This window comes from Thalassophryne amazonica, chromosome 20 (assembly GCF_902500255.1).
Source record: "Thalassophryne amazonica chromosome 20, fThaAma1.1, whole genome shotgun sequence".
In the NCBI taxonomy this organism is placed as follows: domain Eukaryota; kingdom Metazoa; phylum Chordata; class Actinopteri; order Batrachoidiformes; family Batrachoididae; genus Thalassophryne; species Thalassophryne amazonica.
This window is the reverse complement of record NC_047122.1, coordinates 20,685,220-20,829,398: the sequence shown is the minus strand read 5'-3', so window position 1 is coordinate 20,829,398 and position 144,179 is coordinate 20,685,220. Positions and strand designations below refer to the sequence as shown.

The 144,179-nt window shown below is 41.1% G+C and overlaps 1 protein-coding gene across 1 annotated transcript; it reads right to left on the bottom strand.

Moving 5' to 3' along the window:
* Positions 1-66,782: 66,782 nt before the first annotated feature.
* LOC117501460 (D site-binding protein-like) lies at positions 66,783-139,613 on the bottom strand. Its single transcript, XM_034160362.1, has 7 exons — positions 138,610-139,613; positions 123,728-123,996; positions 121,180-121,405; positions 101,429-101,697; positions 98,883-99,108; positions 73,088-73,341; positions 66,783-68,112 (listed from the first exon to the last, which is right to left on the bottom strand). Exons 1-7 carry the CDS (start codon positions 138,803-138,805, stop codon positions 67,897-67,899), a joined length of 1,656 nt encoding a protein of 551 aa, XP_034016253.1. The 5' UTR covers positions 138,806-139,613; the 3' UTR covers positions 66,783-67,896.
* Between the last annotated feature and the right edge of the window lie 4,566 nt (positions 139,614-144,179).

Genomic DNA, 144,179 nt, shown 5'->3' with positions numbered 1-144,179 from the left:
ATTTCAATTTGTACAGGAGTCAAAAGTTAAAGTTGCTGGAATTTTGGTAAAACATAGTGCAAATTATTGGTTGAGCTAATATGATTAATAAATGGAATAGTTTTGACTGTGTTGAATGTTTTGTCTCCAAAGAAAAGGTTAAACAATGTTGACATCCATTGAATTCTACGATGTGACAGATGTTACCCTGTAACATGACAACTAAGCATGAGACATGGTGCAAACTATTCCTTTTTAAAATGCATATTTTCACAGTGGAGAGCAGCTGCTGCTTTTACTGTGACTGCATCAAAATTAGCAATTATCACTTAAAAACAAGTCATCATAACACAACATCACACTTATGCAAACTTTGCAATTAATGTGCGGCTCCGTTCTTAACATTAAGAGCTACATTCCATTCAAGTGTGCACTGGGACATTTCCTCAAAGCTAAGTAAACGCAGTCTGAACCACTCAGAAAAATGAGTACATTGTTTTTGGATGTTTGTTGCAAATACCATAGACTGGAAACAAAGTGCACAAAGTAACCCAGGTGTATCATTGGATGGTCACTATCAGCCTAAATCTAAATTGTTATGATTTTTGTGTGATATGTCCTTTAAACATCCTTCTGTCAAGTAACAGCACATGCTATGGTGTGCACATGTGCTCTACTGAGTTCCTGTAACAGTTGTTAAATTAGCCCCCACAGAAACGTTGTGTTCAAAAGGTATTCCACATATAGAACAAAGTATCTTTTGTCCTCCCTCTTCAAGAGGTATTTTTTGACAGGTGCAACTTAGTTAGTTATTAGTTCTTTTTATGATGTCTACCTTGACCCATGCCCCACCTCATCAACAGGTTTCTCAAGAGTCAGTTGAGGTGGAAATATAACTTCCTTCAGAGTTAAGCACATGAACCTGGGGATTAGCACCAGCACAAACGGGCCTCGGGGCCTATACAGGATTTACAATTTTTTCTTCCACAGTGGTTATGTTTCCTCTTGGCAGAATCCACATTACTGTTGACCATGCCCCAGTCTTTCATTGATCCATTTTGTTCTCACTCATGAAGACTCAATAAACCTGATCCCTTCCACTTGCCATTCACAGCCAGTAGGGGGCAACCCGCCAGTTTCTGTTGAGTATCAAGACCTTTAGTTTATTTGGCGGTGCAGTGGTCATGCTCATGTTACAGACAAACAAAAAAAGTCCAGCTGTGCTCCATTCACTCTGTACATCTAAAGTAGCATGAGGAAAGGCATCCAGTGTTAAACGTATGCGAAATTAACATGTGGCTCTGCACCAGATCTGGTGTGGTGACCCCAAACAAACAGGAGGAGTCACAAAAATCATAAACACAGTGACATCGAATGTGGAGCTGCCGACTTTCATCCTGAGCAAATCACTGCTGCAGAACATCCCAATGTGCACCGGAAGAATGTTTTAACACAACCATCAGAACCACAATCACACGATTCATCTGTGATGTAAGGATAATGTTCCTCTCCTGTAGTCCATTTTCTGAGTTGTAACATTTTGCTTTTTACTTCATGTGCATAGAAATAATTTCCCATCCCATTCATATTTGGCAGCAGAATTTCATTTGGGTGAAAAAAGCAAATCTTCAGGGTCTCAATTAGTCTGAAGGCTGGGTTTGTGAGTTCTGCTTATGGGATAGGATGTAATTTTCCATCTTGCCTGATTCTGCTGGAGAAGAAAGCGATGGACAGGCAGAGAAGAAATGAGATGAAAGGGCAGCAAGACACAGTAGGAAGAAGAAAGACGGAGCGTGTTTGATGTTTGTGCTGCGGTGCTGAGGGTCCACGAGCCCCAGACGCATTATAGAGATGATGGAGAGAACACAGCGGATGGGCTGGTGGAGGGATTGAACGAGGCGAAGAGGAGAGTGCCCACATGGGAACGTCTGAAAGAGTGGAGGAAGTATTGAGCACAAAGCCCGACAAGAGGGAAAACAGAATGAAAAGGGCGCTCTGCCAGTGGAAAGACGACACAGACAGACGGAGTCACTTTCAATCACCATACTGGCGACTGCCTAATGGCTTTGGAATGATGTCCTCACTGACACACGCAGCACACATTTATCTGGCAGCAGTTACCAATGCAAATTCGGACAGCGAGCACGCAGAGATGGGCGGGGCTCATTTACACACTGAAACACTCCTGACTGTCAGTACTGAGAGAATATTTCACCATAATCAAACATCAAAATCTCTGTAGACAGACAGGAGACAGCTAAGCATCTGGAAAACTAAATGAGAACAATTGCAGGTGAGCTGCTTAGAAAGCATGTTAGCAAACATATGGGAGGAGAAGTTATGTATAGAAGAGTCTCGGAAATGATGACATTTGTGTTGACTGTAGGGTCGGGCTAAGATGACACACTGATCTCTCAATATGCTGCACATTGCAATATTTCAGTGCCGATTTGACATGCAACGCAGTCCTTGGGTGGCAAGTCAATACACATGTCGATACTTGGGTGCCGAGTCGATATGCATCTCGATACTGAGGTACTGAGTTGATAAGCGTCTCAACACTGAGGTGCCGAGTCGATACGCATTGCGATACTGAGGTGCTGAGTCTATATGTGTCTCGATACTTGGGTGACAAATCGAAACACATCTCAATACTTGGGTGACAAGTTGATACACAATGCGATACTGAGGCACTGAATTGATAAGCATCTCAATTCTTGGGTGAGAAGTTATATGCATCTCAATACTGAGGTGCTGAATTGATACATATGTTGATACTTGGGTGCCAAATCGATACACATCTCAATTCTTGGGTGCTGAGTCAATACGCATCGTGATACTTGGGTGACGAGTTGATATGCATGTTAACACTGAGGTACTTAAGTCAATATGCGTCTCGATACTTGGGTAATGAGTTGATACGCATCTCGATACTGAGGTGCTAAGTCGATATGCGTCTCCATACTTGGGTGATGAGTCGATACACATGTCAATACTGAGGTGCTGAATTGATACGCATGTCAATACTTGGGTGCCAAATCAATACGCATCTCCATACTCAGGTTACAAGTTGATACACAACACGATAATGAAGTGTTGAAATGATACACATCTCAATACTTGGGTGCCAAATCGATACGCACCTCGATACTTGGAAAACGAGTTGATACACAACACAATACTGAGGTGCTGAATTGATACATATCTTGCTACTTGGGTGCTGAGTCCATACGCGTCTCAATACTTGTGACGAATTGATACGCATCTCAATACTGAGGTGCTAAGTCGATACGTGTCTTGAAACTTGGGTGACGTGTTATGTGTCGGACGCGGGCGGAGAACCGACCAGCGTTTGACATTAGGACCCAGTATAGAATAAGCAGAGCACGGTTCAAAGGATAACAGAATTTAATGACATAACAGTGAGTGCTAAATAACAAAAAAGTGCGCGGTCTGGCGAGGTGGAAGAACGGTGCGCTCCCAGCAGCACAAACAGTCTGGAGCCAGAACAGTTCGGACCCAAGGACCCCGCCGACACCCCCCAGGTGGCCGCGACCAACCGAGTCTGTGAAGGAAGAAACCATCATGTGAGTCCGCCACTCCACACACAGAGAGACCACTCAAAGGTGTACATAAACAGCAAACACTTCCTGGCTTAATCACCAATCAGCTTCCCACCCTGCAGGCATGGAACACCCAGTTCAATTCTCCACTGCAGTGGAAGCTGATTAAACGACTAACATAACAGCTCAATATAATAAGGTGTGAGGGACACCACATTTACTGACTGTAAATGCCTGTCATGTTAGTCACAAAACCTAAAGTACCTCAGGAAGTGTGCTGACGAGCGTGAGACCTCACCCCCTCCTCTTTCACAGACCATGGCATCAAACCTGGTACGGTCTCTGCATCCATGATGATGAGATGGTTCTCTAAACGTCAATCTCACCCGTCTGGTCACAAGGTCGAGTCTCTGGCAAATACACACTGTGTACTCCAGACTTAAATGCAACCATGCCCCAATCCATATAGATGCACCACAGCTGTGAGTCCTGACGAGCTGCACATGACCAGCCTCAGGTGATCAGGGTGAGGTCCTAATAACTCAGCCACACAGCCACTCAGTTCTGAACGCATGCCACCTGGAAGGAAAAACAGAAGACAGAAAACAGAAGACAAACAAAAGCCAGCCAGGCATGCCAGGCACCCCAGCCACAACATGACGAGTCGATACGCATCTCAATACTGAGGTGCTGAACTGATACACGTCTCAATACTTGGGTTCCGAGTTGATACGCATCTTGATATTTTGGTGTTAATTTGATACACAACGCGATACTGAGGTGCTGAATTGGTACACATCTCGAAACTTTGGTGCCGAGTCAATACGCATCTCGATACTAAGGTGACGAGTTGATACATAACGTGATACTGAGGTGCAGAATAGATACGCATCATGATTCTTAAGAAATGCAATTCTGCAAGTATTGCAAATTGATATAATTATTGTGATTTGTGTTTGTTCTTTGTAACAATAGCATATGAGAAATGAACTGCAACTACTACTTGGTACTTTATTATTTCCACCTTGTCTATAAGCAACTGAATTTCAATAACGTTTATTCCACAGATAAGAACGTACATATATTTTCATATCTTCAAATATTAGTATGAGTATCAGTTAATACCCATGCTGTCATTTTTACCTCAACATACATTCCACACACATCAACATGTGAGGTAATAACTTTACCTTTCACAGTATTTATAACCTAAGGTTTAGACTGTATGTCAGTGTACGCACATCACTGCATCAGTTGTAACATTTACACAAGTCAAAGCCAAAACCAGCAGATTACAACCATGACACTGCTCCAGCACAAGCTAACACACACTGTAGACCTCAAGGGTATCACACCATCAGGGTTCTTCTGCATGATTTCACCTGCTGTATCTGACGAGGAAAAAAAAAAGATCTGTGTGTGCGGGAGGGCTTTCAAAAATTTTTCAGGTAGCATAATTCCAGTGTGGAGTTTCAACATGTGCTTGATAGAAAAGGGATGTTTGTTCATGTTAAAATAGTCTAATTTTAACAGTGCAATGGTCTAATTTCCACTGTCTAGGTGGATGACTTCCACCTGTCACGTTAACCTCACAGTAAACTGACTTAATTCTGTAATGTCACCCCACCTAGTGGTACTTATATGTAATTACAGCAGGTTTGTGATTCCTGAAAAATCTAATGTGTCAGACCTACGGAACTCTCAACCGGCAAACAATAAACACATGAGAATGTCGCAGGGTTGTTTTGTATGTTTGTTTGTTTTTTGGCTGCACCCATTGTTTAAAGTTGCCACAGCAAATCAGTGGAGATCGGCATTAGAATTTAGCACAAGTTTTCCACTGGATGCCCTTCCTGACGCTACTCCAATTCAACATGGAAAAACACGCCATTCCTGGTGTCCTCAAGTAGTCCCCAAACTAATTACTAACCAGGACCTATTTTGCTTTACTTTAGAGATCTGATGGAATCAGGTGTGCTCAGAGCGATGTGACTGCTGCGAGATCGCTGCAGTGCCGGAGTCAGAAAGTATGATTTTGTAATTCACCTTTCCTCCTCACCATAGAAATACAAAGATTTTAGTGTCTTGGTGATAATTCGACAAGACGCTAAGTGAATTATGTCGAATCAAGGAAAAAGCCTATTGGCCTACTGACTTCTTTTTCACCTTTGTGACACGAAACAATACTGTATTGTACTGTAATACTGTAATACTGTATTTTTGAGTACATGCAAGAAGATACAAAAGATTTTCCCAAATATTTCAGAAAAGAAGGCGTGTGACTGTTTCCTACACTCACAGAAATATTTAATCCTAACCTTTAAGATTTATGTAATTTTATTACATGACAAATTCCCATTTACTTTTTTTTTTAGATAATTTTAATACAAACCTACCAAATAAACCTTACATGATGCAATTTCATTACTGTAATAAATCCTATTTATTTGAAATGCATAATCCTCAGCTTTATGCATTTAGAATTAATAAAATATAATTACTCTAAATCAATAATAATGGCTTACTTTATGTATTTATTTAAAATACATAAAGTATATTGTTTGAATTGCATAATACTTATGTTACCTATACGAGGTCTGTGAGAAAAGTATCCGACCTTTTTATTTTATGCAAAAAATATATGGATTTGATTTATATGTTTTAACGTCAGCCAAGCTTGAACCTTCGTGCGCATACATGAGTTTTTTCACGCCTGTCGGTTGCGTCATTCGCCTGTGGGCAGGCTTTGAGTGAGCACTGGTCCACCCCCCTCGTCGTTTTTTCATTGCGAGGAAATGGCGGAATGATTTGGGCTTTGTTCCATCAGAATTTTTTCAGAAACTGTTAGAGACAGGCAGCTGGAAACCATTCGGAAAATTCACATGGCTTTCGGTGAAAATTTTATGGGCTTCACAGAGATTAAGGAGTGTTACTACCGCTTTAAGGACGGCCCACATGGCGCACGGCGCGCCGCGCTCTAAGCCACAATCGATAGGCTGAAACGACCATTTCATTTCTAAATGGATGGCTGTATGGATCCAGGACCATCGTGTGCAATTTCTCTGATTATCACAAGAGCTGGACATCAGCCATTTTCCGGCAGATTTCACTTTTAACAAGAGATTTTGTCATGGAAAGCCACGCGGAGGCTTCGCGTGTCATGACAGATTTGCCCAGCTCTCCACAATTTCTCTTATACTCACTCGACTGGTAAGCCACTGAAAGCCGAGATAGGCATGTCCCAACTTGTCCTCTGACACTCCAAAACGGAGGTGTTCTTTGTCTCGCTCCATCATCGAATCCGTCGTGACGCGCGAAGCCTCCACGCGGCTTTCCATGACAAAATCTCTTGTTAAAAGTGAAATCTGCCGGAAAATGGCTGATGTCCAGTTCTTGTGATAACCAGAGAAAATGCACACGATGGTCCCGGATCCATACAGCGATCCGTTTAGAAATGAAATGGTCGTTTCAGCCTGTCGATCGCGGCTCGGAGCGCGGCGCGCCGTGCGCCATTGTGGGCCGTCCTTAAAGCGGTAGTAACACTCCTTAATCTCGGTGAAGCCCATAAAAGTTTCACCGAAAGCCATGTGAATTTTCCGAATGGTTTCCAGCACGAAGGTTCAAGCTTGGCTGACGTAAAAACATATGAATCAAATCCATATATTGTTTGCATAAAATAAAAAGGTCGGATACTTTTCTCACAGACCTCGTACAAGATAAACGGCATAGGTAACATAATTACTATGCAATTCAAACAATATACTTTATGTATTTTAAATAAATACTGTCATTATTACTGATTTAGAGTAATTATATTTTATTAATACTAAATACATAAAGTTGAGGATTATGCATTCCAAATAAATAGGATTTATTACAGTAATGAATATGCATCATGTAAGGTTTATTTTGTAGGTTTGTATTAAAATTATCTAAAAAAAAAAGTAAATGGGACTTTGTCATGTAATAAAAATTACATAAATCTTAAAAGTTATGGTTAAATATTTCTGTGCGTGTACTATAGTCTGACATCAAATGCAGAAGCCGCTATGGTGAAGTTCAAACTGTCACAATGTGCTCAAATTTTGTTTGAAGCATGTTTTGTCTCACGGTTCCTATAGAATCTATTTGAAAGAAAATGTTTTGGATTTTGGGGGGGTATTTATTTAAAGTCCCAGCATTTTCAGTTGACATGCAGTAATGACACTTTTTCCACAGCTGCATTCAGGCATAATGATCAGACTCTGTGGAGAGATCACTGGCAAAGATGATCAATTACCAAGTTCATAATGAGCATCCGAATGTGTTTGACATCTGGTCATTTTGGGAGAAATCCCACCAACCTCACCTCCTCCTCCCCCTCGGCTGGCATCAAGCTTCTCCGTTCCTCCTTGCTGGCTTTCCTCCTTTCTCCTCCTCTTCCTCTACTCCTAATTGAAATCCACGTCCAAAGTTCTCCACACCAGCACCAAAAATCAGGCTGAAAGCAAAGCATGTGGAGAGTATGTGGGGAGCTGAAAGCATTTTGGCTGAACTGCTCACAATAATGGTTATTGACAAGATTGAAAGCATGAGTGGAGCATGAAAGAATGAAAACTGGAGAACAGCAAATAACATAGTCTGACAGCAGTCTGAAGTGAGAGGATTCTACAGAAAGCTCTCACTCAAGGTGATGCATCAGCAACACCATGAACCAGTCAAAATTTGTCCAGTGGAAAAGAAACGGTGCTTATGTGTAAAAAGGATTTGCATCCACACTCTTTCTTCTGATACTTTCATCATAAATTCTTCTCTCTTGTAATATATTCCCACATTTGATGTGTGCTGTCCTCGACTCGTCCTTCATTTTGGGTCTCCCTCTATCGTCCCTTCAGGGTACAAATACATCCAGTCAGAAAGTATGCAGCAGATTAAAAAAAATCATCACCGGCTCCTTGCATTCAGTATATTATTATCATGTTTTAAACACACTCCTCCAGAGGGCGTCTCAGATCCCCAAAAATAAAAACCACAGGACATTCACATGCATGAACTACATAAATCACATATCATATTATATGCAGGCCTAATTTACTACTTATTAATATATATGTATGATAGTCATCCCAGGGTGGCAGCTATAACCAGAAAGGGGTCAGTGAAGGTTTACACAATGGGGGGCAAAAATGGTGACAAAGGTCAATTTCAGTTTATAAAGGATTTAAAAGTTAAAGTTGCTCCAATTCTGGAAAAAGTGATGCAAATTGTTGGTTGAGCAAACAGGGTTTTAAAAGGAATAGCTAGCATCATCCGTTATGCTTAATCCCCCGTCACACATAGCAAGAATGTGGAGGAACCAGCCCGACACAGCAAATATTGCCATAATCCAACGCAGTCTGGAGGAAAAGAGGCGTGGTCAGAACGCATCCGGATTACCTAATCCACACCTGCATAATGGCATCCAAAGTGCATGTAGACAACAGGTAGATGACACAGACTACTGTCTGACGGCACTGACAATGGAGCTGTCAATCACTCACCCACTCAATCGCCCACTCAATCAAATCTCCACTTGTCCACATTCCCAGCGCTAAACTGACCTCTCATCAGTGTGTGTTTCACATGAGTGCCCTATGTTGAACAGGTGATCTGAGTGATGAGTGTGTGTCCACTCAGCTGCACACGCGTTCACAATGGCTGAACGAGCCACTATGTATGCGCAGGCGCACGTGCCTTGCTTAGCTGCGTGTATGTGTTCATAAATGCTGTACCAGCCGTGTGCACGCAAGCACAGGAGCTGTCCATCCAGAGGGCGCACAAACAGGCTGACAGCTGTCAGTGATCACCTGCTGTTGTACAGTCCAGTGAAAAATCCCTCTAAGTGTTTGATTAGTATATACTTGCATTACTATTTATTCATCTGGCTGGACTCCTAACTGCTGTTGAACTGTGTCGGCAGTGTGCCAACTTCCCACATGTGCATAACGTTTAGATGTAGCCAGTGGACTTTCTCTTTTCTCAACTCTTTTTTGTTGTCATTTTACTTAATACGCATCTTAACACAACTGTAGTTGGATTATCGGTGCAGGACGGAACTTCACATGGGATTTATTTATACCAGGTGGATTATGCATATGTCAGTTGATCAAAGTTGCCAGCATACAGCGAAGCCAGGTGAAAGGGACTTGACCTTCGCTGCAGAACACACCGGAGGTATGCTTTTCAAAATGATTAAGGCTTTTTTCAATTTTGGCCCCTGTGTCATCCTTCATTGACCCCTACCTGCCACTCTCAGATGGCTTTTCATAATGCAGAGGTGGTTGTCTGTCTGCAAATCTCCGGTGCATCCTGAAAATATTCACAGTGCTTCACTATTTCTACATTTTGTGAGCCTTATTTTAAAATGCAGTAAATTCATTTTCCCCCCCTCAAAATTTTACTAACAACACCCCATAATGACAACATGAAAAATGTTTGTTTTTTTGTGTAAATTTATTAAAAAAAACTGAAGGAATCATATGTACATAAGTATTCACAACCTTTGTTCAGTACTTTGTTGATGCACCTTTGACAGCAATTACAACCTCAAGTCTTCTTGAATATGATGTCACAAGCTTGGTGCACCTATCTTTGGGCAGTTTTGTCCATTCCTCTTTGCAGCACCTCTCAAGCTCCATCAGACTGGATTGGGAGTGTCGGTGAACAGCCATTTTCAGATCTCTCCAGAGATGTTCAATCGAATTCAGGTCTGGGCTCTGGCTGGGCCACTCAAGGACATTCACAGAGTTGTCCTGAAGCCACTACTTTAGTATCCTGGCTGTGTGTTTAGGGTCATTGTCCTGTTGAAAGAGGAACCGTCACCAGGATGTCTCTGTACATTGCTGCATTCATCTTTCCCTCAATCCTAATGGTGCCTGATTTCATGCCAAAGAGTCCAATCTTTGTTTCATCAGACCAGAGAATTTTGTTTGTCGTTGGTCTGAGAGTCCTTCAGGTGCCTTTTAACAAACTCCAGGTGGGCTGCCATGTGCCTTTTACTAAGGAGTGGCTTCTGTCTGGCCACTCTACCATACAGGTCTGATTGGTGGATTTCTGCAGAGATGGTTGTCCTTCCTTCTGGAAGGTTCTCCTCTTTCCACACAGGAATGCTGGAGCTCTGACAGAGTGACCATCAGGTTCTTGGTCACCTCCCTGACTAAGGCCCTTCCCCTGATTGCCCAGTTTAGACCGGTGCCCAGCTCTTGGAAGAGTTCTGGTGTATCTGAACCTCTTCCATTTATGGTTGATGGAGGCCACTGTGCTCACTGGGACCTTCAAAGCAGCAGAAATGTTTCTGTACCCTTTCCTAGATTTGTGCCTTGAGACAAGCCTGTCTCAGAGGTTTACAGACAATTCCTTTGACTTCATGCTTGGTTTGGTTGGCCTCTACTGGTGGTTGGCTCTCACTGCGGTATTGTATCACTTCCTGTTCCAGAGCACAGCGGTGTTTTTCTGTATCTGTTAGCTGTTAGTCTGCGCAGTTAGATTGATCTAGATAACTAGATAACGATTTGTTTCACAGTGTAATCTTCACGTGCCTTAACTAAAGCACTCCCTCTGCTGAATCACCTCTAAATTATTTACACATTATTCACTTTGTGTGTTTTTAGGAATCCGCTAGCTTAGCGCAGCTACTAGCTCTTAGCCGATTTAGCATGGCGGCATCTCCTGTCTGTCCCGCACTTTTCTGCTCTGGGTGTGAAATGTTTAGTTATTCCTAGGCCTCCTTTAGCAGTAATGGTACTTGTAATAAGTGTAGCTTATTCGTAGCTTTGGAGGCCAGGCTGGGCGAATTGGAGACCCGGCTCTGCACCGTGGAAAATTCTACAGCTAGCCAGGCCCCTGTAGTCGGTGCAGACCAAGGTAGCTTAGCCGTCATTAGTTCCCTTCCAGCAGATCCCGAGCAGCCGGGAAAGCAGGCCGACTGGGTGACTGTGAGGAGGAAGCATAGCCCTAAACAGAAGCCCCGTGTACACTGCCAACCCGTTCACATTTCTAACCGTTTTCCCCACTCAGCGACACACCCGCCGAGGATCAAACTCTGGTTATTGGCGACTCTGTTTTGAGAAATGTGAAGTTAGCGACACCAGCAACCATAGTCAATTGTCTTCCGGGGGCCAGAGCAGGCGACATTGAAGGAAATTTGAAACTGCTGGCTAAGGCTAAGGGTAAATTTGGTAAGATTGTAATTCACGTCGGCAGTAATGACACCCGGTTACACCAATCGGAGGTCACTAAAATTAACATTGAATCGGTGTGTAACTTTGCAAAAACAATGTCGGACTCTGTAGTTTTCTCTGGGCCCCTCCCCAATCGGACCGGGAGTGACATGTTTAGCCGCATGTTCTCCTTGAATTGCTGGCTGTCTGAGTGGTGTCCAAAAATGAGGTGGGCTTCATAGATAATTGGCAAAGCTTCTGGGGAAAACCTGGTCTTGTTAGGAGAGACGGCATCCATCCCACTTTGGATGGAGCAGCTCTCATTTCTAGAAATCTGGCCAATTTTCTTAAATCCTCCAAACCATGACTATCCAGGGTTGGGACCAGGAAGCAGAGTTGTAGTCTTACACACCTCTCTGCAGCTTCTCTCCCCCTGCCATCCGCTCATTACCCCATCCCCGTAGAGACGGTGCCTGCTCCCAGACCACCAATAACCAGTAAAAATCTATTTAAGCATAAAAATTCAAAAAGAAAAAATAATATAGCACCTTCAACTGCACCACAGACTAAAACAGTTAAATGTGGTTTATTAAACATTACGTCTCACTCTTCTAAATCCCTGTTATTAAATGATGTAATAATTGATCAACATATTGATTTATTCTGCCTTACAGAAACCTGGTTACAGCAGGATGAATATGTTAGTTTAAATGAGTCAACACCCCCGAGTCACACTAACTGCCAGAACGCTCGTAGCACGGGCCGAGGCGGAGGATTAGCAGCAATCTTCCATTCCAGCTTATTAATTAATCCAAAACCCAGACAGAGCTTTAATTCATTTGAAAGCTTGACTCTTAGTCTTGTCCATCCAAATTGGAAGTCCCAAAAACCAGTTTTATTTGTTATTATCTATTGTCCACCTGGTCGTTACTGTGAGTTTCTCTGTGAATTTTCAGACCTTTTGTCTGACTTAGTGCTTAGCTCAGATAAGATAATTATAGTGGGCGATTTTAACATCCACACAGATGCTGAGAATGACAGCCTCAACACTGCATTTAATCTATTATTAGACTCAATTGGCTTTGCTCAAAATGTAAATGAGTCCACCCACCACTTTAATCATATCGTAGATCTTGTTCTGACTTATGGTATGGAAATTGAAGACTTAACAGTATTCCCTGAAAATTCCCTTCTGTCTGATCATTTCTTAATAACATTTACATTTACTCTGATGGACTACCCAGCAGTGGGGAATAAGTTTCATTACACTAGAAGTCTTTCAGAAAGCGCTGTAACTAGGTTTAAGGATATGATTCCTTCTTTATGTTCTCTAATGCCATATACCAACACAGTGCAGAGTAGCTACCTAAACTCTGTGAGTGAGACAGAGTATCTCGTCAATAGTTTTACATCCTCATTGAAGACAACTTTGGATGCTGTAGCTCTTCTGAAAAAGAGAGCCTTAAATCAGAAGTGCCTGACTCCGTGGTATAACTCACAAACTCGCAGCTTAAAGCAGATAACCCGTAAGTTGGAGAGGAAATGGTGTCTCACTAATTTAGAAGATCTTCACTTAGCCTGGAAAAAGAGTCTGTTGCTCTATAAAAAAGCCCTCCGTAAAGCTAGGACATCTTACTACTCATCACGAATTGAAGAAAATAAGAACAACCCCAGGTTTCTTTTCAGCACTGTAGCCAGGCTGACAAAGAGTCAGAGCTCTATTGAGCCGAGTATTCCTTTAACTTTAACTAGTAATGACTTCATGACTTTCTTTGCTAATAAAGTTTTAACTATTAGAGAAAAAAATACTCATAACCATCCCAAAGACATATCATTATCTTTGGCTGCTTTCAGTGATGCCGGTATTTGGTTAGACTCTTTCTCTCCGATTGTTCTGTCTGAGTTATTTTCATTAGTTACTTCCTCCAAACCATCAACATGTCTATTAGACCCCATTCCTACCAGGCTGCTCAAGGAAGCCCTACCATTAATTAATGCTTCAATCTTAAATATGATCAATCTATCTTTATTAGTTGGCTATGTACCACAGGCTTTTAAGGTGGCAATAATCAAACCATTACTTAAAAAGCCATCACTTGACCCAGCTATCTTAGCTAATTATAGGCCAATCTCCAACTTTCCTTTTCTCTCAAAAATTCTTGAAAGGGTAGTTGTAACACAGCTAACTGATCATCTGCAGAGGAATGGTCTATTTGAAGAGTTTCAGTCAGGTTTTAGAATTCATCATAGTACAGAAACAGCATTAGTGAAGGTTACAAATGATCTTCTTATGGCCTCAGACAGTGGACTCATCTCTGTGCTTGTTCTGTTAGACCTCAGTGCTGCTTTTGATACTGTTGACCATAAAATTTTATTACAGAGATTAGAGCATGCCATAGGTATTAAAGGCACTGCGCTGCGGTGGTTTGAATCATATTTATCTAATAGATTACAATTTGTTCATGTAAATGGGGAATCTTCACAGACTAAGGTTAATTATGGAGTTTCACAAGGTTCTGTGCTAGGACCAATTTTATTCACTTTATACATGTTTCCCTTAGGCAGTATTATTAGACAGCATTGCTTAAATTTTCATTGTTACGCAGATGATACCCAGCTTTATCTATCCATGAAGCCAGAGGACACACACCAATTAGCTAAACTGCAAGATTGTCTTACAGACATAAAGACATGGATGACCTCTAATTTCCTGCTTTTAAATTCAGATAAAACTGAAGTTATTGTACTTGGCCCCACAAATCTTAGAAACATGGTGTCTAACCAGATCCTTACTCTGGATGGCATTACCCTGACCTCTAGTAATACTGTGAGAAATCTTGGAGTCATTTTTGATCAGGATATGTCATTCAATGCGCATATTAAACAAATATGTAGGACTGCTTTTTTGCATTTGCGCAATATCTCTAAAATTAGAAAGGTCTTGTCTCAGAGTGATGCTGAAAAACTAATTCATGCATTTATTTCCTCTAGGCTGGACTATTGTAATTCATTATTATCAGGTTGTCCTAAAAGTTCCCTGAAAATCCTTCAGTTAATTCAAAATGCTGCAGCTAGAGTACTGACAGGGACTAGAAGGAGAGAGCATATTTCACCCATATTGGCCTCTCTTCATTGGCTTCCTGTTAATTCTAGAATAGAATTTAAAATTCTTCTTCTTACTTATAAGGTTTTGAATAATCAGGTCCCATCTTATCTTAGGGACCTCATAGTACCATATCACCCCAACAGAGCGCTTCGCTCTCAGACTGCAGGCTTACTTGTAGTTCCTAGGGTTTGTAAGAGTAGAATGGGAGGCAGAGCCTTCAGCTTTCAGGCTCCTCTCCTGTGGAACCAGCTCCCAATTCAGATCAGGGAGACAGACACCCTCTCTACTTTTAAGATTAGGCTTAAAACTTTCCTTTTTGCTAAAGCTTATAGTTAGGGCTGGATCAGGTGACCCTGAACCATCCCGTAGTTATGCTGCTATAGACTTAGACTGCTGGGGGGTTCCCATGATGCACTGAGTGTTTCTTTCTCTTTTTGCTCTGTATGCACCACTCTGCATTTAATCATTAGTGATTGATCTCTGCTCCCCTCCACAGCATGTCTTTTTCCTGGTTCTCTCCCTCAGCCCCAACCAGTCCCAGCAGAAGACTGCCCCTCCCTGAGCCTGGTTCTGCTGGAGGTTTCTTCCTGTTAAAAGGGCGTTTTTCCTTCCCACTGTCGCCAAGTGCTTGCTCACAGGGGGTCGTTTTGACTGTTGGGGTTTTTCTGTAATTATTGTATGCCCTTGCCTTACAATATAAAGCGCCTTGGGGCAACTGTTTGTTGTGATTTGGCGCTATATAAATAAAACTGATTGATTTGTGCTCTGACATGTACTGTCAACTGTGGGACCTTATATGTAGACAGGTGTGTGTCTTTCTAAATCATGTTCCATCGACTGAATTTACCCCAGGTGGACTCCAGTTAAGCTGAAAGATCTCAAGGATGATCAGAGGAAACAGGATGCACCTGAGCTCAATTTTGAGCTTCATGACAAAGACTTATGTACATGTGATTTCTTAGTTGTTTATTTTTAATAAATTAGCAAAAATCTAGGGGCAGCACAGTGGCTTAGTGGATGGCACTGTTGCATCACAGCAAGAAGGCCATACATTAATGTTCAGAATAACAGTAGTGCTATGTGACTAAAAAGATTAATCCAGGTTTTGAGTATATTTCTTATTGTTACATGGGGAACAAGGTACCAGTAGATTCAGTAGATTCTCACAAATCCAACAAGACCAAGCATTCATGATATGCACACAGTCTGGAGTTACCTGTAAGTGCTGTAACAGTTAGAAGACGCCTGTGTGAAGCTAATTTATTTGCAAGAATCTCCCGCAAAGACCCTCTGTTAAATAAAAGACATGTGCAGAAGAGGTTACAATTTGCCAAAGAACACATCAACTGGCCTAAAGAGAAATGGAGGAATATTTTGTGGACTGATGAGAGTAAAATTGTTCTTTTGTGAGACGACAGTTTGTGAGACGACCCCCAAACTCTGAATTCAAGCCACAGTTCACAGTGAAGACAGTGAAGCATGGTGGTTCAAGCATCATGATATGGGCATGTTTCTCTATTATGGTGTTGGGCCTATACGAGGTCTGTCAATAAAGTAACGGTACTTTTTATTTTTTTTTGAAACTATATGGATTTGATTCATATGTTTTTATGTCAGACAAGCTTGAATCCTCGTGCGCATGCGTGAGTTTTTCCACGCCTTTCGGTGACGTCATTCGCCTGTGAGTACGCCTTGTGGAAGGAGTGGTCCCGCCCCCTCGTCAGATTTTCATTCTCAATAAACAGCTGAGCTACTGCCGCTTTGTTCCATGAAAATTTTTCAGGAGCTCTGCCAGACAACCAGCTGGAAACCATTTCGAAGATTCGGTTGTTTTTCGGTGAAAATTTTACGGGCTTCACTGTTACTACAGCTTTAAGGATGGCCCACAATGGCGCATGGCGCGCCGCGCTCTGAGCTGCGACGACGAGGCAGAAAACGCCAGATCATTTCTAAGCTGATGGCTCTGTGGATACGAGACCGTCGTGTGCACTTTCTCTGGTTATCAGATTTCACTTTTAACAAGAGATTTTGTCATGGAAAGCCGCGCGGAGGCTTCGAGCGTAACGATCGATTCGCTGTTTGAGCGAGACAAAGAACACCTCCGTTTCGGCATGTCATGGGACAAGTTGGGACATGCCTATCTCGGCTTTCAATGCTTACCAGTCCAGTAAGTATCAGAGAAATTGTGGAGAGCTGGGCATGTCCTAACTTGTCCCATGACACGCCGAAACGGAGGTGTTCTTTGTCTCTCTCAAACAGCGAATCGGTCGTTACGCACGAAGCCTCCGTGCGGCTTTCCATGACAAAATCTCTTGTTAAACGTGAAATCTGCCAGAAAATGGCTGATGTCCAGCTCTTGTGATAACCAGAGAAAGTGCACACGACGGTCTCGTATCCACAGAGCCATCAGCTTAGAATTGATCTGGCGTTTTCTGCCTCGTCGTCGCAGCTCGGAGCATGGCGCGCTGAGCGTCCTTAAAGCTGTAGTAACAGTCCTTATTCTCTGTGAAGCCCGTAAAATTTTCACCGAAAGCCAGATAAATTTTTCAAATGATTTCCAGGTGCCAGTCTCTAACAGCTTCTGAAAAAATTCTGATGGAAAAAAGTCCAAATCATTCCGCCATTTCCAGACAATGAAAATCCAACGAGGGGGCGAGACCACTCCTTCCACAAGGCGTGCTCACAGGCGAATGACGTCACCGACAGGCATGGAAAAACTCACGCATGCGCACGAGGGTTCAAGCTTGTCTGACGTAAAAACATATGAATGAAATCCATATAGTTTTTGAAAAAAATAAAAAGGTACAATACTTTATTGACAGACCTTGTATATCGCATACCAGGTATCATGGATCAGTTTGGATATGTCAAAATACTTGAAGAGGTCATGTTGCCTTATGCTGAAGAGGACATGCCCTTGAAACGGGTGCTTCAACAAGACAATGACCCCAAGCACACTAGTAAACAAGCAAAATCTTGGTTCCAAGCCAACAAAATTAATACCTCGCAGATGTGAAGAAATCATGAAAAACTGTGGTTATACAACTAAATACTAGTTTAGTGATTCACAGGATTGCTAAAAAAAGCAATGTGAACATAATAGTTTTGAGTTTGTAGCGTCAACAGCAGATGCTACTATTAATGTGAACACCCCCTTTTCTACTTTTTTTTACTAATAGCCCAATTTCATAGCCTTAAGAGTGTGCATATCATGAATGCTTGGTCTTGTTGGATTTGTGAGAATCTACTGGTACCTTGTTTCCCATGTAAGAATAAGAAATATCCTCAAAACCTGGATTAATCTTTTTAGTCACATAGTACTATTATTATTCTGAACACTACTGTATGTTTGAGTCCCACCTGTGACCTGTCTGTGTGGAGTTCTACCTGTGTTTGCATGGGTTCCCTCCGGGTGCTCTGGCTTCCTCCCACATCCAAAGACGCGCAGGTTAGGTCGATTGGAAACTTTAAAAATTGTCCGTAGGCTGACATCCTGTCCATAGTGTTCCCTGTCTCACGTTCTATGACTGCTGGGATAGGCTCCAACCCCCCCATGACGCTTAATTGGACTAAGCGGATGAACATGAGTGTGTGAGAGGACCAATAAAAAAAACTTTTTCACATGGTCATTATGGGGTATTGTGTGTAGAATTTTGAGGAAAAAAAGGAATTTCATCCATTTTGGAATAAGAATGTAACAGAATAAAATGTGGATGAAGTGATGCTCTGTGAATACTTTCCTACTAGACATACCTGTGCTGATGGACCAACTCAAATTCCTTGACCTTCACCAAAATGAGTCCTGTAACGGTGATTCTGTGCTCAACCTTTACAGACATATTCAGCCAAAGTACATGGGAAGGTTAGGCTAAGTAACAAACAGACACACAGTGTATGATGGTGAAATGAGCAGCTGCAAACCAGAAGAACCTGTTTAAATAAATAAAATAGAATGTCTTTATTGTCACTGCATTGAAAACAATACAATGTTCTTATGCTTATTAACCTCTCTGCTGTTTGATGGTCTTTCACACGTTCTTTAACATGTACGCGGATGTGAACACATCCGCTCAGATTCCAATCAGTTTGTGTGTCGTTCCTCCCCTTTTTTATGAAGACACAATCAGCCTCTGATTTGACCGATTCATCAGGCGCCATTGTGGCAAACCGAAGAGTGAAATTTTGATTTTGTCATCTTTTTAACAACAGCTGACCTTTAAGCTGACAGACAACACAAACCCACACTCACAGAACACAACAAAGCTGTAAATGAGGCTGACCTCATGTAGCCAAACTGCTAATTAAACGTTGCTTCTCATAATGTCGGTGACAACGCCGGCTAATCACCGTCGCCACAGAGACAAGCACACGAGCCCGAGAATGTATCTGTCGACATCTCACATGATCAGAAAACAGCAGCTGAAACATCAACAGAAAATTATAATTATTCACTTTAAAATAATTCAAATCATTTATTGAAATTGTGCATTTGGAAGTGCAACATCCCATTATTATTATTATTAATAATAATTAATTAATTAATTTAGGTTTTATATTGAACACCAAAAGTAGATTAATTAAATCTGGTTTTAAACCTTTGATCTCCTTAAATAAGCCATTTAAAGTAAATTTTAAACAGATCTAAATCAGAAATAATGCTTTTAAAACACATTTAAAACATAATTTTTTAACTTGATTGAATTCAAAACAATCTGATTTCGAAATACTTCAAGGAAAAACTAATTTAATATATTTTGAATCAAATATGAACTGTTTTTGAGAAGCTTTTATGAATTACAAACTGGTTTGAGCTGGACTGGTTTTGATTGAAAATCTGCATAATCGACAAAGCCCAGCAGGCATCATTTTTGGCTAAAAGGTTGTGCGCTAATTAAATTTGCGCTCATGCTCTAACAATGAATATTTGTGTCGGCATATGGCGTTTACTGATACAGAGACGGACTGACTCCTCAGTGACCCCACTGAATGGCACTCTTTTAATTAATGCAAAGTTGTAATTGTTTTGTTTTTTCGTGTTACCTGTGTATCACTTCTGTTAGCTTTTAAGTGTAACAGCAAAGAATTTTAGCTCATTATTTTACTCCTGTACTGTACTTTGCCTGAGTATGTCTATAAAGGTTGACCAAGTAATCACTGTTGCAGGACTCATTTTGGTGAAGGTCAAGGAATCTGAGTTGGACCACCACCACAGGCATATACAGTGCATCCAGAAAGTATTCACAGTGCTTCACTTTTTCTGCATTTTATGTTAAATCCTTATCCTAAAATGCCTGAGATTGTTTTTTTTTTTTTTTTACTTGAAATTCTACACACAATACCCCATAATGACAATTAGAAAAAAAATATTTTTTGCAAATTTATTAAAAATAAAAAACGACAAAATCACATACATAAGCATTTGCAGCCTTTGCCATGAAGCTAAAAACAGCTCAAATTTTCAGCCACAGCAACTGGGAGACTAGTTAGGATTGAGGGAAAGATTACAGCAATCTACAGAGACATCCTGGATGAAAACCTGTTTCAAAGCGCTTCTGACCTCAGACTGTTGCAACGGTTCATCTTTCAGCAGGACAGTGACCCTAAGCACACAGCCAAGATATCAAAGGAGTGGCTTCAGGACAACTCTGTGAATGTCCTTGAGTGGTCCAGCCAGAGTCCAGACCTGAATATGATTGAACATTTCTGGAGATATCTGAAAATGTCTGTGCACTGATGATCCCCAACCAAACTTAGGGCCCTGTCCCACTGGCGTTTAGGAGGATTTGCGGATGGAATGCGCACAAAAGTGGCCCACATCCGCCAAACAACCGCAATAACCGTGTAACATTCCTGTATGAGTCGGCCGCCATCCGAACACGTCTGTGATCATCCACAGAGGCACGCATGTCCGCAGCCAGGATTTTTGAGCGGCTCAAAAATCCTGCTGCAGATGAGATCCGCATCACTGCCTGAACACATACTGAAGACATACGCAGGACATACACAACCAACGTGCCGCGTATCCCCTGTCATCCGTTGATATCCGCAACCGACAGGGTTGGCGTGGCTTGGCGGCGGATCGGGACAGCGTGCAAAACAGATATGACGCGTGCCCAGCATGGCCACATCATGGTCGCAAACGGTATGTCGCAAAGGCAGACAGAGTGGGCACGGATGGAGCAAGTGCATCACGGCCGCTGTGCCCCTCATGGGGGCGCCTCCGTGGTCGCCTTCGCTTCTGTTCCCTGTTATATCTGCTTTTCTTCCTCATGTATTCGCTGATCCACCCCGGGACATTTGTCATTTCCGCCCACCTTTGTTGCGGACGCTCAGCTTTTGTCTCCTCATTTCACGCGCAAATCCTCCTAAACGCCAGTGGGACAGGGCCCTTATGTAGCTTGAGGGGTAATGCAAAGAGGAATGGGCAAAAATGCCCAAAAATAGGTGCACCAAGCTTTTAGCATCATATTCAAAAATACCTGAGGTGTTAATTGCTGCAAAATGTGCATCAACAAATTAATTAGCAAAGGGTGTAAATACTTATGTAAATGTGATTTTTTTTTAAGTTTTTTATTTTTAATAAAGTTGCAAAAATTTGTAATAAAAACTTTTTCATGTCATTATGGGGTGTTGTGAGTAGAATTTTGAGAGGGAAAATAATTTACTCCATTTTGGAATTAGGCTGTAACATAAAATGTGGAAAAAGTGAAGCACTGTGAATACCTTCTGGATGCGCTGTAGACTGTCTGCTAGCAGACTAGCAATTGTTATAACAACTTTAGTAACCCTCATATTTTTTAAACGGAGCATCCTCCTTTTCAAAAATATGAGAGTTCCTAAACTATGTTACATGTCATTTATCAAAAGAGAAGGCAGGAGAGCATGAATCTCCATCACCAAAGAAGCAAAAAATGTGACAGAAAAAACATAATGTGATCTTCAACCACTAGATGACACAAAATCCTACTTACTGTAGCTTTAAATGCTGCAATCACATCACTGCTTGTGGCCAGAATTAAACATTCTTATGCTCAAATTAACCACCTCAAAGTCAAATGTCATCAGAACATCCACCCAGAGTGATGTCACAGTGCACACCCTTTGATTGACAAGTGACCTCTGAAAGGCAGAATCATCACAGTGTAGAGAGTGAGCAAGAAAGAAATTTCAGAATGTGGAGGATTATCGCTGCACAGAGCCGCCATCCCCTCAGGGATCAATAAAGATAATGTGAATATTTCACGCTCCGTCTTCAAGTCTTTGGACGGTTGATTTACTATTTTACCTTGAGGCTGCACATTTCTATTCTTAAAATTATCGCTGCCCTTGGTTATCATCATTCACAATTTTGGGGGTTTATTATTAATATTGTAAAGTACACTCCAAATACATTTTTTTTTAAGTGCACCAGTAACTTCTTTGAGTGTTTGTATTTTTCTGCTTGGACGGTTTCTCACTTTAGAACTTGATGTTTTATGTGTTGCTGTTGTTTTTCCACTAAATGTTTAATTCAGTGGAAATGACAGTACCGTCATCCCCACTAATTCATTGCAGTCCTTGCATTGTGTTCCACATGGTATATGCTTTGAAGTACACAAGTTGATATGTAGAAGAAAAACATAACGTAGTACTAAAATACCTTTGGCTGTATGCGCATTCTTTTCTTTATAATTTGCAGTTGTTTAATTAATTATTAAGATCCTGTTGTCTTACATTCAATTTGTACATGTTCAATAAAGCCCCTCAATCAATCAACCAATCATAAATAATATTTATGTTTTAACAGCGTCTGCAGGAGGGTGTATGTGTGTAGCGGAAGTTGTGCAAATCAAGGAATATTTGTAGCTCACCCTCTGTGCATTATTAATGAGACAATGTAACTCCATAGAAAGTTAGCTTTGAGTTAGCAGGAGTTAGCATGCACACTCACATCCGCAAAATGTCTTGTAAATGAATCAGAGGTGTTATTAGGTTACAAAAGCAGTGTTTTCCGTTTTAGAAGTGTTTATTTCTCACTAGCTTTTACATAATATATGACAAAGAGGTTATATTTAGACACAAACAAAACAAGTTTTGCAGCTAGCTACCAGCCTCTGACTTCATCATGCTATCATAGTGAAATGGCTTGGAAATAAGTTCAGAGGTGTTATTATAGGTTCCAAAAACACCATTTTCAGTTTTAGAAGTGTTTATTTCTCGCTACATGTATATAAACCACTGATCTCTATATAACACTGAATAGCTCATTGGCCAATATGTTTGAAGCAAACCGGCCGCCATATTACCACTCCGATGTCCTGCTCCTCCTGAACGCTCTTTTCTATTGATCTTTAATGAGGGACACACATTTATTCTTTGTAAATTTTGTTAAAAAAAAATACCTTCATGTGCAGCTATAAACTGCGCAAATTGCCAGATCAAAAGCTGTGGATGAACATTTCACCTGTGAATATGATTGAAATGGGAAGTAATGAACAATAATTTGAAGAGTTCTATCCCTAATTCCAACATATAGGCAAAGATAATAATAATAATAATAATAATAATAAGTGGCTTATTAACTCAACATGTGTAGCCACATGTATTTTGTGTTGGACGAACTATTTTAAGACATTTATTAGGTCTACGTGTGCATAGTTTTGGAGCTTTAGGCATTGTTGCTACAAGCTTTATTACTTATATTAGGCTGCTAATATAATACAGCTCATAGAGCTGTGTGTAATAAATGTTGTCATTGCAGGGAAAAGTAACTCTCCTGTAGCTAGTTAAGTGGTATTTTATTCTTTTAGTGCAACTATTTTTTAAAAATCCACTATTTCTGTGTTATCCATCATGACTTTTGTTATCAATCAACTTACAACCCCAGTTCCAATGAAATTGGGACATTGTGTAAAATGTAAATAAAAACAGAATACAATGATTTGCAAATCCTCTTCAACCTATATTGAATTGAATACACCACAAAGTGAGTGTTGAGTGTTGTTAGAAGGAACGGTGATGTAACACAGTGGTAAACATACCACTGTCCCAGCTTTCTTGAAACGTGTTGCAGACATCCATTTCAAAATGAGCAAATATTTGGACAAAAACAATAAAGTTTATCAGTTTGAATATTAAATATCTTGTCTTTGTGGAGTATTCAATTGAATATAGGTTGAAGAGGATTTGCAAATCATTATATTCTGTTTGTAGTTACATTTTACACAACGTCGCAACTTCATTGGAATTGGGGTTGTAATACACACACATACAAATACATATATATATATATATATATATATATATATATATATATATATATATATATATATATATATATATATATATATATGTGTGTGTGTGTGTGTGTGTGTGTGTGTGTGTGTGTGTGTGTGTGTGTGTATACACGTTTACTGATGATACCACAACACTTGTATAAACTTTGATTAAAGAATGATCATTTTTAGAATTTAACATTTGTCCCATTGAGATATGAGTAAGTGAGAATAAAAGGGAAGAAAATGTCAAAGTAAAGAAAGAAAGAAAATAAATCAAATGGCTAATCATGGCAGGATAGATTAGAAGGGATAAATCTTACATTAACTGAAGAACAAAAATAAGTAAATGAGAGAATCGGATCAGTTATTACTTGAAAAAAATAAACCGAACAGATTGAAACAATGTGGCTTTTTAACCTCTTAAAATACTTCTGAAAATAGGTCAAGGTTTGTCATCTTCCCTGAGAATTTGAAGACGTAAGGATGGATGCAAAACCTCCAGATTTGCTTTGTCACTTTTGTCCAAACATTCACTCAGTAGACATATAGTTCAATTAACTGAAGACACAAGAGAGCCAAAATAGTGCAAAAGTATGGTTTCTCATGCTTTATTACATGAACAATGAAGAAAAGTGACGTGGTAGGTGGTGGATGATATATGGCATTACAAAAACATCTTTCTTTAAATATGCTTGAAAAATAATCATTTTAATCCATAACTGACCAATATCATTTGAGGAATGATGAAAACTTTGGACGTGAGGGTTGATAAACCCTTTCTTGAGTAACAAATACGACTTCCGGCAGCATTTTATTTGATTTTTTTCCCCAGTTAGAGATCAGATATTTAGAATTCTGACCTGCTATTAAATGTAGGAACAGGCCCATCTGGCTTTTCAAAGTTCTGCGAGGCCTGCTGGGATTTTTTGAATGTTCACCAGCAAGTGAATGAGTGTAAATGGATGTAGTGACAGTGTTAATGTGGAATCGATTTCAGAAAGTGTTCAGCTCCTGCTGCAGATAAATTCATGAACACTCAGAGGTCTGAAGAAAGTTTGCAGAAACTCAACAATGACATGTGAATATTGACATCCTGCCACCCAGGTTTGGCTTCAAGCAGCTCAGCAATGTGCACATAAACAGCTGCACTGCACGCTATGAAACGTGACGACAAAACCTGGTGAACAATCAAGTGGTGGTAAACCTCAGTGACACAGCACTCCTTCACAAACACGCTACGTGCACATACATGTTAAAGTTTATAGTCTTCACACCTGATCAACATCTCCTCATGCAGCGGTGCAGAAAAACAACCACCTGCAATCACCAACAAACCCCTCACCAATCACAGGTCGTTTCCATGACGACACCCAGTGACTGTCGGAGACGGAGACAAGGAGTCAGCAGCTCGGCCGATGAGTTCCATTAGAGGGAGGTCAGGAAGAAAAAATAGGAAGAAATGATAAAGGTTGCAAGTTTGGTTAGATGAAGAAAAGAAAACAGAGAAAAAAAAGTTGATGAGAGCGACATGTGGAGCCTGACAAACTGACCGGATTTATGGTCAACAGATTAAAATCTTTATTGAATTATTCCCCATCTCATTACGTTAAAAGAAGGAAATAATACAGAATCATTTAATGCGAGGCAACTGTTCTTCATAAATGCTCACTTTTCTCATTTTGATGACTGTATTCGTTGCTGAGGATCACTGACCACTTTTACATCACTGGCTGTTGAACATTGCACTGCCATTGCTATGGCAACCAGTATCTTACAAGCTTTAGATGAGCAGGTCTGCTTTCCCTTCTCAAGTTCACAAATCAGTCGTGGCCTTAAGACTAACCCCAGAACTGCAGCTAACTGAAGCCAAGAAGTCTTTAGAGACAGTCTGACAGGACAGTGTGTCCTCTGCTTGACAACCAAGTCTATGCATAGTGGGGGGGTTCGCAGTCAGCTGTTTCTTTTTTAAAACTTTTAATTTCTCAAAGAGCATGCAGAACCCTTTAGTTCTTGTCAAGGATGGAGTGTTTACGAAAATTTCAAATTTTCTGCTGATTTGTCTTCAAAATGATTAAACAACATTCAGAAAAAAAGAAATTTTTCAGTAAGATGAAAGTAATCTGCCAACACTCTGAGACCCCTGTCCTGGAACTTCTGCAAACTCACCTTCATAGACAGTGGTCACACACCTGCACACACAACCATGTTGACAAACCCACCCAGACGGTCTACAGGCTTCCTATAATCCCTCCTCAATGCTTCAGTTTAGAGGTTTTAGAGATTCCAAACATGGAAAGAATCAGGAATAGACTGGGATTGCGCTTTTATATATATATATCCCATCTGGTCTGGGAACACTGTGGGAATTGGAGTCAAGTCAGGTCTGGGAGTATGCACTGGTGCTGAACGTCACTGCGTCCAGCACACTACTCACGCATCTCTCAATCTCAAAGGCAGAGGACCCAGAGACATGAACTTTGACCACATACTGAGGCTGTACTTTCTGAGAAGACTGAGAAAATTTGGGGTGTCAGCCAAAATTCTCAGCAACTTCTACAGGTGTACAATTGAGAGTGTCCTCACCACTGCCATCACAGTCTGGTACAGTAATTACACCGTCCAAGACAGGAAGGCTCTCCAGCGTGTGATTAAGACCTCACAGTACATCTCTGGGGCAGCCTTCCCCTCACTGCAGGACATTTACTAAATCAGAGTCCTACGAGTGACACAGAACCTCATCAGGGACAATACAGAGTAAATTTTTGCAGAGTATCTTTACTCTGCAGGGATAATATTTGGTCCCAGTCTAAATAGAGTTAAATATACTCTATCATAGCGTAAAATCAACTATCACAGTGTATAATCAACTCTTATTGGAGTAGAAACGATTTGACAAGACGGTAGAGCTGATTTCACTCTATAATAATACAATAACATGCTATTTGAGGGCGGTATGCATTTTCAAGAGGCCCTACGTGTTATGTGTCGGACGCAGCTCGGAGAACCGACCAGCGTTTGAAGGACCCAGTATGAAATAAGCAGAGCACGGTACAAAGGCTAACTGAATTTAATACATAACAGTGATACAAAAAATAACAAAAGAAAGTGCGGTCTGGCGTGGTGCGCTCCCAGCAGCGCTAACGGTCCGGAGCCAGAAGCTGTTCGGACCCAAGGACCCCGCCGACACCCCCCAGGTGGCCGCAACAAACCGAGTCTGTGAAAGAAGGAACCATTATGTGAGTCCACACTCTACACACAGAGAGAACACTTAAAGGTGTACAAACAGCAAACACTTCCTGGCTTGATTACTAATCAGCTTCCCAACCTGCAGGCATGGAACATCCAGTTCACAAAACTCCACTGCAGTGGAAGCCGATACATGACTAACATACAGCTCAATATAAAAAGGTGTGAGGGACACCACATTTACTGACTGTATAAATGTTAGTCTAACGTAACGTACCTAAGGATCAAATGCCGTTGTTAACGCCGGCACTAGGGTTTAGTTCCGGCTTTACCGGGAATCGTCGAAAAAATTATTCAACATGTTGAATAATTCCGGGAGCGCTCCCGGAGAATTCGCGTGACGACAGAGACAATGCGAACAACGGCGTTTGATACTTTTTAATCGCCGTTTCATCCTGCCCCTTCCTGTAGTGCCGCAGTTTACACCACCGTAATTGGCGGCCGGCATTGTATCCCTAACTAACGGCGTGTAAAACGGCGATAGAGCCATATCGGCGTCCTCAACAGCGTTTTAACCGGCGACAGAGGCAGACAAAACGGCGGCGCTAGCGGACAGTACGCCGTTCTAAACGCCACCTCCCGGTTAAAACGGCGTTCCAAACGGCCGATAGGTGGCGGTCAGTGTAAAAACACTAGCACGCTGCATGCACTCGTGGCCAGCTCCAGATATTTTTGCAGAGAAGCTCCAGTATGCCTTCTAAAAGAAAACTGGCAGCGGCAAGGACTTACCAAGAGGTCTGGTTCAGAAGCAGAGGGGAGGCCTGTGGTGGAGACAGAGCAACACATTGAGGAGGGGGAAAGGAAGGAGAAGAAAAGGCTGAGGATGATCTCCCTCCCCCTGCAGTGACAGAGGCATGTATTCCTGCTGCTTCAGCCTATTATACTCTGGGGCGGTGCCTATATGCAAAAGATCCTGGACTAACGCAGGATTTGCCTGGATAAAAACCTGGGTATAACCAGTGGTACACAGGGCATTATCAGCGGCAGCAGAACACCGCCGTTCTCACGCGCATCTTAACCTGTGATTGTAAAGGATAGAACTGGGTATTAACCCCCGTTGCCTGACGTGTGCCGGATACTACGGCGTCAAAACGCCGCTTTATTCGGCAGATTTAGCAGCGTTTTATCCGCGTATTTGCGGAGAGTACGGTGGTCAAAACGCCGGTGAAATGCTCCGCCCCTTTCCACCGCGAAAACAGCCGGAACTACCGCGAACTTCGGTCTACGTACTACCCACCGACAAAACCGTCTAAAATGGGGCTTTAGCTGCTGTTCATTGCCATACTATCCATGAGAAAAATCATCCAGAATATCCATATTGGGACCAAAACACACTTCTCGCCTTTTCATCTTTTCCTCTGCGGACAGTTTTTTTTTTTCCCCTCTGCGGACAGTTCTTGGGCTGCGAGCGTGCTATGACATCATTTGTTTACGAACGGGCGGGTATAGCCAGGTAGCATCGACGTAAATCTACGATACCGGCCCAGCAATGCCACGGTAAAGTGATAATAATAGAGTATATTTTACTCTGTTTAGACTGGGACAAAATGTTATCCCAGCAGAGTAAATTTTACTCATCAAAATTTACTGTGTACACACCCCAACACTCACTCTTCACACTCCTACCATCAGGCAGTGTTGAAAGGAGTCTGAAGTCCAGGACTAGTAGGCTGGGGAACAGTGTCTACCCACAGGCCATTAGGCTTCTCAATAACTCTCTTGCACACTGACCCCTCCACCACCTGAGTGACTGTCATTCTTCTCATCATTATTACTATCCTCCTCTATGTATTTATTATTATGCACCCATGCACCTTACAATTCCTGCACAGTAGGAATGCTGCTTAAAACTATGATTAAATATTGCACAAAATTGTCAATACTGCATAAATTGCACATCCACACATCCTCTAAACTGTACACCCCTTAACACCCCTTCATACATAACACAAATAAGTAGGAATCAGAGCAAATCATGGTGAAATAGCCCGAATGAGCAAACCATGAAAACATCAAGCTGATGTGAGGAGGGACATATGGTCGGGCAGGCGTGAACGATCACAAACGAACACAGTGCAAACAGCGAGAGTGTGTGGAACCACATCATGCAGCTGCTTTTGAAAAAAAATAAATAAAAGCCAGCTGGAACATGTTGCACCGCATCACGCGCTGCTGTGGAGAAACAAAAAATACATGCCACTCGCGGGATTCGAGCCTGCAATTTACAAAAGTTCTGATTAACAGACGGAACCTTTACCACTGTGCTACCATCGCTGTCCTATAACAGAAGAGTAAAATGCCTAAAATAAACATGGAGATAAATGTATTTTTTTAAAAAGAGAAATTATATGAAGTCTTTAATTACGGCAAAAAAGCACCATAATAACTGACAAAACACCATTTGTTACGGCATATTTTTGGTGATACGTGACTAAAAGTGGCGTACTGTTGACTTGTAGTCCTGCGGCACGCTGGCTGTGGTCTCTGTGTTTTTAATGTTACACGCCATGTGCACTAAGCCGTCATTTACATCAATAGTTCAGCGATTTTTCCTCAGTCATCCGAAGCTGCTGCTTTGTTGCTTTGTTCAAACTTCAGCAAGCTGTAAAAAATGAAAAACCCCAGAAAATTCTTGATCTCCAATCAACTTCAACAACATGCAAATAGATGGATCCAAAGTCTCGACCTGCTTCGCTCATGTTGCTTTGCCATGACGGCAGTGTAATTAGCTCAAACAATGATGTAGAGGCAGCAAATGACTCTCAGCAGCACCACAATGTTAATTACAGCATGCAGGGACAAAAACAACATGACATGCAAAGAGAAATGGTTCAACAGGCAAATGAAAAAGCAAATGGGGCGCGCCAAAATGAATGAAAAATGAGACTGTGTGATGTAATAGCTACGCTACGCTGGGACGAGAGAGCGCTCGTGTTCATAAGAGGAGAAATAGTTCTTCAAAAGGCCTTTTCCCACAAAGTCATTAACAATCATTCACATGGGCCGACTTCGACAGTCATTACAGTTGGAACTGTTGCTGAGGCACCGGATCAGTGACCCGCTTCACCGTCCAAGAATTAATTTGAAAATCGCTCAAATGAAATGAAACTTGAAAATAAATTCAGTTTTGATACAGTGCAATCATACAGTTTGCCAAATTTTCTAGAAATTAGACATTTGATACTTTATTGGACAAAATGTACTAAAGCTCGGCATCATAGCGCCTTGTTGCACGTCCCACAAAGAGCTTTTGTGTTAAGTCACATCTCCAAGGTCAAATGACTTCAGAAAGCCTCAATGAATCATTTATTTTTTAAATTACGGATTTTTCGGAGTATAAGTCGCACCAGTCAGGGTGATGACTGGATGTTTTTTGCACCAAGTCTCTCTGGAGGATCCTTGGGTACCGCTAGAATGACTTCATGTCTAACAAGCAGCTACTTAAGGTGCTGTCACACTGGGACAATTGAATAAACTAATTACAATGGATTTAAAGAGGTTGTCCGGTGGCAAAAATTGTGTAGTGTTCGCGCAATACTTCCTTTCGCAAACAGAAAACAAAAAGATAATGCACAGATAAAACTAATGCCTACCGGATGTCTGCTGGCAAGCAAATGAACAAAGTACAGGACAAAATGGTACACAAACATGCAACCACCAGAGAAGCCCTCCATTTGATGTCCACTAAAGGTTTTGAGCACACAGAAAACTTTCCAATGGACTCACCAGACATCTGACAAGGAACGCATGGAACGAATGAGATCAGGACTTGCACAGGACAAAAACATATCAAAATATCATACGTTACTCATACATTGTTTCATGCAGATGTGGATCTTTGCATTATGAGTGAAGATCAGCTACAACACTTTGGCCACATGGTGTGTTTCTCTAAGCATGATTGAGAATGTAGGTGCCTCAAAAGTGAAGATCCCAGTGGCTTGAGTCAGTCAAGGACAGGCCCATGTTTCGCCTGGCTGCAACACATGCCTACTAGGAATGGATTGATTGTTTGACTGGGTGGTTGCCATCTCAGATCAGAGGCAGTTCTGTGGCATCCGCACATGCTGCCAGACTTGAATTAACAGAAATTTTTGAAAGAAATCGTGAGTAGTTCAGAAGGCATCTTTCCTTCACACATACTCCTTGATATTTATTGGCCAGATTCTTCACACCGTATGACTGGTACAACGTGTGGCGTTCCCTGGTGTTGAGCTATCAGTGGCTCCGGCCGGCTGTCCAGGATGCTGGGTTTCCACTTCCTCATTGCCTGTTTGTGAGGATCTGCAGATGGGGCTGCATGCAGGAGAACCTCCGCTCACTAAATCATGTCTCCCAACAGACTGATGGGCACTTAGTTCCTGTGGTACTCATCAACTGTAGATCACATACAAGTAAGACTTTCATCCTGAATGACTTTTTCTCCACTCGTGCTCTGGACTTTCTCCTGTTAACGGAGACCTGGCTGAAACCAGGTGAAATAGCACTTTTTCTGAGCTCCTCCTCCAAGCTATTCATCCTTCAGCTCCTCCCAAGCATCAGTACGTGGCAATGGTCTAGTCGCTGTCTTCAAAGAGAACTTTAAATGGGATCTCAGTTTCCCTTAAGGACCCATCACTGCTCCTCCATCTGCTGGTAAGCTACTCATTCCCGCCTCTCGCTACTGCTTGGTCACCTCCTCAATGGTGGGGGAATTTGCTGCTGCCTTCATGGACTCTCAGTTTTATGCCATGAATGGACTGATCTCTCCTTTATTCCCAGAAAACATCCTCTCTTCCTCCACTTGCTCAGCAGTTCTGGACTTTGTTGCCCCTTTTCGCTGCAAATCCACTAAATCAAGATCCGACCGCTGGTTAAATGTCACAACTCAAAGAAGTAAAAGGAACGTGGCAGCCCACCTGGAGTTTGCCAAAAGACACCTGAAGGACTTTCGGACCACAAACAAACAAAATTCTCTGGTCTGATGAAACAAACATTGAACTCTTTGGTGTGAATGCCCTGTCTGGAGGAAACCAGGCACCATCCCTTCAGTGAAGCATGGTGGTGGCAGCATCATGCTGTGGGGATGTTTTTCAGTGGCAGGAACTGGGAGACTAGTCAGGATTGAGGGAAAGATGAATGCAGCAATGTACAGAGACATCCTGGATGAAAATCTCCTCCAGATCGTTCTTGACCTTTGACCGGGGCGACGGTTCATCTTTCAATTTCAATTAATTTCATTTATATGGTGCCAAATCACATAAGTAAAGTCTAACTTTACCAACCCCCAGAACAAGCACACAGGTGACAGTGGTAAGGAAAAACTCTGAAGTTTTGATGAAGAAACCTCAAGCAGACCAGACTCAAAGGGATGACCCTCTGCTTGGGCTATGCTACTGAGTACTGACACAATTTACAAAATGAATATATAGGAAATTTTGGGAGTCCATGCCGGTGCACAGGATGGGAGGCTTGCAGAAGAAGACACCCACTCAAACAGAGAGAAAAAACAGAATCAGGCATCAGAAAGACAACAAATACAGTATAATGTGTCAGCATTAGCAACAAGAAAAACAGAAGGAATACTAAGGTGCTCACCGGCCACTAGCCCTAAGCTTCACTAAAAGACCCAGAATTTAGATAAAGTTGTGGCCACGGCCCGTTCGGTTTACTAATAAATTAATTTAAAGGGGTAAAAAGCATAGTAACATACTATGCCAGTATGCTACCCATATGAAAGGGAAAATAAGTGCACCTTAAGTCTGGACTTGAAAGTCTGTACAGAATCTGACTGTTTTATTGATGCAGGGTGATCATTCCACAGAACAAGGGCATGATAAGAGAAAGCTCTGTGACCCACAGACTTTTTATTCACCCTAGGGACACAAAGTAGTCCTGCACCCTGAGAACGCAGAGCCCGGGCTGGTACGTAGGGTTGAAGTAGGGAGGTGCTAGTCCGTGAACAATTTTGTAGGTTAGTAGCAGAACTTTAAAATCTGATCTCACAGGGACAGGAAGAGATGCCAAAATAGGTGTAATGTGGTCAAATTTTCTGCTTCCTGTCAAAAGTCAGCAGCAGCATTTTGAACCAATTGGAGACCCCTAATGCTGAACTGCGGTAAACCAGAAAATTGAACATTGCAGTAGTCCAATCTAGAAGAAAAAAAAATGCATGAATCAGGGCTTCAACATCAGCCATAGACAGGATGGGATGAATTTTCGCTATATTCCGCAGGTGGAAGAAAGCAGTCCTCATAATATCTCTAATGTGAAGGTCAAAGGAGAACGTAGGATTAAAAATTACCCCAAGGTTCCGCATTTTGTCAATGTGATGTAGGACACGTGAGCCTAGGCTAAGCATTAGCTGGTCAAATTGATGCCAATGTCTCACTGAACCAAGAACCATCATTTCAGTCTTGACAGAGTTTAAGAGTAGGAAATTGCTAGACATCCAGCTTTTCACTGACGCAAGGCAATCAAATAAGGATTTATGTGGATGAGATTACCAGCAGTTATCGGCATGTATAACTGAGTATCATCAGCAAAGCACTGAAAGGTAATCCCAAAACACCACCCAAGGGGTGCTATATAAAAGGGAGAAAAGCAGGGGGCCTAAAGCAGACCCCTGTGGAACCCCAAATTTCATGTTACTAAGGTTAGAGGTGAGAGTGTTATTGTACAAAACACAGTGAGATCGACTGGTCAGGTACGATGTCAACCATGTAAGGGCACTCCCAGTAATCCTAAAATGATTCTCCAGCCTATCGAGTAGAATATGATGATCCACGGTATCAAACGCAGCACTGAGATCTAACCGCACCAGAGCCGTAGTGGTGTCCGAATCCATTGCAAGCAGAAGATCATTCATCACTTTAGTGACAGTTGTCTCTGTGAAATGATATTTTCTAAAAGCAGACTGCAGTGGCTCAAAAAAATTATTCTCAGTAAGATAGTCCATGAGCTGCTGTGAAACCACATTTTCCAGAATTTTAGGGCAAAATGACAGATTTGATATCAGCCTATAGTTTTTCAATACACTAGGGTCAAGATTAGATTTCTTAAGTAATGGTTTAATCACTGCAGATTTGAAACATTTAGGAACAGATCCAGAGGTTAATGAGAGATTAATAATTCCAGCACAGTCAGCCCAAGAGTGGGCCACAGGTCCTTCAAGAGTTTTGTTGGTATGGGATCAAATAAGCAGGTTGTGCTTTTTGTAGACGTTACAAGTCTCGTCAGCACACCTAGTGAGATACTATCAAATTCTGTAAATCTAGGTAATACCTCAATGATGGCGCCCACCTCAATAGCAGGGTGTAGTGGCTGGGTTAAGGCATGCTGGGATATGTTTAACCTAATGTTGTCTATTTTCTTCTCAAAGTAATCCAAGAATTCTTCTGCTGTAAAAGGAGAGCCACTTACAGGTGGTTGTCCATGAATTAGTGTTGCCCCTGTGTCAAACAAGAATTTTGAGTTATGTTTGTTTTTGTTGATCCAATCAGAGTAATAGGTTCGCTTTGTAACCAGCGGTGCATACATACAGTCTATGATAGCACTTTCGTTCTAGACCTCCAGCCTTATGCTTGAGGTCACAAAGTAATCATTGAACCAAGGTGACTGTGTTTTGGGGGTGTGGTAGGTGGCACAATCATGTTGAGTGTAGTGTAGAGTGTAGACTGTCTACTGATTGGGCATTTTCCAAATGTGAAGCTATCAGGCAGTCTATCTTCAAGTTCAGCCATAGTTGAGGAGTTGATGTGTCGCTGCAATGATAAATAAGGACAATGACCCGAGGCATACAGCCAAGATATCAAAGGAGTGGCTTCAGGACAACTCTGTGAATGCCCTTGAGTGGCCCAGCCAGAGCCCAGACCTGAATGCAATTGAAAATTTTTGGAGGGATCTGAAAATGGCTGTGCACCGATGCTCCCCATCCAACCTGATGAAACTTGAGAGGTGCTGCAAAGAGGAATAAGAAAAACTGCCCAAAGATAGGTGCACCAAGCTTGTGGCATCATATTCAAGACAATTTGAGGCTGCATCAACAAAGCATTGAGCAAAGACTGCGAATACTTTTGTGCATGTGATTTCTTGTTTTTTTTTTGGGGGGGGGGGGGGGGGGGTTGTCATTGTGGGGTGTTGTGAGTAGAATTTTGTTGTGTGGGCCGCTGAAGAGGAGGTACTGCTGGCCCACCACCACCAGAGGGCACCCTGCCTGGAGTGCGGGCTCCAGGCACCAGAGGGCGCTGCCGCCTCACAGGAGCAGCCGGGGTGACAGCTGACACTCATCACCTGTGACAGCTGTCACCACTCATCTGATCTGCATCGGTATATCAGCAAGACGTCATCTCCACCTCTTTGCCGAGATATCGTTCTACCTGAAAGGTAATATCCTCAGCCTGACTGCTTGATAGAAAGCCCTTTTTGTGATTTTTGTGAGTGATAACAGACTTTTTCTCCAACGAGAGGTAGAGGTAGCTTCCCTGCCGTGCAGATTGCTGGGTGCAGACGCACCCACGTTTAATTGTGTTTTTGTTCCTCGCCAGCAGTACCAGGTCCGACACGCGGAGGCAGTGGCCACCTGGGAGTTCGGGACTTGGCGGCTCCAGTATTCCCGGGGTCTGGTGGCGGAGGAAATCGTGTGGTTCCGGTTCTGCTTTGGACAGGCGTCTCCTATCTTCGAGCCTGCCCACACGACACCTTGTAATTTGACCTTTGATCTATTGTGTAATCTGTTGTGTTTGTTGTGCACGTTCGCAACAGTAAAGTGTTGTTATTTGACCTATTCCATTGTCCGTTCATTTGCGCCCCCTGTTGTGGGTCCGTGTACTTACACTTTCCCAACAAATTTTCCAGGAAAAATTTTTATTTACTCCATTTATTTGTATTCATGATGTAAAAAAGGCAGCTGTCTCAAAACTTCCTTTACTTGAATGAGGGTACAACACAGACAATTGTGTTTGGACATCCTGATGGGCTGAATGCTGTACCATCAAACTTTGGTGTTCTGACTAATTACTTTAAAACCAGCTGTCAAGAATTTGGGAGTGATATTTGACAGCTATTTGAGGTTCGATCAACAGATAAACTCTGTTGTCAAAGCAAGGGTTTTTTTTTACAGCTACATCTTCTGGCTAAAGTAAAGTCCTTCCTCAGTAGATGTGATCTTCTGACGGCCATTCATGCTTTCATCAGCTCCAGACTTGATTACTGTAATGCACTTTGTAAATAAATGCTGGTGCTCATTGTTCAGCGAACACTTCCAGAATTGAGAATAGTACGCCTGTAATTTCCTCACTCCACTGGCTTCCAGTAGAATTGTTTTTAAGATTTTAATGTTTGTTTTTAAAGCTATTAACAGCCTTGCACCTTCCTACTTGTCTGAAATTTTAACTCTCCGCACTTAAAGCAGCACATTACGGGCGTCCAGTCAACTTTACTTAGATGTTCCTACGACAAAATATAAACTCTGGGGTGATCATGATTTTGCGGTAGCTGAAGCCAAACTGGGAACAAGTTACTTCCTGATTTAAGCCTCGGTCCCACCGAATAATGAAGGATGAAGAAGGAGCCACGCATGGGTGTGTCACGATTATTCGAAGAATGACCCACGTTTTCATCTTTTACACCCTATTTCTGATCAAGGACTTTTTAAATGAATGCTCAAGACGTATTTATTTAAACTGGCTTTTAACACCTGGTGGTGCTGTGCATGTTTTGTTGTTATGTGCCTCTTTGTTGCATGTTTGTTTTATTTTTGTGAATTCTTGATCTTTGATTTTACTGTATGTCAGGTTTTACCGCTGCTCAGTCCTGGATCATTGTGTTTTTCTATCAGTCTTTCTTTATTGATTTTTTTGTCTGTTTTTAATCATCTGTTTATTTTGCTTTTATGACAGCTTATTGTTTCTGTTCTTCACTCTTCAGCCACATTGATTTTTGTTCATGATTGCTTTGGTCACAGGTTTTATTTGCCAGGTTTACCACTGTAGTTTTGGTCGTAGTATTTTGTGCTTGATACTTTTGCCACATATCAGTTCTGTTCTTGTTTCAGCTTTTGATTTTCTTGTTTTCTTTTCAGTCATTTCCATTTGTTGTATTATAGTATTGTACTATTGTCATGTCACTGCACTCCCTTATCTGTCCCTAAAGATCTTTGTTCTCATGTATTCACACCCAGTTTCATTTTTAGCACTGTCACACCCTGTGATCACTTCACTCTCTTGTCCTTCACCAGTACTTCTTCATCTCTATTGTCCACGCCCCCGTTTTGTTTGTCATCTCCTCACCCACTAGTCACAGCATTCTCTTGTATTACACAATTGTCTCTCTTCTTTGTTAGTCCATGCCAGTGGTGGGCACAGCTAACCAAAAAGTTAGCTTTGATAACCAGTAATCCAGTAACTGAAAAGTTATCTTTTATGATGCTAAACCGATAAACTGCTAAAAAAAAAATTATCTTTATTAGAGATAACTGATAACTTTTAGAACTGACTCGGATGCCGCCACATCAGATTACACTATCGGCTTCTGATAACCCAGTTTCACTTTCACTTTTCACTGCTGGATAAATTCAAGGATCACAAACACATAAGAAGGCACAAAGAATGAATGAGGAAAAAAATAAAACCCCAAACACTTTCATCATCTTTCAAAAGCAGTAAAACACAGTATATATCGGTATTACATACACGAACTAAAAAGCTGCTGCTTTTTTTGCACGTTTTGAACCCTGCAGCTTAAACAACTGAAATATGTCCGTTAATGCATTGATTGGCAGAGTAAAAGACACGTAGTAAATATAAATTCTTACCTGTTAGTTTCAGTGGGATTCATCTGAAGAAATAAAGCATCCTTTTTTTTAATCCAAAACAGTGAAAAACGGTGAAGAAAAGTCCCTCTGTACACACAGCTGCATCGTGAGAGCTCCTCTCCCCCAATGAGTCTTGGCAATTAAATTATCCCATCAGCCACAAAGAAATAAAATAATGTTAAAATTAGTCAGTTTTGTTTGTGTCGAGTGGACGGTAACAGTGTAAGGTCCAAAGTGAATGTTGGGTTTGCACCCTGTTTTTAAAGAAATGAGAGGCACAAACACTGAAAAGAAACCAGTCAGAGAGAGACAAATATATATATATATATATATATATATATATATATATATATATATATATATATATATATATTATTTTTTATTTTTTTGCTCTGCGCAGAGGAGGAGAACAATGAAGCAGCTTGTAAGTGCTCAGCTTCAAAGCTCTCCTAAAATCTCCTCCTCTGGCCCAGCCTTTTCTTTAGTTCATCAACATGAGAAAAAACAAACAAGGACAGTCGGGAGAGGTTACACATGAGTCATGTCTGCAAGAGGGTGATGGTAAAGCAAGGTAACGGCTGAAACCTTCCATTCCTGCAACATGAGCCTTGTGGCTCGTCAAAGCAGGATAAGGCACTTATGCAAAATGAAAAATAGTTTGCTCAATCATGAAGAATGCAGACAACAAATCTTTCTTTCTAAAACCTCCTCTTCTCACAAAGAGGAAAAATAATAAGCATAAACTATAAGCAAATAAATAATAATAATATAAGCATAAACTAAAGAAAATAAATGATAATAAGAGCATAAACTATATAAAATCCTTGACATAATCCTCCCTGTTTATCGTTTATTTACATAAGTTTGTCATGTCCAAAACACACTTCAATAGAAAATTTGTCCACTTTAACCACTTGTCTTATTACATTTTCAGCTAAAGCTTCATAGGCTAAGAGTGTGTTAACTCATCACGTCAACAGTTCAAGCTTGAACTGGAGTTGTGAGCTTTTCAATATCATCATAATTCTCAACACAGTCATTATAGTTTTCTCCACTAAGGTCTGACTGTTTCAATGTTTGATATTTTGGCATAGTTTGTTGGAAAGCCAGATTACACTGTACAAATGTATTTGACACCATTTTGCCAACCATTGTTTTGATACAAGGGATCACACAACACATGCAAAGTCCAATCAGAATTAGGACTATAATAACTGGTGTCACCATTTTCAATAGTAACTGCCACCATGGTCCTGAAGTCAACCAGGACCAGGGATTCCACCGGTTCACGGCTAGGGTGTCTTTATGCATTGCATCACGAAGTTTATTCAGCTCTTCCAATGTGTCCTGCACATCCACTGAATGAATGGAGTCTGGGATGAAAGTACAGCATGTTGTGTTCAGCAGAACACAAACTCCTCCCTGTGAACCAGTAAGCAAGTCTAAAACCATGCGATTTTGCATCACCATGGTACGTAAAGCATCTATTTCAGTATTTTGAGCTGCTACTATTTTCTCAGTTACATTCATGAACAGACCCAATCGATAATTCAGAGTTTCAATCATTAATGAATTTTTTACCACTCCTATCCAGGGGAACAATGAATGTGCTATTTTATCTCCTACAGACCACAATTTTTGGTCCTTTGGTACATCCGAGCCCCACATGTGATCATGTGGTAACACATCTGGGTATATCGATCTCCTCCGTCTGGTGCTGCCATTCTTCTCTGTGGAGGTCCTTGGCACTACCACATATGTATGGTCAGTCACCTGGGTAGGTGCACACACACCACCCCAATTTGGTGGGAGACTCATGTACAGCCTGGAACCACAAAGCCAATAGATGTCATCATACACCGGAGTACCATTTATAGGTGGTAGCAAAAACTTACTAACATAAGCACACGATTCATCCGTAACCCATGGACAGGAGCCTGTATAATTACATCCCCGTCCAATGTGATGAAGATAAGTACCATCCATATAATATGTTTTGGTTAGACTTAAATTATTTGATAAAACATACGTTTGGGTACACAGACGTTTCTTAATTTTACCTACAGTTTTATTCCCTGTCCCGTAAAAGCAAATCGGGAATGGCCGTTGTGATGACAATTTAACATGTGATGATATTTTTGCATTTCCCTTCAGTCTAGTCAATGGAGCAGCACTTGGGCATGCTTGTACGTCTTCTGTTGAAATCCCTATCATATAAGTGGTTGCACTGAGGCAAGTGGTGTTACGTCTTGTCAGATTTGCTGAGAACTGTTGCCCCCGAAATACAGTTTGATTATGCATCCGTATGATAAGACATTCTGTCACCCTAGCAGGGTACGGTTTAGCCGTCAGAGCTGCGTGTGTTGAGGATATAGGCATTTGCGAACAAACATAACAATTAGTAACATGTAATTCCATAGCCAATAAATGAACATATCTGTACCACATATTAGTATGGTATATATGAGGGTGTCCATCTGTCTCATTCACATTATGAATAAACCTCTTCTGACGTTGCTTCCGTTGTTCTCTGGCTCGGTCCACAGTGAGCTGCAATTCTTGGGTCAACCACCAGGCCAGGAATCCAAGGAGCACGAAACACACTAAGATCACAACGCAACCGGCTGCCCTACCAACAGTCCGGCAGCAGCGGCGCTGAGCACACCGCTCCGGGGTCTGCTGTAGTTCAGTCATGATTGCTAGGATACAGTGTTGTTAACCAACCTCACCTAATAGTGCAAGGATATCCCTGCTTCACTGGTGTTGAGACAATCTATTGCTAATTAAATAGACTCCCTTTGTAGCCAGACTTCCCCTTACACTGTGGAGGCAGCCAACACACACTGTATCTTACAGTGACTTAGATGTATCCACGTTGATCTCTCCGCTATCTTTACTGCAGTTGGTGTTGTTAACAGCACTTGGTATGGACCTTCCCAACGAGGACTGGACCAGTTCTTCCTCTTAATCACTCTGATGAACACCCAGTCTCCTGGCTGGACTACTGGAAGGCCGTCCTGTGGGAGATCAAAATTATTCGGCAGTAAATGTGTTTGAGTTATCTCTTTCTGTGTTAATGTCTTTTTCATAAAATCTGCTAATGTTTGTTCCTCATCTGCTGTTTTAGTATCCATGTCAAAAATTGGTAGACGATATGGTCGTCCATAAAGTATCTCAAATGGTGTTAAACCTGATGGTGTTGGTGTTATTCTCATATACAATTTTACTAGGTCCAAACATTCAATCCAGGTTCGTTTTGTCTCTTCCATACATTTCCTTAGTCTTATTTTTATTGTGCCATTTGTCCTTTCCACTAATCCTGCACTTTGTGGGTGGTAAGCACAATGATGTTTTAACTTAATTTTCATGTGTTCTGCTACTCTTTGTACAACTTCATTTACAAAATGTGTTCCATTATCACTGTACAATGTCTCTGGTATTCCATAATACGGAATAATTGTCTTACACAATGCTTTTGCTACTGTTAAAGCATCTGCTTTTTGTGATGGAACAATTTCTACCCATTTTGAAAAGGCATCAATTAATACTAGACAGTATTGATAAGGTCCACATCGATTTAGTTCAATAAAGTCCATATGAACAATTTGAAAAGGATACTGTGGTTTTGGGAATTGCCCTCTCCGGGGTCTTATATTTCCCTGTGGGTTGTGTTTCAATCAGGTAACACAAGCTTTACAAAAATTTTTTGAGTATAAATTAAATCCATAGGTAGTAAAGTATTGGTCTACCATATATACCATCCCCCCTGTCGACACATGCGTTAACCCATGCGTCGCAATTGCAGCTGCTTTGAATAAGCTTTTGGGTAGGATGGGTTTGTTATGTACACAATAAAGTCCTTTGGGGTTGCCCCATTTTTCAACCACAAATGTTCCTGCGCTGGTGCCTGTTTTTGCATATCCAATAAAAGGTCAGAATCTATTAATGGTTCATTGTCTGTCTGAGCTGTGTAAATAGAAGAAGTGCCATATCGACCAGCTGCTGCTTCTTTCGCTATTTTGTCTGCCAGGCAGTTTCCTCTGGAGACAAAATCTGTACCTCTGGTGTGGGCTGCGCATTTACATAATGCCAGGTGTGATGGTAATGTCACTGCTTCTAGCAAATTTGTGAGTAAGCCTGCATGTGTCACTGGTTTCCCTGTAGAGGTTATCATACCTCTTTGTTGCCATTGTTTTGCAAAGAACCAAATTGTTGAAAATGCATATTGACTATCTGTATAGACTGTCAGTTTCTGTCCTTTAGCCAAGATACAAGCTCTGGTTAATGCAATGAGTTATGCAGCTTGGGCTGATTTAAAATGATCGATCTGTTTTGCTTCAATAACAGTATTTGGTAATTGAACAACAGCATAGCCTGTTAATGTCTGTCCTTTCTGATCTTTGAAACATGAGCCATCCACAAAGTAATGTAGTCCATCTGTAAATGGTTCGTCTGTTAAGTCTGGTTGAGGTAATTGTTGTTTCTGTGTGTCTGCCAAACAATCATGCGGTTCACCGTCTGTCTCAGTAGGTAGGAGGGTGGCGGGATTCAAGGTGTTGCATCTTTCAATGGTAATCTGTGGCTGAGACAATAGCATTGCTGTATATGCTATCTGTCTAGCAGGCGATAAGAATGTCATCTTTGTTTGCAGGAGTAACACACTGACTGTGTGTGGTACTTTAACAGTCAATGGGTGGAACAAAACAACATCCGCTGTACTTTCCACTGCCATTGCCACTCCGCATACTGCTTGGACACAGGGAGGTAGGCCCTGTGCCACTGGATCCAAACGTTTGGAATAATAGCCGACTGGTTTATTTTTATTACCATGTTGTTGTAGCAAGACTGCACACATGAATCCCTGTTTTGTGTCCACCATGAGAGTGAATGGCTTGGCATAATTGGGCAGAGATAATACTGTGGAACTCACAAGTTCTTGTTTAAGAGCTGTAAACTGTTCTTCAGCTTCTTTATTCCACTGTATTTTGACACTCATAGCCATTGGTATAGAATGTATTAAATCCTGCAATTTCTGCACCTTCTCTGCATAACATGGAATCCAGGCTCTGCAATAATTACAGATACCTAAGAAAGTCATCATTTCCTTTTTTGTTGACGGTTTAGGCGCTTTGAGAATAGCGTGCTTTCGATCGTCTTGTATTCGTTTCCCCTCAGCTGATAGGACATGGCCTAAATAAGTCACTTGTGGTTGCACGAACTGCAACTTTTGCTTTTTAATTTTACTTCCTGTTTCTGCCAAATGTTGCAAAAGCATCATAGTACATTTTGTACAGCTGTCTTTTGTCTTTCCTGCCACCAAAATGTCATCTACATACACCAAGATTTGTGAATCTTCTGGTGGAGTAAATGAAGATAAGCAACAATTTATTGCTTGTGTAAAAATGGTCGGACTGTCAGCAAAGCCTTGAGGGAGTCTTGTATATGTATATCTTTTCCCTTTGAATGTAAAAGCAAACCAAAATTGAGAGTCTGGATGAACAGGTACTGAGAAAAATGCATTACTGATGTCTATGACAGAGAAGTACATGTTTCCAGGACTTAATCTATTTAGCAGCGTATGTGGGTCTGGGACCAGAGGGGCACTAGTTTCTACTGCAGCATTTACTGCACGTAGGTCTTGTACCATTCGCCAATTCTGATTGTCTGCTTTTTTCACAGGATATATTGGAGTGTTACAGGATGCATCTAAACATTCCCTGATGACTCCTGCTTCCAATAATTCTGCAATAACCGGTTCAATTCCTTTTTCTGCTTCAGGTTTTAACGGATATTGTTTGATCCGTGGTCTCCAATCAGATCGTGGCTTAATTTTGACTGGTGGAATATTTTTCAACAGTCCTACATCTGTGGGTGCATTCACCCAGAGATGAGGAGGCAGTTTGGCCAATAAAGTCTCATCTTCCTGTGTCAACAACACAGATGTTGTTAAATTTCAATCGTCTAGATCTACTTCATGTATCACCGGTGTCGTCCAAACACTTACAAACATGTATTTCCGATACAAGCCTGTGGATGGACTGAAATCCCACACTGACACTGCATCTGCTTCGTGCCAATCAGTTGCTTCCTCAGCTATTTTAGCAATTCCTCCAAGGTCCTTCCAGGACTGAGTGTCTGCCCTTATCAGTGAAATATGCGGCACAGTCTCAGGTTTTCCTCTGTACCATTTGTCTGCACTTTGGGTCAGCACTACACTACACACAGAGGTGGTTTTTCTGTCTGTGTATAGGTGTGCTACTGTCTGTAATTCTGATGGAATTTTCAGAAATCCTGCTCCATACCTTTCATCCTTTTGTGGAGTGAATAGCATAGTTATGTGTAGATCTTTTGGTGACATCATTACTACGTGTTCTCTGTTTTCACAGGTCATCAGACCTTCCTCCAATAATTGTTCAGTTTGTCTCAACTCCGACAGTTCCAAAGAGTACTGCCAGGCCTGGGCCAAATTTGTATATACAGTAGCGGGCTGCCTCACAGTTCTCATACCACCTACTGTTGGCGTGACTCCTATAAATAAGGCAGTCATCAAATCTCGTCCCAGTAAATTTACTGGACAATGGGGCGAATAAACCACAGAGACACAAGCAGTTTGGTTCGTTTCAGGATCTTTAAAATTGACAAACTTCAATATTTTCTCTGAATTCACCTGTCCATTTGCAGATTTTACCCAAACGACTTCTTTTGCAAATTTAGTTCCGGGAGGTCTGTCTGTTATCACTGTCCTACATGCTCCTGTGTCACAGAGAAAATCCATGTCCTGTCCATTTACCTTTAGAGTCACCACAGGTCTTTCTTCCTCTTAAATTATCCCATCAGCCACAAAGAAATAAAATAATGTTAAAATTAGTCAGTTTTGTTTGTGTCGAGCGGACGGTAACAGTGTAAGGTCCAAAGTGAATGTTGGGTTTGCACCCTGTTTTTAAAGAAATGAGAGGCACAAACACTGAAAAGAAACCAGTCAGAGAGAGACAAATATATATATATATATTTATTTATTTATTTATTTATTTTTTGCTCTGCGCAGAGGAGGAGAACAATGAAGCAGCTTGTAAGTGCTCAGCTTCAAAGCTCTCCTAAAATCCCCTCCTCTGGCCCAGCCTTTTATTTAGTTCATCAACATGAGAAAAAACAAACAAGGACAGTCGGGAGAGGTTACACATGAGTCATGTCTGCAAGAGGGGGATGGCAAAGCAAGGTAACAGCTGAAACCTTCCATTCCTGCAACATGAGCCTTGTGGCTCATCAAAGCAGGATAAGGCACTTATGCAAAATGAAAAATAGTTTGCTCAATCATGAAGAATGCAGACAACAAGTCTTTCTTTCTAAAACCTCCTCTTCTCACAAAGAGGAAAAATAATAAGCATAAACTATAAGAAAATAAATAATAATAATATAAGCATAAACTAAAGAAAATAAATAATAATAATATAAGCATAAACTAAAGAAAATAAATGATAAGAGCATGAACTATATAAAATCCTTGACAGTGAACCTGAACTACACTACCAACAATGCTCCCTGCGTCGACCGGCCAGTCACTTCTTGCGCTTACTGATGATGTCATCAGCAAGCAACAGGCAGCCGGTCTGCTACAAACACATGACAGATGGACTAAAATGACTGCTAATCTTTGCTCACTTTACCAGCAAAAAAATGTTATCGGACTGAAAGGTATCTGAACTAAATTTATTGGAAGATAATTGGTCCGATGATGGTTTTAAAACGTATCTGAAAAGCTAATCCGCTGGCAAAAACATTAGCTTTGATAATTATCTGTTATCGGATTAGCTGAACTGTGCCCACCACTGGTCCACGCCCTCCTCCTGCCTGCTCTCCCCACCTGCTTCACATTACATCCTAATTCACCCACTCTGTATTTAAGCCCTTTAAGTTTTATTTTCATTTGCAAGTTCATTTATGCTGCATTTACACATAGGGAGGATACGTTACAAATGTCATATTTGGGTAATTTGTGGCACATTCCTGACATTCATACCATGACTTAACGCATCTGAATAGGTTTCTTAATAGTGCATGTTGGCTCATGATTTTCATGGAGCATGTTTTTGGCTGTCAAAAAATCTTCAACGAATGTCACGCACCACCCTCATTTCACCTCATGTCGTGGAGGTCACAACTGAGCGTGTTGATCCGTCTTGATTAGTGGTGATCCTTAATAGAGTGTGACAGCTTTCTTCTCTGACATGCGCACAATTAAACCCTGCTGCACCGCATTCAGTTTCATTACTGCAGTATGCTGAAGAATGACAGTGACACCAAGTCTGCTAAAAGTTTCGTTCCAATGCTCATCAGTGCACTCCTGCAGGTGTTCCACCTGCTGCTGTGCCTGATCTCTGGGAAAACGCGCGAGACGAGAGCCATGTGGCTCTGTCTGCCTCCTCCTCTCTGTGCCACTCCATGGCACAGAGCCCAACTAAGCATGCAATCACAAAGTTCTTGTGCTGTGGATTTTGAGGCGCAAACTGGAGAGATCTGAATTGTTCAGCACCTGATGAATGAATATGGGTGTGTGTGGAGACAATTCACAGAATGTAACGATGAACGTGGAACATTATTCTTGAACATGCATGGTTCCTGATAATTCACAAGTAACACGTGCCATTAATCGTAACGTGTGGTAACAAGTTGCAGCAGTTCCTGAGGACACCTGACGCCTCTGCCTCAAATCATCACATTCGTGATCAGTGGCCAAAAATGTATACTTCGTGGCATTCATGACTTGTCGTTATGTGTAAACGCAGCATAATATTCCTATCTCCGTTCCAGCTCTCCTGCATTGTTCCTTGTTGCTTCACCGTGCTTTATTTATTGACCTCGCTTTTTTGTCTTAGCCCTTGTATTACTGTTTGCCGTGTTCCTCAAACCAGCCTATTTTTTGACTATGCCTCTTGTGACCACCTGTCTGTACTTTTGCCACGATGACGGCCTTTTTGTGTACTGAATCCCTTCCTAAACTACGATAAAGCCTTTTATATCTAATCACCTGCTTGTGAGTCGTGCTTCCTACCTCCTGCTGTGACCAGCCTCCCTGTGAACATGACACTGTAAAGCACTTTCAGCACCGTCTGGCTGCTGTAAAGTGCACGAGAAACAAATGTTTATTGATTGATTGATCTTTACTGATTGGCCTTTTCTTCTCTGGTATTTACTGCATTTCCAGCAGGTGAAAATAAGAATGAAAGAATTCTCATTCTTCGCTTGATTTTTCCATTTTCTGTATCACAGTTCTTGTTGACGGCTAGTATTGGTAAACATCAGCATATACGAGGTCTATTAGATAATAAACCGACCTTTTTATTTTTTCAAAAACTATATGGCTTTTTATGACGTGCGATTACACCATCATGCTTGAACCCTCGTGCGCATGCATGAGTTTTTTCATGCGTGTCGGTGACGTCATTTCCCTGTGGGCAGGCCTTGAGTGAGATGTGGTCCCGCCCTCTCAGCTGAATTCCTTTGTTTCACACGCTGCTTGAGACGGCGTGCGTTGCTTTATCAAAATTTTTTCTGGACCTGTGAGGAATATCCGAGTGGACACTATTCGAGAAATTAAGCTGGTTTTCTGTGAAAAGTTTAACGACTGATGAGAGATTATGGGGTGTTTCTGTCGGTGTAAGGACTTCCCACAGAGCGGGACGTCGTGCAGCGCTTCCAGGCGCCGTCGTCAGCCTGTTTCGACCTGAAAACATCCTAATTTAAGGCTTAATTCACCCAGGACGTCGTGAGAGAACAGAGAAGATTCAGAAGAGGCCGGCATGAGGACTTTATGCGGACATTCCACTGTTTAAGGACATTTTTTAATGAAAGACGTGCGCGCAAATTCGCCGAGTCGTTTCCGTGACGACTCGGTGAATCTGTGTGCGCCGCGACAGGAAAAACACCTCCGTGTTGAAAACCATTTGTAAAATTCAGGCGGCTTTTGATGGCTTTCAACAAGTGAGTAACTGAGAAATTGTTTAACAGCTTGGGCATGTTCCAACTTGCCTGTTAAGGTTTCCAATGGAGGTGTTTTTCCTGTCGCGACCCCCTGCGGTCAGGTCCGGCCGACATGCAACTCTGCCCGCACGTTCTTTCATTACAAAATGTCCGTTAATGAAATGTCCGAATAAACTCCTCATGCCGACTTCTTCTGAAAGTTCTCTGTTCTCTGACGACTTACTGGGTCAACAGAGCCTGAAATGTGGAATTTTTCAACTTGAAACAGCGAGACGCTGCCGCCTCGACCAAAATCTCTCATCAGCCGTTAAAATTTTTACCGAAAACCAGCTGAATTTATCGATTGGTGTCCACTCAGTTGTGCCTTACAGTTTAGAAAAAATTTTGATCAAACAAAGCAGCAGTCTCTGAGCCATTCCTAAACAATGAAAAAAATCGATGAGAGGGTGGGCGACTCCTCACTCAAAGACTGCCCACAGGCGAATGACGTAACCGACAGGCGTGAAAAAACTCTTGCATGCCCACGAGGGTTCAAGCATGTCTGATGTAATCACACGTGATTCAAATCCATATGGTTTTTGAAAAAAATAATAAGGTCGGATACTTTTCTAATAGACCTCGTATGTGGACCCTGTTCAGCTCCTGTGCTTCAACAGTTCACCTAATGAGGATAAATCAGGCAGAGCGTGGCCTCCCACGGCTGCACAGACACATCGCATCATTAACAGCCTTGCAGTCAAACGGAGTCAACATTGTTATGAGGCTCGGGGGCGACGTTCCAGAGTAAGAAAAGGACGACCGATTTAGCCACGGTCACATGGTGAGAGGCTGAACATAACGGATTTGTGTCTCTGATTGACTAGAAGATTGTCTCTGCTGCACTCTGAGGAGCGTTTTCTGTCAGCTCAGGAGGACACGGGGTTCCCCTCGTGCACGTCCCCAAAAAGTCTCGCGTTGTATTTAAAGCCACAATAAGATCAATTCCTCTTTCTGCCTCAAACCATGAAATGACATCACAATTTGACAGGGTGGAAACTAAATCTTGTAGCTGGTTTGTGCTCATGCACACGCCTGCGGAGGTGGAATCAGGAATTCAACGTTGGCAGAAATGACTCAAACTCCAAACCAGCATTAGAAAGTTCATACCTCTCCAGAGATAAAGCATTAGTTTAGATGTTAATATTTCAATGATTTCTAATGTTTAAAGATTTTTGAGAATTCATTTTGAGTTTTCCATCATTTCCACCCTTACCAAAAAATAGTACTTATAAGTATATAAAAAGTAAACTAGAAGTATACTTGCATATACTACTTTTTGGTAAGGGCAAACCAGTCGAACCATCATCACACTGAAAACATCACAGAGCTGTGCAAAGCTAAAGCCACTGGGGCACCATCCAAGGACCTGTTACAACAACTGACTACCCAAGTAGACCTTCTACACCCAGCTGAGTGAAGGAAAATGGTCCAGAGGAGAGCTGAAGAAGCACTACAAGGGCCTCCTGAAGTACAACCTCAAGAGCTGCTCCGTTGACTGGGAGACCTGAGAAGAACAAGTGGGAGACCAAGGGGAGTGCAAGGTTTCGAAAAAATGTGGATGAACAACACAGAGGAGGCGAGGAGAAAGAAGAAGGCAAAAGAGTGAGATCTTGATGGGCAGAAGCTTCCCACAGCAACCACCGGCAGCGTCTGAGCCTATTTGCATCCGCCATCCAGTCTGGGAATTGACCAAGAGACCATGAGAATGACGTGGCTGCCTTACATGTGTCAGGATATTATGTGCCAGAACTGGATGGGTCAGTCACCTTAGAACTCATCGTCTACCATCAACTGCAAACTAAGACATTGAGGTCTTCCTCGACTATGATGGACGAAGAAAATGATCCTTGGATAAAGTTGTGTTAAATGGATGACAGTCTACGATTCCCTCTGGATGCAGGTTACATCCTGAGTAAAGCCAAGGCTGGTACCTGTTTACAGTGGACAGGAACCATGCAGATGAAGTGCCTTACCCAAGGACTCAGACAAGTAACCTGAAACACAGACCTGGAATTATATTATATCCAAGTCTCAACCCAGAAAGTCACAGACTTTTGTTTAAAACTGGGCATCAGGATTTGGAATTACTGTACAACTACACTGATTCAAACAGTCTTCAGCAAATGTTGCCAAAATACTACACTGACCCAAAGATGTGGTGTTTTTCCAGATATCACAGATTACACTTTTATGAGTAATATGCAGGACATGCTGAAGGGACTATTTCTCCCCACTGGCTGGGAAACACCTCAGGATCGCTCTGGAAGAGTTATAGGACTTGGTTGAAGATAGGGAAGTGTGGGATGAGCTGCTTGATCTACTTCCACCAAGATCCAGTCCTGGACAAGAACCAGAAAATGAGTGATGTAATGAATGAATACATCCACAACAGTAGGTGGCGATAACGTTTCAGCGTCACGTCGCACTCAAATCAAGACAGTGAACGCAGTGCGGTTGTGGTCGAAGTGGAAAAATATGCCACTTCCAAGTCCAAACTTCACCCAGTCATCTTCTTGAAGTGTCCACCGCTTTCCTGTGAACCTTTGTTCGCGCAAAGGAGTGTGGAGCACTTACCTCAGGAAAACAAGAAGCAGGTCTTCATCAAGTCGCCGCAGGTTTTTCAGGACAAACAGACATTTGAAGTGATTATTCTCACAGCGAGAAAGAGATGTGACTGTTAAAGGTTAACGGCGATGCTGCTTTGATAACAGTCATTATGCAGCTGTTGTTCTCTTGAACTCTACTGTACAAACTTGCAAATGTTGAAATGGACTCAGGAAGCATTAAAGTGTGTGTGTATGTGTGTGTGTGTTTGGGAGGATAAAGTGAATCAGATTTCCAGAGCATTCCTATTAATAAAAGGTAAAAATTGATATCAGGAGTCAAAATGTAATGGGGTAGGTCAGTTTTCTATACTAGAAAAGTGACCTGGGGGACAGATTTCACACACACACACACACACACACACACCTTCAACCGCTTACTCCAATCAAGGATCACAGGGACTGGAGCCTATCCCAGCGGTCTAAGGGCATGAAGCAGGGCACACCCTGGACAGGACACCAGTCTGTCACAGAGCCACATACAAATGCATTCACACCCGCACACACACCTATGGACAATTTAAAGTTTCCAATCCACCTAACCTACATGTCAGGTGGGAATCGATCCCATGACAACTCTCTTTTTTAAAGAGCAGAAAAATAGATTCTGAACACAAGAGAATTTTAAAGCTTGGAATAGTACACCGTACATCTTTCTTATGAAATACTTTGGGACATCTTTCTTTGGGACATCTCTGATCTCACCAGAAGAGGCAGGAGAAGATTTCAAACTGAACTAGAAGCACTCAGAGAGTGCAAACCTCCGCCAAGGCCATGGGGTCACTGACGCCAATAACATCTACATGCCGTGGAATCATTGAACCTAAAAAAGTCTAACAATGATGGTTGCTCAGTAGTAAAAAACTTTCATCTGCTGTGACTGGACAGCATGTATCCTTAGCGCTTGGCACCACAGTTTATTGCAACTTGCACCTTTCCCAGAAGCTACTGTCATCTGAGCACTGATATTGATATTGCATGTGCTTATAGACAAAAACAAATAAGAGACAAAATTCAATTTATTATTCAACTAAACTGCAAATATATGAATTTTTTAACATTTATGAAACACTTCTCTAAACAAGGCCATAGGGTCACTGACCCTAAAGAGATTCCCTCCTTGGCACAGTGATCTATTTCTTTTTGTCTCTTTCTCTAAAATTGTATATAATAATCATTAGATTATTAATATACAAACAAAAATAAATTTAAGAAATATTACAATTTGAAAACAAATGCACCCGAACGTGATGACAGCTGCAACTGCTTAATGCTAACTTTTAACATTGAAAATGCCAAAGACATGTTAATGCCTTAGCATCGGGATCCGGATCGTGATCCGGATCACCACTAAAATTTAATCACTTGTTCCTCTTGTCATTTCCAACCACTCCACAAAATTTCATCAAAATCCGTTCAAAACATTTTGAATTATCCTGCTGACACAGACAAACAAACAAACAACTTAACAACAAACTTAAATGGCCACAACATCTGTAATCTGGATCAAATACAGATCAAACTTTGTCAGTTGATAAAGGACACCACCTTACATTTGCTAATTTCTTTCAAATATGAAAGAAATTACATTTTTATTTTCAGAGTTATGCATTTTGGAAAATTTGTTCAATGTTAAAGATAGGGATTATTCCTTTGACCTTTCACCTTGAAAACTGAATTTGCTCTTGCCTATTAGGATATGAATCTTCAGTTAAAATGTCATAATATATGAAAAATTGTGGGTTCCGGTCTGTTCACAAACAGACAGACAAACAAACAAACAAACAGGGGCGAAAAATTTATGAATGACCGGTGGCTTAGTTCCTGTATAATTATTAGCACTGCACTAAATTTTAAAGACAAATTTGCATCATTGCATTCATTATTTTCTTCTGTGTGCCTTATGATTCAAATCAACATTATCCATCTTTATATGTATGCATGCAGAGATGTGACTGGCAGGTGACCTACAGGACACACAACACAAAAAAGTGCAACATTTAACTATAAAATTTTTCTGCTATAAAATTAAGGAAGAAGCTGCAGGTTCTGGAAAAGCTTCTAAAGCCATGTTTTTTGGGGCATCTCCAGGCAGACCAAATCAATTGAGCCTTCAAAAACCTGGAACAGATACGGCACTGCAAACATAACGCCTTCTGGCTGGAAGCATCAGCCAGATGGTCCTCAGCGTGATGAGGGGGCGCCGCTGACGCAAAGTTCAGCGAGCAGCTGAAACTACTCAGAGATACAGGTGGAAGAAGGCTAAAAATCACACCGACAGCGGCGTGCAACACAAGTTAGAAACACAGAGGCTTCAGGGGACCCGCGGCTCATAGCGGTAACCATGGCAACGCACATGCACAGTGATGGAGAGAGTCTATAAGAAAGGTTCCAACTGCCTCCTAACGGTCTGCTGCTGCACCTCAGAGTCAAAAAGCTCACTATCACAGGAAACTTGATAAAAAGGAGCTTCTGCAGGTGTATGTAAAAATTTGCCACATATCACACAACACACTGAAATGAAACTAATCTGTCTCTAGCGCCCCTCAGTGGCTGGTTGCAGTAACGCAACATGAACAAGACAAGAATTACACAAGCATTTTAGAATTTTCGTAACCCTCAGGGTTCCACAATCATAAAACACCAATGATTTGGACTTGATGGTGGGTCCACCTGAAGGTTAACTAATTATTTGCCCTATTGGCATTTCAAATCTCGCAAAACTTCGAAGAGGTCGCCGCGCTGCGAGATCTCAGTAACATTGAGAACTGCACTGAGACGCTCTGATCGGGCTGCACTTTAACCGCAGCACACGGACAACAGCATTAACATCGCAACATAAAACTATTTTTATATTGTGCCTAAAACTCTCATGAATATATTCTCTGGGTTTATAGACGTTGTTATTGCGTTTATTTTATGTAAACATGCGAGAATCACAGGCTGTCTCTCCGTTATTTTCAATGGGAGCTGCTGTGAGCTACAATCGCTTCCTGATCATGTCGTTCTGGGGGAAAGTGAAGTTTGCTCTTTAACGTCTTGATTATTGTTCTTTACAACACTGTTCTCTTTGTTCCAAACTAATATATATAATACACTCAACACTTTTGGTTTTGCTCCCATTTTGTATGAGATGAACTCAAAGATCTAAAACTTTTTCCACATACTGTGATAGTGAGCACTTCTCCTTTGCTGAGATAATCCATCCCACCTCACAGGTGTGCCATATCAAGATCCTGATTAGACACCATGATTAGTGCACAGGTGTGCCTTAGACTGCCCACAATAAAAGGCCACTCTGAAAGGTGCAGTTTTGTTTTATTGGGGGGGATACCAGTCAGTATCTGGTGTGACCACCATTTGCCTCATGCAGTGCAACACATCTCCTTCGCATAGAGTTGATCAGGTTGTCAATTGTGGCCTGTGGAATGTTGGTCCACTCCTCTTCAATGGCTGTGCGAAGTTGCTGGATATTGACAGGAACTGGTACACACTGTCGTATACGCCGGTCCAGAGCATCCCAAACATGCTCAATGGGTGACATGTCCGGTGAGTATGCCGGCCATGCAAGAACTGGGACATTTTCAGCTTCCAAGAATTGTGTACAGATCCTTGCAACATGGGGCCATGCATTATCCTGCTGCAACATGAGGTGATGTTCTTGGATGTATGGCACAACAATGGGCCTCAGGATCTTGTCACGGTATCTCTGTGCATTCAAAATGCCATCAATAAAATGCACCTGTGTTCTTCGTCCATAACAGACGCCTGCCCATACCATAACCCCACCGCCACCATGGGCCACTCGATCCACAAAATTGACATCAGAAAACCGCTCACCCACACGACGCCACACACGCTGTCTGCCATCTGCCCTGGACAGTGTGAACCGGGATTCATCCGTGAAGAGAACACCTCTCCAACGTGCCAAACGCCAGCGAATGTGAGCATTTGCCCACTCAAGTCGGTTATGACGACGAACTGGAGTCAGGTCGAGACCCCGATGAGGACGACGAGCATGTAGATGAGCTTCCCTGAGACGGTTTCTGACAGTTTGTGCAGAAATTCTTTGGTTATGCAAACCGATTGTTTCAGCAGCTGTCCGAGTGGCTGGTCTCAGACGATCTTGGAGGTGAACATGCTGGATGTGGAGGTCCTGGGCTGGTGTGGTTACACGTGGTCTGCAGTTGTGAGGCTGGTTGGATGTACTGCCAAATTCTCTGAAACGCCTTTGGAGATGGCTTATGGTAGAGAAATGAACATTCAATACACGAGCAACAGCTCTGGTTGACATTCCTGCTGTCAGCATGCCAATTGCACGCTCCCTCAAATCTTGCGACATCTGTGGCATTGTGCTGTGTGATAAAACTGCACCTTTCAGAGTGGCCTTTTATTGTGGGCAGTCTAAGGCACACCTGTGCACTAATCATGGTGTCTAATCAGCATCTTGATATGGCACACCTGTGAGGTGGGATGGATTATCTCAGCAAAGGAGAAGTGCTCACTATCACAGATTTAGACTGGTTTGTGAACAATATTTGAGGGAAATGGTGATATTGTGTATGTGGAAAAAGTTTTAGATCTTTGAGTTCATCTCATACAAAATGGGAGCAAAACCAAAAGTGTTGCGTTTATATTTTTGTTGAGTGTATGTCTGAAATTTGGTTTGCGTTTATTAAATTCCATGCAAATTAAACGCAACACTTTTGGTTTCTCTATATGTTGTTTGACTGCAGCGACTGTCTGGCACGCAAGGGATTATGGGATACATCAGTAGGGCAAATATAACAGCTGAGTGGATCCTTGTCATTTGATTGGTGACTTGTATGTCACGTGACATGGATTAGTTATACCCTTTGCCACTGTGTTTTATTGACCGTGCAATAGTTCTTTTTAGCGTGCAAATTTGGTACTATGTGAAATGTGCTATTCCCAGTGGTGGGCACAGATCAGCTAATCCGATAACAGATAATTATAGAAACTAATGTTTTTGCTATTGGATTAGCTTTTCAGATAAGTTTTAAAACCATCATAGGACCAATTATCTTCTGATAAATTTAGTTCTGATAACTTTTAGTCCAATAAGAATTTTTTTTTTCTGGTAAAGTGAGCAAAGTTTAATGGTCAAAAGAATTTGTAAACCCTAAAATCAAACATTTTGACATTTTCATCCGTCTGTTGCGTGTTTGTCACTGAACTACACTAGTGTAGTGTAGAGTTCAGTGGTGTTTGTAGCAGACTGGCTGCCTGTTGCTTGCTGATGACATCATCATTAAGCAAAAAAGTGATTGGCCGGTCGATGCAGGGAGCATTGTGGGTAGTGTAGTTCCGGTTCACTTAGGACATTTACAGTGAGTGAGTCCACTCGACACAAAAACAAAACTGACTAATTTTAACATTATTTTATTTCTTTGTGGCTGTAATTTAATCGCCAAGACTCTGTGGGGGGGGGGAGCTCTCACAGCACAGCTGTGTGTACAGAGGGACTTTTCTTCACGCTTAGACACTGTTGGACTTTTTAAAAAGGATGCTTTATGTGGATTATTTATTCAGATGAATCCCACTGAAACTAACAGGTAAGAATTTAGATTTACTACATGTATTTTACTCTGCCAATCAATGCATTAATGGACACATTTCGGTTGTTTAAGCCGCAGGGTTCAAAGCGTGTGAAAAAAGCGGCAGCTTTTAGCTCGTAAATGATAGTGTATCTAATACAAAGATAAACTTTGACTTCTAATACTGTGTTTTGCTGCTTTTGAAAGATGATGACACTGCTTGGGGTTTTATTTTTTATTTATTCATTTTTTGTGTGTTCTTTTTGTTTGTGATCCTTGAATTTTGCTGGTGGATGACGATTTGAAGGAGCTAAATGATAGTGCTAATTCTTCTAACACAAAACAAATCCACCACCTCATAAGCCATCTGGAGGCATGAAGAGCTGTTAGGATGAAAAGCTGAACAAATTTCTGAAGCAATTTTTCACTGAAGTGAGGAAAGCGGATGGCAGTCTGTACTTGAAGTCAGTGCACGCCATCACGGACTACTGGGAACAATTTTGGAGTTCTGTTTAAAATTCGTGTTGGACTGTTAAACACCAGTGATGCACACCAAAATGTAAGTCCGTTTTCTGTTGTTTAGAAACTAATAAAATATCAAATGGCAAAGATCTAATTTCGCAGTTATATAAAACAAATAATAATGGATGTTTTTCCATTGTTTCAATGGTACGAATATTTCATGAGATAAAAGCTGGAATGTACCATTCAACGAGGCTTCCAGCTTTCACCTCATGAAATATTCATACCATTGAACTCATAAATATTCATTATTTGTATTATGTTGAATTGTTGGGGGGGGGGGGGGGGGTGATTCCCAGAGGCAATGGCCATCTCAAAAACATTTCATTGAACTTTGCCCATTAATTACTAAGATATCTTAGGCACCAGGAGCTGTAGGACACACCATTCCCTTGTACATGATATCTTACCATGACTATTCACAGGGGTTCCTGGAGACAGTCTTGGTGGCATCTGGTCAATTCTGTTGTATTAGAATTGCAGTCAGAGCAAAATCTTTAATGGCAAGCTACTGCTGTCACTCTGCTTCCATTACCATAGAATTGCCCATCTTTGTGAGTGTTGGACGCTCTTGATAAGTGGTGATGGTAGAGGATGACTAAGGGGCGGTCCCATTTTGTCCTACCAGCATCTTTAAGCCCATCTTGGACACTCTTGGAAGTTTGTGCAAAGTTGGGGTTCTACTTTGCTAAGTTTATACCAAATCATGTGGCGGTGTTGACATGCTTCTTTAGAGCAGCAACGATTAATCATTGAATTAATTAACAACTATTTTGATAACTGGTTCATTGTTTTGAGCATTTTTGAGTATTATTTTTAAAAATGTCCAAATTCTTTGATTTCAGTTTCATAAATGTCAATATTTTCTGGTTTATCTGCAGGAAACTCCTGTGGATAAGCTACCAGTCTATAGTAGCCAGCCTCCTCTTTTACACTGTGGTGTGCTGCGGGGGGGGGGCAGCACATCCAAGAAGGACACCTCCAGGCTGGACAAACTGATCAGGCGGGCTGGCTCTGTGGTTGGCATGAAGCTGGCCACTCTGGTGACTGTGTCAGAGAAGAGAACACTGGACAAACTGCTGAACATTATGGACAATGTCAGTCACCCTCTGCACACTGTCATCAGCAACCAGAGGAGCCTCTTCAGCCACAGACTGTTCCTTCCCAAGTGCAGGACCAACAGACTGAAAAACTCATTTGTCCCTCAGGCCATCAGACTGTACAACTCCTCACTCGGGGAAGGAGGAGTAACAGGAAGACAGAGGACAGGAATGAGAACAAGAGTAGTAGCCAGTAAACCAGCACTGATCACCATGTCTGATGTTTATATTGTGTATTTGTTTTGCAAAATGTTTTTTTTTTTTGTTTTTTACTTTCACATTTGATGCCCTGTGTGCTTCTTACCCTGTGTGATGCTGTACAGTGCTGCTGGAACCTCAATTTCCTTGAGGGAGTCTTCCCAAGGGATCAATGAAGTTCTGTCTCATCTAATCTAATCAGTAAACTGAATATTTTTTGGACTGATGAACAACCCTAGACATTTAAAGACATCATCTTGGACCTGAACCATACTGATCAACATTTTTCACCATTATTTGACATTTTATGGACCCAACAACAAACCAACTAATTGATCAATTTATTGATTGTGAAAAAAACTCAAAGTGCAGCCCTATTCTTGTGTACTTATACCGCCACCTTATGCAATCTTCCTCAAGTCTTGACAGAGACAAGGAAAACCTCCGCAGGGTCAAAACTTTTGTAAAAGTTCACTTTCAAACAGGAAAATGAACAAACGTCAGCACAGCTGCTGTGCGATAAAATTCATAAAGCTAAACTGCTGACAGCTCATTTTCCTCAACGTATTTCACAATAAAGTTATTTTAACTTCAAAGCGGCAGCAGCGACACGTTCAAGCCGTCACAGGCGTCACCAGTGGGCTTCACAAAATGGATTTAAGTCATTACAGCCCCAACGGGAGTGTTAACGAAGGGGGCACGGAAAATAAATGAGACGCCAAGAAACTGCAGGTTCTCCTGGATCCCTGCTCCCGGTGCTTTGACATAATCCCCCACGAGCGGAGCAATATCCGGTTTCACACAGAGTGTCAGCAACATGGAATCTGGTATGAAGAGTCCTATTGTTCTGCAGTGATTATGGACTATAAAAGGCACCGTACTCATCTGGCAAACACTGCTGTGGTGAAAATATATTAAAGTTTCACAATAAATGATGAATAAAAGGGATCAGAGGGCCGATGCATCCACACACCACAATATAGTCAAGTCTGAGAGCACGCACTGGTGTTGCGCTTTACCCCATCCACAACACCACAGAGTTGCCTTGGGTCCTGGATGGCAACCACCCAGGCAGACAACCAGTCCATTCCCACATCTTTAATATAACCATCTATCTGCCGCAGCCAGATGAAACGTGGGACAACGTAAATGTACATCTGTCTGTAATGGTGTTTTTGACTCTGCATGACTTGGTCATATGACTTCTGTGTGACTTCCATTATGAAGTCTTTCATACCAATTAATCACAAATATTTTGCTGATCAAAATAATTAATATATGCTTTAGATAATCTTTTGAGGGTTCTTGGTTGTTGAGATATACAAAAAAGTGTTTTTTCAGACTGCGTTTTCTTAAAATTTGGACTGAACTATGCCAAATTCTAATTACCTCTAGACAGATATCCAAGTAATATTCCAAGAAAGTTTGAAGGAAATTCATTCAGCAATTTTTGAGATATCTTGTACACACGCACACACACATGCCAGGAAAAACTGGCTTTTTTAATTTGACTCTTGCTATTGATGTTAGCACCCACTGGTATTTAAACTACCCAACATCACAGTTCATGCACTATTTTAATCAATTATTAAAATTGTTGTCAACAAATTTAGTCGCTTAGTTGTTAAATAACTTTGTTTTACCGCAAACGTTTCATTTCTTCCATGTAATCAACCATTTCTGCAGCGCAGCTTTGCTTTGAACCTTGAATGAAGCAGTGTTTCGATCTGCTGCTTCGTTGGTTCTTTGTTTTATTTCACTTTATTTTAATTTTTCCCCTCAAAAACCCTAAAGAGCATATGCCTGTGAGCAATATTTACCTTTATGTTAAACCGACCTGTTCTAGTCTTGTGAAACAGTTGATAGATGTATAACTTAAAAACGGGACCGATGCTAACACGTTAGCATGTCTATGGCATTTTCAATGTTAAAGTTCGCATTAAGCTGTTCGCATCTCAGCCGTTTGTGTGCATTCGGTTTAGTGGATATTTGCAGTATCACAGTTACTTGGTTGTGCCTCTTCATATATGCTGTCCAAGTTTGCGTCTTGCACCCTGCCACTATGTGCTGGACTGTCTCAGAAGCATCTTAGCGTTTATATCACTTTTAGTCCAGTAAAAATATGAAATGACCCGCCACCACTAATTGCAACAGAATTTATTTTTTCAGAGTAAGTGCAGAATGGTCTACTAAATGACATACTAAATGTCCCCTAAAATCCAATTGGTGGAACAGTGCTAAATTTGCATATTTTAAAAATGGCTGCCATAATAATACAAAATACTCTAACTTTGCCGCTAGTACATTTAGAATGACAATCTTGGGGTTTGAATTGACTTTCTGGGGCCAATGAATATAATGGAACCATTCTTAAATGTCTGAGACAAGGCCCTAATTAACATATTTCAAAATGGTCACGCAAATGATCAAAATATCCATAATTCTACAATAAGGGCACCTAGAGGGAAGTTTTGTGGTCTAAAATGACATTTTAGGGGCTAAAATACACAATACAACCATTTTCAAACCTCTAAATTGGGGTCCCAATTAACATAGTATTACTTAAATGTCTGCCTTTATCCATATCTCTACAAGAAGGGCATCCAGAGGGACAACTGTGGTGTGTAAGGGACATTTTTGGGGCCAAGTAATGCAGTACAATATCTAAGCTGGGCCTCAATTAACACATTTTGAAATGGCTGCTAAATCATTATGATATTGCAATTCTCTCTGTCTTAACTAACCCACTTCAATTAAATAATAATGTTTTGCATGTTTGGTGGAGGTGTAATGGTCTTTTTTGTTTCAGATTGAATAAAGATGGTTTGAGTTCCAGTGACCAATCTGCAATAAATCTGTGTTAAAAAGTCAAGCCAGTGCAAACCTTACAACAAAAGGATGTGAACGCATTCAGAAAGCCAGTGAGGCCAGAGGCACAGTGACAATAACAGTGCCTGGACAAAATGTGACAATGAATATCACAAAGAACATTAAAGGCAGTCCAGCATTGAGGCTCATAAACACATAAGAGGAAATGAAGCTTCTGAGGAGAGGACACACAAACTGAGGTCTACTGAAAAGGCATTTGACTACAGGAGAAATTGAACAGAAGATATTTATGATAAGAAGGATTTCATCCTCACACCTGTCAGGACATATGACCTCATAACTACAGGCTCAGTTGCATGTGAGGGCAGAAAGGATGACAGGGGTGTTAAGGTGAAGTCATGACTGGAGTTTGTCTTTGACGTACCTGTAGCAGATGCTGTACACCACCAGGCCTGAAAGGTGAACTTTAGAACTGGTAAGAAGATACCTAAAAAAAATATACTCCTGATGATGCAATTCCAGATGTTTTAAACTTGGTTGACCACAAGATGCAGTACAAGCACAGGCTTTTTCAAAGGTCATAAAACAGGTGTATTCAACTCAGTCTAGAAAGGGCAGAGAGGGTGCAGGTTTTCTTTGCAACCAGCCACTCCACCAGGTGATTTCACTGATTAACTGATTCCATCTGCTCAAAGTGATGTTAAATCACCTGGTGGAGTTGCTGGTTGCAAAGAAAACCTACACCCTCTCTGCCCTTTCTAGACTGAGTTGAATACCCCTGTTATAGAATATCTGCAACAAAGTGATGAACAGATCGCAGTCAATGACCTGATCGAGAAAATGGAAAGCTACCAGGCTGGCACGGACGCTGCAGTATGTGGCTTTACTCACATGAAAGAACAGATAGTATAGAAACACTTTGGAAATGAGATAATAATCACTGAAGTCAATGGCAAGAAAATGTGGTTGCAATGTGGAGTACTGCCTCAACAATTCTGCATGATTTCTGTGCATCACCTAAACAAGCATATGCCCTGATCTTGAGAAGAAACAGCTGCAACGTTCTTCAAGAATGACATATAGTCAATTGTTCAAGAGGCAGATAGTTATCCTGAATACAAAGAAATGGATTCTTTGGACCAAACAACCTCTTTCCTTCCCATTTCTCATCAAATTTTACTTGAGAACATATTCACAAGTAAGGAAGGGAATAGTTAATATGGTTTCTATGGTATTAAAAACCAAGTATATTAATTGATAGGTATAGTCTTTGTGGTCTATTTACGAAATACCACACGTTGAGGCGTCACTATTCAACTACAGTTTTACACAGTCAAAGTCATATTCCATGCAAGGAAATACCAAGCATGCCACTGGAAGTGTTGATATATGATGCAGAAGTTGAACCTCATAAATGTATTTAAAAAGTATATTAGGAAATACATTGTGTATCCATTTATTGTCGCAATATACAAAAGTAAAATGTCACAAAACCTGAATTACATTTTAATTTTTTCTTTTATCCATTAATAAATTCTCCAAATGCATGGCAAGATCAATTCTTTGTCAGTTATTCATACATTTATTAGCTTAACTGTACTGAAAAGACGGGGGTATATATGGAGCGTACGTCCACAAAATCCATCAATTTTGTCCATGTACATATGCTCAGATTCCAGTGAATTAGGTACTGTTCCACTATTTGAATTTTAGGGGACTTTTAGTATGTTATTCTAGAGGCATTTTTGTACAGAAGCGTAACGCATTCACTTAATAAATTTGTTTTTTGTTTTATTTTTCGGAGTAATTATTTGTGTTTTTCTGAGTAATTTATTTTTTGTCTGTTTTTTGGAATAAATATTTCTGTTTTGTGAGTTTTTCTGTTTTTCACAGTAATTTATTTTTTATGGTTGGTTTTTCAGAGTAATTTTTTCCTGATTTTCTGAGTTTAGAGCATTTGAAGACACATTCATTCACTGAGAGCTCGATTTGGTAAGAAACATGACATTGTTCAGTTTAATCAAGTTTTAGTTTGATCTGGGTTTAAGACACCGGGAGATTGTCCTGTCTTTAAGTCATATAGATGGTATTATCATTATTTTGTCGACTCTACGCAGGCACCTGAGGACTATTTCAGAAAAAAAATACTCCAAAAAATGGGGGGGATTAACATGAAAAACAGGACAATGACAACAACAAAAAATAACTCTGAAAAAAAGGAAAATAATTACTCAGAAAAACTGGAAAAAAATAGTACAAAAAAAAAAAACAGAACTGAAAAAGTAAAAAAGAAAAACAGAAAAAATGAATTACTCAGAAAAACAAACTAAAAAATAAATTACTCAGAAAAACAGAAATAATTATTCAAAAAAAACAGACCAAAAATAAATTACTCAGAAAAACACAAATAATTTCTCCAAAAAACAATCCAAAAAGTAAAGTTATCAAGTGAATGCAATACGCTTCCGTATTTTTGCACCCATTAATGAAGAAATAACTTCTATTGCAATTAGTGGTGGGTTGTCCCCCTATTTTTCATACAGTTACTGGACTGTTTGGAAGACTAACAGTTAACTTTTGCTCTAATTCTGCATCATTGACTGCTCCCAGTGTTGCCAGGATGAATCTGCATGTTGATGTAATTGAGGCATAGAACCCAGGACCTTCTTGCTGTGAATGAAGGAACACTACCAAGGCTACATAATGCTGCAACATTTTGTTTTAATTGTTATAACAACTTATTTTCCACACTGGCATCTAGTGGCAGTTGGAGGAACTGCATGCAATAACACCTTTACTCCAGCTTGATGTGATCAGAGTTTCAGAAAGAGAAAAGCTTTGTGTGTGAGTAAGGACAAGCCTTTATTGGTGTTTGGAGAGAAAAAGCCACATTTGCCATCATCCTTGTGGACAGCACAAAGTACTGGTGAGGCGTTGATTAGTGCCGCGCTCATGGGACTCATAGTTCATAACAGTCAGTCATATAACAAGGAAGATAGCTAAGAATCCACAAATGGGACAGAAACATCAAGGCTGTGAACATAATTATTAGAGATGCATTTATACCCGCAACGCCATTATGCCCTACAGCATCAAACCATGACAAGCCACCACGTGATGGCCGGCCCACCAAAAACACACAATCAATACATGTACATAGAAAAATAGTAATGTCAAAAAGTTTCTCAAGTGTCTGTGAAGAAATCCCAAATCCTGAAACAAGGTTTTTTAAAAAAATGGCTTCATTATTCTGCCAACAGACAGCAAGAAGCGCTGCAGGAGTTTTCTTCAAAGTTTGTGTATCAGATTAAAGCATTTTCCACAAAACACATAGAGGAAAAAACAAAAGTATCTTTTTTGTAAGTGTGGAACACCAGCTCCCATAATAGACACTAGGCTCGTACAGTGCTCTGGCTCATTGGAACTCAAGTAAAAGCTGTTCTTCGGAACAAAATGGATTTTATGTGAGAATGGAACCACAGCGCCTCCTGGAGAAAATGAGCTGAAGCAAGTTAATTTATAATCAATAACCCACAATAACAGCAAGAATAACACAAGCAACTGTTATTGAAGAGGTTTGAAAAGAAAAGAAAAGTGATGTTGAAAAATACCAACATCTGTGAGGAGAGAATGGTGAGTCCCACTGTGTTAAAAACGTACAAATAAAGGTGGGACGGGATTTGATGGCAACTGAATTACGATGGCAAGATCTTCCCGTATTTTAGCTCACCATTATAACTGCCTTTGTAGAATTAAAGATGGGCAACTCACCTTGCACTGTGTGAAAATGATGCCAAAAATCATGCTAATTTGGTGGAGCTAGCAAATCACACTCGGTTCGTTACAAATCTTGGAGAGATGTTTACTTTGGATGTAGAAGACCGACGGAGAGAATCCACGCAAACACGGACAAAACATGCAAACTCCACACTGAAAGGCCACAGGTGGGAATCGATCCCATGACCTTCCTGCTGTGAGGCAACAGTGCTGCCCGTCAATGTAAATCAGGATTTCATAAATCTGTTTTTTGTGTCATGGCTAGCTCGCAAGATAGCCACATCCATTTTGGAGGGACGGAAATTGTAGAATTATCAGATTAGTTTGTGATTACATCACAATAAAGTACACAGTCAATTTCATGAAAAGATTAAGTCCACACAAGAAGTACTGTGTAAATTTAAATTGCAGATCTTTTTTTATTTGTTGCCTCTGCCACCATTTCCTTCACTTCAACACACTGAAAAAAGAGAAAAAACATTACAATGGTAAAACCTGAATGAATTAAGTTGTTTGAACTTAAGTTAGCAAGTTAGATCAACTCTAACTTACAAACTTAAGTTCAAACAACTTAAATCATTCAGGTTTTTCCTCATTGCAACTCTTTTTTAGGTTGGTTCAACTATTCTCTTTTTCAGTGCAGGAACATTTTCTTTGTTGTGATTATTTAAATTGGACTATAATTCCTCCCTCCCTCTACTTAAAAAATAACAACTCGATGTTAACAAAAAATAAAAATCACTACTTGATAGGTGCTGTAGCCTACTTTTTCTTTTTAATATCCAGAATATTTAGTGCACCACAATCTGCCAAAACTAGTTTGCTTGAGAGTGTCTGCTACAGAATCATTTGAAGCACCACTGTTATAAATTAGTCTCATCTGCACCTGTTGAATATCAGATAACAACATTTTACAAAAAAGTCAGAAAGATTGATATTGGTACAAACGTCATTCAAACTTACTGTAAAATTTATTGTCCATTTCATCAATTACTGTGCCACTGATTTAACTGGGAAGGTGGGGTCAATGAATCCTTCTGTAGCCAACCAGTAGGGGGCAATATAGTTATTTTGTCATCACTTTTTAATCCCATGATACCCTGAATGTTTACTTACAGTCTGTGGATTAAACCGAGCAGCTCTGAGTCTCAGAGGGTGCAGATTATCTTTGCTGCCACTGACTCCGCCTGGTGGATAAAGTCATCCCATTTGCTGAAAGTGATGTCACTCAGGCGAAAACAAACAAACAAACAAAAAAAAACCTTCTGGAGTCGATGGCTGCAAAGAAAACTTGCACCTTCTGGGCCCTTTGTGGAATCAGTCCAACAGCTATGGTTTATAATGAGAAAATAAAACTTTAAAAAAACAAAGCAGATTGAGCCAACGACTTCAGGATGAAATCATGTTATTTTTCCGGTTGTTTGTTTTTTTTTTTTTTGCTTTTTATAAATGTTTTGAACCTCAGACAAACACCTGAGAAAAAACTGACAAATGATTCCAATGGTTTTTTTTTCTGTAGTATATTCAGTTATGTATATTACAACTATAGTCACATATTCAAGCATATAATCATGTACACACCTACATTATATATATATATATATATATATATATATATATATATATATATATATATATATATATATATATATATATAGTTTAATATTCAATAATACATTTGTATGGTACAGTAGCAGTAGGGTGTATTTTTCATTTCTCATTGGGAACAGTTTGTAGGAGGTATAAACAAGTGTTGTGTGTCAGTGATTACGATTTATCGATACACTATGCAACAAAAGCAAAAATAAACTGAAAAGAAGGAATCAAAGACAAAGAAAGGGTCATAGGCATTTCAGTTTTGTGTTTGCTTTCCATCAGTATTTGCATATGTGTGCATGTGTTTTTGAGTTTGAAGAATCAGATCAGCACCATAAAGGTCCATAACAACAACCATAACAACATCAACAACAATAATAATAAGGGTTAAAGTGTGTGTTTGTGTGTGTCTGTGTGCGTTTTGAAGGTTTCAGTCAATGTTTTACCGAATCGATAAACCCCACAAACAGAATTTTTGCATTAAGTCACCACATGAAGGTGTAAAATGAGAGAGAAATATCGATTTAAACACATCTCCTGACTCTTCCTTTCTCTCTCGTTTCCTCCACCACAGTCAAATACCAAAATCAGACACGGAATCAAAAAGAAGTTAAATCAAGTGCTTGAACGAGCCCACAATAAATCAAAACGAACACAGAAATAAGTTTTTCATAAAACTGTACAATTTTCATTTCTTCCTTCTGACGTCCCCAGAATCGATCGTTACCAAGACGCCGCGTTGTCCTGCACCCTGTGAGATACCTGATTCAACCATAATACATTCTCCGTGCACGCCTCCACGTCTGCCTCCGACCAATCAGCTCAGGGACACTAAAAATAGATTATTTGCTGGAGAATGGTGCACCACATGGCCCGCGACTGTCCTGCCCACCCATATAGAAAATATACAAAAGATTATCTCCAAAATCCTCCTCCTGACTTCTCCTAATAGAAAAATATACAATAATCCTATGTCAAAATCTCTTATGGATGAAAACCCTGCATTTCCTCTTCCTCTTCCTCCTTCTGAACACATCTCGCCTTTTCTGCCCACTTCAAAAATATACACGTTTTGTCGTATTTATAGAAAAAAATTACACATCTGGCCCCTCCTGGCTTGTATCCTTGTTTTGAGTGTAAAACAAAAGTGCGATTTCACTGGCATTTTGTGAATTCAACACCCTGTTGCCGGAGTCCAGCCGAAACACACTACCTGCACAAACGCTGCGCGGCACCAGGCACGAGCACAGCACCGGGGTGACAAAAGCTGCCGACGTGACACGAGGCGGTGCGAGACATCGTGTGGACTCAGCACAGGCATGCACACGGAGTCGAGAAAAAGAAATGGTGTGGCTGTGCTTTTCCTGACCTCGTGATGTGCAGTGTGCACACAAAAGCACCCGCCTGGGGAATACACGTGCTTACACCCGGTGTCGCACAGCGCTTACTGCAGATCTACGCTGGCTTTTCTCCTCGCCACTTCAACTAAAGTGCCTGCTGTTGCTGGGTTGCCTTGTACCCTCGTCGTCTCCTTCACCCATCCCTCCCAGTCCTCCTCCGTCACTCCTCTGCAGCCTCACAAGTCTCCATGGCGGCTCTCGTACTTATTGATGATGTTCCTGCAGCGGCCGAGCTCCTTCCTCATGTCTGCCACTTCCTGCCGAAGCGCTGCGTTCTCCCGCTCCAGGAAGGCGGCTCGCACAGAAATCTGGTTCTCCTTGAGCCGCCGAGCGTCCCGTGAACGCTTGGCTGCCTCGTTGTTCTTCACTCGCCGGCTCCAGTACTTCTCGTCCTGGTGGCGGTGGATGTTATGTTGGGATGGGTGGGGGGTGGGTGTACAGTGGAGAATAATTACTGTATTTTCAATCGTATACATATTTTTTTTACTAGTTTCAGAAATCAAAAATGACATGTTCATTATTTATCATAACTATTTATATCGGATTTTCACATGAATCAAAGCACTAAACAAAATAAACTCTAATAATAAAAGAATAAACACCAATAATAATAAAAGTACAACACAACATTGTGCAAAAATTCAAAATTTAATAGCTGATGAAAAAACAAACATTATTCATATTTTGCATAACATAAAATGTGTATTATATTGTACATTTATTTGCACAGCTTGCTTATTTTTGGAATTTAACCATTCTTATGGTACACACCACAAGCTGAGAGCTTCCTGCATAACTCCACTGTTCTCTATGTTGCTGTGAGTCATAAATCTGAGTACATCTGATGATTTACTTTGTCCAAACTGTGTCAAACTACACTCAATGTGTTGTCCAGTGCACATTTATTTGTGCATATTGGTTATTTTTGGAACTTAACAGTCCTTATGTTTAAGTAACATCACATGCTGTGGTGCGCACATGTGCTACATTAAGTCCCTGATGACTGTTGTTAAATTCACTCTCAGGGAAATGCCATCTTAAAAAGTGAGTTCCATATACAGAAAAAAGGTGCGACTTATGCTTTGGGGCTAAGTATACTTTGGGAAACATCATAAGTCACGATGGATTCCAGAACAGTAACACCATTTGAGACCAATTTGATCTCAACCCACTACATTTCCTTGTGTGCTTCTTCACCATGTAGCTCACTACACATTCTCAGTAGTTTCTCCCTGCCCCCCTTCCCCACTACCCATAAGCTATGTTCACATTATTGTGAAAAAATATGACATTTTGGACAAACTTCCTTTATTTTTGCAAATGCTCCGAAGTTCTTTCAAGGAACCACGAGGTACTTCACAATTCAAATTACTGAACCAAACCATGCTGACCTTTAAGAGCGAAACCAAAACCATGTGGGCAGTGACGTGCTGAAAATGAATAAGCAAGTAATAATATGTTGTTGGAATTCGAGCGCGCGCTGCCTTATTCCCAGCAGGACAAATTGGACCTTTTTGTCAGAGTTCATAGTGTCATATACTCACAGCAAAGGTAACCTTCCATGTAATTCTGAATCGTGTGGGGAAAACACGTGGTTGTAGTGGTCGGACCATAACTGGCGTGATCCAGTGTGGTGCAATGTGAGCTGTAACTAGTGTAAGAGGGTGTGAGCTGCATGTGTGACAATATCTTCAGTTTCACAATACTGTCTCACGATGCTTGAATGTATTTTGGATGAATGAATGTAGGTCATGTATTTACTTGATGTTACCCTATATCAATGCGGCCTTCACTAAACTGTGTCCTGACCGCTGGCACAACACCTACTACCGACTCCTATGTACATCTAATGTGTATTCACTTTGCCTCGCCAATCAAGACCAAATTAATTTTGATCAGGCTTATCTTCTGGTCACCACACAGACAAGTTTTTAACATTACCATGTCTGTTTGGAGAGGTTTCAACCAGTCCCCATAATGATTTTGGTAATTTTTTTTAAAAATTTAATATTAAAAGTAACACGTTTCTATTTAGCCATCATAGATTTGTACCAGATTCAAAGCGCGTTTTCCGTTTACTATCCAATCTGATCATCACGAGGGCTGCAAGGCCTGCTGGGATCTTAAGTCTTAAGTAATTTTATGCCCATCCGATGAGCAAGTGAGGGTGAATGAATGAAAACAGAAGTGGTTATTTGTCTCTGCAGATGAACTAAAAGCTGCACAGTGACCCTTTTCTGCATATTTTCACACTATGACTTTTTGTTAAACCACGCTGTGATACAACAGACATTCCTCCAGTGTATATATTTTGAAGTTTTTCCCCTTCCATTGTACTGTGCATGATGATTTTCAACATGTTTGTTGAGGTTTGTTGCTACTGCAATCTGGTTGCTGTTCCAACGGTTTTTCTGCAGGATGTTTTGCACCGAACCTCAGTTTTCACTTATTTCTTCAATTTTATGAGACTGCTTTTCTGAAATCTGTTGCTCTATTAGCATTATTTTCCCTGAAATGCTCATAGGCAAAGCTGGTGTTATTGTGTCCAATAGATGATTGATTTTGGGGTTCATCAGAAGATGCTTTTGTTTGTTTGTTTGTGTTTTTGCTGCAGCTACGTTCAAACATCACCTGGTTACAATTCACACTGCAACATTCTAAAAATCATTCTTCAGTAATCAGTGGATTTATTTATTTATTTTTGTTGTTTTTTTTGTTGTTGTTGTTTGTTTGTTTTTTTACACACAGCCGAACGTGTTTGGGAATAAATAAATAAATCACATTACTGAATATTTTCTTTAATTGCAGATTTCTGACTGGAGCTCCGCCTGAATTAAACAGACGAGCTTCTGAATGTACAATATATTTAATTTCTGTTCATTTATAAGGAAGCACTTTTTAAATTCTGGCCAGAGAGTTCTTTAAGCCTACACACGAATAATAAGCTCGTCATCGCCTCAGTGAAACGAGGTGAAATGCAAACAGCTGAAGATCTGCAGTTGAACTTTATGAGCCACAGATCAAAGCTTTTCTTATTGTGCTGTGACCTGAAATGTTAATAACAAATTTTAGGAATGCTGTCAGATGACACTTTTCGCTGGCATTTCAGTCCCTTAATGTTTTTCCACATAGATAAAGAAAATGTCACAAAGCAGAGTACTTTCTCATTCCTGACCTTCTGATCCAGCTGGATTTTAATGAAATATCTCATCTCCAGATGTTCATATGTCTGGAAATACATGAAATCTAATCATTTTTTCACCTGTGGTCTGATTGTTTTTACCTTTTTTTATTATTATTAATTCATTCATTTTTTGCTAGTTTGGGAGGTCCTGCAATTTATATTCCAAAGCGACATACATGTCAAAAATAGTGTAGCGGCACAAAATAAATCATGGTTCGGTGCATTTTCTGTACATTGTAAACAAAAAACACAACACTAAAAATATTTGGCTGATGTTCTTTAGTCTCGTGTGGGACTGAATAGTCTTTCCAGATCATTACAAAATGATTTTGTTGAATTCTTGTGACGTATAAGTTTAAAAAATAAATGCAACTTGTGCTCCATTACAACTTACATGTTTTTCCTCTTCACAATGCATTTTTTGACAGATGTGACTTATTATTCCGATTATAGATGCATTATAATTTTTTGAAAGCAGATGGAGCAGATGGAGAGCCTCTGATGACAATCTCACATGCTCAAACAAAGAGTGGGTAACTATCGGGATTGCTCCACTAGTTTGCATGTGAATGTTACTGGATAACTCTGTTGCTTTCTCTGTGTAAAGCACTGTTTACCATATCAATGGACAACAAAACGAATAGACCATTTTGTATATATTGTTCAAAATGTGCATGTGTGTTTATTGTTTGAACCTTTTGTTGTACAGTCTTTCACACAAGACCTCAAATTACCTTTATAAAGTGTCAAAACAGTTGTTTATTATAGTTTGCTGTGTGTTTTGAATAAATGTGTGTGGAAAATAATTTCCGCTTTACTTTTTTCCTTGCCTATTTTTGATTGTAAACCTTTATTACACTTAAAAAACACAACAAAAGCATATATATTCTGAAAGCACAGGTTGTCCTGAAAAAAAGGGACATAAAACTTGATTGTGGGATGCAGGGCGAGCTGTTAACAGCAATAATAAACATTTATGCCAGGCGAGTGAACTGTCCAAAAAATGTCCCCGGACCCCAGAGGGTTAAGCTGGGTTGTAACCTGTTGGGGGAACCTGAGATGACCGCCATGATCTTTGATGATCATGCTCCTATGATCATAAATATTTAAACTAAATAAATAAATAAAACACAAACACACGTGTGTCATCACATGACTCTTCACAATGCATTTTTTGACAGATGTGACTTATTATTCCGATTATAGCTGCATTATAATTTTAAATATGCTGTTTTCTATTTCTGTTTTAAATATTTTACAAATGTTATTTCTGGCTTTTCTTACACTTTTTCAGCAGATTTTTTTTTCATTAAATTCCTGCAAGCTGTAGAACAGTAAAGAATTCATTTTAATGTGCAGATAAAAAAATAAACTGACTGAGCAAAAACTCATTTTCCTTAATCACCTGTAGATTTGAAAATGTAAAACAACATTTATAAAAGTCTGCACCGTTATGGCTCCAATTAATGGTTATTTTCATCATCAGCTCATCTGTTAGTTAACTGTTCATTTTATTTAAATTTCTCACAATGTAAGTAAGCATTTTAAAGTTATTTATCACAACTAAACAAAAAAAATCAACACCGAAAAATACCCAGTTTTCCTCAAATTTAAAATGAGTTTAAAATCAGATTGCAAAGAGATTAAACCATTTCAGGAGGAATAAAAGAACATTTCCTAGTGTAGAACAGTTTATGTCTGTTTTTAAAGTGAACTTTAGCCAGATTAAAGTCAGTTTAGAGATTTTGTTGTTTAAAAGTAGTCATGAGAAATATTTTGCATAATCCATTTTAAAACATGTTTGAAATAAGTGTTAATCATTCTTTTTTGTAAACGAGATTTAACTCAATCAAAGCCAATTTCTCAGTAATAAACCACAAAATGTAATATTTGAGATGTTTGAAGCACACAAAAATGTTTCATTTTCTCCCTTGATGTAAGTTAAATGATTATTTGATTATTTCAGCTTCAGACATCATAGAAAATAAATGAGGATTCCAACTTTAAACTCTGGAAAAAGCTACAGAAAGCAGAGCTATAATTTTGTGTACTCTGGATCACAGAGTAAGAATTTAAAAAGCATTTCAGGCAAGTCGCGTCTTTATTATCATTGTTATTATTTCTATTGAAACTTGTCTAACATCCCTCATAGGGAAAGCATAGGATTGTGGGAGATGTAGTACCTTCTGCTCATCGGGCACAAGCATCTTTCGAGCCTTCTTGATCATCGGCTGAGGTTTGAGCTCCTCTTCGGTGAAGTGGTGCCGCCGCGGGTCAAAGGCCTCCTGTCCTGGCACGCTGGAGAGAGCCAGATCTGCTGGGTCAGGGTCAAAGTTCACCAAGATGTCGCTGCTGCCGTTGCCAACCGCTGGGGGCCCGGGGGGCCCCGGAGGACAGGTAGAAGAGGGTGAGGGGTCCTGAGGCACCGCCTGACGGCCTGAGAAAGAGGAAGACAGAACCAGTGGTCAAGGGGTCGTCCTCTTGACTGGCACACGTGAGTGCTATAGACTCTGCCACCAGGTGTCACTAACGGCTAACATTTTCACTTTCACTTAATCTGGGTTGTAACTTGCTGGGGGAACGCCATGATCTTTGATGATCATGCTCCTATGATCATAAATATTTAAATAAAATAAATAAATAAAACACAAACACACGCGTGTCATCACATGACTTCAAAACCATGATGTAAACACACTGATTAGCAAAAAAAAAAAATACCACAAACGTGATGCCGTTTTCTCCACGTAAAGACCGGCCTCATGAGTTCAGCAGACGAATGCAGATGAAGTTTGACAGTGATTATCGTTCTGGCGCCAGAGCAGGTTGTCCATTAACCTGAAGGTCGCTGACTACACCTGTGGGTCAAAGCGTTCTTTAGCGAGACACTGACCCCAAACTGCTGCCACTGATGAACGTGACTGCACGCGATTCATGTCAGATAGAGGATCTGGCTGTAAAAACACTTTTTTAAAGCTGTATTAGAAGTATGTTTGATAGTATCATCCAGAAATATAAATAAACAATCGCTGCAAACCTCTGGATCCAGATCTGATGTCATGTCTTATGTTGCAAATCACCATCTTTTTTTTTTTTTTTTTTTTGCAAGTTTCCGATTTAATTAAATCCAAGGTGATTTGTTCCTGCACTGTGACCTAATTACTCATTTTGCAATAGTCTCATCAACAGCTCATCTTAGTTTCATCTCCAGATTACACCCCATCTGCCACTGGCAGCCGTCACATGGCTGAGCACAGCTCTGAGGTCGAAGGTTAAAGTGATGACAGTCCCAAGCGGGAGAATTAATCAGACTCAACACAAGAGCTGATATTTGGAAGAACGACCGCTGCCTGGTCTGAAATTATGCTGAAAGCATTAAAAAATGCTCTAAAGGTTACCTTCAGAACATCACGACTCACTGATGAAAAGAGCTCCAGCTTTCCTACACAATCACAAGCTGGTTTGATTCCATGTGGTTTTCTGGAGTTCTGATGGTAAACAAGCAAGCTGCAGTGAAGCAGCTTCGCCACCCGGTGGCAGTGTTGTAATAGAAACAGTGAAAGGGCAGCGGGTTCATTTTCACTCCGACAAAAAGAAGATTAGGTTTTAATTTAACCCTTCGTGGTGATAAAGTCTGTGTGTGTTACAGCCAGAGAAATCACATCAGGACTCTGAGTTAATTTTTGTTCGGCTTCTGTTCTGCACAGATTGTATTTGTTTCACTTCATTCAGTCAGCCACAGTGACGTCATGCGTGACTTTTGGGAGCACAGCAGTTTTTGTTGTTTTTTAGTAGTTGTAGGTGAGGGGTTTCTGTGGAGTACGCATGTTTTCAGAAATTAAAAAAATGTTAAAACTATAAATAAAATCCCACTATTTTCATATTAAGTTTTTTTTTTTACTGATATAGCCTTTTGGGGATTTCTTCTTCTTCTTCTTCTTCTTTACATTTTAACTTGACTAAAGTTGATCAGTCACCTTAACTGAGAAATTTTGTAACAAATTTATATATTTTTTGGATGTAATTCTGCAGATTTCATAGCTGTGGTTTCAAAATGAGGTGACAAGAAAATTCATGCTGAAATCTGATCAGAGAAGTCCGTTCCATAAAGGCCTGGCCACGCGGCACTTAACGACAGGCAACAAAGCCCAAACAAGATAAGAAATCTGGTCTTTCGTTGGCTTTCATTGGCATCGTTTAACGTTCACTCGGCTTCATTCCTGCAGCTGGTGCTTCATCAGGATTTTTAAACTGTCGAAAAATTTGAATGAATGTCACCAAAAACCTCAAATCATCCGTATTTCGTTTTGCTGTCATTCTTGACATTTTTTTATTTTATTTATTTATTTTTTATCATTTGCTTAGTTTTTGTAACGTTAGCGTTTAGTTCGACTTTGGCTGACTAGCTGAATGTTTTCACACAGTACAGAAGCTGCTTGTGAGGGCTGCTGCTGCGTTCATGTACCGTCGGAAATTACTCAGCCTGTTCGCTTGGATTTTTTATCTGGGTGGGGGGTCAGCTTCACTGGGCTCAGGCACCTTATATAGGCCAAGAATTAATCTTTTGTGTGGATACAATGAATTATTTTATCAAAAATAAAATGAAAACCACGCTCCTGCCACAAGCAACTGCTGAAATTGAAACAACAAAAAAGTTATGTAATTTCAGACGGTACATGAACACAGTGGCAGCAGCGATTGTCTCATGCGTGTGCTTATTATTTTTTTTATTAAATATAACAATATGAGTGTAGGAATGACAATCCAGCCCTTCTGTACATGTGGCAACAGGTAGATGAGTCAGATGATTATACGAGGTCTGTTAGAAAACTATCTGACCTTTTTATTTTTTTTAAAAACTAGATGGATTTGAATCATGTGCGCTTGCATCAGAAAAAAGAAAAAAAGAACATGCGCACAGATCTCCACAGTGGGTCGGCTCATGCGCTTCTGTTTACAGCTTCTCCAGGACTCAGGCGCAACAGAGCCCTGTCCCAGCGCCAAGTCCTGGAACGCAGAGCAGGACGCAGACATACACTGCTCCAGCGGTGGCTCCAGGCACATTTCGCTTAAAACGTGGAGATCGTTAGCTTCGGTTTCATTTTCTTCCTCTTTTGTTCCTTTTGCGCTCTTGATTCGCAGGCTATTTGGTGATGAGAAAAGTCAAAAACCCATTCGTCCACCTTTTCTCGACGATTTGTGACTTTTTTTTTTTCCTCTTGTTCAGCAATTGTCGTATGCTGTGTGACCAGGCCTTAAAACAGGACTACCAAATAAGACAGGTTTATTTTGTTAGTCTGTCTAATTTTTCCAGTGGAAAAGCAGCGATGAGACCCTGAGCCCAACAAACTGAAGACCCTCCTCCCCCTGACTACGCCTCGATATCCTGCTTATGAATATCACAAACATGATTGGTGACAAGGCACAGCCCTGGCTGAGGACAACCTCTATTGGAACATAAAACAGACTAACGAAATAAGCCTGGCTTATTTGGTAATCCTATTTTATGGAACTGGCCCCTGGTCTTGTCAGCAAGAAAAGTTTGGAACAACCAACCAGCTCCTCACTCTCACAAGGATCCCGGAGGGTGCCTGGGAGTATGCCTGTCCAGTCTACATGTGTTTTGTGGACTTGGAGAAGGCCTATGATTGGGTACCTGGGAGATACTGTGGAGGTGTTGTGGGAGTATGGAGTGAGGGGTCCCTTCTCAGGGCCATCCAATCTCTGTACTCACACAGCAAGAGCTATGTTCTGGTTCTCTGCAGTAAATCGGACTCGTTTCTGGTGGGGGCTGGCCTCCGCCAGAGCTGCACCTTGTCACCAATCCTGTTTGTGATATTCATGGACAGGATATCGAGGCATAGTCTTGGTGTGGAGGGTCTTCACTTTAATGGACTCAGGGTCTCATCACTGCTTTTTGCAGATGATGTGGTCCTGTTGGCTTCATCGGCCGGTGACCTCCAACACTCGCTGGATCGATTTGCGGCGGCTGGGATGAGGATCAGCACCTCTAAATCTGAGGCCATGGTTCTCAGCAGGAAACCCATGGATTGCCTACTCCGGGTAGGGAATGCGGTCTTGCCCCAAGTGAAGGAGTTCAAGTACCTCAAGGTCTTGTTCATGAGTGAAGGGACAATGGAGCGTGAGATTGGCCAGAGAATCGGAACAACAGGGGCGGTGTTCCATTCTCTCTACTGTACTGTTGTGATGAAAAGGGAGCTGAGCCAAAAGGCAAAGCTCTTGATCTACTGGTCAATCTTCAATACTATTTTCACCTATGGTCATGCATGTATGGATATACATCCATTTGTCCATCTGCCACCCCTCTATACATTCATTAATTCATGTATCTATCCATCCGTCCATCCATTCATGCATCCACCCATCTGCCTGTCCATCAATGAATTAATCTGTCTATCCATCCATGCATGCATTCATCCATGTACCCATTTGTCTGTCCATCCATCCATTCATCCAACCATCTGTCCATTTATCCCTCCATGTCACTTGCACTCTCTGCACATGTTCCTCCTGTGGGAAACATAATGTCCTGCACATCCTTGGCTTTATTCCTCTGCACATGCTCAGCTCCATCTGTTGGATGAGCTTCTGCAGGCTTCATCTGACTCTGGCATTTGGACGGAGCTGATCCTAAATAAGCATGCACAAAATCCTTTCCCAATAACAACCATTTTTGGCAAAAGGTTGAAACTGATCCAAGAACACGACTCCCGCTGCTGCTGGGTCACTAGCCGCCAACCGTGACAGTTTACCCAGAAGCCTCGCTTGGCTTCATTTCCTGTCTGTGAGTCGGAGCCATTTGGAGGAAGCAGCTATGAACTCTCAGATTCTGCTTTCTGCTTTCAGTACTTCAGATCAGATTGTGCTTTCTTGTTCCTCCTCAATGTTTTCCATCTGTGCATGATGACAAATTTCACCTGAATAATGTGTATTTTTACACAGAGGCAATCCATTTCCATGCTATTACAAAAGGTGAAGGTTGTTGGTTCTATCATGTACAATTTCTTAAGCTAAGGAATCACTAAAAATGTAACAATGCATCAAACAACAATCTGTTGTGTTTATATTTTCCATTCTGTAACAATTACAAAATGTTAATAGGCTTTAGCTGCGCTGCCAGGTACACATTTATCCAGAGCCTAGGCATGAATCAGGAACGCAGCCTGTGTTTTACAAGCAAATCAACTTCAGCTGTACATGTGTTTTCTAGCAGTCATAGTGGGAGTTTGAACTTTGTCCCTGAAGCCGTCGACCACAATAAACAAACAAAAACAAACAAGCAATTGTAGAGTGTTGCAAATACACAGCAAAAATAATGCTGCAGCTTGTTGCCAGAGCATAAAACAAAGAAGCATATTTGGAGTTTCCAAACCAAAACCACTTGGTTCTAAAGCCAGATGTGACTTTGGACATGGACTGTGGTTCTAAAGCAGTGTTCCATCTGACATAGACATTCAAAGAGCTTTATGATGACATCTCACACACACACATACACACAGATCCTTAACTGCACACCAGGAGACAACTTGAGGATTAAGCATCTTGCTCAAGGGCACCTTAGTGATTTTTCCTGTCTGATCAGGGACCCTCTATCCATAAGCCCCGCCTACCTAACCCAACAATTCCTCGTCTTGCACAGATGTGTGCAGCCGCATCATAAAGTCAGAAGTCAGCTTTCCTTCATAACCGCTGTGTGGAATTGCAACTTGCAGTGTTGATACCTGACAATGATTTTCAGTCACTTCTGGAAGAATGAATACAACTACCAACCACATACTAAAGAATTATTAAAATATCCAAAATGATGGACCTCAAAATGAAAAAATATCAGAATACTTATACCACAGCCTGCAGCGATTAGTCTCATTTAGACACAGACATCGCACAATAACAGCTCAATAAAAGAAGAACCATCAAATGTGCAGTAATTCATGATTTTATATTAGCTTTCAGAATCTTTGCATAGAAAATGACTTATATTCAACAAATACTGTCATAACATATTTCAGCCACTATAGAGCAGAGTTCCACGTTCTGCTTTGTGGGTAATCTTTTGGAAATGTTCAAAAAATGCTGAAAAACTGCAAACTAAAGTTATTTTTATGGGTATGGATTACAGTAAAGTAAGTTATATTTTCATTACTATTTGTCTGTCTGCATGGTTATGCAAAGCCACCAGACTAATTTTCTTAACTCTTGTTGCCAAGCACCAGCTCATTAAATTTTGGAGCTGATCTGGATCAAGGATCAGATCCAGGACTCCTTTTTTCCTGTTCCTTTCGTATTGTGAATGGGTGGGGAATGGGGAGGAGTAACATTTTTCTTAATTTCTTAGAATATTACATGGATGTTTCATTTATTTTATTTATTTTTAATCTGGCAATTTGGTAGTGATCATATCTATGAATGTGCAGAATTTTGTGCAATTACACTGAAAAAGTACAAGAGAAAAACTTAAACTCAGCAATATTCTTGTGGCTCAGATGTCATAAAAAATAGAGAAGAAAAATAACAATCACATAAAAAGATTATTTTTGTAATTTTATTTCTATTTTATGTATTTTTAAAATACAGTCAATCAATCAATCAATTTTATTTATATAGCACCAAATCACAACAAACAGTTGCCCCAAGGCGCTTTATATTGTAAGGCAAGGCCATACAATAATTACGTAAAAACCCCAATGGTCAAAACGACCCCCTGTGAGCAAGCACTTGGCGACAGTGGGAAGGAAAAACTCCCTTTTAACAGGAAGAAACCTCCAGCAGAACCAGGCTCAGGGAGGGGCAGTCTTCTGCTGGGACTGGTTGGGGCTGAGGGAGAGAACCAGGGAAAAAGACATGCTGTGGAGGGGAGCAGAGATCAATCACTAATGATTAAATGCAGAGTGGTGCATACAGAGCAAAAAGAGAAAAAATACAGGAAAAAAAATCTGTGTGTGTGTGTGTGTGTAGGGGAGGGGTAAAATTTGGATCCAGTGGAAATAAATCCATTTTTGTGGGGACGTTTCGATGTTAATTGACTGTATGATTGCAGACAGTAACAGTAACAGTAACAATCTTTGCAGAACTGTTGGTGGAGCTCTGCGCTCTGCTGCCCTTCTAGTTTATGTTTCAGAGCCATGTTTTGGGCCACAGGCAGTTGGGCCTCCTGAATCATGTGGTTTTCAGTTTGAGTCTCTCAGAAAAAAAAAAAAAATGCTGCAGTGAGAAACTGATGAGCCAAAACCATCCAGGAAGAAAACCACAGTCGTGGGCAGAGAGACCAGCTTGACACCCACAGCAGCAGAAATAGACAGTGCAGCCTGAGCGCCAAGAATCAGGTGCACAGATTTTTTTCTTCCTTCAATAATCGCTTGAAGTAACTCTCACTTGATCCACCTACATTTGAATTTAAAAGCTGAGAGCAAAATCTTCTTTCCTCCGGGGGTCATGAAGATGGTATTTAGGGAAACGGAGAGAAACAAAAAGCTGGAGTTTGTGGGAAAAGCAGGTAGAACCTGAAACCGCATCCAGTGTGTCCATAAACCTCAGAAGACCTCGAACATCACGATGCAGCTTTTCTCCTTCAAATCACTTCACTCGATTCTTATCTCGCAATTAGCGAAGCGCCGGTAATTATACTCATTACGAAGGACAGCGGTAACGGTAATTTCTTTAATTGGGTTTTTGTTCATACTTCCTTCAGCTATATTCACCTTCAAAGAGGTTTGAGTTCAGCTAAATGCTTCAGTACTATTAAAACTGCAAGTACCAACTCCAAAAACATGACAAAAAGCAGTACTAGTACACAGGTTCAGAGTACTGCATACTCAAAGCAATGCTAGTTCCAGTGGTACTTTTACCACTAAGAGGATGGTTCCATTATTAGTATGGCCAACAGCAGTATTAAGTATCAGGTGCAACAGCATGTTATTTGTTTTAGTAGTAGCAGTAGTCATAGTAGTGGGACCACTTGTACTAGTACAGATACTAATGTTCAGTAGAGGTACTAGATTAGCAGTATAATAAGCAGTAGCAGTAGCATTAGCAGAAACAGTATTACAAACAGCAGTAGTAGAACAGCAGGGCCAAGTAGTTAGTGTGCTTGGTTTCTGTGTGGAAGGTTCCTGGTTCAAATCCCACGCCTGCCACATTTCTCCATGTAATGTGGAGCTGCATCAGGAAGGGCATCCGGCGTAAAACTTGTGCCAATTCAACATGCAGAAAGTAATAGTACTAATGGTGACAGCAGAAGTACAATGGCAGCAACAGACACTGTATTAGCAACTGTACTATTAGTTGCTGTTGTGGTACTAGTCGTGTTAGTTTATTAGTAGCGTGTTACAACCAGCAGAGGTATGGCAGTACTAGGTGGTAGGACGAGTAGTCGTAATAATACTGTCAGCAACATTAGTAATAATGGTAGTAGTATGACCAGTAAGAGCTGCAGTAGCAGCAGAGGAAGTGCAGGTACTTTAGTAGTAGTAGCAGTGTTTTGCCACTTGGGTTTTATTAGCTGTGGGTGTGACTCACAATATGAAAAAAACACGATGTGAAATATAAACATCTGTGATACATACAAAGGACAAATCTCCTCCCTGTAACAGCGACACTCAAACCACACCTCTTGCTCCTGATTGTTTGTCTCTTGTTCCTGTTTACTTGTATCCTGCTCCTGTGTGTTTGTCTCTTGCTGCTGTTTTTTGTCTCTTGCGCCCGCATGTTTGTCTCTTGCTCCTGTTTGTTTGTCTCATGCTCCTGTTTACTTGTATCATGCTCCTGTTTGTTTGCATCTTGCTGCTGTTTGTTTGTCTCCTGCTCCTGTTTGTTTGTCTCTTGCTCCTGTTTGTTTGTCTCTTGCTCCCACTTGTTTGTCTCCTGCTCCTGTTTGTTTGTATCTTGCTGCTGTTTGTTTGTCTCATGCTCCTGTTTACTTGTATCCTTCTCCTGTTTGTTTGTCTCTTGCTCCTGTTTGTTTGTCTCTTGCACCTGTTTGCTTGTCTCTTGCTCCTGTTTGCTTGTCTCTTGCTCTTGTTTGTTTGTATCTTGCTGCTGTTTGTTTGTCTCATGCTCCTGATTACTTGTCTCCTGCTCCTGTTTGTTTGTCTCTTGCTCCTGTTTGTTTGTCTCCTGCTCCTGTTTGTTTGTCTCTTGCTCCTGTTTGTTTGTCTCTTGCTCATGTTTGTTTGTATCTTGCTCATGTTTGTTTGTCTCATGCTCCTGTTTACTTGTATCCTGCTCCTGTTTGTTTGTCTCTTGCTCCTGTTTGTTTGTCTCTTGCTCGTGTTTGTTTGTATCTTGCTGCTGTTTGTTTGTCTCATGCTCCTGTTTACTTGTATCCTGCTCCTGTTTGTTTGTATCTGGCTGCTGTTTGTTTGTCTCATGCTCCTGTTTACTTGTATCCTGCTCCTCTTTGTTTGTCTCTTGCTCGTGTTTGTTTGTCTCTTGCTCCTGTTTGTTTGTCTATTGCACCTGTTTGTTTGTCTCTTGCTCCTGTTTGCTTGTCTCTTGCTCCTGTTTGTTTGTATCTTGCTGTTCTTTGTTTGTCTCATGCTCCTGTTTACTTGTATCCTGCTCCTCTTTGTTTGTCTCTTGCTCCTGTTTGTTTGTCTCTTGCTCTTGTTTGTCTCCTTCTCCTGTTTGTTTGTATCTTGCTACTCTTTGTTTGTCTCATGCTCCTGTTTACTTATATCCTGTGCCACTTTGTTTGTCTCTTGCTCCTGTTTGTTTGTCTCATGCTCCTGTTTACTTATATCCTGCACCTCTTTGTTTGTCTCTTGCTCCTGTTTGTTTGTCTCTTGCTCCTGTTTGTTTGTCTCATGCTTCTGATTACTTGTATCCTGCTTCTGTCTGTTTATCTCTTGCTGTTGTTTGTTTGTCTCATGCTCCTGTTTACTTGCATCCTGCTCCTCTTTGTTTGTCTCTTGCTCTTGTTTGTTTGTCTCTTGCTCCTGTTTGTTTGTATCTTGCTGCTGTTTGTTTGTCTCATGCTTCTGTTTACTTGTATCCTGCTACTCTTTGTCTCTTGCACTTATTTGTTTGTCTCTTGCTCCTGTTTGTTTGTATCTTGCTGCTGTTTGTTTGTCTCATGCTTCTGTTTACTTGTATCCTGCTACTCTTTGTCTCTTGCACTTATTTGTTTGTCTCTTGCTCCTGTTTGTTTGTCTCTTGCTCCTATTTGTTTGTCTCCTGCTCCTGTTTGTTTGTATCTTGCTGCTGTTTGTTTGTCTCATGCTCCTGTTTACTTGTATCCTGCTCCTCTTTGTTTGTCTCTTGCACTTATTTGTTTGTCTCTTGCTCCTGTTTGTTTGTATCCTGTTCCTGTTTGTTTGTATATTGCTCCTGTTTGTTTGTCTCCAACAACCTTTCTGGTTAATGGACAATCCACTGTTCTGGATTCTCTCTCCACCCTCAATTAAAACGTATTAATAATTGAATCAGTGTTTACAAAAATACGACTGTGCAAACAGATTCATTTTTGGCCCTCTTCAGCTCCCATATAAGCAGTCTTCCCACTAAATGTTATTTTCAAAAATATGAATTTTCATTAAATTCATTCTGATCTGAACTGAATCACTACCAGAATCAGAGCATGTTATCTGTTCAAACAATGCAAATAAAGTTTGTATTTTTCTTGATTTTCAGAGCTGCAGTCTATGTCCTCAGGACGCCACTAGAACATCACGTCCAGCTGCTGCTGAACGTTTAACCTCGCTTTCATTTAATGATTGCAAACGCTCACACTGGTCACACACGTGCACACCCACAAATGCTCGGACGCAAATAAATACACGGTCATGGACGTGCATGCTCACGTGTCTGCAAAGAAAAGGGACAGTAACAATAGAGCGCAGGTGACACGCCCCGGGAGTCGAGTTCCTAATGTCAACAGACACGCTGGGCGTTCCAACAATACTCTGTCTATCTTTCTCTCACTCATTTGTTGACCTCGATTTACCCAAAAAAAAAAAAAAAAAAGGAAGAAGAAGAAGCTGAGAGGGGAGAAATATAAAAAAGAAACATGCAATTTGAAAACCTTAAAAATTATGACTTTTATTCTGAAATGCGCTCCACATCTGGAAATTCACTCATTTAATTCAATCACTGGTCAAGAATTCTAGGGATGAGATAAAAAAAAAGAAAATCCATCTTGCAAAAGACATAAAACCAAAATTTTAGAGGCAGATTTGGACCTAAACTTTAATGAGATGAGATTTATTGTCATTGTCATTACACGAGTGCATCAACAACGAAATTACGCAATATGTAATAAACTTGTACCTGAGTCAAAGACCACCTCCACAAACTGTCAACAGATAATCTGGCGCTGACTAGGGGTGATGGAATCTTTCCAGAACACAAACTGTTTACAGGTTGTCTTATTTTTCAAGAACAAGCTCGAGTTTTCTGGATCTGGACTTGGTTGCTCGTGCAAACGTTAGCCCCCAGAGGAGAACGAGACATGCAAGATCCGGACTGGGTCAAGACCAGTGGCTCTGAATCTGGAGGACTGTAAATCACATTTGCACAAACGTCGTGTTAAAGGAGCTTCAGAAGAAAACAGGAAATGATCAGCGGGGGTGAGGGTCTGCGATCTGATGTGAATCTCGACTGTTCCTCTCCCGCTCCTCCCTCGTTCTGCCTCCACTCACCTCCCTCCCTCCTCACCAATCTCTTTCTCTCTCAGTCTTGCATTGCTCCAATGCTTTCTGCAACGGCACGTGACGAGGTGCTGCACATGGCCCGAGAGAGAGCAAGAGAGAGAGAGAGAGAGAAAGAGAGAGAGCGAGAGAGACCAAGATCCTTTGCATGTTGTGAAAATTCTCATTCTCTCCCTGCCTCCCCACTCCTCGTCTCTCCCTCTTTTTATCTCTCACCCCACTTTTTATCTCTCACTCGTTCTCACCCTCTCTCCCACTCCTGTTCTCCCTCTCTCTTGCTCTCTCCCCTCTCTCACCCCACTTGTGCTCTCTCTCTCTCTCTCTCTCTCTCGCTTCCCCACTCGTCCTCTCTCTTCCCCTCTCTCTCCCCCACTCCTGTTCTTTCTCTCCCCCGTCTGCCTCAATCCTCTCTCTTTATCTATCCCCCTCTCTCCCCCCACTCCTGTTCTCCCTCTCTCTTGCTCTCTCCCCTCTCTCACCCCACTCGTGATCCCTCCCTCTCTCTCTCTCTCTCTCTCTCGCTCCCCCACTTGTCTTCTCTCTTCCCCTCTCTCCCCACTCCTGTTCTTTCTCTCTCCCTTCTGCCTCACCTCTCTCTCTCTATCTCTCCCCTTTTCTCACCACACTCCTGTTCTCCCTCCCTCCCTAGCCCTCTCTCTCTCTCATCTCACTCCTGTTCACCCCATCCCTCTTTCTCTCTCTCTCTCTCTCCCCCACTCCTGTTCTTTCTCTCCTCCATCTACCTTAATCCTCTCTCTCTCTCTCTCCCCCACTCCTGTTCTTTCTCTCCTCCGTCTACCTCAATCATCTCTCTCTCTCTCTCCCCCCCCACTTCTGTTCTTTCTCTCCTCCGTCTACCTCAATCCTCTCTCTTTATCTATCCCCCTCTCTCTCCCCCCACTCCTGTTCTCCCTCTCTCTTACTCTCTCCCCTCTCTCATCCCACTTGTGCTCCCTCTCTCTCTCGCTCCCCCACTCATCTTCTCTCTTCCCCTCTCTCCTGTTCTTTCTCTCCCCCTTCTGCCTCGCTCTCTCTCTATCTCTCCCCCTTTCTCACCACACTCCTGTTCTCCCTCCCTCCTAAGCCCTCTCTCTCTAGTCCCACTCCTGTTCACCCCATATCTCTTTTTTTCTCTCTCTCTCCCACTCCTGTTCTTTCTCTCCTCCGTCTGCCTCAATCCTCTCTCTCTATCTTTCCCCCTCTCTCTCTCACTCCTGTTCACCCCATCTCTCTCTCTCTCTCTCTCTCTCTCTCTCTCAAACTTAAAAGATATTTATGTAAACTGATCCAACCTGATCAACACATGACCACTTCAATGATTACATACTTTCATTCGTTAGTAAAAACAACTATAGTCAGAAAACCCTTTTATTTTTTTTTTTAAATGCCCCATAAATGTCACAACCTAAAACCTCAGTCAGATCAAACAACAGCCAAAACCAGCTCTTCTCAAACTTAATGAGTTCACATCCCATTTGTCCCCGTGGACAATAAGTCACCCCAGAGCATTTTTTAAGGGCTGGTCCAGTGAAGAAATCCAGTACCGAAAAATGTTTATAATACAGCCGCAGTCCGTCAAGGTCCAAAATTAGGGAATAACGCTTTTGTGTCTCAATTTGCGACCATAATCCAGCGTTAATGTCCGTAAATCATCAGACACAACAGGGTTATTCCCATTCGGTTTATTTTTCTGCAAGTAATTCAGTCGGCAAAGTTTACCGTAGCAACAGCATCTTCATGCCAAACTGGAGATTCTGTGAGCAGATCCACAGTTTTCTCCATCTCTTCAACTGCACTGAGTAATTTCATATCATAATCCACATCAGTACCTTCGTATGGTATCGTAATTCCATGCATTGTCGTCGCTCCGCCAGTTTCTCTCGCTCTCAGCTGACAGCGCCATTATTGACACCTGTGCAGCAACTCAGTCGGTGCGCAGAGTTATACATCAAATGTGAAACGGTCGAATATTTTGGCACCATCTACGCGATATTTTATGGTCTGAAATCTCCCACGATTAACCAATCAGATTTGTGGAACAAATGTAAATGGATTAGAATCTCATTTTGCTGAGTTCGGCGTCCTCACTGACCCTGCTGAAGTCGTTTTCAGAAAACGTCTGGACCCGTCTGGAACCCGGCTTCTTTGAAGTCAATTTAAAAGCCAACCAGCTGAGCCACTTTCATATTTAAAATGCACACGTGCATTTTAAATATGACATTCATCAAGAAGGTGCAAAGAGTTTCCCAAAACATTCAGTGAAATCTGAATGGTGGCCCGTAAACCTGTAAAAGCGCGACCCCGCAGGCCTGCGTGGGATTAGAACTGTGCTCCTGCACCTTTAAGGACACTCTGTTTATTAGCTGTGAACAAACAGCCAGCGTCTGCATCCAAATGCTTCGCAGTTCAGCGGGTTCATTCAGCCTTCAGCGTGCACGAGGCGCAAGGGAATGTGAGCTTTTGGAAGCAGTGTTCCTCACTAAGTCAACCGACCCGGAAGAGCCGCGATCACGGTGAAGTCATTCTGACAATGTGTCAAATATGATGATGAAACTACGAGAGCACTCGGTGAGTGCACACCTCTGCCACCAGAAAAACACTCAGCGTTTGCCTCCTTACTGCTCCTCTCCACATGAACACATCCAGGTCGTTATCTTAACTGCAAAACAAACAAACAATACCCACAGTGCAGCGTGATTGTGCTGCTGGTTCCATTCTGCAGAGTGCAGCTTGTTGAATGATTCTCTTCTTTCTCAGGCAGCAAAAAATTCTTGCTTTGGTGAATTCTCATTCTGAATTTCAAAATCACTGACACGGTGAGGAGGTGGACATGGGATCACCTTCAGGCCGATGGACGATTTATTTATTTATTTATTAGTTTGGTTTATGAATTTTTCCAGATAACATACAAATGGCAAATAAAAATCTGAGTGAGGAATTTCATCAGATTTCAATATTAAAATATGATATTAACATTAAAATAGATTATATTTATATATAGTATTCAATAATAAAAAAAAAATCCCCCATGGACTGGTAACAGCTGCAGGCTGGGACAGCAAAACAACAGATGAGTGGGTGAGTGAGTTAAGTACTTCTCAGTCAGCACCTGTAGACAGGCGCGCCACCAGGGATTTTGGGCCCCAAGAAAAGAAATCTTACTGGGCCACCCCCTCGACCCCCATATTATTTTGTCAGTATTATAATTGTATCTGAGGCCTCTCTGGGCCCCTGTCAATCATGGGCGCCTAGAATCCTTCTCCTTATTCTCCTCTTTTCAGTACCCCTGCCTGTAGACAATAACTGAAAATAATAAATGTTTTCATGCTGTAACTACCAAATTAAAATAATAATAAGGATGAAGTGATGAGATAGAGGGCAGCATGGTGTCTAGTCATAAACACTATTGCCTCAGAGCGAGAAGGTCCCAGGTTCTCTTTCAAAGACATGCAGGCAGTGTTGCCACAGTTAAGGCCCCCTGACACAAGGTTGACTTTGATTCACGCACTAGCACGACCTGTGTCCTGCTGGAGAGTAAACTCATCTTTAACTGGTGCAGACAAGATGCGAGAGGGGCGCCAGTGTGTGCTATTGCGCACAGAGAATTTTGAAATGTTCAAAAAATCTTTCATGCAAAAATGTTGTGCTACATGGCGCGATCTAATCTCCAAAACCACATGCAGCTCATCAAGTGGAGTAAAGAAGAAACGAACAGAGCGAGTGGTGACATCAGCGGATCGCATCAGAGTGCAGCTCATCTGAAGGATTACAACAAGAAGTTAAATCCATCATGAATATACTTTAACAGCTGCACACAAGAAGGAAAAAACATGCAACTGTTTTACCAAGCCATGACAACATAAACATGACAAATAATTACCTTTTTAGACATACTTACTTTATACAGTTATTTTATTAGCAGATGCAGACAACCTGTCAGCAGCTGCTGAATGTAACTAATAAAGTAACTAGTAATCTAACTTGGTTATTTTTAAGATTGACTTATCAGAAATGTAACTATTAGTTACTTTGCTGATTAGTTACTTTGCTGATTACTCAATCTGAAGAGTAACCAAGTTAGAGCAGCTGCTGACGGCTAATAAAGTAACTGTATAAATTAACTAAAACAGTAACTTTGTCAAGACTGCATGCAGATAAAGGTGAAATGGTGACACTAAACTGACCGTAGGTGTGAATGAGAGTGTGAATGGGTTTGTGTGTATGTGTATGTGTATGTGTGTGTGTGTGTGTTTTGGCACCGCGATACACTGGTGTTCTGTCCAGGGTGTACCTCATCTCTCGCCGTGACTACTGTGATAGGCTCACGCTCCGTCATAAATCTAAATTGGAATAAGTGCATATAGATAATGAATGAATGAATATCCCATAGACATGTCTGCCATCTGCGTCCTGTCCAGTCACGCCCTATGACTGGTGGGATAGGCTCCAGCCCCCATGACCCTTAATTGAAGTAAGTGGGTATAGAAAATGGATGGATGGACGGACGGACAGACGGATGGATGGATGGATGGCATCTGCTGCATGGTCTATGAAAAGTGATGACAGTTGTGGTGGAATTCACAGAAGCTTGTCTGAGACCTGCTGGACACTTATGCTGCGTTCACACTGGATGCCACACGAGCAACGGTGGCCAGAAGTTGCCATGTAATCCCTATGGAAGGACACGTTGTGGCACCACAAAAGTCCAAGCCACACAATGCGACAAGAATAAAACAATTTTGAGCAATTGGTGCATTTGTGGCACAATATCACGTTGCATCGCGTCATGTTGCCCTCCTCCCCAAGTTGAAAAATCTGAACTTTTTCGTCTTGTTGTGCCACGATGACCAATTAGGGACTGGATATGTAGTGACGTGGAGATGTCTGAAGTTTATACTTGATGTGTACATGTCCTGTCTCTGGCAATCAGCCTGTGAGCAGGACTTATGTCCCTTTTGTCCTTTATTTAACACAATTATGACAGAGTTTGAGGGGAGAGCAAGGAACTGCAGCAGCAGCCAGTTTTTTTTCTTTGTTCTCATGTGTGCGCGTGAAGGAATTGTCCATGAAGATCATTTTATAAACTACACAGATGTATAATAAAACAAAACAGATGTATAAATAAAACAATACAACTGGTTTATAACACAATTAAGACAAAGTTGGAGAGGAGAGCGAGGAACTGCAGCAGCAGCCATTTTTTTTCAATTGTTCACATGTGCATGCGCGAACGGGACAGGAGGTCCTCAAACTGGGTCCTGGAGAGGCGGAAATACCACTGAAAGTGGCCGTCATCCAGACACAGCTCCTGCAGCAAATGATGAAACTCCCCGAATTGGAAACGTCTCATGACGATGTTGAGAACCCAGGGACGGCACCGCTGGCGACGTTGTCAGCTTTCCACAACAAATAGAGCACAGCAACTTGCTCCATGTGATCAAGGTCCACCATGCTGACTTGACGGCGAGCGGAATGGAACCTCCTCCTATTTGATGATGCATTGGGGCGAATTTTCGCAGCGAAAGCAGAGACACACCGGGCGATGGTGGCGTGTCCATTGCCAGGCGAGGGACGCGAATTTGTAGCGTTGCATGGCATCCGGTGTGAAAGCGACATTAATACTGTATGTTCGCATCCACCTTCACATCAGTGTCAGCTAACAATTAAAACCACCGACCACAGCAAACACAGGACAAACTGTATGACATTAGAAAAAACATAATTAAAGAATGGATAGAATGTGTGCCTGGGGATGACCAAACTGATCTTCTGTACTGTAAACTCAAAATATTGCTCAGGAACATTTCAGAACATTCTACCAGCATTTGTATCAAAAGGACAACATGCTGAACACTGACACCTGCCGGACAGTTCACAAATATGCATTTATATAAAATTAGGAATTTCAAATTTAAAGGATCCAGTCAGTGCATGGTGTTGTTTTCTGGAGAATCGGTCAGGCTCCTTTTTGTTGTTCTCCGCTCCTTCCTGTGCTTTCTCTGCCTGTGGAGCTGATCATTATCTACAGCTGTGGTTTCGGCTCATCTGCAACAATCAGTGGCATCCTCCTTAAGCCTCAGCTGAACATGAGGTCGCCGCCAGAGCTTTACGTCTTCAGAGTTCTAACACTGGCCTCATATTTATTGCTCCTGTTTGGTTATTCTAATTTCTGTGTGTCGTCTTCTGCAGTCTGCAGCTATCACTAGCTCCTCTGGCCCGCCTGGCTTTCCGCACCTGCAATCTGTCCTCCAGTGCCTTCATCATCTGGTCTCCACCACACCTACTATATCCTTAGTACCGTTACAATAAATTGTCCTTTATCATTCCTGCTTCGCTGCATTTGAGTCTGTTTCAGTTCCCGGTGCTCTATGACTCCATGGTACATTAACCATATTAAATGTCTGCACAATAGCTTGAAGACTGAATTAAAAACAGGACAACAAATAAACAAATGACAAATAAAAAAAAAATTAAATAACATTTTATATGATTTGTTGCTTGTTGCTGAGGTTATGTTTAAATACTGGTAATACATATATCCAATCAAAAATAAATAAAATAAAAGTTTTTTAAAAAGGCCTTTAAAGCCAACTGCATCAAGATTAAAGTCTTAACACTTTGTTTTTTTCTTCATTGTGGCCGGATTCAGGTGTGGATGCAAAGCTGAACTCTTTAGGATCAAATCAGTCATCAATAAAACGTGAGATTCTGGCATTTTTGAAAGTACTCAGTGTGGAACCGAGTCATCACACCTACTCGGTGCTTTAGTCATCGCTGTTGTCCTCACACATTTTTATGACTTAAGTCACAAAAAAACAAAAGAAACATTTTATGAGGTGCGCATTGTAAAAGCCATTTCTGCAGCCGTGTGCTTGTGTCATCCTCCCACTGAGACATAATTTCACAGAATGAATCAAACCCAATGTGTGCATTTGGGTTACATGATTACTTCCAGTCTATTTTCCAGCTTTTTTCAGCGGTGCTCAGTAGTAGCACTTCAGCGTCACGACAGCCGCAGGGATTTCTGGCTGGATGCATCGCGCTCTGTGTGCAGTCACGTGTTTACAATTCATATGAAAGCAGACATGACACACAGCTACATGCACGCAGACCAAGAGGACACTCATATGTTTGCACGGAATGCAGTGCATCTGGTACACACATACAGACACACACACACACACACACACACACACACACACACACACACACACACACACACACACACACACAAATACATACACAGGCGTGCATGCACAAGCAGAAGCACTCAGATTATTGCAGCAGGAGTCAGTGGTTGTAGAACATTAACACTCATGCTTCTCTTTTGTGTTATTTCTTCATGTTTGTACTTTTTCTTCTCGAGTGCTGCAGCTCTTTTTCCAGCTCAGTCTCACAGTTTTTTTTTTCGGTGCTCCTGTCACGAAATGAATTTTCGTGACGTTTATTTTTTTAACTCACTATTACTAATCCTACCCACACACACACACACACACACACACACTTCACTCTTAATTTCATGCAGCTGCCACGGAATGTATTCAAATAAATTTGTGCTCCCATGACGAACATTTTGCACTTTCTGTGACAATATCATGAACCAATAGATTAATGTATATTTCATGTCGCTGAATCACGACATGCCGTGAGACTGGGTTCTTTTTCACACCTCTTACTGTGTGTGGTTCGAAATTAAAGAAAAAAAATGTTAGATATGATTTCTCAGAAATGTAACCCACTGTGCACTTTAGCTCCCCGCTCTAACTCATCTGTCATTAAGTATAGCAGTGATTCCTAAAGTGTGGGCTGCAGAACCCTGGTGGGCCATGAAGGCACTGCAGATGGACTGTGACAGGTTATTAAAAATGAATACTGTAATAATCCCGTAGCACCACCCCACCATCCAATTTTCTAAAATGGACTTTCAATCAAAGCAGGATGTGTGGACGTCCAGCAAGAAACTGCCTTTTTCTGTGTTCTTTTTTCAACTTGTGACGATGTCTGGATTCAGATGGGATATTGTCAGCTGATGAATTTGTGAGCTGACACTCGAACACAAGTGGTCGACCACTTACATTCAAAGCCAGAAAAGGCTCCAAACATACAGTTGGAACAGGACTGATGAAGGACGACTTTCTTCCCTGGCAGTGATCTCCACTGAGACAGAAAGACTTTTAAAACTGTAAAGGAAGATAAGGAAGACTTCTACAAACAAGTCATCGATGCTTTTGTTCAGAAGGAGCGGCACATGAACTTCATTTATAATGAAAGGGAAGACCATAATAACATTTTTTTAAAATTAAATGTGCTTTTTGTGTGCTACAGTTTGTATGTGTAAAGAATGCTGATATGAGATTTTAAACATAACCCGTTAACCGCTACCAATCAAATGGCAAATAAGCTATTCTGTGGGGTTCATATGTTTGTAAATCTGATTGTGATGAAGTCAGTGCCTCACCAGCCATCAACCTCACTGCACGTCACTGGCATTTGTGTTGAAGGCAGTCTGACTCCACATATAAACAAACAAACTTAACAATCTGCACAGTTAATCCAACCCAACACAAATGCCAAGAGATGTAATCAATTCATAAACATTTAATGAAAAAACAAAATTGAAATTTGTCTAACAGTGTTAAAGTGTCTGACAGCAGCTCTCTGCCGCTCACAAATTAAAGATACTGGGCCTCATGTATCAACGTTGCGTACGGCGATATTTGAGCGTATATGGGGTGTACGCCAAAATGGCTGCGCTACTTGGCATTTATCAATGTGGTCGTAAAATATACACCAGGTCGAGAGGTGGCGTAAATTATACACCAAAATGAACCAGCGCTCAACATGATAAACATGATAAACAGTGCCATTATACAAATCAATGCATATGTTACATAAATAACACTTTCTTGATTATACTACATAATAATCAATACAAATCCCGCCTTTGCGGGATTGTTATGGAGCACGATCCGTGGTCACAGCGCTGACTGCAAAGAAAGCGCTGCTCGCCTTTTTCTCCAGACTTCGAGCCTGGAGCCAGAGCAGCGCTGAGCTTAACTTTATGTGGTGTGATCATTTTAGACTATGAAATTGATAATAACAACTGTAGTTTCGTCATTCCCTTAATTCGCCCGTGCTGCAACCAGGTTTTGGTCGTCTCCATTCGGTTGTCACAATAAAATAAATACAGAAATACATTTAAAAAATAAGAAATCTGACAGATTAGGCGTGTCTTATTAATTGAGCGAGCAAATATCCACATGTCAAGAATTATTGACATGTGAAAAGAGAATACAGTGGTCCCTCGCTATAATGCCGTTCACCTGTTGTGGCCTCGGAGTATTTAGTCCAATTTTGCATGCCTTTTTTTTACAGTGTTCTGTGTTCTGCGTATCTGTTTATAAGAATCTTGTTGTCCAGAAGAGAAAAGAGCACCAACAACTACTCATAACTGTGTTTGTCACACGGAAACAAACACCTGCTTCAGTGAGTGGGAAAAGGCGCAGCGCCAGGACGCAGAGGCCCGATCTGTGAAATACTGGTGAGTCACTATTAATAATTTGTTATGTGTCCGACCTTGTTCGTTGATCGTTAAAATTAATTTGTTAGTTCTAAATGCCATCATAATTATTTATAGGAAAACGTTCTATTTTTATTTCTCAAACAAATGTTTGGGCCTGAAAACAGTTTGGTCTTATTTTCCTACTAAGGTTTGAACTTTGAGAGTGTTTACACACAAGACAAAAGTGAGAAAATGTTCATGCCTGATTGAGAAAGTGTATAAACTGTGTAGTGAGGGGTTTTACAGCTTTGAAACGTCTATAATAATTGTAAAAAATAACGCTGACTACGTCACAGTTTCGTGTATTACGGGCTATTTTTTAGAACGTAACTCCAGCGATTAATGAGGGACCACTGTAACACTTTTCTGATTATGCTACAAAACAATTAATACGACGGCCGCTTTTGACGCTCTATTGGCACGCGTCGTGATTGGTGGAGTTCTTTTTCTTTGCCGTCTTCCCGGCTTCCATGTCGTAAAATGAGGGTGTGTCTGAAGCAGAGTCTGAATATTTATGGGTGTGTTCATTATAATTATGATCGTTTCCACCCGCCGCATTTATCAAGATCACGTCAGGCAGGCATACGCCAGAAATGGGCAGGTGCGCACTGCTTGATACATGTCATGGCGACTTTGGTGTATTTCAAGTTTACACCGTAAATTTACGCCACAAGTGCGCAACATTGATACATGAGGCCCACTGTATGTAAAAACCAAACTCGCACTAAAGCATGATGGCTAAACAGAAATACGAGGTCTGTTAGAAAAGTATCTGACCTTATTATTTTTTTCAAAAACCATATGGATTTGAATCACATGTGATTGCGTCAGCCAAGCTTGAACCCTCGTGTGCATGTGTGAGTTTTTTCATGCCTGTCGGTTGCTTCATTTGCCTGTGAGCAGGCTTTGACTGAGGTGTGGTTCACCCCTCTCGTCTATTTTTTATTGCAAATAAATGTCTGAATGATTTGGATCTTTGCTGCATCAATTTTTTTCCAGAAACTGTAAGAGTCCTCCAGGTGGACACCGTTCGAAAAATTAATATGGCTTTCAGGGACGATTTTATGGGGATTAAACAGATTACGGGGTGTTACTGCCCCTTTAAGGACGGCCCACAACTGCTGAGAGCGCAGCACGCTCCCAGCGTCAATGGACAGGCTGACACCCCACACAAACAACCAGATCATTTCCAACGTGAAAGCTTTGTTGATCCGGGACATCGTCTGACTTTCACAAAAAGGCAGAAGATGTGGACATCAGCACTTTTTCTGGCACATTCCACCGTTACAGGAGGTTTTTTTTCCATGGAAAAAGAAGCCGAGGGATGCGCCACGGAGCCGTTCATTATGCGGGACAAAACCACCTCGGTGTTGGTCTCACAGGACGGCTTAAAGGTGGATTTCAGACGGATTCCGGTTGCTTTCCAGTCGTGTGAATATCCGATTGTGATTGTGCATGAGCTGGACATGCCAGAACATGTCCTGTGAGGCTTCATCACGGCGTTTCTTTTCGCCATGCAGCTCCGCCGCGATGCGCGGAATTCCTCCGCCTTTGTTCCTCTTTCCATGACAAATACTCCTGTAACAGTGAAATATGCCGTTCATTTCTAAACTGGACACTGTCTTGATCCGGTATGTCCTCTGACTAGCACAGGAATTGTGAAAAGACGTGGACATCAGCACTTTTTCCGGCACATTAAGACAGACGTGCGGAGGAGTTCAGCGCGTTGTGGTGCAGCTGCTCGGCGCAAAGAAACGCCGTGATGAAGCCTCACAGGACATGTTGGGGCTTGTCCAGCTCAAGCTCAATTTCTCGGATATTCACACGACAGAAAAGCAACCGGAATCCGTCTGAAAGCCGTCCTGAGAGACCAACACCGAGGTGGTTTTGTGCCACGTCAAGAGCGGCACGGTGGCGTGTCCCTCAGCTTCTTTTTCCATGAAAAAAAAACTCCTGTAACGGTGGAATGTGCCAGAAAAAGTGCTAATGTCCACATCTTCTGCCTTTTTGTGAAAGTCAGACGAGGTCCCGGATCAACAAAGCTTTCACGTTGGAAATGATCTGGTTGTTTGTGCGGGGTGTCAGCCTGTCCATCGGCACTGGGAGAGTGCTGCACTCTCAGCAGTTGTGGGCCGTCCTTAAAGAGGCAGTAACACCCCGTAATCTGTTTAATCCCCATAAAATCGTCCCTGAAAGCCATGTTAATTTTTCGAACGGTGTCCACCTGGAGGTCTCTCACAGTTTCTGGAAAAAAATTGATGCAGCAAAGATCCAAATCATTCAGACATTTATTCGCAATAAAAAACAGACGAGAGGGGTGGACCACACCTCACTCAAAGCCTGCTCAGAGGCGAATGAAGCGACCGACAGGCATGAAAAAACTCACGCATGCACACGAGGGTTCAAGCTTGGCTGACGCAATCACACCAGATTCAAATCCATATGGTTTTTGAAAAAAATAATAAGGTCGGATACTTTTCTAACAGACCTCGTATAAACTGAACCATGACTTCTGTGTACCGTGCCCCGTCTGTTTTTAATGTTTGATTTTCAAAAAAGCTATATTTCTACAGTATGCAAGTATTTTTTTTTGGGACCAGTAATCTAGTGTTTTTTAATTCAATAGATTTTGCATAATGCCTTCTTTAAAGCTGTTTGCTCTAAATTGGGAAAGAAAGCGTGATAAGCGCCTGCACGTATCGAGGTGCGCTGCGTGGATGAAAAATATGCACCGCCTGATTGTGGGCTGCGACTCAAACATGATGATGTATGACAAAGAGCAAGAGCTTTCTGTAGGGACAATCCCTGGACAGACCCCACCACAGTTTTTATTCCAAAATCTTAAAGACAAAAAATGCTTGAAGTGCACACGGTGCGCTACAACTTGACATTGCACTACAGCGCAACAACAGTTTGTCCTATTGAACCCATACGGTGATTAGGGAAACAATGGATGTCAGGTGTGAAGATTTATGTAGGTTTTAAGACTGTCAGCGCATCAGCAGTGAAACAAAGATCAGTCAATAACACAACACGCGTTCCGCTTTTAATTATTCTGACACAAGTAGCTACAACATGCAGCACATCATTCTGCCAGGTGCAACCAGTGCACATGTGCATTGTGATGAGTGTTTTAGTTTGGTGGACTGATCGCGGTCCAAACTAGATCCCGTCTGCAACATGCGCATAGGTGGCAGAAGCAGGGGTGCTGGGGGGCAAACCCCCCCCCCCCCACCAAAGGTTTAAGGATTTTCATGACACAGCCGCAAGACAATCCAGATTTCAGAGATAGATAGATAGATAGATAGATAGATAGATAGATAGATAGATAGATAGATAGATAGATAGATAGATAGATAGATAGATAGATAGAAAGAATTAGATAGAGACAGAGATATAAGAATAGAGATAGATAGATAGATAGATAGATAGATAGATAGATAGATAGATAGATAGATAGATAGATAGATAGAGATAGATAGATAGATAGATAGATAGATATAAGAATAGAGATAGATAGAGACACAGAGATATAAAAAATAGAGATAGATAGATAGATAGATAGATAGATAGATAGATAGATAGATAGATAGATAGATAGATAGATAGATATAAGAATAGAGATAGATAGAGACATAGAGATATAAAAAATAGAGATAGATAGATAGATAGATAGATAGATAGATAGATAGATAGATAGATAGATAGATAGATAGATAGATAGATAGATAGATAGATAGATAGATAGATAGATAGATAGATAGATAGATATAAGAATAGAGATAGATAGAGACATAGAGATATAAAAAATAGAGATAGATAGATAAATAGATAGATAGATAGATAGATATAAGAATAGAGATAGATAGAGACATAGAGATATAAAAAATAGAGATAGATAGATAAATAGATAGATAGATAGATAGATAGATAGAGACATAGAGATATAAAAAATAGAGATAGATAGATAGATAGATAGATAGATAGATAGATAGATAGATAGATAGATAGATAGATAGATAGATAGATAGATAGATAGATAGATAGATAGATAGATAGATAGATAGATAGATAGATAGATATAGATATAAGAATAGAGATAGATAGAGACAGAGATATAAGAATAGAGATAGATAGAGACATAGAGATATAAAAAATATAGATAGATAGATAGATAGATAGATAGATAGATAGATAGATAGATAGATAGATAGATAGATAGATAGATAGATAGATAGATAGATAGATAGATAGATAGATAGATAGATAGATAGAAATAGATAGAGACAGAGATATAAGAATAGAGATAGATAGAGACATAGAGATATAAAAAACAGAGATAGATAGATAGATAGATAGATAGATAGATAGATAGATAGATAGATAGATAGATAGATAGATAGATAGATAGATAGATAGATAGAGACAGAGATATAAGAATAGAGATAGATAGAGACATAGAGATATAAAAAATAGAGATAGATAGATAGATAGATAGATAGATAGATAGATAGATAGATAGATAGATAGATAGATAGATAGATAGATAGATAGATAGATAGATAGATAGATAGATAGATAGATAGATAGATAGATAGATAGATAGATAGATTTGTTTGTCTTAACGAGCAAATCAGGTCCGCATTATATTTATGCCAAAATGTCAAACTCACAGAACGCTCATCTACTCTTATAACATCCTGAAAATCTTCTAACTTTCAGCTCACGGGTTTTAAATTCACACTCACTCACCGTGAACACACTCTGGACCTCCCATCATGCCTTGCTGCTGCTGCGGCTGCTGCTGCGGCTGCTGCTGCGGCTGCGGCGCTGGCGGCGGCTGTGGTTGGACAGTCTCCAGGCCCAGCAGCGAAGATGAAGATGAGGAGGAGGACATGGAGGATGAAGATGAGGAGCAAGGTGAAGGAGAGGAGGGAGGGCACTGGGAGCTCTGGCTGGGCACCGCGGACTGGGAACTCTGGGAGGGAAAAAAAAAAGGTTGTTTGCTTTTTTTGAGTGCCACTGCTTTCAAACTCAGCCTGTAATAAAAAATGCCTTGTTTAGAATTTGTTGAATTCTTTATTTTACTTAGGTTTTACTTGCCACACTTTACTGGATATGTTTACCATGTTGCAACTCCTTTCTCCCACCACAAGGTGGCACACTAATTGGACTGGCAGATTCAACAAAGTAAAAAAAATACAAAACTGCTTTCAAACTCACTTATTTTGAAGAAATAATTTAACATCTGAATTTAAGTGCAGCTAATGTAGCCAAACTAATGAGATAGCTAATGTTAGCAATGGGTACAAAATATAGTATAGCACCACCAACAGTTCTGGGGTGGTAGCAATCTTCATAGACCAATGCGGCGTGCAGAGTGCAACACTGAAATTTTGAGGGGTAAAATGTTAAACGCTAACATTTGCTTCCTCGGGTTCCTGCAGATTTTCTCAGGTTTACATTTTGGTCCATGCAAAGCAAAGATTTACATAAATAAAGATTGCTTTTGTCATTTTTTAGAGTTGTGATCCTCTTTGTCTTCTGGCATTTTTCTTCGATTTTGTGTCAACAAATGAGAGGTGAGATGTTGATGTGTGAGAAGCACAAGTGGCCATTTTCATCAAACGAAGAAACCGTTCAAACAAACAAACCAGGATCCTGTTTCAAATTAAGATTATCGTCACTAGACTTACAATGGGACAACAATCATCTTGGACTTGAGATGCTTTTGGGACCCAGATCCAGGGACCAGCCGCTCTGAAAAAGACTTTATCAGGGGTGCCATAAGAAGGCGCCTCCTAACCCACAAGGCAAATTTATTGTATGGTACAATTCATACAAAATTAAATTCAAAGTGCTTTAAAAATGCATCAAAGATCATTTAACATTAAATCATTTATTTTAAAATAGAAATGAAAGCAGTATTAACTCTATTAGTTTTGTTAGCATCACCAAGATGTGGGAAAAGATAACTGTAATGGCCACGTCATTCTATCTGATGCAATATCTTCAAAACACCAACAGCAATTTAAATCAAATTTGGTGGATGAACTCAGTGGACCATCATCTCAGAACACAGGTCATTTCAAGGTCAAAGGAAAAATGTCAAGCTCAACTCAGAGGTCACCATCTATTGGCCATGGCAATATCCCCAAAATGCAAAGAGCAACATCAATCAGACTTGGTGGTTAAACTCTGTGGGCCATCCTCTCAGAACACAGGTTATTTCAAGGTCATAGCACAAAGGCCAAGGTCAATTCATAGGTCATCTACTGTCCACAGCAATATCTTCAAAATCCAAAGACCAATTTTAATTAAATTTGTTGGATAAAAATAGGGGACCATCTACTCAAAACACAGTCCATGTTAAGGTCATAGGACAAAGGTCATGGATATCAGAGGTCATCATCTTCTGTCCACAGTGATCCCATCAAAATGTAAAGATTAACTTTAATCAAATTTGGTGGATAAACTCAGTGGGTCATCCACTTACAACACAAGCCATGTCAAGGCCCTAGGTCTAAAGTCAAGGTGACATCAGAGGTCTTTCTTGAAAACACGTCATTGACCATATTGCAAGAAGTAGATGAGACACAGAAACAGTTTCCTGCATACAATTCTGCCCTCCTTGGACTAACAAATCTATTAGTTCTCTGATGTCACTGATGTCAGATGACAGTGTCAAGCAAATTAAAAAAATATTAGCTGGCAGCAGCAAGGCAACCACCTGAATACCTTGTTTTTTTAAGAGATGACGAAACAGCCGTGTTTTTCTTGATAATGGGACAGACAAGAATATTATCACAACTCATAGCTGAGAGGACTGTGTGATATTACTCTACAGTACCACCATCTGGCAGTTAAGCTCATGGCCAAAACAGAAATTGTGAGTTTCTTTTTTTTTTTTTTTACATAAAGTCCATGTAAATATTTCATAGCTTTTACAGGTTGGGGGCCTCAGGGTGGAATATGAAATTTTATTCATTGGTTTTAAGGTAAGACAACACTATCAGGTGGACACAAAAACACAAAAGCACAAATTCTGTCTAACACCAGCTGAATTGAAAAATTTAAAATCCATCCCAAACATAAGGTCCTTGGTTCAGGGCCACATGTGCCCAATTCTAATTGTACATCTGACATAAACTTGTGCCACATCTGCATGAGGACCTATACTGGATTTACTGTGGTGACCACGAGTATAATCCATCAATCCCTCCAACAAGTGATTACCCACAAACCCGTTCTCTGCCCCCAGAGGCTTTTAAGTGCAAAGATTCCTGCTTTCCTGTTACCTGGGATGGGATCTGGGCGCTGGTGGAAATGGGGCCGTTGTTGTGCATTCCCATCCCATTCTCCGTCAGGAACTCCTCCAGGTCCATGTACTGCAACTGGAACAGGCCCCCGTCACACGGCAAAGTCCGCTCCCACAGCAGCGGGCCCAGGAAGGCCGACTGAGAGTTAGGCCGCAGCACTCCAGGCGCCGGGGCTCCTCCCACCCCACCGGGACCTCCAGCCCCAACACCCAATGAATCCTCATCAGAGTCCAGAGGCTTGTCTTTGTCTGCAAAGAAGGAAGGTGGTGGAAGAACTTACCGGAGAATAATTAACAAGCTAAGTGATGAAAAGCTGTTCACAAGCATTAAAGCTCTTTCTTTTCTCCTCCTAGTGTTCATGTTGAAAGACAAAGGATTAAGAGTTAAAGATAAAGATAACATCAGCTGGACACTGAGAACCATAAAAATGTTTACCATTTGTGCAGCAAAGTGAACAATCAAAATCTGATCATCTTTTCCATATAAAAACTTATGTAAGCATTTACAATCTCTCAAATATTTTAGGCCCCCCCCATACTTTTCCATATCCAAGAATTCTGTTTCATGCTTTTCTCACACAATTTAAGAATATTAAAATCTGTGTGCCATCTCTCAAAATTTTACAGAAAATTTGAATTTTGAGAGCTTATGTAATTTATGTGTTTTCATTCTAATCTTTTTTTTTGGGGGGGGGGGGGGAATGAATGACGCAGTGTGCTCTTATTATTTCCACATCTGCTGGCCTGGCATCATCTGGCGTCAAGTGGAACAGAGCTCACATTAAATAAAAAATAAATGCCACTCGTGGGATTTGAACCTGCAATTTACAAAAGCTCTGATAAACAGACAGAAACTTTACCACTGCGCTACCATCACTGTATAATACACGTATTTAAAAAAAAGACATATCAGACGATGCAGACAAAGAGGAGGTTTTCGTCGTCTTTAATTACGGCAAAAAAAAGGACACGCGTGTCTGTAGGTGGCCACACCCCTTGTCCATTCAGCGCACACACCAACGCATCACTGTGTGTTATGTGATTATTTTTTTAAGTTACTTGTTATGTAATTGGTTATGTAGTTACTGTAGTATTTGTTAATATACCTGTCCTGGCTGTGGGTCTCTGTTTTTTTAATGTGATGCGTAGTGTGCACTGCACCATCATTTGCAGCATCTCTGGTCAGCGATCAGCTGCGAAGCGGCTCACTGTGCTGTGTGCGCTCTGATATGGTTGGCCAGTCCCCATCTATCAGCATTCCATGCAAGTGTGCTCACCCCCCCCCCCCCCCCCAAATGGCACGCCATGTGTTGGGGGGGGGGGGGCGAAACACATGCACAGCACATTGTGTTGAGGGGACGTGTGTTGCTTTGCAATGCCACAGTCGTGGGGGGCACTTGAAAGTGATTGTCTGCTTACTATTTTCATACTAACAGCGCGAATGGTCACACTTTTCTAAGTGTGCAGCGAGCAGTGTTAGATGTTCATGTGCGACACCTGGAATTTGACCGACACCTGCCGAGAGGGGGATCAAATGAGCACACACTGGGCATTCACTGTCTTTCGGCCACTTGTGTGCGCGAATGTTGTGGCAACAGATGTATGAGGTGTCTGAGGTGGCTCAGATTTTTTATGAATGTCACGCAATTCCTCCTTCCTGTGCTAGTCGGCTTCAATCGTGTCGTGTGAAGGGGCCCTTAAGAAAGACCGGGAGAGGATAAAGAAGTGTCTGCTTCAGCTATATTTGTGCAAATCCTTTATGTGGGGTTGTGAGATTGGAAAGTAACTGCTGTAAAATAACAGTTTCTTTCTGATTTTTATACATTCCTCTCTGGAAAATGACTTGTCTCTCAAGGACCCCATTTATTGTGTATCTCGACTGACCATTTCCTTTACTCACCTTTTCATTCTTGTCTAAATTAATACAAAATACTTTCTGCAGGGTTGTGAGGTGGTATGACAGTTATTTTAGTTTTAGAACATCATCACTTTGAAACAATCGCAATGTAAATGAATCATTTCTGTGATTAGTACATTTCTCTTCAGAAAGTGTGTATGTACTTAGCTCCTGTCTAAACCCTTGAGTAATGCACAAAACAGACAAAAATAAATCCTTGTTCCTTCTGCTGCTTATGCTAAAGAATGTTGGACAGATGTTGTCCTGAGGTCATGTGATTTCATGTGCCACATTGTGTTCGTGGACTCTCACAAAAGTTGGGTCAGCATCACATTCCTTTTTCCAACAGCGGTAACAACTGGAAACAGACGAGCCTTGCTGGACATTTATGTTCTATTCAGTGCCATTTACTCTGTCTAAAGCTTTTAGTGACAATCGTAAAAAGCTGTTCAAAAACACTCATGTCCCAGAGTGAAACGGAAAGATCAATTATGGAGGCCTGACATCAATAAACCATTCTAATGAAAAGTAACAAAAAAAAAAACTTGAAAATCAAGAGGGAATAGGACAAGATTATTTTACACTGAATAATAAACAGGGTAAATAATAAAAGAGACAATTTTAAATGGGCTGAGAGATGAAAAAGAAAAAGAAAGCGCAAACAACCTAAAGGGAATGAGCATCGGGCAGAACAGAAATTTAAACTGAAATGGATTAAAGATGTGAGACTACAGGAAGAAAAGAGCAGAAATATATGGAGAAAGAAACAAAAATCAAGAAAAGATATTTTGAAAGTCGTCAGTAAATTCAACAACATTAAAGATCAGGGGTGGGCAATCATGTGCCATAAAGGCCCAAAAGCACTGCAGGTTTTCCTTGCTACCATCACCTCAGCAGGTGATTTCATTAAGTTCCGGTGTTTCAGCAGGTGATTCATTGACAACCAGGTGGTTATGTTCAAGGGAGAAGCTCATCAGCAACCCACCTGCTGAGGTGATTGGTTGCAAGGAAAACCTGCAGTGTCTCGGCCCACGTTGCCCACCACCTGTTAAAGATGCAAAGAAGACGTTCAGAGACAGACTGCATAACCGAATGACAGAGGAGTCGAAATGTACTTTCATCCGCATCAGGTCCTTTGTGAGGTCATAAAGCAAAGAATGACAAAACTATAAGTTTTAAGGACAACAAAGGGCTGCATGGAGGAGCAGACAGGAGCGAAAGTGGAAGTTGCAGTAGAACAAACAAAACGTGATGGAGAGAAATGAGGTGGTGCCTCAAAGGAGGAGAAACAGTAAAAGAGCACGAGATGAGAGAAAGACAGGAGAAAAGCGAAAAAAAAATATATAAAACATGATTCTGACATCCTCTATTTCTGTCAGGGAGACTGAAAGTTTAAAAAAACAAAATCACATAAAAGACTGAGAAATGTGTATATATAGGAAGCAGAGTGGGAAAGAAAGGAATGGAAAGAAAAGGAAAAAGAGGCAAGGAAAGAAAAGGAGAGGGGAAAAAGGCAAGGAAAAAAAGGAAACTAGAGCACTGCGCTCATAGAGCGCAAACCTCTGCCAACACAAGTTTCCAATTCTAAACATTTTCCTTGGAAAAAAATTTCAAGGTTAAACTCCTGTTAGAATTACTTTTCATGAGCTAAATTAGATGTCATCAAATGTAGTTATTTAGATGATGCACTTGAATCAAAGGGTTTTTGTTTTTTATTTTTTATGGTGGCAGCGTTTTTTTCCCCAACTTTTTCGCCTTCTGAATTCTTTTCAAATAAAGCTTTACTAAACTCTAAATAACTTTTTAATGATATGAGATAGAAACTTACTTTTTTGCTGAAAAGTTAACTCCACAGACTTTCGAGCCAGCCATGGGCCATCTTTGTACTCCTCATAGAAGCTGTGTGATGACATGTGCAATGTGAGTGTCCAATCGGAATTGGTTCACCGTCACATGGTTTTCCCAAAATCCAAGAGCAGATTTACCTCGTGAAAGATCGTTTTCAGGAGTGATATGTTCTAGTTGGTTCAAACAGAGAGTGTGTAACTATCAGGATTGCTCCACTAGTTTGCATGTGAATGTTACTGGATAACTCGGTTGCTTTCTCAGCGTAAAGCACTTGTTTATCATATCAATGGAGCGAGGGGGAGGGCCGCTCCTCAGACTGTAAAGAGCCAAAGTGGGCCAAAGTGTGAATGAAAGCTGCTTTAGGAGCAGCATAAAACACTCCAAAACACAGTAGAAGTTTGTGATGTAACCTTTGTGTAATAGCAGACAGAAATTGCTTTGAGATGAAGACAAAAAAAACGCATAGACCATTTTGTGTATATTGTTCAAAATGTGCATTTGTGTTATTGTTTGAACCTTTGTGTTGTACAGTCTTTCACACAAGACCTCAAAAGTGTTAAACAGTTATTATTATAGTTTGCTGTATGTTTGAATAAATGTGTGTGGAAAATTATTTTTCGCTTTACTTTTTCCTTTCTTATTTCTGATGGTAACCTTTATTACACTTATAAAACACAACAAAAGCATATATATTATGAAAGCACAGGTTGTCCTGAAAAAAAGAGACATAAATCTTGATTGTGGGATGCAGAGAGAGCTGCTAACAGCAATAATAAAACATTTATGCCAGGCAAGTGAACTGTCCAAAAAATGCCCTCGGACCCCAGAGGGTTAATTGGAATAAGCGGTTGAAGATGAGTGAGTGGTTTTCACAGAACATTGGTTATCTCAGCTATCCACAATTTGTCACTGCTTTTGGCACTTTGTTTCCGACTAATAACTGGAAGATAGACAAACCGGCATAAAATTGGAACCTCCATCCAATTTTGATGGTGTAGGTAAATCCATAACAGAAAAATGAGAGTGATTGAGGCACTTTTGACTGAGATATAATGCAAAATGTACACCAAATGGGATTTTCAATGTTAAATTCAAATACCCACAAAATCCACAATCCGGATCAGATCCAGATCAAACTTTGTCAGGCGATAGTGAGTGCCAGTTTGCACCTCACTTTCAAATATGAGAGTGACTGGGGCACATTTAATTAAGATATAATATACATTAAATGTGGTTTTCAATGTTAAATTTAAATGGCCACAAAATCTTCAATCTAGATCAGATCCGGATCAAACGTTGTCAATAAGGATATTACCCTACATAACGCTCTCAAATATGAAAGAAATCTGATCTTTTTTGACAGAGTTGAATTTTGAAAATTTATTCGTTAAAGGATTTTCCAAGATTTTTCCTGACTTTGACCTTTGACCTAGAAAACTGAATCAGTTCTTGCCTATCAGCATATGAATCCTCTGTAAAAACCATCATCTCCTCAACAGCAAAAAAGATAGTGGAGACAGAGAGAGGGAGAGACAGAGAGAGGGAGAGAGAGAGAGAGAGAGAGCGAGAGAAATGTGAATAATTACATTAAAAATGAGAAAGGAGAATAGAAATCCGGTGAAAATGCACAAGAGAGATTGATAGATGGACTGATCTGACGAGACAAGGCAGGAAAGTGTGAGAGGAAAAAGTCAAAACCGTGTGGAGAATGACAGGATGTGGAGACGAGAGGACAGAAAGAGAGAGAGAGGGATGTGCAAGATAGAGTGGGTGTTTGTGAAGGCGTCAAACAAGGCTGGCCAGGGAGAAGCAGGGGGGCGAAGGAGGTGAAGTATTGCCTCTGCGACGGAGGAACAAAACACCACACACACACACGTTGTTCCTGAGGGCTATGGTGGTCTTTTTTTCCCATGGGCCCTGAATAATCATTAATACATGCACAGAGGATGGCACCTACGAGTGCTGACAATGAGGCTTCATGAAGCGCCTGTCAGCTGCGCTCACATCATCACCTCCTCCTCCTCATGCACAAGAGGAAAAACACCTGAAGAACTGCAGTTCATGCTTGATTGCCACTGGGGGCCGCCAGTCAGCAGGCAGCATTTTGATTGTTCTTTTTCATTATAATATAATAATATAATATAGCCGCTTATTGTCATTGTACCTTCAGACAACGATCTCTCACCCCACTCGTGATCCCTCCTCTCTCTCTCTCTCTCTCTCTCGCTCCCCCACTTGTCTTCTCTCTTCCCCTCTCTCCCCACTCCTGTTTTCTCTCTCCTTCTGCCTCACCTCTCTCTCTCTATCTCTCCCCTTTTCTCACCACACTCCTGTTCTCCCTCTCCCTAGCCCTCTCTCTCTCATCTCACTCCTGTTCACCCCACCCTTTTCTCTCTCTCTCTCTCCCCCACTCCTGTTCTTTCTCCTCCATCTACCTTAATCCTCTCTCTCTCCTCTCCCCACTCCTGTTCTTTCTCTCCTCCGTCTACCTCAATCATCTCTCTCTCTCTCCCCCCCACTTCTGTTCTTTCTCTCCTCCGTCTACCTCAATCCTCTCTCTTTATCTATCCCCCTCTCTCTCCCCCACTCCTGTTCTCCCTTCTCTTACTCTCTCCCCTCTCTCATCCCACTTGTGCTCCCTCTCTCTCTCGCTCCCCACTCATCTTCTCTCTTCCCCTCTCTCTGTTCTTTCTCTCCCCTTCTGCCTCGCTCTCTCTCTATCTCTCCCCCTTTCTCACCACATCCTGTTCTCCCTCCCTCCTAAGCCCTCTCTCTCTAGTCCCACTCCTGTTCACCCCATATCTTTTTTTCTCTCTCTCTCCCACTCCTGTTCTTTCTCTCCTCCGTCTGCCTCAATCTCTCTCTATCTTTCCCCCTCTCTCTCTCACTCCTGTTCACCCCATCTCTCTCTCTCTCTCTCTCTCTCTCTCAAACTTAAAAGATATTTATGTAAACTGATCCAACCTGATCAACACATGACCACTTCAATGATTACATACTTTCATTCGTTAGTAAAACAACTATAGTCAGAAAACCCTTTTTTTTTTTTTAAATGCCCCATAAATGTCACAACCTAAAACCTCAGTCAGATCAAACAACAGCCAAAACCAGCTCTTCTCAAACTTAATGAGTTCACATCCCATTTGTCCCCGTGGACAATAAGTCACCCCAGAGCATTTTTTAAGGGCTGGTCCAGTGAAGAAATCCAGTACCGAAAAATGTTTATAATACAGCCGCAGTCCGTCAAGGTCCAAAATTAGGGAATAACGCTTTTGTGTCTCAATTTGCGACCATAATCCAGCGTTAATGTCCGTAAATCATCAGACACAACAGGGTTATTCCCATTCGGTTTATTTTCTGCAAGTAATTCAGTCGGCAAAGTTTACCGTAGCAACAGCATCTTCATGCCAAACTGGAGATTCTGTGAGCAGATCCACAGTTTTCTCCATCTCTTCAACTGCACTGAGTAATTTCATATCATAATCCACATCAGTACCTTCGTATGGTATCGTAATTCCATGCATTGTCGTCGCTCCGCCAGTTTCTCTCGCTCTCAGCTGACAGCGCCATTATTGACACCTGTGCAGCAACCTCAGTCGGTGCGCAGAGTTATACATCAAATGTGAAACGGTCCGAATATTTTGGCACCATCTACGCGATATTTTATGGTCTGAAATCTCCCACGATTAACCAATCAGATTTGTGGAACAAATGTAAATGGATTAGAATCTCATTTTGCTGAGTTCGGCGTCTCACTGACCCTGCTGAAGTCGTTTTCAGAAAACGTCTGGACCCCGTCTGGAACCCGGCTTCTTTGAAGTCAATTTAAAAGCCAACCAGCTGAAGCCACTTTCATATTTTAAAATTGCCACGTGCATTTTAAATATGACATTCATCAAGAAGGTGCCAAAGAGTTTCCCCAAACATGTCAGTGAAATCTGAATGGTGGCCCGTAAAACCTGTAAAAAGCGCGACCCCCCGCAGGCCTGCGTGGGATTAGAACTGTGCTCCGCAACTTTAAGGACACTCTGTTTATTAGCTGTGAACAAACAGCCAGCGTCTGCATCCAAATGCTTCGCAGTTCAGCGGGTTCATTCGCCTTCAGCGTGCACGAGGCGCAAGGGATGTGAGCTTTTGGAGCAGTGGTCCTCACTAAGTCAACCGACCCGGAAGAGCCGCGATCACGGTGAAGTCATTCTGACAATGTGTCAAATATGATGATGAACTACGAGAGCAACTCGGTGAGTGCACCACCTCTGCCACCAGAAAAAAACACTCAGCGTTTGCCTCCTTTACGCTCCTCTCCACAATGAACACATCCAGGTCGTTATCTAACTGCAAATACAACAACAATACCACAGTGCAGCGTGATTGTGCTGCTGGTTCCATTCTGCAGAGTGCAGCTTGTTGAATGATTCTCTTCTTTCTCAGGCAGCAAAAAATTCTTGCTTTGGTGAATTCCTCATTCTGAATTCAAAACACTGACACGGTGAGGAGGTGGACATGGGATCACCCTTTCCAGGCCGATGGGACCGATTATTTTATTTATTCTTAGTTGGTTTATGAATTTTTCCAGATAACATACAAATGGCAAATAAAAATCGAGTGAGGAATTTCATCAGATTTCAATATTAAAATATGATATAACATTAAAATAGATATATATTTATATATAGTATTCAATAATAAAAAAAAAATCCCCCATGGACTGGTAACAGCTGCAGGCTGGGACAGCAAAACAACAGATGAGTGGCCGTGAGTGAGTAAGTACTTCTCACGTCAGCACTGTAGACAGGCGCGCAACCAGGGATTTTGGGGCCCCAAGAAAAGAAATCTTACTGGGCCACCCCCTCGACCCCCATAATTATTTTGTCAGTACTCTATAATTGTATCTGAGGCCTCTCTGGGCCCCTGTCAATCATGGGCGCCCTAGAATCCATTCTCCCTTATTATCCTCTTTTCAGTACCCCACTGCCTGTAGACAATAACTGAAAATAATAAATGTTTTCATGCTGTAACTACCAAATTAAATAATATAAGGATGAAGTGATGGAGATAGAGGGCAGCATGGTGTCTAGTCATAAACACTATTGCCTCAGAGCGAGAAGGTCCCAGGTTCTCTTTCAAAGGACATGCAGGCAGTGTTGCCACAGTTAAGGCCCCCTGACACAAGGTTGACTTTGATTCACGCACTAGCACGACCTGTGTCCTGCTGGAGAGTAAACTCATCTTTAACTGGTGCAGACAAGATGCGAGAGGGGCGCCAGTGTGTGCTATTGCGCACAGAGAATTTTGAAATGTTCAAAAAATCTTTCATGCAAAAATGTTGTGCTACATGGCGCGATCTAATCTCCAAAACCACATGCAGCTCATCAAGTGGAGTAAAGAAGAAACGAACAGAGCGAGTGGTGACATCAGCGGATCGCATCAGAGTGCAGCTCATCTGAAGGATTACAACAAGAAGTTAAATCCATCATGAATATACTTTAACAGCTGCACACAAGAAGGAAAAACATGCAACTGTTTTACCAAGCCATGACAACATAAACATGACAAATAATTACCTTTTTAGACATACTTACTTTATACAGTTATTTTATTAGCAGATGCAGACAACCTGTCAGCAGCTGCTGAATGTAACTAATAAAGTAACTAGTAATCTAACTTGGTTATTTTTAAGATTGACTTATCAGAAATGTAACTATTAGTTACTTTGCTGATTAGTTACTTTGCTGATTACTCAATCTGAAGAGTAACCAAGTTAGAGCAGCTGCTGGACGGCTAATAAAGTAACTGTATAAATTAACTAAAACAGTAACTTTGTCAAGACTGCATGCAGATAAAGGTGAAATGGTGACACTAAACTGACCGTAGGTGTGAATGAGAGTGTGAATGGGTTTGTGTGTATGTGTATGTGTATGTGTGTGTGTGTGTGTTTTGGCACCGCGATACACTGGTGTTCTGTCCAGGGTGTACCTCATCTCTCGCCGTGACTACTGTGATAGGCTCACGCTCCGTCATAAATCTAAATTGGAATAAGTGCATATAGATAATGAATGAATGAATATCCCATAGACATGTCTGCATCTGCGTCCTGTCCAGTCACGCCCTATGACTGGTGGGATAGGCCTCCAGCCCCCATGACCCTTAATTGAAGTAAGTGGGTATAGAAAATGGATGGATGGACGGACGGACAGACGGATGGATGGATGGATGGCATCTGCTGCATGGTCTATGAAAAGTGATGACAGTTGTGGTGGAATTCACAGAAGCTTGTCTGAGACCTGCTGGACACTTATGCTGCGTTCACACTGGATGCCACACGAGCAACGGTGGCCAGAAGTTGCCATGTAATCCCTATGGAAGGACACGTTGTGGCACCACAAAAGTCCAAGCCACACAATGCGACAAGAATAAAACAATTTTGAGCAATTGGTGCATTGTGGCACAATATCACGTTGCATCGCGTCATGTTGCCCTCCTCCCAAGTTGAAAAATCTGAACTTTTTCGTCTTGTGTGCCACGATGACCAATTAGGGACTGGATATGTAGTGACGTGGAGATGTCTGAAGTTTATACTTGATGTGTACATGTCCTGTCTCTGGCAATCAGCCTGTGAGCAGGACTTATGTCCCTTTTGTCCTTTATTTAACACAATTATGACAGAGTTTGAGGGGAGAGCAAGGAACTGCAGCAGCAGCCAGTTTTTTTTCTTTGTTCTCATGTGTGCGCGTGAAGGAATTGTCCATGAAGATCATTTTATAAACTACACAGATGTATAATAAAACAAAACAGATGTATAAATAAAACAATACAACTGGTTTATAACACAATTAAGACAAAGTTGGAGAGGAGAGCGAGGAACTGCAGCAGCAGCCATTTTTTTTCAATTGTTCACATGTGCATGCGCGAACGGGACAGGAGGTCCTCAAACTGGGTCCTGGAGAGGCGGAAATACCACTGAAAGTGGCCGTCATCCAGACACAGCTCCTGCAGCAAATGATGAAACTCCCCGAATTGGAAACGTCTCATGACGATGTTGAGAACCCAGGGACGGCACCGCTGGCGACGTTGTCAGCTTTCCACAACAAATAGAGCACAGCAACTTGCTCCATGTGATCAAGGTCCACCATGCTGACTTGACGGCGAGCGGAATGGAACCTCCTCCTATTTGATGATGCATTGGGGCGAATTTTCGCAGCGAAAGCAGAGACACACCGGGCGATGGTGGCGTGTCCATTGCCAGGCGAGGGACGCGAATTTGTAGCGTTGCATGGCATCCGGTGTGAAAGCGACATTAATACTGTATGTTCGCATCCACCTTCACATCAGTGTCAGCTAACAATTAAAACCACCGACCACAGCAAACACAGGACAAACTGTATGAATTAGAAAAACATAATTAAAGAATGGATAGAATGTGTGCCTGGGGATGACCAAACTGATCTTCTGTACTGTAAACTCAAAATATTGCTCAGGAACATTTCAGAACATTCTACCAGCATTTGTATCAAAAGGACAACATGCTGAACACTGACACCTGCCGGACAGTTCACAAATATGCATTTATATAAAATTAGGAATTTCAAATTTAAAGGATCCAGTCAGTGCATGGTGTTGTTTTCTGGAGAATCGGTCAGGCTCCTTTTTGTTGTTCTCCGCTCCTTCCTGTGCTTTCTCTGCCTGTGGAGCTGATCATTATCTACAGCTGTGGTTTCGGCTCATCTGCAACAATCAGTGGCATCCTCCTTAAGCCTCAGCGAACATGAGGTCGCCGCCAGAGCTTTACGTCTTCAGAGTTCTAACACTGGCCTCATATTTATTGCTCCTGTTTGGTTATTCTAATTTCTGTGTGTCGTCTTCTGCAGTCTGCAGCTATCACTAGCTCCTCTGGCCCGCCTGGCTTTCCGCACCTGCAATCTGTCCTCCAGTGCCTTCATCATCTGGTCTCCACCACACCTACTATATCCTTAGTACCGTTACAATAAATTGTCCTTTATCATTCCTGCTTCGCTGCATTTGAGTCTGTTTCAGTTCCCGGTGCTCTATGACTCCATGGTACATTAACCATATTAAATGTCTGCACAATAGCTTGAAGACTGAATTAAAAACAGGACAACAAATAAACAAATGACAAATAAAAAAAAATTAAATAACATTTTATATGATTTGTTGCTTGTTGCTGAGGTTATGTTTAAATACTGGTAATACATATATCCAATCAAAAATAAATAAAATAAAAGTTTTTTAAAAAGGCCTTTAAAGCCAACTGCATCAAGATTAAAGTCTTAACACTTTGTTTTTTTCTTCATTGTGGCCGGATTCAGGTGTGGATGCAAAGCTGAACTCTTTAGGATCAAATCAGTCATCAATAAAACGTGAGATTCTGGCATTTTTGAAAGTACTCAGTGTGGAACCGAGTCATCACACCTACTCGGTGCTTTAGTCATCGCTGTTGTCCTCACACATTTTTATGACTTAAGTCACAAAAAAACAAAAGAAACATTTTATGAGGTGCGCATTGTAAAAGCCATTTCTGCAGCCGTGTGCTTGTGTCATCCTCCCACTGAGACATAATTTCACAGAATGAATCAAACCCAATGTGTGCATTTGGGTTACATGATTACTTCCAGTCTATTTTCCAGCTTTTTTTCAGCGGTGCTCAGTAGTAGCACTTCAGCGTCACGACAGCCGCAGGGATTTCTGGCTGGATGCATCGCGCTCTGTGTGCAGTCACGTGTTTACAATTCATATGAAAGCAGACATGACACACAGCTACATGCACGCAGACCAAGAGGACACTCATATGTTTGCACGGAATGCAGTGCATCTGGTACACACATACAGACACACACACACACACACACACACACACACACACACACACACACACACACACACACACACACACAAATACATACACAGGCGTGCATGCACAAGCAGAAGCACTCAGATTATTGCAGCAGGAGTCAGTGGTTGTAGAACATTAACACTCATGCTTCTCTTTGTGTTATTTCTTCATGTTTGTACTTTTTCTTCTCGAGTGCTGCAGCTCTTTTTCCAGCTCAGTCTCACAGTTTTTTTTTTCGGTGCTCCTGTCACGAAATGAATTTTCGTGACGTTTATTTTTTTAACTCACTATTACTAATCCTACCCACACACACACACACACACACACACACACTTCACTCTTAATTTCATGCAGCTGCCACGGAATGTATTCAAATAAATTTGTGCTCCCATGACGAACATTTTGCACTTTCTGTGACAATATCATGAACCAATAGATTAATGTATATTTCATGTCGCTGAATCACGACATGCCGTGAGACTGGGTTCTTTTTCACACCTCTTACTGTGTGTGGTTCGAAATTAAAGAAAAAAAATGTTAGATATGATTTCTCAGAAATGTAACCCACTGTGCACTTTAGCTCCCCGCTCTAACTCATCTGTCATTAAGTATAGCAGTGATTCCTAAAGTGTGGGCTGCAGAACCCTGGTGGGCCATGAAGGCACTGCAGATGGACTGTGACAGGTTATTAAAAATGAATACTGTAATAATCCCGTAGCACCACCCCACCATCCAATTTTCTAAAATGGACTTTCAATCAAAGCAGGATGTGTGGACGTCCAGCAAGAAACTGCCTTTTTCTGTGTTCTTTTTTCAACTTGTGACGATGTCTGGATTCAGATGGGATATTGTCAGCTGATGAATTTGTGAGCTGACACTCGAACACAAGTGGTCGACCACTTACATTCAAGCCAGAAAAGGCTCCAAACATACAGTTGGAACAGGACTGATGAAGGACGACTTTCTTCCCTGGCAGTGATCTCCACTGAGACAGAAAGACTTTTAAAACTGTAAAGGAAGATAAGGAAGACTTCTACAAACAAGTCATCGATGCTTTTGTTCAGAAGGAGCGGCACATGAACTTCATTTATAATGAAAGGGAAGACCATAATAACATTTTTTTAAAATTAAATGTGCTTTTTGTGTGCTACAGTTTGTATGTGTAAAGAATGCTGATATGAGATTTTAAACATAACCCGTTAACCGCTACCAATCAAATGGCAAATAAGCTATTCTGTGGGGTTCATATGTTTGTAAATCTGATTGTGATGAAGTCAGTGCCTCACCAGCCATCAACCTCACTGCACGTCACTGGCATTTGTGTTGAAGGCAGTCTGACTCCACATATAAACAAACAAACTTAACAATCTGCACAGTTAATCCAACCCAACACAAATGCCAAGAGATGTAATCAATTCATAAACATTTAATGAAAAAACAAAATTGAAATTTGTCTAACAGTGTTAAAGTGTCTGACAGCAGCTCTCTGCCGCTCACAAATTAAAGATACTGGGCCTCATGTATCAACGTTGCGTACGGCGATATTTGAGCGTATATGGGGTGTACGCCAAAATGGCTGCGCTACTTGGCATTTATCAATGTGGTCGTAAAATATACACCAGGTCGAGAGGTGGCGTAAATTATACACCAAAATGAACCAGCGCTCAACATGATAAACATGATAAACAGTGCCATTATACAAATCAATGCATATGTTACATAAATAACACTTTCTTGATTATACTACATAATAATCAATACAAATCCCGCCTTTGCGGGATTGTTATGGAGCACGATCCGTGGTCACAGCGCTGACTGCAAAGAAAGCGCTGCTCGCCTTTTTCTCCAGACTTCGAGCCTGGAGCCAGAGCAGCGCTGAGCTTAACTTTATGTGGTGTGATCATTTTAGACTATGAAATTGATAATAACAACTGTAGTTTCGTCATTCCCTTAATTCGCCCGTGCTGCAACCAGGTTTTGTCGTCTCCATTCGGTTGTCACAATAAAATAAATACAGAAATACATTTAAAAAATAAAGAAATCTGACAGATTAGGCGTGTCTTATTAATTGAGCGAGCAAATATCCACATGTCAAGAATTATTGACATGTGAAAAGAGAATACAGTGGTCCCTCGCTATAATGCCGTTCACCTGTTGTGGCCTCGGAGTATTTAGTCCAATTTTGCATGCCTTTTTTTTTACAGTGTTCTGTGTTCTGCGTATCTGTTTATAAGAATCTTGTTGTCCAGAAGAGAAAAGAGCACCAACAACTACTCATAACTGTGTTTGTCACACGGAAACAAACACCTGCTTCAGTGAGTGGGAAAAGGCGCAGCGCCAGGACGCAGAGGCCCGATCTGTGAAATACTGGTGAGTCACTATTAATAATTTGTTATGTGTCCGACCTTGTTCGTTGATCGTTAAAATTAATTTGTTAGTTCTAAATGCCATCATAATTATTTATAGGAAAACGTTCTATTTTTATTTCTCAAACAAATGTTTGGGCCTGAAAACAGTTTGGTCTTATTTTCCTACTAAGGTTTGAACTTTGAGAGTGTTTACACACAAGACAAAAGTGAGAAAATGTTCATGCCTGATTGAGAAAGTGTATAAACTGTGTAGTGAGGGGTTTTACAGCTTTGAAACGTCTATAATAATTGTAAAAAATAACGCTGACTACGTCACAGTTTCGTGTATTACGGGCTATTTTTTAGAACGTAACTCCAGCGATTAATGAGGGACCACTGTAACACTTTTCTGATTATGCTACAAAACAATTAATACGACGGCCGCTTTTGACGCTCTATTGGCACGCGTCGTGATTGGTGGAGTTCTTTTTCTTTGCCGTCTTCCCGGCTTCCATGTCGTAAAATGAGGGTGTGTCTGAAGCAGAGTCTGAATATTTATGGGTGTGTTCATTATAATTATGATCGTTTCCACCCGCCGCATTTATCAAGATCACGTCAGGCAGGCATACGCCAGAAATGGGCAGGTGCGCACTGCTTGATACATGTCATGGCGACTTTGGTGTATTTCAAGTTTACACCGTAAATTTACGCCACAAGTGCGCAACATTGATACATGAGGCCCACTGTATGTAAAAACCAAACTCGCACTAAAGCATGATGGCTAAACAGAAATACGAGGTCTGTTAGAAAAGTATCTGACCTTATTATTTTTTTCAAAAACCATATGGATTTGAATCACATGTGATTGCGTCAGCCAAGCTTGAACCCTCGTGTGCATGTGTGAGTTTTTTCATGCCTGTCGGTTGCTTCATTTGCCTGTGAGCAGGCTTTGACTGAGGTGTGGTTCACCCCTCTCGTCTATTTTTTATTGCAAATAAATGTCTGAATGATTTGGATCTTTGCTGCATCAATTTTTTTCCAGAAACTGTAAGAGTCCTCCAGGTGGACACCGTTCGAAAAATTAATATGGCTTTCAGGGACGATTTTATGGGGATTAACAGATTACGGGGTGTTACTGCCCCTTTAAGGACGGCCCACAAATGCTGAGAGCGCAGCACGCTCCCAGCGTCTATGGACAGGCTGACACCCCACACAAACAACCAGATCATTTCCAACGTGAAAGCTTTGTTGATCCGGGACATCGTCTGACTTTCACAAAAAGGCAGAAGATGTGGACATCAGCACTTTTTCTGGCACATTCCCACCGTTACAGGAGGTTTTTTTTTTCCATGGAAAAAGAAGCCGAGGGATGCGACCCGGAGCCGTTCATTATGCGGGACAAAACCACCTCGGTGTTGGTCTCACAGGACGGCTTAAAGGTGGATTTCAGCGGATTCCGGTTGCTTTCCAGTACGTGTGAATATTCCGATTGTGATTGTGCATGAGCTGGACATGCCAGAACATGTCCTGTGAGGCTTCATCACGGCTTGTTCTTTCGCCATGCAGCTCCGCGCGATGCGCGGAATTCTCCGCCTTGTTCCTCTTTCCATGACAATACTCCCTGTAACAGGAAATATGCCGTTCATTTCTAAACTGGACACTGTCTTGATCCGGTATGTCCTCTGACTAGCACAGGAATTGTTGAAAAGACGTGGACATCAGCACTTTTTCCGGCACATTAAGACAGACGTGGGAGGAGTTCAGCGCGTTGTGGTGCCGCTTGCTTCGGCGCAAAGAAACGCCGTGATGAAGCCTCACAGGACATGTGGGGTTGTCCAGCTCAAGCTCAATTTCTCGGATATTCACACGACAGAAAAGCAACCGGAATCCGTCTGAAAGCCGTCCTGAGAGACCAACACCGATGGTGGTTTTGTGCCACGTCAAGAGCGGCACGGTGTGGCGTGTCCCTCAGCTTCTTTTTCCATGAAAAAAAAAAACTCCTGTAACGGTGGAATGTGCCAGAAAAAGTGCTAATGTCCACATCTTCGCTTTTTGTGAAAGTCAGACGAGTTCCCGGATCAACAAAGCTTTCACGTTGGAAATGATCTGGTTGTTTGTGCGGGGTGTCAGCCTGTCCATCGGCACTGGGAGAGTGCTGCACTCTCAGCAGTTGTGGGGCCGTCCTTAAAGAGGCAGTAGTAACACCCCGTAATCTGTTTAATCCCCATAAAATCGTCCCTGAAAGCCATGTTAATTTTTCGAACGGTGTCCACCTGGAGGTCTCTCACAGTTTCTGGAAAAAAATTGATTGCAGCAAAGATCCAATCATTCAGACATTTATTCGCAATAAAAACAGACGAGAGGGGGGACCACACCTCACTCAAAGCCTGCTCAGAGGCGAATGAAGCGACCGACAGGCATGAAAAAACTCACGCATGCACACGAGGGTTCAAGCTTGGCTGACGCAATCACACCAGATTCAAATCCATATGGTTTTTGAAAAAAATAATAAGGTCGGATACTTTTCTAACAGACCTCGTATAAACTGAACCATGACTTCTGTGTACCGTGCCCCGTCTGTTTTAATGTTTGATTTTCAAAAAAGCTATATTTCTACAGTATGCAAGTATTTTTTTTTGGGACCAGTAATCTAGTGTTTTTTAATTCAATAGATTTTGCATAATGCCTTCTTTAAAGCTGTTTGCTCTAAATTGGGAAAGAAAGCGTGATAAGCGCCTGCAGTATCGAGGTGCGCTGCGTGGATGAAAAATATGCACCGCCTGATTGTGGGCTGCGACTCAAACATGATGATGTATGACAAAGAGCAATGAGATTCTGTAGGGACAATCCCTGGACAGACCCCACCACAGGTTTTTATTCCAAAATCTTAAAGACAAAAAATGCTTGAAGTGCACACGGTGCGCTACAAACTTGACATTGCACTACAGCGCAACAACAGTTTGTCCTATTGAACCCATACGGTGATTAGGGAAACAATGGATGTCAGGTTGTGAAGATTTATGTAGGTTTTAAGACTGTCAGCGCATCAGCAGTGAAACAAAGATCAGTCAATAACACAACACGCGTTCCGCTTTTAATTATTCTGACACAAGTAGCTTACAACATGCAGCATCATTCTGCCAGGTGCAACCAGTGCACATGTGCATTGTGATGAGTGTTTTAGTTTGGTGGACTGATCGCGGTCCAAACTAGATCCCGTCTGCAACATGCGCATAGGTGGCAGAAGCAGGGTGCTGGGGGGCAAACCCCCCCCCCCCCCCACCAAAGGTTTAAGGATTTTCATGACACAGCCGCAAGACAATCCAGATTTCAGAGATAGATAGATAGATAGATAGATAGATAGATAGATAGATAGATAGATAGATAGATAGATAGATAGATAGATAGATAGATAGATAGATAGAAAGAATTAGATAGAGACAGAGATATAAGAATAGAGATAGATAGATAGATAGATAGATAGATAGATAGATAGATAGATAGATAGATAGATAGATAGATAGATAGATAGAGATAGATAGATAGATAGATAGATAGATATAAGAATAGAGATAGATAGAGACACAGAGATATAAAAAATAGAGATAGATAGATAGATAGATAGATAGATAGATAGATAGATAGATAGATAGATAGATAGATATAAGAATAGAGATAGATAGAGACATAGAGATATAAAAAATAGAGATAGATAGATAGATAGATAGATAGATAGATAGATAGATAGATAGATAGATAGATAGATAGATAGATAGATAGATAGATAGATAGATAGATAGATAGATAGATAGATAGATAGATATAAGAATAGAGATAGATAGAGACATAGAGATATAAAAAATAGAGATAGATAGATAAATAGATAGATAGATAGATAGATATAAGAATAGAGATAGATAGAGACATAGAGATATAAAAAATAGAGATAGATAGATAAATAGATAGATAGATAGATAGATAGAGACATAGAGATATAAAAAATAGAGATAGATAGATAGATAGATAGATAGATAGATAGATAGATAGATAGATAGATAGATAGATAGATAGATAGATAGATAGATAGATAGATAGATAGATAGATAGATAGATAGATAGATAGATAGATGATAGATATAAGAATAGAGATAGATAGAGACAGAGATATAAGAATAGGAGATAGATAGAGACATAGAGATATAAAAATATAGATAGATAGATAGATAGATAGATAGATAGATAGATAGATAGATAGATAGATAGATAGATAGATAGATAGATAGATAGATAGATAGATATAGATAGATAGATAGAAATAGATAGAGACAGAGATATAAGAATAGAGATAGATAGAGACATAGAGATATAAAAAACAGAGATAGATAGATAGATAGATAGATAGATAGATAGATAGATAGATAGATAGATAGATAGATAGATAGATAGATAGATAGAGACAGAGATATAAGAATAGAGATAGATAGAGACATAGAGATATAAAAAATAGAGATAGATAGATAGATAGATAGATAGATAGATAGATAGATAGATAGATAGATAGATAGATAGATAGATAGATAGATAGATAGATAGATAGATAGATAGATAGATAGATAGATAGATAGATAGATAGATAGATAGATAGATTTGTTTGTCTTAACGAGCAAATCAGGTCCGCATTATATTTATGCCAAAATGTCAAACTCACAGAACGCTCATCTACTCTTATAACATCCTGAAAATCTTCTAACTTTCAGCTCACGGGTTTTAAATTCACACTCACTCACCGTGAACACACTCTGGACCTCCCATCATGCCTTGCTGCTGCTGCGGCTGCTGCTGCGGCTGCTGCTGCGGCTGCGGCGCTGGCGGCGGCTGTGGTTGGACAGTCTCCAGGCCCAGCAGCGAAGATGAAGATGAGGAGGAGGACATGGAGGATGAAGATGAGGAGCAAGGTGAAGGAGAGGAGGGAGGGCACTGGGAGCTCTGGCTGGGCACCGCGGACTGGGAACTCTGGGAGGGAAAAAAAAAAAGGTTGTTTGCTTTTTTTGAGTGCCACTGCTTTCAAACTCAGCCTGTAATAAAAAATGCCTTGTTTAGAATTTGTTGAATTCTTTATTTTACTTAGGTTTTACTTGCCACACTTTACTGGATATGTTTACCATGTTGCAACTCCTTTCTCCCACCACAAGGTGGCACACTAATTGGACTGGCAGATTCAACAAAGTAAAAAAAATACAAAACTGCTTTCAAACTCACTTATTTTGAAGAAATAATTTAACATCTGAATTTAAGTGCAGCTAATGTAGCCAAACTAATGAGATAGCTAATGTTAGCAATGGGTACAAATATAGTATAGCACCACCAACAGTTCTGGGGTGGTAGCAATCTTCATAGACCAATGCGGCGTGCAGAGTGCAACACTGAAATTTTGAGGGGTAAAATGTTAAACGCTAACATTTGCTTCCTCGGGTTCCTGCAGATTTTCTCAGGTTTACATTTTGGTCCATGCAAAGCAAAGATTTACATAAATAAAGATTGCTTTTGTCATTTTTTAGAGTTGTGATCCTCTTTGTCTTCTGGCATTTTTCTTCGATTTTGTGTCAACAAATGAGAGGTGAGATGTTGATGTGTGAGAAGCACAAGTGGCCATTTTCATCAAACGAAGAAACCGTTCAAACAAACAAACCAGGATCCTGTTTCAAATTAAGATTATCGTCACTAGACTTACAATGGGACAACAATCATCTTGGACTTGAGATGCTTTTGGGACCCAGATCCAGGGACCAGCCGCTCTGAAAAAGACTTTATCAGGGGTGCCATAAGAAGGCGCCTCCTAACCCACAAGGCAAATTTATTTGTATGGTACAATTCATACAAAATTAAATTCAAAGTGCTTTAAAAATGCATCAAAGATCATTTAACATTAAATCATTTATTTTAAAATAGAAATGAAAAGCAGTATTAACTCTATTAGTTTTGTTAGCATCACCAAGATGTGGGAAAAGATAACTGTAATGGCCACGTCATTCTATCTGATGCAATATCTTCAAAACACCAACAGCAATTTAAATCAAATTTGGTGGATGAACTCAGTGGACCATCATCTCAGAACACAGGTCATTTCAAGGTCAAAGGAAAAATGTCAAGCTCAACTCAGAGGTCACCATCTATTGGCCATGGCAATATCCCCAAAATGCAAAGAGCAACATCAATCAGACTTGGTGGTTAAACTCTGTGGGCCATCCTCTCAGAACACAGGTTATTTCAAGGTCATAGCACAAAGGCCAAGGTCAATTCATAGGTCATCTACTGTCCACAGCAATATCTTCAAAATCCAAAGACCAATTTTAATTAAATTTGTTGGATAAAATAGGGGACCATCTACTCAAAACACAGTCCATGTTAAGGTCATAGGACAAAGGTCATGGATATCAGAGGTCATCATCTTCTGTCCACAGTGATCCCATCAAAATGTAAAGATTAACTTTAATCAAATTTGGTGGATAAACTCAGTGGGTCATCCACTTACAACACAAGCCATGTCAAGGCCCTAGGTCTAAAGTCAAGGTGACATCAGAGGTCTTTCTTGAAAACACGTCATTGACCATATTGCAAGAAGTAGATGAGACACAGAAACAGTTTCCTGCATACAATTCTGCCCTCCTTGGACTAACAAATCTATTAGTTCTCTGATGTCACTGATGTCAGATGACAGTGTCAAGCAAATTAAAAAATATTAGCTGGCAGCAGCAAGGCAACCACCTGAATACCTTGTTTTTTTAAGAGATGACGAAACAGCCGTGTTTTTCTTGATAATGGGACAGACAAGAATATTATCACAACTCATAGCTGAGAGGACTGTGTGATATTACTCTACAGTACCACCATCTGGCAGTTAAGCTCATGGCCAAAACAGAAATTGTGAGTTTCTTTTTTTTTTTTTTTTACATAAAGTCCATGTAAATATTTCATAGCTTTTACAGGTTGGGGGCCCTCAGGGTGGAATATGAAATTTTATTCATTGGTTTTAAGGTAAGACAACACTATCAGGTGGACACAAAAACACAAAAGCACAAATTCTGTCTAACACCAGCTGAATTGAAAAATTTAAAATCCATCCCAAACATAAGGTCCTTGGTTCAGGGCCACATGTGCCCAATTCTAATTGTACATCTGACATAAACTTGTGCCACATCTGCATGAGGACCTATACTGGATTTACTGTGGTGACCACGAGTATAATCCATCAATCCCTCCAACAAGTGATTACCCACAAACCCGTTCTCTGCCCCCAGAGGCTTTTAAGTGCAAAGATTCCTGCTTTCCTGTTACCTGGGATGGGATCTGGGCGCTGGTGGAAATGGGGCCGTTGTTGTGCATTCCCATCCCATTCTCCGTCAGGAACTCCTCCAGGTCCATGTACTGCAACTGGAACAGGCCCCCGTCACACGGCAAAGTCCGCTCCCACAGCAGCGGGCCCAGGAAGGCCGACTGAGAGTTAGGCCGCAGCACTCCAGGCGCCGGGGCTCCTCCCACCCCACCGGGACCTCCAGCCCCAACACCCAATGAATCCTCATCAGAGTCCAGAGGCTTGTCTTTGTCTGCAAAGAAGGAAGGTGGTTGGAAGAACTTTACCGGAGAATAATTACAAGCTAAGTGATGAAAAGCTGTTCACAAGCATTAAAGCTCTTTCTTTTCTCCTCCTAGTGTTCATGTTGAAAGACAAAGGATTAAGAGTTAAAGATAAAGATAACATCAGCTGGACACTGAGAACCATAAAAATGTTTACCATTTTGTGCAGCAAAGTGAACAATCAAAATCTGATCATCTTTTCCATATAAAAACTTAATGTAAGCATTTACAATCTCTCAAATATTTTAGGCCCCCCCATACTTTTCCATATCCAAGAATTCTGTTTCATGCTTTTCTCACACAATTTAAGAATATTAAAATCTGTGTGCCATCTCTCAAAATTTTACAGAAAAATTTGAATTTTGAGAGCTTATGTAATTTATGTGTTTTTCAGTTCTAATCTTTTTTTTTTGGGGGGGGGGGGGGTGAATGAATGACGCAGTGTGCTCTTATTATTTCCACATCTGCTGGCCTGGCATCATCTGGCGTCAAGTGGAACAGAGCTCACATTAAATAAAAAATAAATGCCACTCGTGGGATTTGAACCTGCAATTTACAAAAGCTCTGATAAACAGACAGAAACTTTACCACTGCGCTACCATCACTGTATAATACACGTATTTAAAAAAAAGACATATCAGACGATGCAGACAAAGAGGAGGTTTTCGTCGTCTTTAATTACGGCAAAAAAAAGGACACGCGTGTCTGTAGGTGGCCACACCCCTTGTCCATTCAGCGCACACACCAACGCATCACTGTGTGTTATGTGATTATTTTTTTTAAGTTACTTGTTATGTAATTGGTTATGTAGTTACTGTAGTATTTGTTAATATACCTGTCCTGGCTGTGGTCTCTGTTTTTTTAATGTGATGCGTAGTGTGCACTGCACCATCATTTGCAGCATCTCTGGTCAGCGATCAGCTGCGAAGCGGCTCACTGTGCTGTGTGCGCTCTGATATGGTTGGCCAGTCCCCATCTATCAGCATTCCATGCAAGTGTGCTCACCCCCCCCCCCCCCCCAAATGGCACGCCATGTGTTGTGGGGGTGGGGGCGAAACACATGCACAGCACATTGTGTTGAGGAGACGTGTGTTGCTTTGCAATGCCACAGTCGTGGGGGCACTTGAAAGTGATTGTCTGCTTACTATTTTCATACTAACAGCGCGAATGGTCACACATTTTCTAAGTGTGCAGCGAGCAGTGTTAGATGTTCATGTGCGACACCTGGAATTTGACCGACACCTGCCGAGAGGGGGATCAAATGAGCACACACTGGGCATTCACTGTCTTTCGGCCACTTGTGTGCGCGAATGTTGTGGCAACAGATGTATGAGGTGTCTGAGGTGGCTCAGATTTTTTATGAATGTCACGCAATTCCTCCTTCCTGTGCTAGTCGGCTTCAATCGTGTCGTGTGAAGGGGCCCTTAAGAAAGACCGGGAGAGGATAAAGAAGTGTCTGCTTCAGCTATATTTGTGCAAAATCCTTTATGTGGGGTTGTGAGATTTGGAAAGTAACTGCTGTAAAATAACAGTTTCTTTCTGATTTTTATACATTCCTCTCTGGAAATGACTTGTCTCTCAAGGACCCCATTTATTGTGTATCTCGACTGACCATTTCCTTTACTCACCTTTTCATTCTTGTCTAAATTAATACAAAATACTTTCTGCAGGGTTGTGAGGTGGTATGACAGTTATTTTAGTTTTAGAACATCATCACTTTGAAACAATCGCAATGTAAATGAATCATTTCTGTGATTTAGTACATTTCTCTTCAGAAAGTGTGTATGTACTTAGCTCCTGTCTAAACCCTTGAGTAATGCACAAAACAGACAAAAATAAAATCCTTGTTCCTTTCTGCTGCTTATGCTAAAGAATGTTGGACAGATGTTGTCCTGAGGTCATGTGATTTCATGTGCCACATTGTGTTCGTGGACTCTCACAAAAGTTGGGTCAGCATCACATTCCTTTTCCAACAGCGGTAACAACTGGAAACAGACGAGCCTTGCTGGACATTTATGTTCTAATTCAGTGCCATTTACTCTGTCTAAAGCTTTTAGTGACAATCGTTAAAAAGCTGTTCAAAAACACTCATGTCCCAGAGTGAACGGAAAGATCAATTATGGAGGCCTGACATCAATAAACCAATTCTAATGAAAAGTAACAAAAAAAAAAACTTGAAAATCAAGAGGGAATAGGACAAGATTATTTTACACTGAATAATAAAACAGGTAAATAATAAAAGAGACAATTTAAATGGGCTGAGAGATGAAAAAGAAAAAGAAAGCGCAAACAACCTAAAGGGAATGAGCATCGGGCAGAACAGAAATTTAAACTGAAATGGATTAAAGATGTGAGACTACAGGAAGAAAAGAGCAGAAATATATGGAGAAAGAAACAAAAATCAAGAAAAGATATTTTTGAAAGTCGTCAGTAAATTCAACAACATTAAAGATCAGGGGTGGGCAATCATGTGCCATAAAGGCCCAAAGCACTGCAGGTTTTCCTTGCTACCAATCACCTCAGCAGGTGATTTCATTAATGTTCCGGTGTTTCAGCAGGTGATTTCATTGACAACCAGGTGGTTATGTTCAAGGGAGAAGCTCATCAGCAACCCACCTGCTGAGGTGATTGGTTGCAAGGAAAACCTGCAGTGTCTCGGCCCACGTTGCCCACCCCTGTTAAAGATGCAAAGAAGACGTTCAGAGACAGACTGCATAACCGAATGACAGAGGAGTCAGAAATGTGACTTTCATCCGCATCAGGTCTTTGTGATGTCATAAAGCAAAGAATGACAAAAGCTATATAGTTTTAAGGACAACAAAGGGCTGCATGGAGGAGCAGGACAGGAGCGAAATGGAAGTTGCAGTAGAACAAACAAAACGTGATGGAGAGAAATGAGGTGGTGCCTCAAAGGAGGAGAAACAGTAAAAGAGCACAGAGATGAGAGAAAAGACAGGAGAAAAGCGAAAAAAAAAATATATAAAACATGATTCTGACAATCCTCTATTTCTGTCAGGGAGACTGAAAGTTTAAAAAACAAAATCACATAAAAGACTGAGAAATGTGTATATAATAGGAAGCAGTGGGAAAGAAAGGAATGGAAAGAAAAGGAAAAAGAGGCAAGGAAAGAAAAGGAGAGGGGAAAAAGGCAAGGAAAAAAAGGAAACTAGAGCACTGCGCTCATAGAGCGCAAACCTCTGCCAACACAAGTTTCCAATTCTAAACATTTTTCCTTGGAAAAAAATTTCAAGGTTAAACTCCTGTTAGAAATTACTTTTCATGAGCTAAATTAGATGTCATCAAATGTATTTATTTAGATGATGCACTTGAATCAAAGGGTTTTTTGTTTTTTATTTTTTTATGGTGGCAGCTTTTTTTTTCCCCAACTTTTTCGCCTTCTGAATTCTTTTTCAAATAAAGCTTTACTAAACTCTAAATAACTTTTTAATGATATGAGATAGAAACTTACTTTTTTGCTGAAAAGTTAACTCCACAGACTTTCGAGCCAGCCATGGGCCATCTTTGTACTCCTCATAGAAGCTGTGTGATGACATGTGCAATGTGAGTGTCCAATCGGAATTGGTTCACCGTCACATGGTTTTCCAAAATCCAAGAGCAGATTTACCTCGTGAAAGATCGTTTTCAGGAGTGATATGTTACTAGTTGGTTCAAACAGAGAGTGTGTAACTATCAGGATTGCTCCACTAGTTTGCATGTGAATGTTACTGGATAACTCTGTTGCTTTCTCAGCGTAAAGCACTTGTTTATCATATCAATGGAGCGAGGGGGAGGGCCGCTCCTCAGACTGTAAAGAGCCAAAGTGGGCCAAAGTGTGAATGAAAGCTGCTTTAGGAGCAGCATAAAACACTCCAAAACACAGTAGAAGTTTGTGATGTAACCTTTGTGTAATAGCAGACAGAAATTGCTTTGAGATGAAGACAAAAAAAACGCATAGACCATTTTGTGTATATTGTTCAAAATGTGCATTTGTGTTTATTGTTTGAACCTTTTTGTTGTACAGTCTTTCACACAAGACCTCAAAAGTGTTAAAACAGTTATTTATTATAGTTTGCTGTATGTTTTGAATAAATGTGTGTGGAAAATTATTTTTCGCTTTACTTTTTCCTTTCTTATTTCTGATGGTAACCTTTATTACACTTATAAAACACAACAAAAGCATATATATTATGAAAGCACAGGTTGTCCTGAAAAAAAGAGACATAAATCTTGATTGTGGGATGCAGAGAGAGCTGCTAACAGCAATAATAAAACATTTATGCCAGGCAAGTGAACTGTCCAAAAAATGCCCTCGGACCCCAGAGGGTTAATTGGAATAAGCGGTTGAAGATGAGTGAGTGGTTTTCACAGAACATTGGTTATCTCAGCTATCCACAATTTGTCACTGCTTTTTGGCACTTTGTTTCCGACTAATAACTGGAAGATAGACAAACCGGCATAAAATTGGAACCTCCATCCAATTTTGATGGTGTAGGTAAATCCATAACAGAAAAATGAGAGTGATTGAGGCACTTTTGACTGAGATATAATGCAAAATGTACACCAAATGGGATTTTCAATGTTAAATTCAAATACCCACAAAATCCACAATCCGGATCAGATCCAGATCAAACTTTGTCAGGCGATAGTGAGTGCCAGTTTGCACCTCACTTTCAAATATGAGAGTGACTGGGGCACATTTAATTAAGATATAATATACATTAAATGTGGTTTTCAATGTTAAATTTAAATGGCCACAAAATCTTCAATCTAGATCAGATCCGGATCAAACGTTGTCAATAAAGGATATTACCCTACATAACGCTCTCAAATATGAAAGAAATCTGATCTTTTTTGACAGAGTTGAATTTTTGAAAATTTATTCGTTAAAGGATTTTCCAAGATTTTTCCTGACTTTGACCTTTGACCTAGAAAACTGAATCAGTTCTTGCCTATCAGCATATGAATCCTCTGTAAAAACCATCATCTCCCTCAACAGCAAAAAAGATAGTGGAGACAGAGAGAGGGAGAGACAGAGAGAGGGAGAGAGAGAGAGAGAGCGAGAGAAATGTGAATAATTACATTAAAAATGAGAAAGGAGAATAGAAATCCGGTGAAAATGCACAAGAGAGATTGATAGATGGACTGATCTGACGAGACAAGGCAGGAAAGTGTGAGAGGAAAAAGTCAAAACCGTGTGGAGAATGACAGGATGTGGAGACGAGAGGACAGAAAGAGAGAGAGAGGGATGTGCAAGATAGAGTGGGTGTTTGTGAAGGCGTCAAACAAGGCTGGCCAGGGAGAAGCAGGGGGGCGAAGGAGTGAAGTATTGCCTCTGCGACGGAGGAAACAAAACACACACACACACACACGTTGTTCCTGAGGGCTATGGTGGTCTTTTTTTCCCATGGGCCCTGAATACATCATTAATACATGCACAGAGGATGTGCACCCTACGAGTGCTGACAATGAGGCTTCATGAAGCGCCTGTCAGCTGCGCTCACATCATCACCTCCTCCTCCTCATGCACAAGAGGAAAAACACATGAAGAACTGCAGTTCATGCTTGATGCCACTGGGGGCCGCCAGTCAGCAGGCAGCATTTTGATTGTTCTTTTTTCATTATAATATAATAATATAATATAGCCGCTTATTGTCATTGTACATTCAGACAACGAAATTTGTCCGCTGCATTTAACCCATTGTAATAACAGTTACACACAATCCAACCACTGGGAGCAGTGGGCAGCCACAGTCCGGCACCCGGGGACCAACTCCTGATGTAGAGACGCTGCCTTGATCGGGGCAGAGAAAGGAGCAGACCCAAGAAAGCATAGAACAAAATGCATAGAACACTGCCATCTACTGGATGGGAGCGTGAACATCGACCAACGTGTGATCATTGGTCACTATTCGTTGTGCTGAATCACACTTCACAAACAGAATTTTCAGTTTTGCAAATGCCTTTAACAAATGAAAAAAATGACATATTTACAAATACACATTTTGTATCACCAGTTATCCATCTTCATAATGAAGTGGTATAGAGGAGGATTTTCTTAAAAAGAAGACCTTAAAATTTAGCTACAAATTGCCAGAAGGTACATCTGAGATGCAAGCCTGGATTTGATCTGTTTTGGTGAAAGAAAATCCTTCTCTGCTCTACTCCACTATGAAGCTAAGAGTAGTGATGCAAAATGCAAAGTTTGCACTGTGCACAATTTCTCCAGTCAGTCACATAAGCCCATAACTTCTCCTGAGTTGTCTGGGTGTCTTGGTGGCTTTCCTCACTTTTCTCCTTCTAGCACAGTCACTCAGTTTTTGAGAGCTGTCTACTCCATGCAGATTTACCATAGAGTGCCATATTGTTTGTATTTCTTTGTAATTAATGTAAATAAAGTCCGAAACATATTTAGTGGCAGCTTTACCATCAGAGAGCCTCGTCCAAAACTACCACAAAAGACTCCAAGCTGTCGTTGATGTTAAAGGGGCAACACATGGTATTAAGAAAAGGAGTATGTAAACTTTTGATCGGGGTCATTTGGATAGTTTCTATTGTCATTATGATTTCAAAAGAGGAAACAGCTGTTTGACAGAAAAAATGGCTTCACCCAACCACTAACCATGAGTGAAACAAAGTTTTTGTGTTATTCATATTCTCTGAAAAATGGCCAAAAAAAACTAAACTTCTGCCAGGGTATGTAAACTTTTGAGCACAACTGTATGTAAACACACAAGGTACAAGAGTGTCAAAATAAAACAGGAAGGTGAGCCACTGAAAGAAATAAACAGGTGTCACAATAAGATGACATGGAATAATGTGAGATAAACAGTCAGTAATAAAACAAGAGGGAGCAACATACATTAGGAGACATGAAGCAACAATCACCACAAGATAAACACAGTGAAAGTAAAAGAGAAGAACATGATAACAGGAAACAAAACAGAGATTTAGCTCAAACTGATGCATCGAAAATGAACCAACAGACAGACAACAAAGAATAAACCAAGATAATAGAACCATTAGAATATAAAAAAGTAAGACCCTTAGGCTGCTCCCTTGTTTGCACTCGGGGTCGCCACAGCAAATCCAAGGTGGATCTGCATGTTGAATTGGCACAAGTTTTACACCGGATGCCCTTCCTAATGCAACTCCACATTACATGGAGAAATGTGGCAGGGGTGGGAACCCGGAACCTTCTAAAATGAAACCAAGTGCATTAACCACTTGGTCACCACCCCTGGTAGAACCATTAGAATATAACAAATCTAAATAAAGGCATTACAGGGGACAAAAGTTGAATGACTATAAAATAAATCCAAGACAGAGAATACCCCAAAGTGACACCAGGGGGAGCAGAAGACCAACCATAGAACAGATTTTTCAAGAGGTGAGGATGGACCGGTGTTTTGACTGGGTGACTGCCATCCAGGACCCCAAACAGTTCTTTGGTGTGGTGGCTGAGGCACTGTATGGCACCAGGGCCTGCTCCCAGAACTGACAAAATAGGTGCTGTAGAAAATAGGGGGCGCTATAGGACAGCATCAGTCAGAGAATAGTGTTGAAGTGAGAAACAGAGACTAAAAATAATGTTTGAATGAAAAATGTTCATTTTCTGGTGGGACTACTGAAAATGTTTCAGATTTGGGCTGAGGGGGGGCTGCAGCCTCTTTAAGCCACAATACACCCGAGAGCCACCAGTGGCTATACAGAACAAATCCAACCATACACCCTCAGGAGAAACATTCTGCAGGTGCGCGTAAGGTACATCCTCTCTGAGTGCACTTCTACTTTACGGAGAAGAGTGTTTGTGTCAGAAATGTTTAAAACGTGTCTGTGTGACAGCAGCTGAAGAGGAATTATGCAGCAGGGAGGAAGCAGAGCCAGCCTGGTTAATATTTGCCATGGCAGCTAGCGGATGGGAAACAATTCAATTCCACGTAGGAGCCTTTATTTAAACAGACTTGTAAATTAGATTCAAACGGCTGCTGCTCGCTCCGATCGGCTGCAGATTTCTGCTTATTCTGTTTGTTTTTCCCCCATCAGGCTGATTATCCCGTCCTCGTGAGAATTTCAACAAATGCAGGAGGAACGTGCATGTGCACGTGCGAGTGTGCACGGCAGATAAGCAGGACCTCTGTATTCTACAATCACACCTGCCCACACAGTCACGTGCACACAGACTGTAATAAATAATCACTGGAATATTCGTGCACGGCTCCATATTGATTTGTACAATGATTTTTAGAACACAGAATTTTTGTAGTTGAATCAGCAGTGCATTTTTATGGTGTCCTTACTGAGCTTTATTTTAATCTGTTCATGCCCTTTATATGGCTAATAATTCAATTAACTGATTAACTGAAGAATTAATCAGCAAAATAAGTATTCAACAACAAAAAATACCAGCTATCATCTGTTTACAGCATCTTAAATTTGATCATTTTCTGCCTCTCTTTCTTTGTGAATATAATAAACTGAAAAGTATCGATTTTTGAACATGGATGACGCAATATGTTAGAGATATAGTGGTCAAGTGCTGCCAGAAGGTGGCAGTGTAGGCTGTGTCTGCTAAGAAAAAGCTGTAGGATGGACAGTGGCAGCGCCAGGAAATTTTTGTTGGGGGGGGGCTGGGGTAAAAGTTGGAGGGGCTCCACAAAATGTTGTCGAAATGAACAATATATAGTAAATTGCTTTATAAATACCAAGGTATATATTTTAGTCACCCGTGCTCCTCTAAAATGTGGTATCAATGCACACACACACATCACTTAGAATGATTGCCGAACAACGATATACAGCTTCTGTATATTCTGTGTTAGTGCGCGGCTGCGGCCGACGTGCTTGATGAATCCCTGCGCAAAAAGCAATTCCCAGATAATTGTGATATATTCCTGTGAGATAATAAGTATATCTCATCTAAATCAATGCTAAAATTTACCAGTAATAAAATTATAAAGATAAGTGAAGTTTTAAGAGTGGCCGTAATAAATATTTAGGAAACCTAAATTTTTGGAGTATGGAGTTAAATTTGTCTCATTAATGCTTGCAAATGCACAGAGGGTGATTTACAAATATCCTTTGATTTGTACACGTGGTTTGTGATCCATAAACACAAATTTCTGATTTGTAACTTGTGTGTGGGTTTGTACAAATAAATGTTTATTTGCAAAATTGAAAATTCTGTTTGTGAAGGGTGATTCAGCATTGGTGGATCACCGAACACACACATTCATCACTTTGTTCAGTTACACAATATTGAGACATTCGCAGCGTAAAACTGCAGTTGAGATCCACAAATATATCAGTCGCTATTCACATTATTGGCAGAATTATTGGGGGAGCTGAGGGGGCTTAAGCCCCCCCCCCCAAGCTCCTCCTTGGCGCCGCCACTGAGGATGGAGTTTGTCCACCGCATATGATTACTGAGCAAAGTCCCTAACCCGACAACCGGGCCGGCTATGAATTGGGACGGATACTGGCCTCCATTTTGGCGTGAGATTTCCCACTCCTAAACAACCAATAGGAGAGCAGCGCTAGCGCCACATCAACGTACGGCTGAAGCATGGACTGACATCAGTGTCTCGGCCAATAACCAATCACAGGCTAGTATCTGGCCCAATTCAGGGCCGGTTGTCGGGCTACAAAGTCCCATGCAAAACAATTTCACGTAATTTCAACACATTTTCCCATTAATGAATCTTATCTTTGGCTGCTTTCAGTGATGCCGGTATTTGGTTAGACTCTTTCTCTCCGATTGTTCTGTCTGAGTTATTTTCATTAGTTACTTCATCCAAACCATCAACATGTTTATTAGACCCCATTCCTACCAGGCTGCTCAAGGAAGCCCTACCATTATTTAATGCTTCGATCTTAAATATGATCAATCTATCTTTGTTAGTTGGCTATGTACCACAGGCTTTTAAGGTGGCAGTAATTAAACCATTACTTAAAAAGCCATCACTTGACCCAGCTATCTTAGCTAATTATAGGCCAATCTCCAACCTTCCTTTTCTCTCAAAAATTCTTGAAAGGGTAGTTGTAAAACAGCTAACTGATCATCTGCAGAGGAATGGTCTATTTGAAGAGTTTCAGTCAGGTTTTAGAATTCATCATAGTACAGAAACAGCATTAGTGAAGGTTACAAATGATCTTCTTATGGCCTCGGACAGTGGACTCATCTCTGTGCTTGTTCTGTTAGACCTCAGTGCTGCTTTTGATACTGTTGATCATAAAATTTTATTACAGAGATTAGAGCATGCCATAGGTATTAAAGGCACTGCGCTGCGGTGGTTTGAATCATATTTGTCTAATAGATTACAATTTGTTCATGTAAATGGGGAATCTTCTTCACAGACTAAAGTTAATTATGGAGTTCCACAAGGTTCTGTGCTAGGACCAATTTTATTCACTTTATATATGCTTCCCTTAGGCAGTATTATTAGACGGTATTGCTTAAATTTTCATTGTTACGCAGATGATACCCAGCTTTATCTATCCATGAAGCCAGACGACACACACCAATTAGCTAAACTGCAGGATTGTCTTACAGACATAAAGACATGGATGACCTCTAATTTCCTGCTTTTAAACTCAGATAAAACTGAAGTTATTGTACTTGGCCCCACAAATCTTAGAAACATGGTGTCTAACCAGATCCTTACTCTGGATGGCATTACCCTGACCTCTAGTAATACTGTGAGAAATCTTGGAGTCATTTTTGATCAGGATATGTCATTCAAAGCGCATATTAAACAAATATGTAGGACTGCTTTTTTGCATTTACGCAATATCTCTAAAATCAGAAAGGTCTTGTCTCAGAGTGATGCTGAAAAACTAATTCATGCATTTATTTCCTCTAGGCTGGACTATTGTAATTCATTATTATCAGGTTGTCCTAAAAGTTCCCTAAAAAGCCTTCAGTTAATTCAAAATGCTGCAGCTAGAGTGCTGACGGGGACTAGAAGGAGAGAGCATATCTCACCCATATTGGCCTCTCTTCATTGGCTTCCTGTTAATTCTAGAATAGAATTTAAAATTCTTCTTCTTACTTATAAGGTTTTGAATAATCAGGTCCCATCTTATCTTAGGGACCTCGTAGTACCATATCACCCCAATAGAGCGCTTCGCTCTCAGACTGCAGGCTTACTTGTAGTTCCTAGGGTTTGTAAGAGTAGAATGGGAGGCAGAGCCTTCAGCTTTCAGGCTCCTCTCCTGTGGAACCAGCTCCCAATTCAGATCAGGGAGACAGACACCCTCTCTACTTTTAAGATTAGGCTTAAAACTTTCCTTTTTGCTAAAGCTTATAGTTAGGGCTGGATCAGGTGACCCTGAACCATCCCTTAGTTATGCTGCTATAGACGTAGACTGCTGGGGGGTTCCCATGATGCACTGTTTCTTTCTCTTTTTGCTCTGTATGCACCACTCTGCATTTAATCATTAGTGATCGATCTCTGCTCCCCTCCACAGCATGTCTTTTTCCTGGTTCTCTCCCTCAGCCCCAACCAGTCCCAGCAGAAGACTGCCCCTCCCTGAGCCTGGTTCTGCTGGAGGTTTCTTCCTGTTAAAAGGGAGTTTTTCCTTCCCACTGTAGCCAAGTGCTTGCTCACAGGGGGTCGTTTTGACCGTTGGGGTTTTACATCATTATTGTATGGCCTTGCCTTACAATATAAAGCGCCTTGGGGCAACTGTTTGTTGTGATTTGGCGCTATATAAAAAAAAAATTGATTGATTGATTGATAATGCAAAACAAATGTGTTAACGCAGTTCAGTCGATTTCCTGATTTTGGTATGGAGTTGAGTTTGTGTTCTTTTATAATAATTTTCTATTCTGAGTCGTTGCTGTTTCATAAAACAAAATCGCACTAACCACCACCCCTGCCTCCAAATCATGACTAAGTATTATCTAAAAAAAAAAGGGGGGGGGGGGGAACACAACAAAACAAAAACAGCAAGTTAATAACAAAGAGAAATTTAAACATTAAATGAAAATGTAGAGCTGCAGAATGACATTTTCATCACAATGTAACACTACATTTATTGCATGTTAACTATGCTATTATTATTGTCATATTTTATATACTGCGTATACATACAGAGTATATACGTATATAGAGAGTATAAGTCACAACTGTTAAAAAAGGCCTCTTGAAGAGGAAAAAACCCATATATAAGTTGCACTGGAGTCTAAGTAGTACTGGAGTATAAAGTGACCTCCAAAGGTACTGGGCCCGTTGGTATTTCACATAATCAAATTTGTTTATGCCATTTCAAATATATAAAGTAAATCAGACATTTAGATATAAAAATGTACAAAATGATCTTCCTTCCACTCAAACTCAAATCAAATCTTCTACTTGACATTATTTACATCAGTTATGAAGAAATACAAACAGTATGGCACGCTATGGTAAATCTGTGTGGAGTGGACAGTTCTCAAAAACTGAGTGACTGTGCAAGAAGGAGAAGAGTGAGGAAAGGGCCTCCCAAACTAGCAAAAGAAAAAAGAAAAAAAAACGTGAGATATAAGTGGACAGGTGAGGTGTGCGTTCAATCTGGTCCCACTCTGACCAGAACAGGACCATATGTACACTGACAGTCTTCAATTAACACTGTCAGTGTACATATGGTCTGGTCTACTCTGCTATCATAGTGTTTCAAACATTTCAAAACAGTGAATAGCTTCCTGAAGCAATTGTTTCAGTATGTGTTTGTTTTTATTTTGGTTTTGTTGTTGTTGTTGTTGTTTGGTATTTTTAAACAGTACATTGCTTTTTCAACTAATGAAGGCCCCTGTTTTCTAGGTGTTGCTATCATAGTGTTTCAAAGATTTCAAAACAGTGAGTCATCTCCTGAAACAATTGTTTCCTTATTTATTTACCTGTTTGTTTTTATTTATTTTTAAGCATTTTTTATGCAGTAGTTTGTTTTCTGAACTAATGAAGGCCCCTGTCTTCTAGGTGTTGCTATCATAGTGTTTCAAACATTTCAAAGCAGTGAACCATTTTCTTGAAGCAATTGTTTCATTATTTGTTTGTTTATTTTTGTTTATTTTCAATCTTTTTAGACAGTAGATTTTTTTCTGAACTAATGAAGGCCCCCTGTCTTCTAGGTGTTGCTTTCAAAGTGTTTCAAACATTTCAAGACAGTGAATCGTTTTCTGAAGCAGTTGATTCATTATTTGTTTGTTTTTGTTTTTTGTTTTTTGGGCATTTTTAAACAGTAGATTGTTTTCGCAACTAATGAAGGCCCCCTGTCTTCTAGGTGTTGCTATCATAGTGTTTCAAACATTTCAAAACAGTGAATCGTTTTCTGAAGCAATTGATTCATTACTTGGTTACTTGATTTTGTTTATTTTTAAGCTTTTTTTATTTTAATTTATTATATAGTAGAGAAGTTTGAATCTTCGACTGGACTGGGTTGCTTAACATCCTCGCGTCAAGCAACCCAGTCCAGTCGAAGATTCAAGCTTCTCTACTATGGAAACCACCCGGACAACTGAGAGCCTTCACAGAAAAAATTGAATTTATTAGACACCCATGCATAACAGAAATTCACTCATATACTAACAGCCAAACTCATAAGAGAAAAGTCAAAGGTGAAAAGAAATATGAAAGAATAAACAAAATACATGGTGCCTAAAGGCGTAATCAGAAGGAACACTTATCAATGCCTAAACCCCTGTATGAAGTTTTTAAACAGTAGATTGTTTTCTAAACTAATAAAGACCCCATCTTCACGGTGTTCCTATCATAGTGTTTCAAACATTTCAAAACACTGAATCACTTTCTGAAGCAACTGTTTCAATTGATGTTTCAAGCGTATTATATTGGGGAGGTGATGGTCTAGTGGTTAAGTGTTGGGCTTGAGACCAAGGGATCCTTATTTCAAATACCAGCCTGACTGGAAAATCACTAAGGGCCCTTTGGCAAGGTCCTCAATCCCCAAGTTGCTCCCGGTGTGTAGTGAGTACCTTGTATGGCAGCACCCTCACATCAGGGTGAATGTGAGGCATTATTGTAAAGCGCTTTGAGCATCTGATGCAGAGGGAAAAGCGCTATGTAAACGCAGTCCATTTACCATTTATTTATTTACCATTTAGTATTTCAAGTACCCCTGCGACCAGATACTGGATGAAGATGAGTATTTCGAGTACTTTGTAATAGCATGTCATATTCACAAGCAACTGATTCACTCAATATTTTTAACCTTTTGAAACAGTAAATCATTTTAAAAGCAATTTCTTTGCGTTTTGCGCTTTTTGAAAACTGACAGGTTTTCTTGATTTATACGGAATTTTTGAAACAGGTGTTTCATTTGCTTTTTCTTGTCTGAATCATCTTGAGGCGGAATTGTTTCATTTGAAATTTCAAGCTTATTGTAAGAATTATTCACATTTTCTTGTGCTTTTTCATTTTAAACCTTTCAAAGCAGCAAATCATCTGCTGAAACTTTATTTTTTCATTTGGTGCTTCGACCATTTGGTTGAGAGCATCAAAAAGCTGAGCTTCTGGGGAAGGTGGGGGTTCAAATCTGTGGAAAGTCAAGTGTGATGGTCCCACGCACGCTCCCACGCACGCACTCACCCTTCATCTCGCAGCAGTGTTTGGGGCTCCGCTGGTCGGCTTTGATTGGCAGCTGGAGGAGAGACTTCAGGTTGGTCATGGAGGTCAGGTGTTCGCCCTGGGGGCCGCTTCCAGCCGGGTTCCCGGCCCCGAACTGCGGGCTGGTGGCCCCGGCGGGGAGTTCCGGCGGCAAGAGTTGCGTGAGAGGCCTCGACATAACTTCTGTGCGTGCGTGAGGGTTGGAGGGGGGAGTTCAGGGTGGAGGAGGAGGGAGAGCGAGCAGCACACTGCAAGTTCAAGATCAAATTAATCCACGCGGTCGATGATTGACAGGCGCGCCGCCGAAAGGTGCGCGCGGACAGGTGAGGTGTGCGTTCAATATGTCCACCTGGTGACCCGCCGCGCCGCCCGCCCCATGAAGAAAATATTCAAGAATTAAAAGAGGGGATTTATCTCCAAAATGGCACCATGTTGGGTCCAGTTCATCCTCCAGGAGGCTCCCAAACTCAGCTCGGCCCAATCCTGGAAGTCTCTCTGGAGTTCTGCGAGCAATAACGGTGCTAGGTCCGGTCCGGTGAGGTCCGGTGAGGTCCGTCGTTGGTCGTGAATATTAACTCCGGAGGGAAGTGAGACTGAAATTAAAACCGAAATAAAACCCGAGTACAGGCGGCGGGAAAATCTTCAAAAGAAAAATATAAAAACAGAAGAAATGACAACAAAAATATTAAGAATAAATATGATCGACAAAAGGAACAAAAAATGTAAGATGAGGAACAAAAAATAATAATATCCAAATACTATGAGAGACAGATAGATGGAGGAGATGGCTCTTATTTTCCCCTCTCTCTCTCCCTCCCTCCCTCTCTCTTTTCTCACGCGCACACTTCTCTATTTTCGACTTCTCTCTCTCTCTCTCTCTCTGTCAGCTGGAACCAACACGAGCCGTTCGTGTGACGTCACTGCTCACGGGGAAGGCGCAAGGGGGCGTGCATCATTTGCATGCGGAGGCCACGCCCCTTCACAGTCTCTCGTAAACGCCTCCTCCTCTGCCCTAAGTGCACTGATGGTGCGTTCACTGTTCCTCCAAAAGCTGGTAAATATGATATCCAGTCATGTCTTGCCTTAAAGTTGAAATAACGCATTTAAACAGGGTACTAATTTAAATATATTGTTCAAATTCAGCAATGTGCGTGCAGATAAGCAGATGACACCCGTTTGAGTTAGTTGAGATTTTTTTTTTAATGAATCAACTATTCAACAAGTTTTCATCAAATTAAACATGTCACAAAAAGCTTCTGTTGTTTTTGTCTATTTGTTAATTGTGTTCGACATTGTTCCACCAAAGATGATGTTTTTACCTGCATATGCTTTTGCTTTTTAACATGGTTACTCAAAATGTATATATTCTGGTAAAATATGAGAAGCTTTAGTCCAAGCTAAAACAGAAACCATTACACCATGGGCAGTATGCAAGGTTGGGTAGGATTACTTTGAAATGTAATCCAAAAGTAATCAGATTACAAGTAATCCAAATGTATGTACATACATACATGTAATCCACATGTATTCTTTCAAAGTAATCCTACCCAACCTTGGCGGTATGTTGGCTTAGTGGTTAGCACTGATGCTTCACAGCAAAAAGGTTGTGTGATTGCTTCCTAGCCGTTCTGTGTGGAGTCTGCATGCTCTCCCCATATCTGTGTGGGTTTCCTCCGAGCACCCCGCTTTCCTCCCACAATCAAAAACATGTTTATTTGGGGTCTGCTTCTTTCTTTGCCCTTGAAGGCAACAGCTCCACATCTGGAATTGGTCCCTGGTTGCAAGACTGTGGCTTCCCACTGCTCCTAGTGGTTGGATTGTGTCTAACTGTAATTAGGATGAGTTAAAAGCAGAGGACGAATTTAATTTTATATATATATATATTCAATGATAATAAAAGGCTTTACTATTATTGTTTTTATCAAATTGGAGTAGGGCAGAAAATGTTAGGTGGTGGCCAAGTGGTTAGTGTGTTTGGTTTTAGTGCGGAAGGTTCCCGGTTCAAACCCCACCACTGCCACATTTCTGCATGTAATGTGAGGTTGCGTCAGGAAGGACATCTGGTGTAAAAGTTGTGCCAAATCATCATGCAGATCATCCTTGTATCTGCTGTGGCGACCCTAAGTGAAAACAAGGCACATCTGTCGGGACTTACTAATAGAAAGGATACATTAATTCAATTGAACTGCAAAAAGTTTGATGAAAAGATTGGGTATGAATAAAGATAACAGGAATAGCTGCTGTCCTGTCAGCTGTTACCGTCTGTACAGGGTTGCAACAGCCAATCCACACTGGTATTTGGCATAAATTCTACACCGGATGCCCTTCCTGACACAACTTCAGCTTTAACTGGAGAAACACACACAGCCTCTGGTATTCCGAAGACGTCTCCCATTCAAGTACGTCCCAAGACCCACTATGCTTTTGAGACCAGACGGGATCAGGCGCACGCAGAGCAGACTGTTGAGAACAGGAATCTTAAGATTAACAATAACTTAATAAAAACAAATACCTAATACTAATAACATAACTGTATATTAATAAGTATATTAACAGTGTATATATATATATATATTTAACCATAAAACATGCTTTCTTAATAAAAATAAAGAGAGAGGGGGTTAGATGGGGTGTCTTATTTCCACTCTTAAAATTGAATGCAACATATACTTGCACAAACAGACAGCGCGACTTCAGCCAATGGCATAAGACAACTGCTGCTGCAACAACGTCATAAGTCACGTCCCTCGAAGCTATTTCCTCCTTGATGAACAGTGAACGCATCACGCCGCTCTCTGCATGTCGTATTGTCATATAAAGATTAAAAATGTGTGTAATAATAAAGAGTAGATACTTTCATGAAACCTCAATGTTTTTTTCTCTTGATTACGTCATACAACACGGGAAAACGTATTTTCTTACTTTGATTTAAAATCTAAATAAACATTTGACCTCGTGTGACATTTTACACAAATCTGCGTGAAAACGTAACATACTACCGGCTTAAATCTTTAAATTAAACGTACAAGGAAACTAAAACGGGTTGGAACACTGCGGCTTCTAAATGATTTGTTGGTGATGTTTAAATGCTGAGGTGATTAGAATCGGCTGAAATTTGGCTCTGAAATTTTTTTTCACCTGTAAAGTGTCTCGTGCTCTGCAAAGAAGAAGCACATGGCAGCGGCACGCGCCGTCTGTTGCCGACCGGCGACTCTGCCGCGTCGCTATTGGCTGAAATTAGGTCACTAACCGCACGAGCAGGGCTCCGATTGGCCAAAAATAGGTCACTGACTCCGCCCACCGGTTTCCCCCAATGCTACTGCCACGTGACTGGCAAGCTCCAAGATACATAGAGTGCGTGTGCGCGAGCATGTTGCACGCGTGCACGTGAGAACGAGAGAGAGAGAGAGAGAGAGAGAGAGAGAGAGAGAGAGAGAGAGAGAAACACTGACTTTCACATTTCACACCCAGCACACATCATGATACATTATTTAAAATAATAAAACATTTGAAATAAAATTAAGTATAATGACGTCTCAATAAGAGGGAAAAAGCGAAAACCTTCCAAAGTAAAATCCATTTCTAAATAATAATAATAATATAATTAAACTAAACAAAATAATTTTTTAAATAATTAAAAACCACAATCTAATGTGATTCTAGACAAATTTAAATAACAATAACAGAAGGATTATGTAGAATTAATGAATTACCAATTGCAATAAATAGAGAATTGTGGTTATATTGTGTAATATGTGTGGGGAAAGGTACAGAGAGGGCCCAGATAAACATTTAAAGATCAGCTAAAAACAGCAAAATCATTGCTGAAAGGAAAATATAAACGAATTCATAAAGGTGTGCAGCAAAAATAACCTTTAAAATGTTGTAAAAGCTAAATGCCAAAATAAATTAAATATGTAAATATCAATTTGTAAGAATATAAAAAACAAAACATAAAAATAACATAACTAAGAAAAAAAATCAATGCAATCTGTACAAATTTGACAATAGAAATGTAAATGTAAAACAGAAGGATTGTGCTGCTGCAGGGTTCATGATGCTGTCAGACATCATGTTTCCTGTGGGAACAAAAAAGTTCCTGGAAAACCTCAGAGTTCCATCCAGTGACAAAGTGTTGCCAAACATCCATGACAGGAATGTAATAGGAGTGTCTGCATGAGCTAGGATGCATCATGGGAAGTGGAACAACAGTCTGACTCCACATTCAGGATCAGGATTAAGTCCAGAAGGATTTCCTCCCTTATGTCCAATTCCATGCAGCTCGACAATAAAAATAATAATAATAATAATAAAACATTAAAGAATAGATTTGGCTCCATCTGCTGGCCATTTTCTAACACTGCAACGTGTACATTGTGGATTAAAGTTTCTGTGTAGGCTCTCAGTTGTCCAGGTGGTTTCCATAGTAAAGAAGCTTGAATCTTCGACTGGACTGGGTTGCTTGACGCGAGGAAGTTTCGCTTCAAATTGCAGAAGCTTCCTCAGCTAAAATTCTTGCTCTGGTGTGGCGTGCCGCCCGTTCTGCCTTGCTGAGGGCCCGGATGAGGACGAAGGCCCATGCAGACCGTCGGCGGACCCCGGCCCCTACGTACCGGCCAGGGCAGGCAGTGTGGTTGTCTACCAAGGACATACCCCTTCAAGTGGACTCCCCTAAACTGCAGGACCGGTATATCGGTCCGTTCAAAATCATCAAGGTCATCAGTCCAGCCGCAGTGAGGCTTCAGCTTCCGGCCTCACTGCGGATCCATCCCGTTTTTCACGTGTCCCGGATCAAGCCCCATCACACCTCACCCCTCTGTACTCCCGGTCCGGCACCACCTCCTGCCCGGATCATCGATGGCGAGCCGGCTTGGACTGCGGCTCTTAGATGTCCGTAGGATGGGCCGGGGCTTCCAGTATTTGGTGGACTGGGAGGGGTACGGACCTGAAGAACGCTCCTGGGTGAAGAGGAGCTTCATCCTGGACCCGGCCCTCCTGGCCGATTTCTACCGCCGCCACCCGGACAAGCCTGGTCGGGCGCCAGGAGGCGCCCGTTGAGGGGGGGGGGTCCTGTTGTGTGGGCCGCCAGAAGAGGAGGTACTGCTGGCCCACCACCAGAGGGCGCAGCCGCCTCACAGGAGCAGCCAGGGTGACAGCTGTCACGCATCACCTGCAACAGCTGTTACCAATCATCTGATCGGCAGGAGTACATCAGCAGGACGACGTCTCCACCTCTTTGCCGAGATATCGTTTCTACCTGGAAGGTAACGTTCTCATCTGACTGTGACAGGAATATCTTTTGCTTGTGTGTGTTTGGACGGCAGATAATCTGTTTCTTTTTTCAACGAGAGGTGGAGGTAGTTTTCCTGCCGTGTGGATTGCTGGGTGCAAACGCGCCCACATTTAATTGTTTGTTGTTCCTCGCCAGCAGTACCAGGTCCGACACGCGGAGGCAGTGGCCACCTGGGAGTTCGGGACTTGGCGGCTCCAGTATTCCCGGGGTCTGGTGGCGGAGGAAATCGTGTGGTTCCGGTTCTGCTTTGGACAGATGT

Excerpts from the sequence above, each read along its gene's own strand:
- LOC117501460 (XM_034160362.1), bottom strand. The coding sequence starts at position 138,805 with ATGTCGAGGCCTCTCACGCAACTCTTGCCGCCGGAACTCCCCGCCGGG. Across the intron at positions 101,698-121,179 it reads AGGTCCAGAGTGTGTTCACG|ACAAAGACAAGCCTCTGGAC; the intron begins GTGAGTGAGTGT and ends CCTTCTTTGCAG. Across the intron at positions 68,113-73,087 it reads TTGTGCCCGATGAGCAGAAG|GACGAGAAGTACTGGAGCCG; the intron begins GTACTACATCTC and ends CACCGCCACCAG.